The following is a 123,075-nucleotide window of genomic DNA, read 5'->3' as shown; positions in this document are numbered from 1 at the left end:
TTTCCTTTAAAATCACGCAAGAAAAGCAAACCAGTTTTTTCAAACACAGTTGTTTTAGAATAGCAGTAAAAACTGTAACACAGGCTTTCAGAAAACTGTCCCTGATACCACTATGAATCCTTCCACAGCCCACAATACCGAAAATGTCCAAAGAATGAAATTTATTTCATGACTGATCTCCAAACCAGTGAAGAGACACAGCAGATGAGCCACTCCAAGCTGAACTAGCCACATGCACAATATAAACAAGTAAGGAGTAAGTACAGTAAAGAGTGCTACTCTTCCTGGAAAGACACAACAGCAGTTTTATGGACCATTATGCTTATATTGCAGATACATGCAGGGAACGGGAATAAAGGCTGAGGAAGCTCAGGCTCACTCAGCAACAGCAGAGAATGCCAGCAATGGGGAAGCAGAAGAAAATAATGCAAAACAAGACAGACCAAAAGGATGTTAGGGAAGCAGGCAAGACTTCAGAATGAGTACAGACTCAAATCAGTGCATGGTCTGATCCTAGGGCATCATTTGGAGTTTTAATACAGCAGACAATGCTCTCAGGCACATGGTGGGATTCTTGGGGCTGTCCTGTGCAGGGCAAGGAGTTGGACTTTGATGATCCTTGTGGGTCCCTTCCAGCTCATGATATTCTATGATTCTATGTTTTAAAATAAAAGGATGTGTGAACAAGGAAAGTGGATGTAAATAGCCTTACAGAATACTCTACCACCAAGTGCCTGCACACAATGAGTTACAAACATCTGACACATCACCATCAGATATCAACCATTCCCCAGACAGGCATGAGAAAAAGCAATGGCCATTGCATACAGAAAGGAATCAGTCAAATGCACACAATGGCTCAGGACCAAGGTCTTAATCCCAACAGAGATAATGCAGAAGGCTCACCTTGATTTTTCTTCTGCCATCTGCTATGAAATGAAAATTGCCAGAAGATGAAGGATCACTGCAGTCCTTCTCCCAGGGATGCAAACAGTAGGGTCAAGTATTTGAACATGACAAGCTTCTGTTTTCACACTACAATCTAGATGGTTGATATTCTAATGATATTCTGATTTAAGGATCCCGTTCATGAGGTCAGAGCCAGGACCAGGTGAGGTCTTTATGTAAGACAGTCAAATTTGCCCTGAGTCCTGACAATTCCATTCAATGCAGTCACCAGCAACAAGAAAGTAGGATCTCCTTGAGCTGAGGAATGGGGCAGAAACAATGGTGTTGTCTGGCTGGTTGGTCATCTCTGTAAAGTAACAGCACTTTAAAATCTCTATAGTAGATTTTAACCTCTAAAATCTACTATTTGTAACATACAAGCTGCAGTAACATTAACTACATGCTGGCCACTTTATGAAACCAAAATGCTGATAATGAGAAATTTAAGAGAAGATTGAATAACATTTTATCTGAAAATGTTCAGTGTCTGTATGTGACAGTAGTTAAAAATTCTGACATATCTAAACTCAAAATATTTTTATTTCATTGAAAATAGGAGACTGGCTTCCATGGGAGATCTGTAAACATAAAGTGAATACAGCAGCCTCATTTTGCAGAAAACAAAGAGACTTATGTCTGATTCTAGCTGCCCTGTAGAGAAGGGTTAATATAACCAACACACATTTGCAAGTTAGGCTTATTAAAATAATCAAGTGGTTTAAAAAGAGCCACCTATAAAGTGGAAGACAATAAGCAAAGATAGACCTAAATACTTAAAGAGGTAAAAAATGGCATGAATATGAAAAGCCCTTCTTACTGTCAGATCCAGGTCCTATGGATTTTAAACTATTCTACATCAAGTAAGTGGGTACATATGCATCTTTTTATTTGTCTAGAGGAGGTTTGTCTTTTATGGAAATGAGTTAAAGGAAGCATAAAAGAAAAGGTCGATGAGGAGCTGGACTTGGGAATTTATAGGGTAATAAAAGATTCTGAAGAAAGTTTAGGCCCGAAAAGAATAAAAACTGTGTATAACACAGAAAGGAGAAATAATTTAAAAAAATGAATAAAAAAAATTAGTATGGAAAATCTAACCTAAGCCTCAGAGAATAGGATCAAGTCCTGACCTCAGAAGATTTAGCACAGAAAGATTTGGATTAAACTCAGCACTTGGCAATGCTGGGATTTTGAGTGTTTAGAAAACAGAGTGCAAAGGGCAATTACAAGATAAAACTTTGATTCTGGTCCAGCATACAGCTAAGTCTGTTTGTGTCTGTGGGAGCTTAAAATCTGTGCTATGACGTCAAAACAAGCAAGGCCTTCCCACAAAAAGGGGTTCTCTGTGCCCATTCAGGAAGCTGCATCAGCTTTGTTTCAGGGCATTGAGGGGCTCTGACAAAAGGCACAGAGGATGAGCAGGACGACACAGGCTGTTGCAGAGTTAGTCCCAGCCTTCATGAAAGAGCAAGGAGCCAAGTCATCTTGAACTCACAACCTCCTGTTGCTTCTCAGCAATGAAGACAAGATCCTGTGGTCTGTACAAAATAAATAGACCGACAAGTTTCCAGGGAAGGCTTATGTTGATTTTTTTCTTTTCTTCTCATTTAGAAGTATTAGTTAGCACTTCTGTCACCTTCGCTGAAGAACTGTGTAAGGAGCTCTTTACTCCCTAAGCACATACCTGGAGTGGGATTTAGTTCACTAGTTCTAGGCATCTGAAAGTTTACCTAGTCTAAGTCAATTAGTTAAGTGTCCTTGAAGAGATCCAGGCATCTCAGGAGAAAACTTGTCCTACTGCTCTGATTAACTATCCTAGTACAGTATAAATCAGTCTCTAGAATTACTTATCTCTTCCATGACCCAGAGAAGGGAGCTCGTAGACCAGTCAACATGAGATGAAATTAATCCCACCTGTATAAACAATAACCTCTTCACCTTTCCCTCTTTAAATTTAGATATTTCCCTAGCAAGTGTATTTCTCAATCTATTAATTATTTTCAGGGCTCTTCACTGAAGCCCCTTCGATTTACACAGGGCCACCTTGGTCTATGGAAGTGTGTGTGGAAATGTAAACAACATCCCCCCGGTAGTCACAGCAGCATTGCCATGTACACACACAGTAATACCTAATACATGCATAATAACCTCCATATCAATACCTAACCTGTGTCCTGTTGTTTCAATTCTTTCCTAGGTTTGCACTGTAAGACCTTCTGGAGTATCTTCCTGTATGCTTTTTCCTGCAGAACGAGTTTTGCTGCTGATGTTGGTTTATTTTCACCACAGTTAACAATTAGGGAATGAGACATTAGAGGAAATGAGATGGGGGAAAGACACAGAGAGTGAGGAACCAGAGGAATGCAAACCTAGGAACTGCTTTTGACTCCAGTACAGGTGAAATAAGTCAGCAGTGAATTCGTAATGAAGGCTGGCAGTGGCCAGACTGCAAGGAGCTATTTTTCAAGTGACAGATGGAAACAGTGTGCTGTGACTTCAATAGATGCAAAGCAGCAGGACCATCATGATCAAGAAAAAAATAAAAGGTCACCATCCATTATTCACAAGAAAACATTTGGCATAAGTGAGACACATAACTTGTCTCTTCAGGAACTCTTCAGATAAGGTTATTGGTGAAGGACATGGCAGATTTTTTGTCAAAAGGATGAAAGTGTTTTATTTCCTCATATGTTCTGAGGTAATCCAATGCATATTACACAAGACACTGTCTGTTTAGAGGTAGGAGAAGGAATTTCACTGCTATCATTTGCTTTACATCTTCAGCCTTTGCTCATCCGGTTCAAGAAAAAAAGCAAACACCTGAGCTCAAACAGACTCTAAACAAGGGTCAGAAAATATACAGGTATTACATAGCAAAAACCATTTGTTTTCAGTTCAGAATGTGTTTTCTGGTCACTGTTTACCAAACACTGATCATTTTGGAGCAATACCCTTTGATTTACTCTGTCCTTAACTTAAATCTCTCTCTGCCTGAAGCAGGAATATAGCAATTTGGACTCTGCCATTCCACCAGGATCTGGTAGTCTCTTTTGTGGCATTTGGGCCATAGGTGAACAGGAAGGTTTGGGAGCACCTCATTCAGACTAGTTCTCCTATACAGGCACCAGTGTTCCACCTTGCCATGCTGCACACATGGAGTTTAATTTAGCTGCTGCTGCTGCGATTTGTTCTTTTTTTTTCCATGTTTGTTACTTTGTAAGATACTTTAATTTTTCTAACTCCTTTACATCTACATAAAATGTTGCTTTCCATTCTGTCATTATCCTTCCCTGTATGATCTGTGGACCAGATCACCAGGACTTCTGCGTGGCAGGAACTGGCATTGCCTGTGAATGAAGGCAAATGGCAGCACCAGGCACCTCTGCAGATATGCATGTCACAATGTGTTACCTACTTATGTGTGTTACATTGTATTCACAACATATTTATATGTGTTATATTAACAATATGTTAATGTACAATAGTGAACACCACCGCAAACCTGAAGGTGGATTTCCTTTGGAGAAAAATTTTGCAAAAAAGAGAAGCAATAAGAAATCGAATCATCCTGAACTGTAGCTAATTGTCAGGAAGAGATTAGCATCGTGCAAGAATGAACTTGACATTGGGAAGTTAATTTATGCTAGTCTAAGGGGGTTTCCCTGCTTTTTCTTTTTTGGTTATCTTAGTAAGTATGCATATATTTTCATGATTACCATGATTGTTATTAAACCTTGTATCAGAATGGTGGTTACATCAGTCACAGATCTGTAAAACTGGGTTCATTGGGACAAATAGAAGGAAAGGAAACTAGAGACTGTGAAGTAGGACTAGCTGGAATGGTTTGAGACATCACATCAATTTTCTTCCACTCCTTCTTGGGGTTTCATTACACAAGCAGTCTTGATGAATAGGTTCTCTGTGAGCTCTACTGAGGGGACCTGTGACTGTGACTCTTCCTTGTGTTAGAGCCTACATGGCCTCCTTCCACTGAATGGGAGGCTGCCTCTATACCCATTTGACCAGTCTAAATGGACAGATAAGAAGCAGCAGCCAAAATTTGGTGTTATAATGCTGTGTTCTAGAAACTTGCGCACATGTATTTAATGACTGTGGCATCAGTTAGAACCTAATTTTGGGTGCTGCTCCAGCCTGCAGGTGGGACAGGCTGCCACCCTCCCCTGGGGGTCCCAGATAGCTGCTGGCCTGGCTGTACCATGGCATTCAGACCCTTGTGTTCTTGTGCTGTGGCTCTGTGTGCTCAGAATGTGAATGTTTACATTCACTCATCACTTCTACTAATAGGCTTAAACCTTGTAGGTTTTACATTTAATGATCAGTCCTTCTCTGAATGCAATCTGATTGATAAAATATTCAGTTTGTGCCTATTAGCTCTAGATTAATGTCAGACTGTGTATGTTGGACTAGAAATCTCGGCTATTAATATTCAGCCTCTCCAGTTAACATTCACTGATAATCAAGATATATTTTGGTCATGGTTGATGCCAAGGTAGGGTGAAGGGACAGACTAGACAATCTCCTGAGACACCTTGCAGCAATTTTCCTTTAGTGGAAAGCCTGGCATGCTGCTTATGCTCATTTAATTGTACAGCATTTCAAAAGCACTGACATGTGCTTTCACAGTTTCTGCACTGATTGCATTGAAGAAATTTGAAACTATGTAAAACATATGTTTAAAAATGTACTTAACCCTGCATGTCTTCTGTAACATCAGTATTCAGCAAACACAGAGGTACTAAACAGAAGAACAGCACGACCTGGTCCCAGACTAGGCAGATAGCAAGCCATGTTCACCCCACCTGCAAGGGATTCTCCAACACAAACCAGTAAAGAAGTTCGAGCACCAGATTCATGAGGTGCCTGAAAGCACCAAGTCTCAGGGTACACTCATGGCTGATGGAAGATGCAATCTTGGTTTTTACACAACCAATCTCCTTGTTATATTTCTCTTCACAGTTTCTCTGTATGTGACAGCAGTGCTCTAGGGTTGTGTCTAGGCTTACCTGGGCTCCTGAACCTGAACCTCTGACCATCAAACTTGTCATGCCCTGCTCTGACCCCAGTCAGGAAGGTCTGGGACCCTCTGTGATGTGCCACGGTGCCCACCTTGCCTGTGCATCCTGGATGCATCCCCGTGCAGTGGGGAACAGTGGCAGTGGTGGAAAAGGGTGGGAGGAGCATGAACACCCAAAGCTCGCTGACGTGGACCTGGCACAGTGGGAGTTGGCATCCAGACTCAGGAATTCGGAAAAATTCCTGGCTTCAATCATATTGCTGTTGCTGAAGCACCCTAGTGATGCAGGCGCTAATACAGTTTGTAGGTAACAGAGAAATCCCTTCTGATGCTTTGATGAAAGGTGATGTCAACACACATCACCTGCCAGCAGGAAATTGCAGCAGTGGGAACTGGCTTGTCCTGAAGAAGAGACTTTCCCATTGAATATGATGAGGAGCGACTGTAACACATAACAAACAATGAAAAGTTGCATTATTAAATGCACTGCTATTCTCAGTAGAAGCTGAGATGATGTGTAATTTAAAATGCTTCACCGTGCTTTTACCAGCCACTGACCAGACAGTCATGAATGAGGTGCCTAAATTCTATCACTTAGTCTTTGTAAATGTGGAGATCTTTGGCTTTAACCCCTACTCCATCAACGTTCCATTAATTCCTCAAAATCTAGTTCAGAGCTGCCAGTACATTTTCTACCAGACAGTATAGCTATTTATGTCATTTCATTGCCACAGTGTCGAAGTGCCTAAGAAAATTTACGAAAACCATGTATTTTGTCTCAGACAAGTCCTGTTCTGAGGTAAGTAAACGTAGAGGCTCTCTGTTGCTGTGTTTTTGCAGAAAGATTGCTTTGCCTTTAACATCATGTATTCAAAGGTTAAAGCATCAAAATCCAGGCAGAAGACACTTTATCTATTTAATTAGTTAGAACAATATGGGATGAGAGAAGTAATGGGACCATAAAAAAACCAGAAACTGAATCCTAATATAATTAGATGTGAGGGTTCCAGACAAAAAAAAAAAATAAATTCATCTTTATGCCATCAGAAGGCTTTATTAGGTTTATGTACAGCACTCTGCTTGTACCTGTGGAAGATAGACATTTTTGGACTGAGATCAGTGCATAAAACAGCTATTAGGATCAGCAGATGCATATCTCATTATGTGAGGATAGTAAAGTGCTTGACAAACCTCACACCATTGCAAAAGGAAAGGCAGAGGGGGGAATATGGTATATGTTTAAATGCATCATGGTGTAAACATATTGGAAGCAAAAGCTACTGAGACGAAAAAAAATGAACCTTCGAACGAGATTTATTGCAGGAGAGAGGAGGCAGAAACTACCAACCCGGCTTTGGGAGAGGTTTGGTCTGCACTAGACAGAGCTAGATTTATTCATTAGAATGATTATATGATGGTAGTAAACCAGACTCAATGACACAGATGTTGTATCTCAACAGCAGCCCTTCGAGGGCTTTGTGCCCTCCAGCACTTCCATGGACCTCCATGTGACCCCAGGGCGTGCACCACACACCCTCAATTGCAGGCAAGACATCCTTCTGTTTCAAGCATACACATAACAAAAAAATAAATTATTAGAGCCACAAGAGGAAGATAGGGACCAGAAAAATCCCAGGAATAAGTGTTACGTATTGTGGACATTGGGGATCTGTGGCACTTGGCATTAAGTACATAGATGTAACCACATCTATCCTTGCCAATAGCCCGCAAAATTACCCACTTCTGATTTTAGAATAGCCTTCTCCACCTCTCAGTGGGGTTTGAAATATCTCTATCACTATTATTTCTGACAGCCATTTGATAATTGTGTGTCTCTCAGGATGAAGAGATCTCAGAGTTTGATTTAGCCATCCTTGAAGCAGACAGATTCTTTTAATCAGAGTAAGTTACTTATTTCTGAGCAGAAACTAAAAGATGGTGTCTCACATTAATTCAGCCTCATCAGTCTCCCAGTAATGTTTTTTCAGGCTGTTTGGGGAGACCTCTTTCAATCCATTAACCACTTCCCTCTAAGATGAGGGAATTCCCCCTGTAAATGATCAGTCGTGTACCGTTGTTTCAGTCAGGGCAAGAATCACTCAGAAAAACTGAAAGTAATGCGGAAGTATATGGAAAATAATTTTTTTATGGAAGACATTTTCTGTGATGAGGGTGGTGAGGCAGTGGAACAGGTTGTCCAGAGAAGGTGTGGATACTCCATCCCTGGAAGTGTTCAAGGCCGGGCTGGATGTGGCTTTAAGTAACTTGGTCTAGTGAAAAATGTTCATGCTCATTGAAGTAAGGTTGGACTAGATGGCCTTCCAACCCGAACCATTCTGTAATTCTATGAAAAATACAAGGAACCAGAGAATGCTTGTTAAACAGCGCACTTGTTAGACGAAGGGTATTTCATACTGGGAATATATTACAGCCTTAGCCCTGGACATTAAATGTGGTGCCCATGGAGAAAAGTGTGATCCACTGTGCATGAGATACAGGACAGAAGTCTCTTAGTACACTAATCATGTCCAGTACACACCCTCAGACAGTGCCACACAGTGGCTGGGCAGGACACAGGGAATGGCACACAGCAGGAACTGTTCCCAACGCTGAAAGAGAGGGTGAGTCCACAAATGGTTATTAGCTTTGCAGACAGTTGATTTAAACCTATTTTTATTCTGTTTCTTGACCCTTTAATTTTCTTCCCTCACATTTTTCCTAAAAAGGCAGGACTGTACACAGTGTAGTCAATACTTGTGATTTTCATCACAGCTGCCCCTGTTTCTCTCTGAACGTCGTAAATTGCCACTTGAGGTATTATGGAAGAGAGACAGAGAACCCTGTCCAGACTCCCATGGCCTATTTTTTCCCGTGAATGGCTCCAGGAAATGGAGAATGACAGAGACTAAACAAACATCTTTGGCTTAGAAGAATCTTGGAGCTGGTTACTTTCTGCCTTGAGCCTGCCAAGTGTGGAAGGTCAAGTATGCCTGACATGACTGCTGGATATGATCTTGTACAGATACACTGGATGAAGCATATTTGCATAATTCAACCATCCTCAAAGCCAGTTCCCCTGGAGCCACCCTCATGGTAAAGTAGAAACCTGTTGCGTGTGTAGACAACCAGCCTAAAGGCTCCCAGTGAATTTGATGACTGTTGCTTGAATGAGACAGTCTTTTTCTCTGCAGGTGAGTTTCCTGGAGGTCTCAGCAGATGACTGTGTTTGGAGGCCAGTGCAGAGGAGCACTGATACACATCACCTTCACACAGCACAAACAGTTGGCAGTAGGTGCTGCTCATTTTGAAGGGCTCTCATGACGAAAGCACTAACTGGTCTTTCAGAGTCCGTGCTTTCACAGAATCACAGAATATGCAGAGTTGGAAGGGACCCACAAGGATCATCAAGTCCAACCCTTAGGCCTGCACAGGACCATCCCTAAGAGTCATACCATGTGTCTCAGAGCATTGTCCAAGTGCTTCTTGAACTTTGTCAGGTTTGTGGCCACTTCCCTGGGGAGTCTGTTCCAGCACTGAAGCACCCTCTGGGTGAAGAACCTGTTCCTAATATTCCAACCTAAACCTCCCCGACACAGCTTCAGGGGTCCTGTCACTGGTCACCATAGAGAAGAGATCACTGCCTTCCCTTCATGAGGAAGTTGTAGACTGTATTGAGGTCTCCCCTCAGTCTCCTCTTCTCCAGCTGAACAGACCAAGTGACCTCAGCTGCTCCTCATACCACTTCCCCTTAAGGCCCTTCACCATCCTCATTGCCCTCCTTTGGACTCTCTAATGGCTTCATATCTTTCTCACGCTGCAGTGACCTAAACTCAAGGTGAGGCTGCCCCAGTGCAGAGTAGAGTGGGACAATCCCCTCCCTCACCCGGCTGGAGATGCTTTGCCTGATACCCCCCCCCGGGCACAGTTGGCCCTCCTGGCTGCCAGGATTGGCCCTCCTGCCATCGTCCAGGATCCCCAGCCAGGGTGGCTGCAGAGGCTGCAGAAGTAGATCCCAACATTCCCAAGGCCTCTGGAGAGCGGGGGGCACAGAGCCCACGGCCGCTGCACCTTGGGCGCTGCGCTCCTCACCCAGGGGCATGTTCCCTCCCCACACCCTCCGGGGGGCAGGAGACAGAACAGCAACACACACCGCGATCAGCGGCCCCGCACCAGGAACCCTGTTCATCCCTCCATCCAGGGACGGCTCCCAGCGCCCGGCCCCGCTCCGGGAGGAGGTGCCACCGGCGGGGCGGGGACGGGCGGGTCCGCCCGGGGAGCGGCACAGCCCGGCCGGAGCCGCCGCGGGAGGCAGCGAGCGGCCGGGGCAGAGCCATGGCTCAGAGATACGACGTGATTGTGGTCGGAGGCGGCATCTCAGGTGGGTTCGGCGGGGTCTGGGGTCCATGATCGGCGGCGGTGCCGACGGGGCGGGGACGGAGCATCGCGGCGGGGGAGATGCTGCGGGCTGAGCGGGGCTTCTCCGGGGAGCCCGAGGTGCGAACGCATCCCCCCACCGGCTCGGTAAAGCTGGCTGAAGTCGGTCCCCATAATTCGGGCGGAATGCCATATGATGCAGGCAGTATTTTATTATTATTAAATTATTATTATTAATTTTTATTGTATTATTATTTTAATTAATTTTTATCTTATTTTTATTTTATAATTTGCATTATTATTATTATTTATTTTTTATTTTATTTTTATTTTTAGTATTTTTCCTATTTTTAGTTAATAATTTAGTATCACTTATTTTTTATTTTATTATTTTTATTCTTTTTATTTTTAGCATTTTTTAATTTTACTTTTTGCTATTTTTATTCAATTTTATTTTATTCATTTACATTTTGGTTTTTCTGGCTCTTCCAATGTCCAGTCCCAGCATCCCCTGAACCCCTGTAATTCTTCAAGGAGTCCCTGGACGCTTTGGACAGGCGTGTCTACATGTGCTCTGCATCCTCTACACCCAGTCCAGGGGTGTTATGCAGAGGCTTTCAGTCACATGATTAATTTAAATCTTGGGCTGCCTTTTGTTTAGCACAGGTAGAATCACAAAGCAAAAATGCCTGAAACCAGCTGGATGGTTTAGGAAGTTTCTAGTTCCCCTTTCAGTGCAGGTATGGGTCTGAGAGAATGAGCAGCCTGGCAGAAATGGATGGAGAAAGTATCGTGGGCTCTGGAGCCTTCTTGCATTTGAGTGACAATCTGCTGGTTTTAACCTAATCCGGGTTGGAAGACCTCTGTGCCTGCCAACAGTGAATCTCTTTTCTGTGTGTTTTTTTCCAAAATACATGTGCCAAATAAATTATGTATGCACAGTAGATAATTTTTTTTTCTTCTGTGCCTTTGACATATCAAACAATTGCTTTTTTGCTCCCTATCATTGGGAGGTATGCAGCGTGAGAGCTCCTGTCCTGTATGGCAATCTCCTCAGTGCATACATCCACAGATCTAAGTAGTATCTCTGGCCAAACCACAAACAAATTACTTGAGATGTGTTACAAAATGTGATTCTGCTAATCCATTTTTTTTCACATGGCTTTTAATTTCCACTGTTTATTTATATATAATTCTAGATGTCTGTTTAACCGTTATGTTAAGGTGTGCAGCATGCAATTTGAATGATATACAAAATGCAGTGACAAAATCATTCTCTGATTCTCTGATATGATTCTCTGATAACAAACTGCTGAACAGTGATTGAATGTTTCAAGTATGTTTACACAATTAGCAAAAATTAACCATTGCTTTTCTAGAAAGCATAGTTGATTCTGGACACAGCATTATGGCTAATTTTTAACTTACACTGTGTTTCACAGTGAAACTCAATTACAGAAATTAGCCAGTGGTAATTATCTGTTCATGCCTTGTAAACAAAAACATTTCCAGTGGCGTGGTTTTGTACAGCAGTAGTGCTACATTCCCTCTGTTGAATGAGTTGGAGTGAAAGAGTTAGTGTAACAGCTTTTAATATACCCTTGGTTTTTTTATGGTTGCCATGGGAATATTTTCATGGCAAGTCTGCACAGCCCACATATGTTTTTCTGTAGGAGCAGTCAGAAGAGAGAAGCACATGCTATGTGCTTCATGTTAAATTGTGCTTCACTCTTTGCTACCTGTAGACAGCAGCAAGTGGCAGTGGGGATGTAGGGAACCCGTTTTCTATTGACTTCTTTTTACACCAAATCTTCACCAAAGCGCTCTGGTTTCATTCTGTACCAACTTTTCTCCTGTCTTCACACAAAGGCTGGGAAAATTTACAGGCACAAAAATTACTATTGACTAAGTACCTCTCTTTAGTCACTTCCATTTAGCTGCTGTGTACCACTCCTGCTTCACCTCTGATTCCCCCTTCTCTGTAAATCATTGGCCTTGCAGCCAGGTGATGAAACTGTGGTTTTATATCACCTCATGCTGCTTGAAAACTCCTGTTAACATGCACAACCACTGTAGAAATCTCCCATCCACTGGAGAGTGAAGTGTGGGATTTTTAAAATGAGGGACTCCTTGGTGACCAGGTTTGTTATTACTCAACATTTGATGCGTTCCTTCGGAGAGTCACGGATTTTGAGCCGACTGAGGTTCTGTGGTTACTGCCTTTAGGTGAGGAAGGCATCAGTTGGTGCACAGCTGTAGAACAGCAGAAAGCTCTTGTAACATTCAGGTGTGCTTGAGTTGGTGGCTACAGCAGTCAGCAAAGCAGGTAATTGCAGAGCAAACAAAGAGGTGCTGTGCCAGCATGAGAATGTAAACAAACGTGTCCCAGAGCTGCCACCTGGCTGTCTGTATTCTGTTTGTTCCTTTATGTTTGTGCAAGCTGTCCTTTTGCCAACTCAGACCCTCCTTGGCAGCGGTTCTGTCTATCTTTTTATCCAGATGTAATCACTAGGGTCTAAAATTTAAAGAGTGAAAGAACCACATAATAGAATAGCAGTGCAGAGGCCCTCACAACCCTACCAGTCACTGTTCTCCTCTGAAGGCACTGATCTTTTATCTGAAGATGCCACTTCCTTTGCTGAATCATTTTTAGTGTCCTTTATTGGAGGTTTGATAAAAGGCAACAATAAAACTGAAGAACTGACTAATTTTAATTTTACGTAATGAAAATCTACTCAAAATTACTCTTCTTTTTTTTTTCAAGTCAAAAAAATGGTCTGTGGTTTGTCTGAAGATGTCAGACAATCTCAATAGGGTTTATGATGAAGAAGGCCTTTGAGGAACAGGGGGATTTACTAAGGAGTAGATTCTGGTTTTTGGGTAAAACTTCATCAGAAGTCCATGAAATATTTTGTGAATGGCATAGTTTAAAAAGAAATATTTTAAAGGAAAATTTCCCAGCGTAAAAAAGCATTTATGAAAATGCTTATCCACACACCGTGTGTAATATGCCTTGTACTAAAGAATATTTAGATCTGAAGCATAATAGGCCCTCATAGAGCTGGAACTTGCATCATAACAGGTTCTTTTCTTTGCTTAGTTGTCTCTTTTTCTTTGAAGGGCTCCTCAAGCATGAGGGTCAAAACAATTATTAGAAAACTATGAAGTTATGTCACCAAACTTGTTTATCTTCTTAATTGAGACACTGATGACAGAAATTTTCTTCAAATAAAATCTTGGAATCTATTCAGAGATTTTGTTTGAAGATTTTCTCCATATGTTTTCAAAAGGGCCTTCCTGTCCCTGCTTTTGCCATGGGAACCTCTTTCCTTCTTTTGTTTTCAAGTAAGTTAGCAGATTTTATCCTCATGTTATGCCAGTCCTACTTAAGAAAATGCTTCTCTTAAATCTCTGGTGCACAGATTTTACAATCAAAATGAGGTTAATTGATTCTCTTTTTTCCCCTGAAAGGTGAAGCCTTCTCTTAAATAGAGTGAATGTTATTTGAAGTATGCTTAATGTTTTGCTGTTCACAAGCAATCTTGTCATGTTCCTGTAAGTTTAGAACCAAAACATATGGTAAGATGAAGTATTTCTCTTGTTATGTTAGGTTTTAAAAATATTTACCTACCTATTGTTGCATTAGTGAGATACCACTGTGCTCTCTACTCTTCCTAAGCCTCCATTTTTATTTGTGTGATGATCTAATATTCTGTATAATTACAGTAGCTCTCACTGCATCTGTGAACCAGTTTCAAGTTGCTTTAAAAATAAAAACCAAACCAAAACACCCCAAACCAGGCCAGGTGTTTTGAGGGCTGTTATCTGAAAGTGTTCTATCTGTTTTAAAATAAATGCAGAGAGCAAAATTTTTTAAAACAATTTTTTAAAAAACTATTTAAAAAAAATTAAAACAAAACTAGGACACCTTGTAAGAAAACTATAGACAAGATGCATAATCTTCAGTAGATACTTGTTTCTTTTTGCTCTCTGATAGTAATTTACAATGTCTCAGTACTCTTCATTTGGAAAGATACTTTGCCAAATCAGGCACTATGTTTTTGGAGAGCATTTCTAGTGTGGGAATCTTATGCTAGATGGAGAAGAAAAAACCCCAGACCAAAACAGGTAATGGGCATGGATGGAATAGCTGTGCATGATGAACCAGAATGGGTACATCTGTGGGAGGACTCTGACCCTCTCCATGGGATATCACCTTCTCTGGGATGCACTGTGGCAAAGGGAATCAAGGACATTTCCCTGTCAGTTTACTTGATGAAGCTCTTGGTTCACATTTTGGTCCCCTGTCTCTGTATCTGCCATCAGGGAGTTATTCCTTTTGCATTCAACTACTCTCATGGATACTGTGAAGGAGTATGAGGCAGTTTGGTTGGAGCCTGCATTTGACTTCTAGATATTTCACAGGAAAAACTTGGCAGTGCACAGTAAACAGAACAGAAAGCAGCTGCATAATGTTGTGAAATAGTTTGGTAGCCTAGGCAGCAGGGACAGCACTTGTAATTCACTGTCTGATACCTCCTAATTGGTCTGAAAGTTGATTTGATAAGAAGCTTTCCAGTCTACCTGCAGGAGCCATCTCATCTTGCAAGGCTCAAAGTGATGCATCATTAAGGAAAGCTTTTCCATTAGCTTATTTAACCATTATGAAAGAGTGTTATTAGAGAAAGTTCATTCAGTCTGTTCAACAAAATGGAAAAACCACCATGGAAGGGCCAAAAAGGGTAAGTTAGGATGGTAAAATTTTGGGCAAAGAATTGCTGGGTAGCTAATATTCGAAATAACTGGTAGAGAATCAAAGCATATGTGTAGCAGCAGATGTTAGGGTTACAAACTGAAAGGTCCACAGGATTTTCTTATCTGTACTTCTGAATTGCATATTTTTTTTTGACAAACAAGATTAGGAGCAGGAGAGGCTGAAAGCTTTTTCTAAGAAAGTTCAGCGCATTGTTTTCTTGGACAACCACTTGCGGGGTGCTTTTAGTTGGTGAGGTTTGTCAGTCTAATCTAATCACACTGCAGGTGATGGGAGGTGTTCATCTGCATTCATGTCTCGATTCAGATCAAGTGTGTACCTGGACCACACCTTCTGGTTGACCTTACTTACTGTTCTACCATGTGCATCAACAGAGAAGTCATGGAGCATGAGACCAAAGAGGAAGATTGTAGGAACTGACCTTGCGAGCTCCAAACCCTAATGGGATTGGCCCCCTGTAGGGCCATACATGAGCTAGTCTAAATAAAGTCCCTTTAATGAATATGTATGGATACTGGGTTTTCAGGATACCACTGTTTTACTCTGCACTTCTGATGTTCTGCACTATTTGCTAACATAGGCGCTTCAAACTTGCTGTCTTTGTAAACTTTTAGTTCGGCTGGTCAAAGGTGGTGACATGGAAAGAGTAAGCATTTTGATTTTGTGCTCTTCTTCCATGAACATACAGTTAAAAATTGTTTACTTGGTCATCCTGACCACAGATGTGGACCTGCATCCTGTGTCTCTGTGTTTTCTCCTTGCCTACTTTTTTCTTTCTTTCATTTTCTTATTGCATCGAGAGATTGACGAAAGATCACTTTCTGTGTAATTGTGAATTGTGATTTGCTCATTTTACTCCTTGGCATCGTCAGGTACAGGAGTAATTTTAAAGAAACACTTGCTGTATTGAGTGAGCATAGTGTCAGTCTCCAGGAAATAACCACGTTTTGTTCACCTCAGTGACATGAGTCTGGATCAGTGCTGGTGTCTGTAGTCCCAGTGGCTGTGATGAGGAGCCCATTGCTCTGGCTCCATCCTGGGAGTGGTCAGGCTGTCTATGATGACCTTAGGAGTATGCTGACAAGGGTATTGTCAGCTGGTGAGTGGAGGTAATCTTGTCAAAAGGTGGAGAACTGTGCCAAAAAGCTAAGTAGTCATGTTTGCACTGCCTAAGCAGGCAGCCTGAGCAATGTGGGCTTACACAGCCCTGATAGTCCCAGAGGAAAACTTCCTTGTGGTATGATAAATACAGAGTAGATTTTGCCCTATGTTTATATATCTTACACAGCAGCTAATGACAATGAATTAGGTCTCATGCTTAATTTAATCAATTGAGAAAGCTTTTTTTGTTCAGAAGTTATTATTCTGTATGTAAACAATCTGGGTGATTTTGGCATATTTCCCACTGGCACGGTTCCCTTCTCTGTAGCACAACTGACAACTGTAGTTAAGTAATTTTGTTATTTAAAGATTAAAAAGCCATATTGTCTCGCTGCCCCTTCCCAGAGCAGGAGTCGCTTGCCTTTGTGTTGCCTCAGTTCTGCAGCAGTTATTTCACAGAGTGCACTGATATGATAGTGAAGTTTATGCTGGTTCTAAAAGTTTGCTGAGCAGCGCCCTGGTAGATTGAAGACCTTCCCTTGGTTTTGCTTTAGAGAGAATGTGTCTTGATGTACTCACGAAGCACTCAGTTGTTTCTGGAATCAGTCATCATTCCTGATGAATCACAGTCACAGACCTTTAAAGGTCCAACCCTCCCGCAATGAGCAGGGACGTCTTCAACTAGATCAGTTTGCTCAGGGTCCCGAGCAAACCGACCTCGGATGTTTCCAGGGATGGGGCACCCACCACCTCTCTCAGCAACCTGTTCCAGTGTTTCACCATCCTCATTGAAAGAAATCTCTTCCTTTCTATGTAATCTGAATCTACCCTCTTTTAGTTTAACACCATTACTCCTTGTCTTATAGTGACAGGCCCTACTAAAAATTCTTCTCTCCAGGCTAAACAACCCCAATTCTCTCAGCCTTTCCTCATAGGAGAGGTGTTCCATCCTTCTGATCATTTCTGTGGCCCTTCTCTGGACCTGCTACAAAAAGTTGATGTCATTCCTGTGTTAAGTACTCCAGAGCTTCATCCTTACTTCAGTTTCTTGAGGAAATTCCATTAATCTCATTACAGTTTCAGTCATTTAATTTTTCTATAGCCATTTTTGAACTTAACATGATTTTCCTTCTGGGCTGATAACCTATTTCATTCTTGTGAAATTATGTCAGATATTAATGTTCTTGCTGCCTTGTAAGATGGTTTGTCAAAATATGATCATTTATCTCATTCACAAGTCTTTTTTCCTTATGGGCTGATTTGTATCTAAGGTTTATAATTTTGTAATGTTGCTTAATTATTGTTTAAAGTTTTTTTTGCTGATTTCAGTGGTCAGTGAGGGTGCACTACAGGACATTGGTATTTAAGCCATGAAAGCGTAGCATTCTTTTAAGTAACCAACCCATGCATTTGTATTTTGCACAGCCTTCTCTGTCCTGTCAGTTTTCTGTTTAAACATCTTGCTTAAAAGAAACATCAGTGTGAAGTTGCTTGGAAAACTGTATTTGCTCCACAAACCATTATTAATGACCCCCAGTATTTGGGGCTGGAGTGCTGTAAGGGAACAGAAACAAGAATGGTCATAAGTGTCTCATTTGGGGAGACCCTGAGCTCTGGATAAGTTAATAATAAAGGAGAAAGTGCATCTCAAGCCAGAGAGGAGTTACATTGACTTAGTCAAGAAACAGTGACAATATTTATGGCAAGAGCAGGCTTCCAAGGAGAAAGAGTGTGAAGTATTTTTAGGGACAAAGCTGTCCAAGGGAATTCAACCCATCTGTTTCTTCTCCCCATCTCTTCTCCTCTTCATCTCTTCTTCTCTCTCCTGTCCTCCTTTGTGCTGCCTCATTGCCAGACAGATGCTCCCACCTCCCCAAAAAGCATGGGGCTGCCATCCCTGTGCCACCCACAGCCCCACAGGGCTCAACTGCGTGGACTTAGGTAAGGTGGGGTGGGATCTTAATGGCTTCAGGAGCAGTAGCAGCTATGGATGGAGAGCAGGGAACTGCCCAAGGAAATGATGAGCATCAGGATTTTTGTAGGGTGTCTGTGTGTGTTTGTGTGGAGGAAGAGAGGGCAGGGGACAGGATGGGGGAATGCAAAGCGCAAACCATCCCTGGAAGAATGGGATGGTCCAGTCTAGAAAGTTTGAGGCCTCATGAGCTACGTCTGGTAACTGGTGTATATGGCAAAATACATTGTAGATGCACTAGTTTTTAACACTGGAGAGTCTGGCTGTGGCTCATTGGAGTCTCTGTCATCTTGCAGTTACAAAGATTGGGTTGTGGTGGTGACCTGCCTTCTGTTGGCACTTCATGTTTTGGGTGGTTACCAAGTTCCCCGAGGTTCTAATTAATTTTAAACCTGCTTATCTTACAGATATTACTTTAAACTCTTCAAGTTCTTCACATTTTTCAGTTTCTACAGAGCTGGAAGTGAGGAGGATGGGGAGGAATGATGCCTTTGTAGCCAGCTGCTCTTTACCTTGATGGTATAATTCAAATATAAAACATTGAATGCAATCTGCTCAGTTGACTACACATGGCAACAACTGATCAAACTGTCAGTTCATGCTGTGCATCATGATTACCTGGATTGCATGGATATCTTGTGTATAAACTGGAAATAATTTTTGCTTGAGTGATAGATCTGTTTTGAATGTATTAAATGTTGGAGCAAGACACTTCTTTTCTTCCAATATGAGTTAATTTTTTATGAGGCAGCTAAGCCAGAGTCTGGATCAGTGAGTAATGCTAAATAGTGAGAACAAATGAGGAAAGGAAAGAGTGTAAATGCTTTTATTTTACACCTTAGATACTTATCTTTCCCTCTATGCTTCCTTCACCTTTTTTCCCCCATGCATTCTATCAGAATGGTACCATTCTAATGATAGCATTTTTCTTTCATAGCACTGACGTTTTCATGAGCTGTTTGACTCAAACTTCCTCCTGCCTGCACTTACAGATGGCTGGAAGACAGTTGCTTAAAAGTCTTATTTAGTGGTTCTCTTTTGGGCTTCTCTGAATGACATGTATGTTCTCAGCCTTTGGTATCTCAGCCAGGGAATGCTTCGTCATGAGCTGGCTGTCAAGAGATGAAGTGGTCTTTTTGGGCTACCAGCAAAGAGCTGGCGAATTGCAAAGCGGCAGGGCTCATCTTCATTTCTCAGTTGTTCAAACAGATAAAATGTACACAAATCCTTGTAAGCTTTACAATTTAGCCTGTGTGTGTATATGCCTACTTGTATATGTGGGCTATGGTGAGGGTGGTGAGACACTGGAACAGGGACGCTGTGGATGCCCCAATCCTGGAAGTGTTAAAGACAGGTTGGATGAGGCCTTGAGCAACCTGATCTAGTGGGAGATGTCCCTGACCAAGGCAGGAGGGGTTAGGACTGAATGATCTTTATGGTCCATTCCAACCCCCTAATATTCTATGATTCCATGATGAAGATAGGAACTTCCAAAGAGTCACTTGAGATGTGGCTATTTGAAAGTGAGACTGAGATATGCTCAATATAATCTGTAATTATTAGGAGCAACTGGGTGAAAATCATTAGCTAAAGATCAAGTAACATGGAACAAAATGGATAGACATGGAATTAGGGCATGGTAGTTCTGCTGGGCTTTGCTGTCATACAAAAGCAACCTCTAGGTGGATGCCTGTGAGTCATCTGATACCGAGAAATCTGGGAAAGCTACAGGTCATTCTTTATTGTCAAGATTTAAATGCTAGTCTTTTGTAAGTTCACATCTTCTATTCAATCATATATTTTGAGCACTTACTTTTCTCAGGAGACTAAAAAAACCAAATTCTTTGCTTGAGAGCATGCAAGACCAGCAAAACAGATAAGCATTTCTCTTCTGAGGCAACTGTTGCATAATTTTGCAAAATTTTCCAGATGTGGTTTCCAGATGTAGTCTTTTTTTTTTGTCCACATTGCTGTGTATAGAAGGCAAAACTCATCTTCAGAGTAAATCTGGCTGACATTTTATTTGCTTGTATATCTCTTCATAATAGTAATGCCTGAAAGGATGCTTTTAGTAAACTGCCTGCATAGTGCCTCAGGCTGTTCATTGTGCTCAGCTTTATTTGTTCCAGTGCTATGATCTGTTTGTTGTAGTGCTTTCAGTTCTCTTTATCTCCTTTGTTTCTTCCCTCTGTCTATAGTGTTTTGAGGCAGCCTAGGCTGTAAACTAGAAGAGAGGGGGCCCTGAGAATGAAGGCATGAGGTAATTGTGGGGTACAGATGACAATGATGATAATAATAATAATGAAATTAGCTCTTCAGTATATCCTGAAGTCATAACAAAGGACCTGCAGAATGTTTTTGTGTTTGGAGGTTTTTTTACCCGATTGGGGCTTAGAAGCAGACTTCTGACTCTTCCTTGTGAAGTGTGAGGTGAGCACTGAATGGGTGTTCTGCTCCATGTGTAAGACATGACAAGTCCATAAAATAAAAACAGATCATTGAGTAAATGAGTGATACTAGAAATACTCAGCCTTTGAAAAATTGGAGTGCCCAGTTTCGCCAATCTGAGGTTTTATTGGATACTTCAAATGTAAAAGTGCAGTGGAAACAAGAGGGAAGCCCTGGGCAAAACAGCTGTGGCTTCAGTGCTTGAGCCTGGGCACCACTGTACCAAAGCTGTTGGGTTTCCACCCAAACACAAAAAGTTGTCTCATCCCATGCCTGGCAGGGCTTGGGCTTAAGGCCTCATGACTTCACTCATCTCATTTGTATCTGTCTGGGCTCTGTGTCACTTAACCAGCTGCAGTGCCTGGGACTAAAGGAGACCGAATGTTTTTCATGTTGTTTTTAAGAAATCTGCTCAATAAATACTGCTCCCTGCACCATGAATGAATCATCTGTGAGCACTTTCAGAGAGAGGAGATCAAAGAAAGTTGGTACTAGAGTTTATGCTCACATGAAGTCCCATTAACTCACGGGGATGTTCATACTGACCTTGGTGACAAAGTCACAGAATTAGGGCTCAGACAGAAAAGCTCATTGTCTTGGCTAGACAATGAAATGCCAATAGAAATAAATTATATTTGCTCATAGAGTGCTGTATCCTAGGCAGAAATGTTATGTCCTTTGTACAAATATTTTAAGTAAATGTACATTTTAAGCAGGTAGTCAGATTGATAATGTCTTTTTTTTGCTCCTTGGGGTTTCTGAAACTGCATTTTTGTTATTTTCTTAAGTTCTGTAATGTTTTACCTGAATTATATTCATTTTAATGGCATTAATTGCAGCACAATGATACAGTTTAGGAAGAGAGAGTATCTCCCCCCAATGGTTAAAATACTTAGATCAAAAGAGTTGCTTTGATACCATTCACTGTACTGTTTAGAATATGGAGGTAAGACATTACCAATAGTGACAGTTTACAGAAGCCCAGCTCTACCATGGTTTTAGGTTCTGAACTTTTGTATCTTTCTCCCATAAGATTGGGTCAGATATGTAAAGTACCATTGTAAAGCTGGCCCAAATTAGAGAAGTTAAAAGGTTACCTTTACCCTAAAAGTGTAGTGTTCTTCACAAGGGCAAAATTCCTTGACCTTCCCATAATGTGAGGAACGTTACGAACCAAGGAGGTACCACCTTAACTCCCCCAGACCGTGGACCAGTGTTGGTTTTGTTCTTTTTGTTGTTATTGCTTTGGTTTTTATTTTACTTACAATCCCTATTCTATAATGTTTTACAGGCATTATTGTCTCAAGCCATTATTTCAATTAAAATGTTTTAGCTGGCTAATGATGAGTGACAGAGGTAGAGGTGACCAGCGCCAGGTTCAATCTCTCAGCGGTGGAGCAGTAATTGGATTGTGTTCATTAGAGCACAAACAAAAACAGTGCTATTAAATTGCAGTTTCTAGCACAGCAATGCAATAAGGAGTCTGTGGAAAATGAAGGAGAAAGCCCACTGGTGAAAAATGGCTGCTTAGCTGTGGATGAGAACGTGCCTTTTGTCTGGTCCTGCCCTCCATCCCTTCAGTGTCCCAGTGGAATGTGAACTGTGCAGTCCTGATGGCATTGAACTGACAGGATGTTGTGGGGACATTTTTATTATTTTTTATTTTATTTGAATTTTAGAGTAATTAGGTCTAAGCAACAATATTTCAGATAAATCAGTGTGTGTGTAGGAGTGGGGTGTATTTGTTGTTTGTCTGTTTGGTGTTCTGTTGCTGTTTTGGTTTTTTGTTGTTTGTTGGTTTGGTTTTTTGTTTTGGTTGTCTGTTGTTTTTCTTTTTCTTTTTTTTTTTTGTGAGACTAATCACTTTCATTTAGAGAAAAAAATTAAATTCCTGGCCCCTCTTATCAAAATGAAACTTAGACTCAAGGTCAAGTAGAAGAATACAAAAGCCTGAGATATCTAAAATAACTTCTTCAACATGTTAAATGTCTATGGACAAACATGTTCTGTCTAGTATTTTTGAATACTTATGCTAAGAAATACTTGACTTCATCTGCCTTACTGACCCTGAACTCAACTCTTACTGGTTTATATATAATCAGTTATGATATGTTTCCTTTTCTTGCTGTCAGTCTCATGAAACATTTTTACATCCCTCAATTTCTCCATTAACCCCGGGCCAGAGGACTGTGCTTGTTCTGCAGGCTAAGTATTATTACACCATTTCCAAGCTGCATTTTGTGACAGATCCTCATGTCAAGCCTTGTGCTATGTTTGTTTACTGCTCTGGACCCCATCAAGGTGCTGTGGCTGCTCTGCCCACTGGCTCTGTGTAAGGGAGCATCTGTTACCTGACGTCTCTGCAGACAGTGATTTAGATGAGGCTGAACAGGTTGAGAACGAGGAAAAAAAAAGTCCTCAAGGAACTCGTCAGTTTTGACTTTATTTACAAGGTGTGCCATGGCAGACACTTCTCATGCAGACGTGCCTGAGCTTCCAGCTGGCTGCCTGGAGGACAACTTGCAGTGTGGCTGCTGCACCTGCACATACCCATTAAAAAACAGGTGTAAACCCGTGCTCAAAGAAGTTATGTCAAGGGGGATACTGTCAGCAGTTACCCAGACCAGTGCAGCGCTGGATATCCAAGCTCTGGAGGCACGGAGGTAAAAACCAGCTCCTTGCCTCTTTTAAGTGTTGAATGCTTTTAATCTGCTCGTACAGCTGACGTTTGTATGCCCAGTCCAAGTCTGACATTGGTTACAAATGTTAAACCTCCCCGGGGCAGCACTTTGTGAACATATCTTTTGTGTCAAAATAAATACAGAGGAGAGGAAAATGGAGGCGAATTTCATGAACTGAAGGAAGTTCAGATGTGAGACATGTAAGTTCTGCAGTAAGACCTGCAGGTTAGTACAGTACAAGTATGATGACAGCATTTCTTCCTGCTCAATGCACAATTTCAGTCGAAGAGAGAAATTTTAAAGGTTACAGAGTAAACATTTTTTTTGCCAGCCATTTTAGAAACTATTAATTGAATGCCTGTGTCTTAGAGACTCTTTCTCTGCTCCTTACATGAGTTAAAATTTAGAATTTGTAGATGATTTCTATAATTATATAAATGAGAGAAATTATTTTTTTTCTTACAGTGGAGATAACAAATATGGAGGAACATGATGAAGTAGTGAATAATACAGAGAAAGTGCAACAGAAACTGCATGAATGCTTTCAGAAATTTACAGCTTTTCAGAGATGCTATTTCCAATCATGTCCCTCCCAGTGATTTTTTTGTGGAAGTGCTAAGATTAAAAGGGTATTTCAGTAAAATTGCTGATTCCAGGCAGAATCAGACTGGAATCAGTTATTAAATTTCAATATTTTTTTTTAAGTATTTCACAGATTATTTTTTAGATAATCTAATGTGTTACATTGTAGGGCTTCACTGTAGTCCACAGGGGGGTCAGATAAAAAAATTTGACTCCTGTTGCATTTATCAATGCAAATGTATAGACAATAAATATATTTTAATATAAATATTATATATGTAATCCAAAAATATATGTCCCAAACATAAATATAGATATATAATAAAGGTTGGGCTCAATCCTGAGGGTATTTTCCAACCTTAATGATTCTAAGATTATATGAAATATCAGTTTGGATTCTGCCCTAGCACAGAAATTTAAGATTTTCTGTTTAAAAGAAAAATTTAAAAAATCTGAATTAGTTGTTCTCTGAGGATAAGGAAACTGTTAATGTTAGAAAGTGAGGTTTTAATGAAGCTGTTTATTCAAACGGTGCAACTTAAGGTGTTTAGCAGGTACAGAGCTATTAAACAAGAAAAAAGTTGGAACTGAAGGTGAAATAATTATTGTGATGACTTGACATTGTGATGTTTGAGTCATATCTGTGTGAATGCAGAGTGCTGTATGGCGAAGAAATGATTTTCATGGCTTGAACTTGTGTTACAAGATTCTGGGGGAGGCAATCTCTTGCCAGTATCTCTGGGTGGCTGCAGTTGGGTACTGGGTTGCTATGGGAACACACGTGAAGGCTTGCCTGGTTAAGCATCTCTAAGTACAATGGTATTTTCAGTCTGGGGATTCAAATAATCATCTTTACTTCTTTGCTCTTTGAATTCATTAACTGCTTATCAGTTCTTTGAGCAGAACTGCAGGTGAGGCTTATGTTTTCTGTCATATATATATATATATATGTATATGTGTATATATATATATATATATATATATATATATATATATATGGGGCTCTCTGTTGCCCCTTGTAGAAAGCTGACCTGCAGTGGAAACTGGACCTAGCTCCTTTCCTCTGTGATTGAGCCCTTATATTGCAATTCAGATCTTATTCTGTTGGAATGCTTCTGGTGAGGAGGGAAAGATGCCACTGGATGACAAAACAGTCCCTGAAACAGGAGTAATAACAGCATCAGTCACGTTTTTTGGATGACCTTTCTATTTGAATGTTGCCTCATTTGTGAGGAATGGGGACAATATCAAAGTCTACCTTTTGTTAGTGATGTGCAAGAGAGTGAGAGGTAAGCCAGAGGCAGTGCTGAAATGTGAAACTTGTGGAAGGTTAAACTTCTCAAGATGAGATCTTATATCATGTATGACAGATTTTTCCAGGCTTTGCTTCACGGGCATCATGCCTGCTCTATTTCTGGCAATTGGGGTATCAGGCACAGAGAGGCCGCTCTGACTCTTGCCCAGAAAAGAGGTTGTGGTTTGTAGAGATTTCCTGCAGCAATTGTTAGTTTCTAAAAAGCAAACCTCAACCTCATGCTCCAGTATTCATGTCCTAGTATTCATTTCCATTTTCATATGCTTTTGTTGCTGTTCTGGTGCCTTATCTGTCCTTGTATCACTTCAGCTCAAAGCTCTCCCTCAGCAGCATCCAGTCCTCTCACTGTTATTTGGCTCCAGTGCAGGACCCCATTTGGGGTCTTGTGTCCAGCTCCAGGGAGCAGGTGTGGAGTGATGTGACAGTACTGTGATTCTAAATGTGTAAGATACCAAAATAGCAATATTCCTTCCTGACAACATTGCACTGTAGTGTTGTATTTGTCACAGCAGTCTTGCCTTATCCTGCACCGTGTGTGCTATGAGACCTGCTCTGGTCCTTTACTGTGCCATCTGACCCTCCTGAGCCTCTGCCTGTTCTTTTTCCATCTTTTTGCTGTTATGTGTTTGTGGTGAGGGGTAGGAGAAGCTAGAGGTTGGCTATGGTCCCTGACTTTGTCAGCAGTTATCTGCCTAATTTCTCCAGCAAACTTTGGAGCAAAACCAGAGCTGTGATGTGGGTGAGAGGAGCAGGTGGAACACCAGCCCTTGAACTGAAGTGGCCAGGTGGTGCTTAGTTTGGGAACCCCGTAGACTGCGTCTTCTGCTACAGAGCCAAGCCCCAGGACACATCCCTCCCCCTGCAGAGATCAGATCTGCTGGAGGATGGGCATGGATGGGGCAGTGAGATACTAATGAGCCTGATCCTACCCTCAGCACTGTTTTGGTTTTCTGTTTTTGCATCAGGAAAGAGCAAACTGTTATCCACCTCTAGCAGGTCCATCTGTGAATGTGTGGGTCTGGGGAAAAGGAGCGTGTGCCCCAAAATAGACAGCAGGAAGTAAACAGCAGGTAGATGCAATAGAGTGGATGAAAGTTGCAGGGGGAAACAAGGAGTGGTATCTGGGCTACAAATTAGCTGCATTTCAGTTGAATCTGAAGAGTTATCATTTCATAAACTTCTCCGTTTGTTCAGCTCCTGGGAATAAACTGCCTTTGTTCCCAGCTGTACTGAAATGTTTATTCATTAGATTTTAATAAAGAAGGTCAAATCTCATATCCCTCAATCATTGTTGGTAACTGAATGCTATTAATTGATTAGTCAATACCTGTTAGCATGATGAGACAGCAGAAACCCACAAGTGACAGCAGCCTTCAGTTTGTGTATTCATTCTGTAAATTATTAATAACTACTATTGATCCTCTCCTAACTGATGAAATGTTTCTTTTTTGAAAAGTAACTTTTTTTTTCTTTAACTGATAAGCTAGATTTAATTAGGAGCTTTGTTGGCTATTTTTCCTCCAGAAGCCAATCTCGCTTTGCAAGTTCTTTAAAGGGGTGGTCCACGTTTACATACCATGACTGTTTTCTGTATTATGTTCTTCCTTGGTATCTTCAGATATTTGTGAGCGTAGTCAAGGCCGCTGATCCAGCCAGATGTTTTCACAATATAATTTCCTCAGTAGGAAGTATGGAAAGACCTTTATCAGTTTCATTACTGGGTTTCTCACTAACACTTATGTGAAAACCCAAGATAAATAAGCCCATGAAGCTAGAAATAGAAGCAGGACAGTATGATATTTTAATGGAAACATCTGCAGCTTTTCTTTAGAAAATGTAAAATCCTGTAGATAGATAGATAGATAGATCTATACCATTGTCTCTCTCTTTTCTTCTTTTTTTTTTTTTTTTCAGGTGGGCAAATAAAGACCTTAAGTGGTTTAACCAGCACAGTGCAGCAGTTTCAATACAGGGTTGAGAACAGGACCTGGTTCTCCTACTTCAAGTCCACTAGTTGATGACCAGAGTGTTCTGTAGCCTCTATCCAGGACAGCTATACTTTCTTCATTATAATTTCATTCAGTCCTGCCATGCTAGCTCTGGCCATCTGTTTTTCCTGCTGGTGCTTTTGCCATTTGTTCTGTGGCTGCCTTATGCTTGGAATGATCTTCTTTCACAACTCCTCCAGAACTACATGTACCAGGACACACAGAGGGAACTGATTGCATTCTCATGGTAACAAGGCAGAGAGCCAAAAAGGATAAATTACGATGTATAAGTGAGGCTTCCAGCCTGGCCTGTTGCTGAACTTTATTCAACTCATCCTGTTGGCTCAAGAGGATGATGCAACCCACTAGAATATAACTTGTGTCGTCCCACTACAAATTCACTCACATGTGACCAAAGTAAGCACCACAGCTTATTCAAATCTCAGTTTGTGTGCTGAAGTAAAAGGCAAGAGATGATCTTAAGAAGCTGAGAGATTTCAGGCTGTAATCCCTCCATGTGCACCCTTTCTAATTTCCTTCATTCCCACAGCAGCTTGCCACACTTGCTACAGGGCTTGGAGCTAATATTTTCCTCTGCATTTATGAGGATTTATGGCGTCAGAACTAGAGTGAGATGTTCCCTGTTCTTATTGTTCCCTCACTTGGGTGTCTCAACTCCAAAATTGCAATGTGGAAATAAAAGTGTATGAATAAAATGGATGAGGAGTCAAACGATTTTATGGGGTAGATTAACCTATATTCTTTTCTTCCTCTTGTCATGCACAAGTGCACATTCTGTTTCTTCTAAATCAGACCGTGTGTTCTTCTGGAGGTGAAACCTGTGACCTGACTGTGTGGAAACTTTACCATTGCACTTTAAAATATTCAGAACTGGAAAGCAGAGACGTAGAAAAAGTGTCAGGAAAACTTCTGAAATTTAAGACAGTCCTAATAAAACTTCCTCTTTTTTTTTTTCATTTTCTGTTTGGGTTATAAAAGATGACATGTTGAGGAAGACAGCTTTCTGTTTACAAACAACAAGTTCCCTGCATGGTTGGATGACTGTCATAACAAGTGCTGGCTTATGCATCAGAATTGCTGAGCATGTGGTGCAAAACTTGCTCAGCACATGTAAATTTTGACCACAAACTGTTTTAATATATGGCTCGAGCTTCATTTAATGGTTATTCCTTTTTTAGTTTTTTAATTCCACCTCACCCCCCTGTCATAGTGTTTGAATGAACAATTTGGGATTTAGATGGACAGCTGTGAGGGTCTTTATATGTCAACTCACAAAAGCCACATAGTGCATATCTAGAAGTGTCCTTTAATTGCTTTTCTTTTTGTCTTTTAGGTCTCTCAGCAGCCAAACTGCTGACTGAGTCAGGCTTGAATGTGGTGTTGCTGGAAGCCAATGACAGGGTTGGTGGAAGAACTTTCACCATAAGGGTAATTATCTCCAAACCCATTTATTCTACATATACATACTTAGAGTAGATACTATACATACAAGGGGAAGATTTCTGGAGTACTAGAGGGTGGGAAATTTCCTGATATTTTAACAGCAAGAGAAGGGAAAGACTGGCGTGATGATGGAGACAGAATACTTCTGTGTGATCTCCAGGGTGTGGAGTCATCCATCTGGTAAGGAGAATGTGATGAGTTAAGTTTCAAAGTCATTTCCTAGGGAGAAACACTACTGAAATCTCTATGAAAAAACACCCATAAGGTCAACCATGCTGTGAAGAGCCTTGAGCTGAACCTTAACAAGCCCCATGAGGAGTGGTGTAGGCTAGAGGAGTGGCTGGGAACTCAACCAGCATGTTTCCCTTTACTTTACCTTCTGTTCTACCTCGACTTGGGAGACTCCTCTCCCACCCTGCTCATCAGAGAATCTTGCCCGTGCTACGTCCTGGGACAGTCTGTTTTAAACCAGTCATTGCTGAGATGCCAGACCGAGCAAGAGCTGCACACATCTCTCTCCATCCTCTCTCTGCTTGTCAGGCTCTTTCCTCTCATGTTTGTTTGAGGCCTGTAGCAATGGGTCTGCTAAGCTACTTATGAACTCATAATCTGAGATTCTCAGTAATCACCACACCAGAACTCTACCAAAGAATTTATGTTTTTCCAAGGGGAGAGGAATCTTAGCCAAAATACTCTGGGAGTGTTTAATTTCATTTCATTCCGCTGGATTGCTCTTTTAGCTTGTGTGCTATTTACAAAGGACTTACTGACTTGTTTGGGTTTTTTTCCCTTTTGTGTGTGATAAACTAGAATAAGCAAGCCAAATATGTGGACCTTGGAGGAGCTTACGTGGGGCCAACACAGAATCGTCTCCTGCGGTTATCCAAAGAGTTGGGAATAGAGACCTATAAAGTGAATGAAGTTGAGCACCTGATACACCATGTCAAGGTAAGAGGCTCTCAAACACACTGCTGTAGGCAGGCAAGTTGTAGTGATCTCCTTTCTCACTGTTTTCCACTCATGCTACAGCAGAGTACACCTGTTTAAATATGCAGCATCTGAGTTTGTTGGTGAAAAAATAAGTATGTTGGTAATAAGGAACTCTACAAATTACTATATGCACACACATTTATGTGTGTACCCTGTGGATGGATCCTGTTAGCTGATGCCTTAGTTCAGGTCTGACCTCTTAGTTGAAAGCTCTCAAAAAGCTTTGTTGTTTTTGAACAGTGCAACTGTCACTCTTCTATAAGGGTCAGCTCTGATATACACTGCCCAAGGTGTCTGAAAATCCCTTTCAGAAGTCCTAGATGTATCTTAAAGCAGGCTGAAAGTTTGTCAGGATGGGCTTCCTAAACCAGTGACAATTATTATCCCGACTGACAGAAACATGAAGAGGTTGTGTCTGGTTTTGCTGATGGGGAGACTTAACATGTAGAGTAGCAAAAGGCTCTGGGAGTCAAACAGTCTTGTGGAGGCAGATCTAAATGCTCTGTTCATGATCAGAAACAGAACAGCTATGGCAAAGCTGTTAAAAAGCCCACATATTCTCAGTAGTCATTACGCTTTTTCCGGAAGAGCATCCTATCTCCTTTCCTGATATAGACCAGTGTTGCACTCCCACAGAAAGGAAACTTTCTATGTTAGTTCCTGAGAAAATTAACACTGAATTGCATTATACGCTTAGGAAAAGCCATTGTGCAATGACTGGCAAAATATGTGTCAGTAGTTGGTGTTTGACCAAAGGTTAAAGAAAACATTGACAGACCTAAAGACAGCAATAGAGAAAAGATATTCTGTCAGTTTTCCATTATTTTTTCCACTCAATTATTATAAAAAATAATTGTGCTCTCAAAGTGATTTGCTTTGTGGTGACGGTCCACAATTACCATTTTTGTAGTAGAACTGATGGGTACATCCACACTATTCTGTTTCATGTCTCTGGCACTGCCCACAAAGCCAAATTTTCTGTTTATTCACAGTATTTAGCCTTCAAATCACCCCAACACAAATAGGAGGTCATGCCATGAGGGGAAACCTTAATGGTACAATTGATGTGGCCAGTCAGGATGATAAGCTTTCAGGACAACCTTGCTGTCCTAGCATGGTGGCATTCCAAAATGCTGCCAGAAGTCACTGAAGCCAAAGGTAAAGCTGATTTATTGTCAGCAGCCAGCCAAGCAAGGCTCCTTGTTTGGTAAGCCAGACCCCATTTCCTTTTAGGATCTCTAGGAAACAGGTTGTGGAGGAATATTGGTATTACTATGCTAGTTGAAATAACATTTGGTTTCCAATCACCTTTTATAGAGTGAGGAAAAGGCAGAATGGCACAAGAGTAGAAATTCAAGCTCTTGACAAGGGCAATCCGTCTTTCCCTTGAGCACAAGTGTCTCACCATATCAATTGCCATAGATTGTGCACAGCGTTTTACTATCATCCTTGGATGCCTTTTAGCCCAGGATGGAGTGCTGATATGAGTCAAGGATCTCAGCTTTCCTCCCTATTCAGCACTGATAGGAGTTGCTGGCACACAGCAACATATCCCAGGCTGGCAGAGAAGGGCATTCCTTGGCTTTTCTGTATGTTGGGGATAGAAAAGGCCTTGAATTGGGATGCTAAGACATTAAGACACAAGTCCAGGGAATCTATACAATAGAATGACTTAAATCCAGAAATCCAGATGTGGGGGAAGCCACTCTGCTTCTGGAGGCATTCAAGTCATCCAAGCCTGGAGGTCTCATCTGTTGTGGTCATTCCCAGTCAAGTGTTGAAAGTCTCCAAGGAGAGACATCCCAGCTGTGGGCTGAGGTGCTCCCAAGGCATGCTAAGAAGCAGCAGGCTGGATTCAGACAAAGTTTGTAGGCTCAACTGCCTGTAGGAGCTCCTGAAGTGTGTGCCAGAACTCCCTGGTAGCCAAGCAAGAGGTAAAGAGAGGAGATATTCCACATTCAGTAGCACGTCCTTTGAATCTCCTGATTTAATTAATTTAAAATCCTTTATTTCCATTTTTCTTATGTTTATACAATTGTGGAAAAGTATTTGCATAGTTGAAGAATTAATCACAGTAAAATAATTGGCACGTGAGCACAGTATAGTAGATATATGCATTGTCATGTGGCCAAATCTTCAGCCTCGTGCATTTCATGTGTGTGGAATACATTCCTGACAGGCCTCTCAGCCACGTGGCTTGTCCATGCTCCCCCTGTGAGTGGACAACACTTTTGTGTGTTCCTTGAAGTCTAAGCAGTACTCCCAAGTCAGCTTGCAAATCAGATTCCAAAATAGACAAAGGGCTGTCGCCCCTGTGTGAATTTGAGTTCACTGTGGCCAAATATAATTAAATTCTGGGCCACAAAATTATCTGAACCCGGAGAGGCAATGAAACCTAAAGGTTTTAATTTTTCTTTTGCTACACAATCAGGCATCACAGTGCATCTTGTAAAATCAGCTGCTGTTTTTACATACACCCAAAGGCAAAATCAAGCCTTTCATAGTTAATTAAATTCATTTTAGAAGCTTTTTAATACAAGTAATATATGCAGCTTTTGTACTACAAAATGAAAAGAATGCATTTTGTTGATCTCTGGGTGGGTCTCTGCTAATTAGGCTTTACCAACTTGATTGGGTTGTGTGGTTTTTACCTCCTTTAATCTCTTTTAATGTCAGGTTCTATTGTGAGATTATTTTTGGTCTCGCTTATATTGCATGTGATATCTTCACAGAAACTCAAAATTATATTTCTTGCCCTACATTTTTTTTCTTTTCCCTCCACTTGTTAAGCAGCCTTTTTCATGGTCTTTGAAAAGAGATTAGTATGTTCTTTTCATTTGTGTAAATACTGGTTCGTCAGCCTTAGTGAGAAAATTAGTATAGCTCTGCAAGTAGTATTTGGTAGGCAAATTACTGCCTGAACACCATTGATTTTCAATAACCAACTGAAATTAGGTTCATAAATCCAGATTTGAGAAGCAAAAGAAGAACTCTCTGAGAATTCATCATCTCTTAACAGTCCTCCCACTAGACTGGTAGGCAGATGTAAAATCTGTAAAAATGCTTCTTAAAATGAGATAACTTTTCCTTAGCTGCCCAAGAGAGAATTGAGGATCCTATCTTAGGTATCCAGATTTGCAGCTTTTGACTGGTGGTGTTTGTTTCCCCCACCAAAACGAATGATGGTTTTTGTCTTTCAAAAAGCAAACCAAAGTACATATAGTACAGGTAATTTTTACCTTTATCATGTAACAGTCCCTGGAAAGAAGTGTTGAAATTTGAAAACACACTAGTTGTTGTGAGGGTTTAATTATCACATTTTCCCTGTAATTCAAATTGTACTTCACTTCTGTGCCGTCTCAGTAGCCATGCAAACTTCCTGCATTTTAAACCACAAATTTACCAATGTTATCAATTGCAACTCCGATTCCTTGTCTGAGGTAACTGTGGAACTGGTTTGCTTTGCTCCCCTAAATCTGTGTAAAGAAACATGTATTTGTATGACTGGTTTTCCCAGTGAATCTTTTTAGAATTTCATTCCTTCATATACAGTAAGGATGACCTACTCTTTGTCCTGCTGTGGTGCCAACTGAACATCCTCGATCCCATTTTCAGTGATGACAAAAAGGCTCCTTCCTGGCTACATCAGACCACCAAAGCTTGTTTTTTTAAAACCTAGTCGTTAGTCTGTGGTAGATCCCCCACTGCTGTTGATGCTTCTTGTCTTTTTTTTTTTTTTTGAGATGCTTTTTGCCACCAGGACTTTTTATGGGATAATGCCATTATCCTTCCCGGACCTTTCCCAGATTATAAAAAGTGGCGGTAACACTTGTTCTTTCTAATCCCTGTGTTGTCTCTGTTGTGCAGGCTGTGGATAGTGCTAACAGCCGGCTGAGGTAGTTGGCTATTTTGACCACTTTGACAGGGTGTTGCACCTGAAACAGTCCTCATATGGTTATAATTAAGTCCTACAAGTTGTTTCTTTAGCACCAGAAGGCACGTTTGGCACTGTGCACGTCCTGGGGGGTCTTTCAGGTTCAGATGCTGGGTGAAACAGGAAGCATCCCCTCCTTAGTCACTAGACAGGTTCTTGACATTGACTGGCCAATACTTCATTACCTCAGTTAAGTTCTCTTTAAGAGGCTGGAGTTTCCTCGTAATAATTAATCTCCCAGCAGCACTGGCCAGAGGTGTGTGAATGTATGTCATGCCCACTTGAAGTTTGACACCACTTTTATACAAATATGAACAACTGGCATCTCCAGGGAGAATGCTAATGTGAACCCTGTCTGCAGCAGCTCAGGAAGGTGAATATTTATTCTTATATACACAGTACTTCTAAGTAGGACCCAAATCTACACTAATTTTGCCAGGTTACATACTAACCTGAAGTAGATTTGCAGAAAAATTTTACAGCCCTCTTGGGTGTCATTCATTTTCAGCACTATTGTGCCTATTAAAATGCAGTTTGCTGTGGTCTTGTTCATGAATAAAAAATATGATGGTCATATTGTATTGGGATTTAATTAACAGCTGGATAAGTGACTGCTGTATCTAAAGTTATAGAATTTAATGGTGTTTCTTTTGTGATATCCGTGATATATGCACTGAAGCTAAGCGATATGATTTATTTAAGCTTTTGACCTGCTTCTCTGCGAATCTAAGGGCAGTATCTTTTGGCATAGTCTGTAGTGTAGAGTGTAACAGCTTAAATGGATTTTTGAATGACTACATAAATGTACTTTCATTGTTCTTTGTATATCTTAATTAGAGTGCAGTCAGAGAACGAAGTCTGTGAGACTCTCAGTTGCCATCAATTTAAGGGAGGTGAAACAGCCTCATGTTTTGGGGGTTTTTTTCCGCTTTTTACTGGCAATTTGTAAATAAGAACTTGGGGAACTGAGAAGAGTACATCTGAATCTGTAAGAAGCTGGGCATCTGGTGTCTTGAAAAGGAGGCCAAGTAAATTCAGAGACACTTAAATTGCTACAGGGCCTTGATAGTTTCACATATCATTACTGGAACACGGATCTGTGTTAGTTTAACTCTTTACTGGACATGAGGATGCAGGTATTTCTGTCGCAAGATTCTGTGTCATTAATCATATTCACTTGTAGCCTCAAAAGTGAGTCTGAGGTTGACTAGGCTGAGATTGGTGAAAGCATCTTCCAGACTCCCAGAAGAGGGTGGAGCAGGCTTTGGCGGAAAAGCTGGGCTTGTTTGGTCTCATTTGACCTGCCCTGTAAATAAAGGAGCATCTTACCTTTTTTTATACCAGCCAGCTGGCAGTAATTGCAAGAAGAAATTTCATAATTAGGCCTTTTTAAATTAAAATATGGATATTTGTATTCCAGCAGCTTAAAAGACTCAACATTATGTACAGCAGATCTGCAGAATGATCTCTGTCAAAGGGGACTGTAACGCAAGATTTTGCAAGGTGTGTTTATTGATCAAGAAGATTGACTGGAAGGCTGGAAGTTGTGACCTAATGGTAGCATGAGGATGAAAGTAGTAAGAAAAATGAACTGTAAATAAAGTATGAATTTCTTAATTAAATTTGAGTTGAAAAAAATCTTCCTCGGTCTTAGCTTTCCCAGGCTGCATGGTCTGTTCCCGAGGAGATTAGGAAAAGAATTAGAGAAGTGTGTATTTAATACAAGATCAACTTGGTGAACATACTGGATTTCATGTGTCTGTAAAATTTTATGTAAGATTGAAGTTTTTTAGGCAAAGAGTTTAATAACCTGAAGTATCTCAGAAACAAAACTACTGACCCCAAAGTCATCTTCTGGTTAAAACCAGTGTTCTAGTTGTGAGAGTATGTGTGCCCTGTCTGCTCAGTTGTATTGTGGGCAGATCCTCTCTTGAAAGCTTTCTCCCAAATGAAGCTACTCTTTTCTTCTTCTTCTTTTTTTTTTTTTTTCATTTATTTATGCCCATTTATCTGCTTTTGGGAGGGGAAAGAGGATTTTTCTTAAGACTAATTCTAGAAATATTATAAAGTTTTCAGTTGTTTTTTATTCACTTTGTTGACTGGTTTAATTCAGGTTTTGAAAGCCACATACAGGCCCAGTTTTAAAGAGTATTTACAAAGTCCCTATAAATCTGTGCTTCATCAGACACCTTAATGCTTTTTGTAAAGGTGGTTTTTAGTGTCTGAAAACAAAAAATCCCATTCTAGTAGAAAAGAGATTTAGTTAATTATTTTCACAGCTGGTTGGAAGAAATATACATATAGTTAATATAGAGGATCTAAATTCAGAGCAGATCCTCAATTTTCCTTTCTAAATCACTTCAGTGTCATTTCTCTCATTCTATCTATATTTTAGGTAAGACAAGTACTTAACGGATTGCATGATGTGGCAGAGTGAAGGTGGACTTATTTCTACAACATGGCAGAAACAAGTTGTTCCTGCTTAGCTCCATTCCTTTTCAGGATGCATGTTTCAAGCCACTGTGTCTGGCTATGCAACACTTAAACTGGAATTACCTTACTTGACCAAATTCATAAGACACACTGGCATGCACAGCTGATGATCTCAAATTAGATATTGAAATATATTTGAAGGACATTTTGGCATGTCTAAATATTATAGCTTTGCAGTTATATCAGTTATACAGATTGTCTTATGCTGTGTTTATATTTTCTAACCTATGTATCTTTTTACTTTTAGGATATCTGTCAGTATAGTAATCAGCTGAGCATATGAGCTCCTGAAAAGTTCTGCAATGAAGGGAACTTCAATGTAGTTCAATGCTGTTACAGTTTTTAAGTAGGCCTGTATACCTCTCTGTTTGGTCCAGCTACTTGCCATGTTTTACTGAGAATTATGATTTTAAAAGAGGCTTACTTCCAAAGAAACATATTGTTAGATGCTATGGTTTAAAATACTCAACAGAACTAAACCACCCCCCCCCAAACAACAACAAAACCAAAAAACAACCCCCACAAACCAAATAAAAATAATACTTTTCCACAAGGCAGCAGATGAGAAACAATATCTGATACATTTACAGAGTTATATCCTGAAGTGATCCTTTTCTGGTTCTTGTTTTCCTCCTCACGACTTTGCATCTTACTGTTCCTGTGCTTTGCATGAATGACATTCCTGGGATTTTGAGAGAACAGGGTGTGTGTGATGTACCAGTGCTGCGAATCAGCAGAGGGCACTGCTTGCCAATAAACCTGTGTAACTGTGAATTAACATGCAGAGTGAGGTCTTGGTGAAATGAGCATCAGTTACTTCACTGGTTACTACCAGTTTAGATGGTTTAGCTGAGGGAATATCCGCGCTCCTTCAGTGACACGGAGAATGCACCACACCGTCTTGTTTCTTCTAAGGAAAACTGACTACGTTTATAAGATGTTTATACTGGTATTTCCTGGCATGTCCTTCCTCAGCTAACCATTTACTCACTGTCATCCTCACAGGAGGAAGTGTTTGAGATCTGGTCCCTATGTCCTCCTGAGTGCTGGGGCTCATATTCAAGGGGCTACTGATATTCAGTTGCCATATTGTGGGGGTTTTTTTCCACCCGTAATAACCCATTTCTTATGTCAGCTATTTGACCTGAAACAGAGCTGATGTATAAAGAAAGCTTATTTCTGCACTTACATGGGTCCATTGTAACTAAGCTAAATGTTGGTTGATGTGAAACAGATGGATGAGAAAATCTGTTGGGAATTGCAGCGTTTGTGACAAACACTGGATTTCTCATTTCCCTGTTGGTTTATTCCGGAGACAGCTGCATTGCACAAGTTTCCTCCCTTATGATTTCAGCTTCTTCAGTGAACTTTAGCCCCTACTGCAGCAACAGCCTTTGTGAGCAAGTGATCTATACAATAGCAGGTAGACCTCCAACTGCTGGTGCTCTGTTTGGCTTTTGGAAGCATTGCAAGTGGCACCATTTATGCCTGTATTAAATAAAAAAGGGTAAGAAATACTTCTTAGCATTGTAGTACTGGTGCTGAAATACCATGGCAAATGATTGGAAGGGGTGGTTATTATTGCTGTTTTTATACAGCTCTGATTTAGGTATAAAAATATTCAAAAAGGAAACATGTTGTACACCTTGGACGATATTTTTCAGCTGTGTCTTGTTATTCTTTAGGGATTTTTCAGCACCAGGAGGTATGGAGAATGCTATTCCCAGTAAGATGACAGCAATAAGCAAATTTTGCCTAAATATCAAAAAGGTTGTTGTGTTTGCAAAAATGCAAATTCAGCAAAAGTAGAGCTGAAATGTTTCAGTTTGTTGGTAATTACTCTGAACTTTCTGTAGTCTTTCTTTGGTGCTGTTATTTTTGTTTCTGTGTGGAGCCTAGTCTGGCAGTGGCTCTCAAACAAAATTCTGATTGACAGCTCCTGGAGTTTTGTTTGTGCAAGAAATAAGGATCAGGCTTTAGGAGATGCCTTAGGAGCTCTTGGAAGTAACTTTCACAGGATACTCACTAACTTTGATTTGTTTATATTTTTCCAGGTTGAAGTTTATTCTTGTGCTTTATAAGGCTTGTCACCCCAGATTTCTACACAAGAGACATACCCAAGCTTTCCCTTTCAGCAGTTCAAATGCAGTGAAATAGAAGAATACTAAAACAAAAATATGATTTGTGTGTCTCCTGTGTGCTCATGAGGAAGAACCACATGGAACTCATAAGACCTGAGTTAACTCAGAGGGGATAACTCAGTTAGGATTGCCTCTGGCAAAGCAGGAATTTCAGAACAAAATCAATAATTAGAATAACCCATTCTGATGCTGTCCTGGTTTTCTTGAGCACAGCTGTATACTTGTTTCATAAACCTGAATTTGGGAAATACTAAGTACTTAAAACCAAACTGGTATGGTCTGGCTTTGGGGTACCTATATGGTGTTTACACTAGTGAAGGGTGGCTCCAGTGTTCAGAAGAAAGTGCTGTGGAACTTACTTCTTGTTGCCATAGGAGCCACTTAACGGAATTTTAATGTGCCCCAAAAGGCTAAAAGGTAATTGCCAACATGGTTCAGGTGTTATCACTTGGGACAAGAAGGTACATACACAGATTTTCATGTCAGGACCAAATGTTTATGATGAAACAGACTTGTTCAGCTCATCTCCATTTATAGGGATATGTTTTCCTGATTCCAGTCTTTTCATATGGTTGAGCACAAGACTTTTGTTTTCATGCTGAATGAAAAAAACAAAAAAAATCTCACCCTTCCATTATCTGGGTGAATGTGCTGTAATGTTCATCCTTAAATTGAAAGTGCTAAGTTTTCAACCTTGGTGCCTCTGGCACATGAAGTGACTGGAGATCTACTTTGGCTCTGACAAAACTTCTGGTTGAAAACCTCTAAAAATTTGATGGTTTGGCATTGTGAAAACCATAATTTCTCCTCAAAATCACTGATTCTTTCCAAACTTTCATTACCTTGGTGTTTCTGACAAGGATTCCACTGGAGTTCCGCAGCTGTGAAGACGAGGTGAAAAACCAGTTTCTTCTTCACTTTCTCTAACCTGTTCAGGAGTTTTGTAAACTAATTTTCTCTTTCCCTTAGGTTTGATTTTTTACCTTACTGCTCTCTAAGTATCTTTCTCTTTAAATTAGAAGTCCTCAAAGTTATTAGCGAGCATTTTCAAGGTTTTATCTCCGTTTGTTATTTCCAGACCGAGTTTTGAGTCTTTCAGGGTCCCATTGTGCCCTTTTCCTGTATTTTCTGGTGCTTGCAAATGCTTGAAGATTTGAATAATGTGCTCTCCCTCCCTTCTTTCACAGTATTAATAAAGATACTAAATCAAATAAAGCCCGACACTTCTTTGAGTAAGTGGCCTTTGGGTACTTCTTCTCAAGAAGACATGCTGTTGTTGTTGTTACCTGGTTCTAAATATTAAATCTTGGTGCAGTATGATTTTTTTTAAGCCAGTGTAAATAATTTTTTACTGCTGGATCGGTGTGGCACTGCATCAAATATGTATTAAAAGTTAGTACTTCTACTGTTTGGCAATCATGCTCAGGCCGTGCACACTTAAATACATAATTTAATACAACTTTTGAAAAATCAGATGTGGCACACAATGTAGCCTTTATTATTTACCTGTCTTATGGACTCTGGAATGCATAGTGAAAAAAGGAGTACCTGCATAATGCTGATGAGCATTTCTTTGTGAATTTTTAAAGCTATTAGGCTGCCATCCATATAGTCAGCCAGGGAAATCCCATGTCAGTGAAATAGCTTTACAAATGACTTGTTGTCTTCCACTCTTAATTAAGCCAGACTTTCTGAGTATCTTGCAGTGGAGATACAGATATATAAAATCTAACTATTAAATATGTAATTATGTAATTAGGACATTGGTATCGGTCACATTATCACTGGAATTTACAGCCAGAGGTGTTAATGACTGGAAGAATAAGTCATTAATAGTAAACACTACATTTTCTGCAGGACCGGTAATTTTTAGGTTAGACAAAACAGCTTTTTTTTTTTTTTAAGGAAGGTCTCTGAGCTATGATTTTAGTGTATAATAAAGCTCACCACAACTGCTTTTGTCTGATTTTGAAAAAAAACCCAACTAAAACCAAACTGCATACTACAATTAACAGTTCAGTCTTCTCACGAACATTTAGGAGGAAAAAAGTAACATATCTCTCTTTCAGCAGCAAATAGCCAATTTTTCATCTCATTTTTTTAGTCTGGTCTTGGTGACTCTACTGCAGGGTATTAGTTTTGTTGCCCAGAAATGCCAAATGTAAGACTTTGAAGATGAAGGCAATATCAGTTCTGCACATGTGGGACTTACTAATTCAACTGTGTATCACAGCTAAGTTGCACATACAGGATAACAGGGTCACAGAATGGATGAGGTTGGATGGACCACTGGGGGTCACCTCGTTCAACCCCCTGATCAAGCAGGGCCACCTAGAACTGGTAGCCCAGGACCATGTGCAGGTAACTTTTGAGGATCTCCAAGGATGGAAGACTCCACAACTTCTCTGGTCCATGAGTGCCAGTGCTGAGTCACCCTTCACAGTGAAAAAGCATTTCCTGATGTTCAGAAGGAGCCTCCTGTGTTTCAGTTTGTGCCCATTGCCTCTTGTGTGCACACACAGACATGATCTGTCAGAAAGTGTTACACGTATTGATTGTTTGTTCTTTCTTACAGTGAACGCTTAATTTGGTGCAGCTTCCCACACATGGAAGCTGTGATTATGGTTGTGTTTAGTTTTTAATGAGGTTTTTGTTTGTTCTTCATCTTGTAGGGTAAGTCTTACCCTTTTAAAGGTCCGTTCCCTCCTATGCGGAATCCGCTGGCCTACCTGGACTACAACAACCTGTGGAGGACCATGGATGAAATGGGGAAAGAGGTATGGCATGAGGCATTGCAGCTGACTGCCTCAGCTCAGCTTCGTCTCCATGAGAGGCAGAGTGAAAGATGGGAGGCTGCTCTAGCTTGAAAAAACCTGGTGCTGGCAAGAGCAGCCACACATTTTGGTACACGCTGATGGTCAGAGCGCATCTGAAGAGGCATCCTGGAAACTTCTTCTAAGGACCACGTTGCTGAGGCTGTCTGCAGTCATACCTTTGCTCTTCTGGTTAAAGGAATGTCAAGGCTTATGTTTGTGATTGATTTTTAGCACTTTTCCTGGTGAATCATAAAGTGATATTTTAAGAGGCTTGTCGACCTCAAACGTTTGCCCTTCTCTACCTTCAAATTCAACTTGTCTGTTCTAGTTTATTACCAGTAGTGTATGTTTTCTATTGACTGAGCTACAAGACTTTGAGAAGAGGTGGCTCTTACTTGCATAGATAAATGCAAGAGATGTGGAATAACTTAGAAACATCTAGAAACATTTCTTAACTCTAAACTTATTCTCTGTTTTTCCCATCTAAAAAAAAGAAAATTCTTAAAGCAGGCAAACAAACAACAAAAAAACCCTAAAAGCATTTGCTGTTAAGTTCACTGTATTATCTGCCAGAAATTTGCAGGCTAAATTACCATGTAAAGACATGGTAATTCTTGTGTCACTCATTTGCTGATGGATGGTTTTTATGTCTCCTTAGATTCCCAATGAAGCCCCATGGAAGGCTCCACATGCAGAAGAATGGGACAAAATGACTATGCAAGATCTCATAGATAAAATTTGCTGGACGAAGTAAGAAACTTTTTAATACGAAATATAATGACATATTTATATACCTTAGAGCTCCAAATAAATGTTACTGCTTTTCAAAGACATAAAACTACCTCTAAAATACAGCCTTTTTAAAGAAATGGGGTGAAAAAATCTTGTAATAATGGACCACAACACCTGTCAGCACACTCTATTTCCCTAACTTTTTAGACTAAAAAAGAAGATAAAAGGAAAATGTATTTGGGAGGGTTACTTCTGAATAGATGTGTAGTACCTTAATCTGTTATGTTCACTTTCCTGCTCTTTACTGTGTGTTTAGCCTTTAAAAGAAAAATGTTCTGGTTACAGCAGGTTTTTGAATCAAACTTTTGATGGAACAGCACACATTTATTCTGTGCTGGACCGGCTGATTTTACCAAAGTGCTATAAAGATAACATTTGTCTTGCAATAGCACTAAATCACTTTTAACACCCATCTTTCTATTGTTTAGCTGGTGTGCTATATAGCAGGGAAAGTGAAAATGCTTCCTGTTTTTATGTATATATCAAAGCAATTTTTCTTCCCTTGCCATTCAATGGCAGTTTGATGGTTTTTCTTCTCACTGAAAGAAAAAAAAAGCCCATTAATTCTGCCTTGCTGTAAAGCAGATTGATTTCTACAGCAACCTCCTCAGAACCGCCAAGCACCCCACACGCAGCTGCCACGAGCCTGCCCGAGCTTGGTGCCGAAGCCTGTTAGCACCCACTAAGTCTGGTTCTCAACAGGGGCATTTCTATGGCTCCAGCCAGTCTCCAGAGAGCAACATGACCATTGCTGTTCATGTAGATCATGGCTATTTTGGGCCAAGTCCAGAATAGGGCCACAAAGATGATCTGAGGGCTGGAGCATCTCTCCTATGGCCACAGGCTGGGAGGGTTGTGTTGTCCAGCCTGGAGAAGAGAAGACTCCAGGGACACCTTAGGGCAGCCTTCCAGAGCCTAAGAGGGGCTTACAAGACAGCTGATGAGGGACTTCTGACAAGGGCATGTAGTGATAGGACAGGGGGTTCTGGCTTTGCACTGAAAGAGAGCAGGGTTAAATTAGATATTAGGAAGAAATTTTTTACCATGAGGGTGGTGAGGCCCTGGCGCAGGTTGCCCGGAGAAGTTGTGGATGCCCCATTACTGGAAGCGTTCAAGGCCAGGCTGGATGGAACTTTGAAGCAACCTGGTCTAGTGGAAGGTGTTCATGCCCATTGCAGGGGGTTGGAACTGGATGATCTTTAAGGTCATCCTTTGGGGTCTTTCACCATTCAATAATTCTGTGGTTGTAAATGGACAGTAGGCCCCTGTCAAAAAGCTTGTTTTACTTTAACAGGAGTGACAATTGCACAGAAGCATACAAAAAGCCCTTCTCATTTGTATTGTCATCCGTATGCAGTAAAACCAAATAGAGATGTATGCTGACAGCTCTGTTGGCTCTCTAAACCTCTGACTTGGTAAGGAACTGGACAAGTTTGCAAAACACCATGCACCAGTAGTCATTCAATATCCAGTAGCTCATGTGATTACATTCATGATTTTCCAACTTTGATGGAATAAGACTTGACATTTTACCTTAATATTGGCATAACACAGAGATGCTTTTCAGATTTTATATGTGCACCTCAGCTTGATTTGTTCAGTTTGTTCAAGATTTAGGTAACATGCCATAGAAAATTCCCCCCCTGGAAGGTAATGGTCCAGAAGGGTAATCTTCTACTATTGCCTCTCATCTAACAGACTGTACAGATTTGCTTTCGGCTACAGATGCATGATGGAAATGTCCTGACTGCACTTGGTTGAAATCATACTGGTATTCCTAGGTAAAACATCAGGAACTGAAAAGCAATGGGAGAAGGCAGCAGAAACTAGGAGAATGTAACCACCATCTAATAGCCTCTGCTTATAAAATATTAATGGACACATACACATTAGCAAAATACCTTACAGAGTTGACCATATTTTACAATATGTGTTTATACTGACAAAAAATCATGAATAATTTCTGTATTATTTTTGGCTGTCAAGAATGAAGCCAGAATGCCCTCATATTTCAGAAAATGGATGGGGTTTGTACTTCAGTGGGACTTCGCATTTTTACAAAGGACAGAAGATGCCTTTTTTCTATGTAGATCTACAGCTGTTTGAAATAGTATGCTAGAGATACACTTTTCACTTTTTTTGAAGTCTAAGACTAAAAAAAAGAAAGAAGCAACAAAAAGTGGATTCTGTACTGGCTTTGGAAGTTATTGATTGCCTGATGCCTTGCATATGAAACACCTATAGAATCTTAGTCCCTAAGCCCAAAGTAGTTAAACTGGGCATCTCATGGTCCTGTCCATGTCTCTTAAAACTCCTCCTCAGTATGAGGGCAGGAGGAAGCATTTACTTCTAACAGGAGGAATGTTTCCCTGAATCTTAATAAATTCTGTCTTAGTGCACCCAAAAATCTTGTACATCCTTATACAGTAATTTACAGTGGAGCTGTTACGAAAGCACAAGCTGTAGGACATAAAGCAGTGATCCTTTTTCAGACACAGGTCAATTTTCCGCTTCTGTGTTCATTGCCACTGGCTACTAGAACACTGTTTAAAATACTGAGTTGAGCAACCAAAAGAATACTTTCTTTTCCCCTGTCAAACTCTTGCCTGAATGCTGTCTCGTCTGTTTTGGCTTCCTACTTATATTTCTCTCCTAGTTCTGTTCCACCTGCAGCACTGTCCCTGAGCACAGAGGAGGATTGGGCAGTGAAGTGATCCTGACTAATCCAGAGATCTTAGATAATTAGCTTAGACAAGATTGCTAACTTTTTATGACAAGTGTTGAATAATCTCTCCACTGTGTTCTTGAGGGACAGGCATTTAGCAGGTGCAGATCTTGCCTGTAACCCAGGAGCCAAGGACATGATGTTTTTGGAGTCCAGTGAAAGCCGGAGGGCTTGCTTCCCTTAATTCTAAAATGACAACTTTGCATTAGTAGCATAATTAGTAACATAAGCTTTAATGAGCTTTTGTGTCTCCTGGAGCCCTAATTTGTATGGAATACAAACACTTGATTAACACTTTTTTTGCAGGGATACTTGAAAAATTTTACATAGAAGGAATTGATAATTTCTTGCTTCAACTGAAATCAAGGAATCCTTTGCCCACAGTAAAAGAAGAGGTTACCAAAGACAGTCTCCCACTCAAGAACAGCCTGGTCAGCATTATTAATTTTTTAAATTAACTCACTTTCTTGTCTTTGTTGCAGTGCAGCCAAGAGTTTTGCAACTCTGTTTGTGAACGTGGATGTCACTTCTGAGCCCCACGAGGTCTCTGCCCTGTGGTTTTTGTGGTACGTGAAGCAGTGTGGGGGGACAGCGAGGATATTCTCAACGACCAACGGAGGACAGGTACTGTCAGCCATCCCTGCAGCTCTTGACAGGCCCTGGTTTTACTTCATTCTTTTGCTTGTTTGCTTTAGTTCAGAGGGCAAACTGAGTCGTTCGTGACTTTTGAGCCAGTTGTATGTTGATAACTAGTTTTATTCATTTACACTTTAATGTAGATCTTGCAAAACTGGTGTTGAAAACTGCTCCTGTGCTGAAAGCATTGCCCTAGGGGTCAGTAGTTTTATATCTGTTCCTAACCCTGGATTCCTTTTGGACTCTGGTTAGAACATGTACTTTGCTTATCCACACTGAAAAAGGAAAGTTTTACTCATGCTTATTTCTGTCACGAGGCTGAAGCAAGGCTTGCCACTGCAGAAACACTTAATGGAGATGGTAAGGCCAGCTTTAAATTAATGCTGAAAATGTAGCCCAGAGCTGGGTTCCTAAGATGCAAACTTCCAAGGATTAACACTGTTATGATTTTAAAATCAGCCTGAAGAAAATGACCACCACTGCTTAAAAATGGTATTGCTCTGAAATGTTTGCAGTCTGGTACACTAGTGCTGCTTCTGCATTTGAAGAAAGTAAAGACTCTGTTAATGGTCTTCTACTTGAGAAGTGCAAATTTTACTAATTGTATTAGAAATTGATATATTTTTTGAAATGCAAGTTACTTAGTCATAAATAAATAAAAAAGCAAATACATGAAACCATATCAAATCCATAAATATGCATATATAAGCAATAACCATAGATAATTTAATTGTAAATATGTTTAAATATTTGAATTCTGTGCTATGCTAGAGGTGATTTAAGTTAGTTTAGATTATGGACTGTAGCAGACATTTTTTATGTGAGCTACATTACTTATTTTACCTTGTTATTTATTATGAAGATCAGGTTTCCTATTTCTGATGCACAGAGCTCTGCAGGGATGAATAAATTCAGAGAAAGGTTTGAAAGTTTAAGCACTTTTCAGAAGTCTTGCTGATTCACACAGGCCTGTGGAAACTGTTTGGAGACCACATGAGAAGGGGTGTTCTCATGAGGTTACTGATACTTCTGATGTTGACTGCTGGTCAAATATGGGAAGTATTTGAGGAAATCCCCAAAAGAGAAAGTAATGCGGATACGTTTCCAAGTGAAACTGCCAAACTTCCCAAATATGTTTTGATAACATTGGAAGAATGGGGTTTGTTTTGAATGCCGAGCGAAATGATACCCGATTCACAAGCAGCTCTCTGCTGAGTCGCTGTTTATGTGTTTCAGGAGAGGAAGTTTGTTGGGGGAGCTGGCCAGATCAGCGAGAAGATGATGGAGCGCCTGGGAGAGCGGGTGAAGCTGAGGAAACCGGTCGTCCGCATCGACCAGTCGGGTGAAAGTGTCATCGTGGAAACCTTAGATCATGAATTATACGAGGTAATGGAATGTCCTTGTAAGAAATCGTTAGTGGTGGGACGAATGGCTAGAAACCCTTTAGCTTTGTCCTGCAAAATACTCTCCAAAATACTCTCCAAAAATGTAGCAGAGGTATGAGTGACTATGACAGAAGGTCACACTTTCTCATTGTCCTGAAGTAATAGCAGTGATAGTGCTTTAAAGTGATGCCTGGAAAGCAATGTGTTTATTCAAACTTTTCCTTTGCTAGCATCTCTTCTTTGTGTTCAGTTACCTTCTGAATTAAAGAGTAATTGCAAGGTGAACACAAAAATGTAGCTTAGTAGTAAACTTTCTGGGAAAAACATTGCAAACTTTACTTCCAAGTTGTAACAGAGGAGTCCAGATGGAAGGGAGACCAATGGACTCTTATAACACAGTGCTTTCTTTTAAGTACTGAGGAAAGGGCAGCTGCCCATCATTTGAACAGATGGCTGTTTATATGATGCTTGTTTGTTATTTAATGAGCAGGATTTTGTGAGGGTTTAGTTTTACAATTCTTATGCTAAATGCCAAAATTGCTTCACAAGATACACCCTGCAGCCTCCACAGATGTCTGCCAAGATCACTGGAGCAATATACTTAGGTCGAAGTAATGGAGAATGTATTTGGCTTATGTATAATTTCTTTTCCAGGGCAAATATGTGATCAATGCCATTCCTCCAGCTCTTGGGCTGAAGATTCATTTCAACCCACCTTTGCCCCCAATGAGAAACCAGCTCATCAACCGGATCCCCATGGGCTCAGTCATCAAGTGCATTGTGTACTACAAGGAAACTTTCTGGAGGAAGAAGGGTATTGTGTTTTAATTGAATGGAATAGTAGTGACAAAGGGAACAGCGTGCATGGCAATGGAGTAGACAGAGGATGCTAAACCTTAGAAGGAAAAAAAGAGGGAAAAGAGGGTGGATAAGGGAATAAAAAGAGGGAGGTAGTCATGAAGGGAGAACTCGTGCCTGTTGCTTATCGTCTCAGTTGTTCTTTATTATCCTCTTCTTCAGCGGCACCTGGATATGAGTTTCTCTCACTTGTACAGGAATGTAAAGGTACAAGTGATGTGTGATGGAAAGGGGTTTTATCCCATCAATTATCAGTCTGCAAAAATTCTGCCCTCTGGATGCACTGGGCAGCATTAGTTGAAGGTGTCTTTACATCTCCATCCCCAGCTGGGCTAGTCATCCTGGACTCCCCTTACAGGCTGAATACTTCCATCATGGTTCCTCAGCTCTCTTTTAAAACTACTGAACCTAAGAAAAACTGAAGTGTAATAGCACCCATTTCTCATCTTTGGCTATAGTAAGCCAACATCTGTTTGCCTACAAATGTCATCCACCCTCCATCTTTGTGAATGACTTGTTATAGGGCTTCTGGATCCTGTCATGTTCTGGCTATTAGCTTTGGAATGGATTGACAGGAGGTGACTCCCTGTTTCTGATAGAACCTGTAGCATACTGTGCTTTGCCAATACTATTGTTCTTTTAAGAACAATATAATTTCTTCAAACCATTCTTTTAAGAACAATTGTTTTTTCAAAACAGTGTACAAATATCTCCTTCTATGTCTGACATAAATGTCATATATGGAAACAACTGTGGTAAAGCCACTTGAACATCTTCAGTATTTGAGAGCAGTCCATTTCTGTGCAATAATTACCTTGCTAATTATTAGTTACCTTGCTTCCCTGTATCAGAATCATAATATCTGAGAATGACAGAGACTGGGAGAAACCTCTGGATGTCATCTAGTCCCACACCCTGCTCAAAGCAGGTTAAATTTTGATCAGGTTGTTTAGGGCTTTTTCCTCTCATGTTCTGAGTATTTTACATCTTCTTGGAAGCTTGTTCCTAGGTTTGGATACATGTATCCTAACTTCTTTTCCACTTTGTGCTTAACAGGGTATTGTGGTACCATGATCATTGAAGATGAGGACGCTGCAATTGGTTTAACCCTTGATGATACCAAGCCTGATGGCAGTTTTCCTGCCATAATAGGGTAAGAGACAGTGTCTAATTAATGCTTTTTTATTTTGTCTTAGAGGCAGCAGTTGAAATGGAAAACCTACTGCTTTTGAAAGGAAATACTTTAAATAATTAAAGGTTGAGTCTGTGGTGAATATGTTCTGTGATTGTTTTATTTCAAAAAAGTTTTCTCTATGATTTCATTGCTAATTTAAAAAATGAAATTCTGTCTTTTTTTTTTTCACTTTCATCTTTTGCCTTATTGTGTGGCAAAGTATAGACTTGGAGAAGAAGAAAGAAAAGAGAAGAAAAAAGAGGGTGATTGCAGAAATATAAAGTTTTCTCCCAGTATTCAAGTTCTTTAAATCAAAATTTGTTTTCTAGAATTATATTTTGTTTGATTTGGTTTTTTTGAACAGCCATGGAGTGTGATCAGTCTTAAAAGTTTTATTAAAAAATAATTTACAGCTCAATCCCAGGCTTTTCCTCTTGTTCCTATATACCTACACCCACAGCTGTATAAAATTAAGGTAATTGGGAAACAGCTCATGCAAATATTGTAACATGAATCTCAGTGTTTCCTTCTAGAGTGAGTCCTGCAAGCAGCAGGCAGAGCAAACAACATTATGCAGAGAGGTGAAATGGATATTTTAGACAGAGACCCTAAAGCTATTACTGTGAATCACAGCATCCCACCATAACGTATTAGCATTTTAAATAATGCAGGAAATGTAGTTGCATAATGGCAGTAAATTGTCTGTGGTCTTCCTACAGCTTCATTCTTGCTCGGAAGTGCAGAAGACTGACAGGTCTCACAAAAGAAGAAAGGTAAGTACAAACACTGGAGATCTGTGCAGAATCCGAGTCAAAATTTTGTTATAAATGACCAGGGCAGGAAAAAAAAAGCCCTGATTTGAAGGAAGTTGTCTGTAACCTTGTGACAGTAGACAGACATGTCACTTGAAAGGAGAAGTATCTTGGTTTTGGATGAAGGCCCCCTAGAATTCCCACAAACTGGCAGCAGATGTGTAGCTAAACCCTGCCCTTTGGAAACTCTCTGGTTCTGGTTCTTATTTTCCCACAAGGCTGCTCTGCTTATGTGACTCCAGGTACAGAACTGCTCTAAGCTGCTGGATATGAAAGTAGTGCAGAAATCCACCTGCCCTCACTGGAAAGGATCCAAGTCCAGCCTCCTCTCCCCACTGCTGCCTCTCTGGCTTCCTGCAGGTGCACTGAGCTCTTTGAAAGCTTGTCAGAAGGGACAGTCTTGAACACTGTGTTTGATTTTTATTTCTTCTAATCACCCTGGAGGGGTCCTTTCAGTGTCTGTAACTTAGTGCAACCTTGACAGTGCTGTAGCTGCTGTGAGCAACACCTCAGCATCACGAAGGGATCAGAAAGCTGCTTCCATCTCTCCACACTCAGCTATGGGAAAAAATGCCCTTCAGGCCCAGATGAAGGCCATTTTACTGTCTTCTTGAAACAAGTCTCTGCATACAATAGTGCTCTTTGACATATTACTAAAATAGAATTTACAAAGTAATGATTTTTTTCCATCTCACCAGTTTACAGTATCTGATCAAATTAAAGCTAGAAGCATAGAGTGTGGATTATAAGCAGAGGCTTATTTTGAAACTGAGAAAATAAAATTGTTTTTAAAGCATGCCAGAAGGAATACTGTGTCCAAGTAACATTTTCACAGTCTAACTAGAGAAGATGTAGTCATCTCAGATTCACTTTGCAGGTAGTCTGGCAGTCTGTGGATAATGGGCCTGAATGGAGCTGTTAATGTCCCCATCTTTTCAAATGACAGCCTGATACCACAGAGCCCTTTCAATTTTGGCAGGAATGGACAAGCACTGAAGCTTTCAGATAGACCCCCAGCAGGTGCCAGATGATAAAAGTCATGTAGGTATTCTGAAACCCAGTATTGCCCAGCATTTAAAGCCATCCCAAACACCAAATGGTGTCTTACTCTGTGTGTGAACCCCCTAGATACATCTGAGCATTTGCAGTCTTCAAGAACAGCTTCTCTTTTTATGAAATTAAGGGCTGTCCTGGCTGTTTGCAAGGCACCATCCTTTCCCCTGGGCATTAAAAGCACTGGCACAATTGCCTGACTCTGCTGCCTCCTATAGCCAAGTTTTAAATGAGTTTTGAACTCTTGTCTTTTGAGGAATAAACCGTGGACTAGGAAGGGCTTTGCTTTGGTAACAAATGGCTATGAAATAGGCCCAGGTTGGTACCTGCTGGGTGTACCCTGGTGCAGGGGTACCTCTGGCTCCTGCAGTCTTGACCTCAGCCAGACAAGGCAGGAACCTGCTGGTCTGTTCTGCAGCTCCTGTCCTTCACATAAGTCTCCTTCCAGTGGAAGCTGGGGTCCAGGGGAAGGCAGAGCATGAACCCAGACCTGCCAGTGTACACTTGGGGTGCAACCAATTTGTATTGTTTAGATGAGGGGTGTGGTATTTGCAGGGAGGGGTCCCTTCTGAGCACAGGCTTCTTGTGGCACCTTGTGGTATCCTGCTGAGATGCTGTGCTCACCTACAGCACAGCCTGGGCTCTCCCTTCATCACGCTTATTACAGGGTTTTGGTAATCCTTGGATATGAAGAGTAGGATGTAGAGTCTGTGACAGCTATCCTAAATCATGACTAGGAAGAGCAGCTGTGGGAGAGGATGGAAACCTTTTTACAGGCTAAGCCTGACTGAAGGGAGTAAAACTCATTGCTGCCTTCCAGGTGGTCTTCCCAGGCCAGGTGCCAGTGAGTAATTACAGTGGTTAGATTGTACCCTACCTTTCCACACCGCTGTGAAATAAGAGATGAGGGAAAACAGCTGTGCATGTGCATTTCTTCCACACTGGGCACAGTGTCACTCTCAACAGAACCCTACCTTGGTAGCTCCAGGCATAACATTCCTCTTATTTAGTGCTGATGGCAGTTTCACAGCTGAGTCCAAAGCCAAGAAATAAGGATTTTACTCACTGCATATTCCATGTGTTCCATCTAGCTTCAACTATAAATACATAAATAAGAATTTATTTAAACGGTTCTGGGATGAAAACTGCAGATCTTGCAGAGAAACCAGCACAGCAGCAAAGATTGCTCTTATTAAGGGTAACGTCCTCAATGATTGATTTCTGCTGGTACAATTCAATTCCTTAGAAACTGCTGGTTTGGGGTTTTTTTGGTGTGATTTTTTTTCCCCCTGTCAAATAATACCTTATTATTGATGAATAATTCCTTCCAAGGTTGACATTTCTTAAGAGTCTGAAGATGCCCTTGACCTGAAGCTTAATATTTTCTTTTTGCACAGCTATCTTAAACTAACTTGACACCTGCCAGCAGCAAAATCACCCCAGGGCCACGGCTCTTCCTGAACTGTAGCACCCTTCATTTTCTTGCTCAAGCCCCAACCTGCACATGAGGACACCTTCAAGGCCCTTCTAGTCATCCTGTTTCTCCTCAGCCCCATTCTGTAGCATTCTTTGGGTTCAGCTGCTCATGGGTATAGCTGGGCTCCTGTAGAAGCTGGGTTGCTTCATACAGCAGTTATATGTGGTGTCCTCATGGGCTGTCACAGCTGCCAGTGTATCCCACGCAGTTACAGAGCTGGGAACTCCTCTATTTCTGTGCCCAGCGTGGCTTCCTGTGGAGCGCAGGATTTGTTTCCAGGAGTAAAAGTTTTTCCAATGCTGTGTTTGAGTTTTTGTTTTTATAGTTGTCAACTATTATTTCATCTTGATCTTCCGGATTTTGGGAATTGGCGCAGTGGGGCTAAGAGTAAGACCCGAAAGCTTGTAGGAACAAACTTAATTGCACTTGGGGTTTGCTATGGAATGAAGCATATTCATGGATTTATAGACTCATAAACTAAAATAGGAGGAAATTTTATATATGCAGAAATAAAGTATTAATTCCCTGAGAGCTGCAGTATATCGATACCTGCATCTTTGTAGGAACAAACATAAGTTAGACTATGTGCCAAGACAAAAAATTGCAATGCCTTACTACTTTCTTTTCTGACAGCCTGGAGAACATTTGGATAATGTATGGAACTGGGCTGCTGGAGTTATCTTAAGGGAACAGCTTGTGTAACTGCTGATAAAACCAGCACTTATGCAGCACAGGAGTTTGAGTTATTTCTAGTGATCCAGAGGCTGACCAATTAGAATAGATCCCAAAATGCTGGAACCTCGAGTTCAAGCAGATACATTACGTGTTATCCTGAAACTAGGGTATATTAGAGGTGGTTTGTTTGCTCTTTCCTCACACTGAAGTCTTATGTTGCTTTTCTCTTGCAGGAAGACAAGGCTGTGTGAGCTCTATGCAAAGGTTCTGGGATCAGAGGAAGCTTTACACGTAAGCACAAAATCTAACCATGGTGTCTCTGGAAAAGGTAGCTGCTATGGGAGCACTTACTGCCCTCTCTAGAGGAGTGGAGAGAATATTATGGCAAGTCTTCAGTTGTGTTTGACAGTGAGGATAAGAATGAGCTTATGAAACTTTATTCTTTTCTGGCTTTGTCGGTGGCATTCTCAGAACTTATACCACACATCTCAGCTGTTTTCAGGTGTGATAGGCCTGCTTTCCTTCTCATCTATGTTGTGTCTTCTCTCTCACCGGTTGTTAACACCCATTGCTGCATGTGTTGGGTTATTTTTCCTTTGCCTTTCCCTCGCCTTCTCTTCCCTGTAATGTTGAATGACTGTTCGGCTCTGTGTGATCTCACACTTAGATTATGTGATTTACACTGTTTACGCTTTAGAGACATTTTTAAACCAGTTAAATGTTGTAGACACCAATCTGGAAAACATGTAATTTTCAACACAGTGATACTGTACACAGAACCATGCAAGTGCCACACTTTACATTTTTACAAGTATATATTTGCGTCCCGTGTACATATTGCAAATCTTACATCTGTGTACACCAGAGGTTAATTTTGCTTTACATGGTTCAGAGCATAAATTTGTGCACAAAGTATCAATTTACATTGACAGATTAAGAGGATTATGTTCTGCAGTGGCTAGATTAGCTAGTTTTTTAGACACTGCTAGCTATTTTTAAAAAATGAAGGCTTTTTGTGTTGGGTTCATGTTGCATTAAGAGATGTGTTAAATGTGCTTGTCTTGTCAGACGTTGACATGCAACAAATGATAAGCTGTTCTTCTCTGCTCTCTCCTCAGTTCTGTTATTAGCTTCCTTGGGACTCTGTCCTTTCCCTGAGTGAATTAATCTCTGTTTTACAGCCAGTGCATTATGAAGAGAAGAACTGGTGTGAAGAGCAGTATTCTGGGGGCTGCTACACAGCCTACTTTCCACCAGGCATAATGACTCAGTATGGAAGGTACAGTGTCTATTTATAGTGGGCTTTGGAGTAGTGAGATAAGACCAAGTTAATAAATATCCTCAGAAAGGGTCATAAATCCTCTGTCACTGTTCACTTTATACCTTTTAAGATCACTGGGGAATATTTTGAAGAGATAGTATAACCTTCCACTTGTCTCAGCTGGGCTTTATGATGGATGAGTTCAGCATCATTAAGGGCTTTTATTCACTCTTGAAATTCGGTGAGTACAGCTGAGTAGGCTCTGGGAAGGGAGTTGGGAAGCTTTCACAGTCTGTTTACAAAACTGGCTTTGGGTGTTTGAGATCTGTGTAACCATTTCCAGCACATCTTTAGCTGGTGTTTTATAAATACTGGCAGAGAGTTAATTCTTGCCAAAATGTACAGTAATGAGTGATTTCTTTGGACTATTCCTTTTTTTTTGGCAGTCAAGACTTAAAATAGTAATCAGTGGGCCATTGTATACAGTCTTCTCCCACCTAAATTTTTGCATGAAAATAAGATTTAGCAGGAAGAAAAAGACTTGCATCAGACCAGTGATTGGATCCAGATACACAGTTTTTAATGTGGAGGCATAGCCCTACTTTTGAAGTTTAAGTTTTTAAAATTTAAAAAGAACTTAGAGCAATGAAGCACTTGTAATAAAGAGCTTATGGAGGCCTTAGTATTTAAAGTAATTTTAATGATAATTATTGCCAATTCTGTCAAAACCAGAGTTAAAACAATCTTTTATTTATTTATTTGCTTATTGCTGTAGATATTATGAGGATATACTTCAGAATGCTGAACTATGCCAGTAATGCTTAGCATTGGTATTTATGGCACTGGCTAGAATTGTGAGAGAGAGTAATTCTCATCTCAAAATAATTGTCCTTTACACCTTTGAGCAGTGTAGATGTTTAGAAAATGTGAACACTGGTGTCTTTACTGTAAGAAATTAAATGGGGTGCAGACTCCCCCTCCAGCTCAACTCACCCAATGTTGCTAACTGTAGGTGCTTGCTGTTATTTAAAACACTTCTGTAATGTTAACCCAACAGTTTTGGTTCTTTCCTGATATGCCTAATGAGACTTACTGCTTGTGCCCCTCCAGGATCATCCGGCAGCCCGTTGGCAGGATCTATTTTGCTGGCACAGAAACAGCCACAGAGTGGAGTGGATACATGGAAGGGGCTGTCCAGGCTGGAGAAAGAGCAGCCAGAGAGGTACAAAAACTCAGGGGACACTGTCAAATGTCCTGTGGAAAATAAAAGATCTTCTGGTTGGAGGTGAAATGGGAACCGAGTGTTGACAGCATTAGGTGTCCTGAATCTTGATGCAAGTCCCTGCAAAGTGGAAAGACTTCAAAAAGGATGAAGGTTTTGCACTTAGATTTGGAATACTTAAGAAGGGCTGTGGTTATTTCCTCAAAATCTTCTCTGTTTCCAGGAATCAAATCCTTTCTTCTTTTACAGAAATCCCAGATTCTCACCTAGCCATTTTTCCTCCCAAATGATCACTCTGTTAGTCATCCTGCTGAGACATCATGGCTGTTAGAGCACGGGAGCAGCTCAGTCCTGCAGCTCTGCACACCAAACCAGTCCCTTCCTCCTGTGTTCCCAACAATACCATTGACACAGTGAAATATCTTTGAGAAAGCCCTATGTGAAGTCAATAAAAAAGGACTTAGATCTATTTTGCATCTGAGAAAATGGCAATTCCTCAGGTATTTTCAGGAACGTTACAGTTTATGGAGCAGCAAAAGAAATTTCATCTTTGTTTTATGAGGTGAAGGGAACCTTGTGGCTGAAAGCTACAGTTGTGGAACAGAAATTCTCCTGGAAGGAATCTGGAGAGTTCGTCTAGCCCATACTCCTGCCCCAAAAGACAGGGATCAACTATTTATAACCTGTCCCATTTGAGAAAATTATAGCAAACCTACTTCTGAAAACCTCCAGGGGCAGTGCTTCGTGATCTCACTAATGTACAGACATTACAGCAGAGCTCCATAGGCCTCAGCAGAGAAGTTGACAAGTGTGCTAGGCTGGTAAAAATGTTGATGTTTTCCTTTCCTTGTTTACTTTTGAAAGGAAAATATGTTTAAAATCTAGTGCAAGGGTGTTTCTCATTCCTGTGCATTGTAGAGTTGAGGGGTTCAATGAATCTTGCCTACAGTAAAAGCCCATCATAAAAGATGACAAATCTTAAACCTACAAGTGCCTGGAATAGGAAAAACATTAATATCACCACCTCCATTTTATTTACCGTAGAAGAAACTAATCTTACTGTCTTCCCTGACTACCAATTCAAATAATCTTTGCCATCCTACTGATCTCTGGTATCTTTGATATTTTGAATGGTAAGTTTTCCATTGCAAAGGTTTTCTTTTTAGTTCTGCTTTTCTCTTGCTGAAAGTAGTGGTCTGTCATCACTCCCAGGATGCTGTTCTTCTTCCTACATCATAATAAAATTTGCAAAGCAAGCTGCTCCTTGTAGCTGGCATAGGCACACCATATGTGTCCCAGGAGTGTCTGCTTAACTCTTAGTCGTGTTCACATTGCCCTGTTCCCATGGGACTGGGCAAGTTCTGATATCTTCCGTGGACTAACTAAGCATAAAGATATTTTTCTGTTACTCTTTCTATGTTCCACTAGGAGAAGTGTCTTATTAAATATCTGACCTCCCCAGAAATGAGTTGTAAAAGGCTGAGTTTTCTTCTAAAATTTCAATACACTGTTGTTTATGTGCTCAGTCATCACCATGCCATTTTAAAACAAAAATTGAAGCCAGCTTTTTTTTCCCTTTTGAAGAATCAGTGGTACTTACTGAGAACATTACTGCCTTTCAGATACTGTTTGCTATGAGGAAAATCCCAGACAGTGAAATTTGGAAGCCAGAACCTGAATCAATTGTAAGTATTTGTGTAGATTAAAGGGACTGTTTTTTTTTCTGCTGCTTTGCTGATGAGATAAAATTTTGTTGGTTGTTTTTATGTAAGTTCACTAAATTAAAACCACAATAAACTTTCCCTTACTCACCAAAACTGCTCCTCCCTTAACAGGAATATGATAGAAACTCAGAGAGGGCACCCATCTGACAACTCTGTAGTGCAGGATTGGAAAGAACTGCACTTTTTAACTGGGCTGTGAGTCCTTTCCATGTGTGTTCTTCTTCCCTTACCTGGGAAGAAAATTTTGATACATTCATTCCTGATAACATTTCACTGCTGCAACCCAGTTTTGTTTCTGCTGCAAGAATCTTGATTTATATCCTGCCTCTTACAATGGAGATGTTATGTTGATAAGGGATGCTCTCCCTGCAGGATGTGCCAGCTTTGCCCATCACTACGACCTTCTGGGAGCGAAACTTGCCGTCTGTGCCAGGACTGCTAAAGCTGATTGGATTTTCCACTTTCTTCACCTCTGTGGCTGCAGCTGGGTTACTTGCCTACAAAAAGGGACTTCTAGTTCGAAACTGAAAAAGGTGCCATCTCAAAGCCTCACACTTGAGGGGTTTGCTTTTTTTTTTGGTGGGTTTTTTGGTGTGTGCTTCTCTGTCTCCAAAGTCAGATCAGGACTGAAGAAGAGATGAAAACAGTAGAGAGAAGAGGCTGGAGGGGAGGGATAAAGAAATGGGATCCATACTGAAGAAGAACCTCTTGAATCCAGGCCTATTTCTAGCAGTAAATTTTTGGTTGTTGAATTTCTAAGATACCCTGCCAAGCATTATCACCTTGGTTTTTATCCAGATCTCAGAACAGGAGGGACAAAACACCTCTATAAAGCCTATTCTGGTGAGATTTCCAGTTGTTTTTACACTTACGTCTGAAACACATCCTGAACTCCAAGTCTTTACAAACTCTTTTTTGTACTGTACTATGCAACAACACAGTCTCTAGTTGTAAACAAAAGATTTCTGCCTTTCTGTGTGCTAAAGAAATCCATAGCTGAAAGGATAATTAGATAGTTCATGCAAATTACTGGTAACAAACTTTTTAGTGTTTTTATTTTTGTCACCCAGGTGTCCAGAGCCCAAGCAGCATCTAAGGGACAAGTCAGGCCAAATTTATCCATCTGAACTATACAAGTGTGACCATAGGATGCTGGCATTTCTAGTGGTTCTATGTCCTACAGTGAGTTAAAGGGCAATGGTTTTAGTGCCTCTGGAAGTGTAGTTGAATTTCAGGCTTGCCACCTGCGTTCACAACTGCCTGGAACAGCAGAGCTGATGTCCCAGTCAAGTCTGTTCCTGGAAAACTCCTCTGCCTGGAAAACTGTCAGGCTCCAGCCCATAGCTGATGTGCATCCAGTATGGATTAGGCTGTTGGACCTGAGTGTGAATGGGAAACCTTGTGCTGAAGTACAGACACAGCCTGTCAAGCCTTTTTCACCCTGTCTGACACCTCTCTGCCTCCAAGGTCCTCTTTTAGCTCCCAAAGTTGCTACAAGATAGCAAGAGAATAGATTACCTTCTACCTACCCCTTAAAGTTGTAGAGCCGTCCAAAAAAAACTCTCTCATATACTTTTTTCTTAACTCCTTCCTTTCTTTCAGCTACTTACATTTGTTCTTTGAACACCTTGAGGCTGTCTCTTGCCCAGTGGGGCACACACAATGGGCCTGAAAATGTAGTGTTTGCATTAAAAAAAAACCCAAAACCCCAACAAACCCCCCCAACTTATCTGCCCCCTTCATGGTGAACACAGCTTTGCTGATTCAGAACTTCAGTCTCCCCTAACAACCATATTGATGGGATTAGGACTTCCACTTCTGCCTGCTGTGCTGCATTGTACTGACTGTGCACTTCTAACTAATCAAGGATCTAAATGATAGATGAAAGAAAACCATGGACAGGAGAGGCACATGCAAGTGCTTCTGCCCTCCTTAGCTTGGTACCTTTCAAACAATGTTAAAAAAAATATAGAAGAAATAAAGAAGGCGGGGTGCAGGGGAAGAAGTAAAATAACCCAACCCCCAAAACCTCTGTACCTACATGTCAGTGTGTTGGTGCATTGTTGTAGGTGTTTCTGTTGTGTTGCATCTGCACAAAACAAAACAGGAAGACACAGGTGTAGCCGAGAACAGGATTTGGTGCACATGAATTTTGAGACATCTGGAATTTTTCCTGGCCTGTTTCCTGTGCTTCTCCCTTCAAACAACGTCAATTTAAATGTAAAAAAAAATTGCATTTCAGTAAAAAGCCGTGGAGGGAGTATAATAATAAATTCAACAACTAGTGTGAGCAGACGGTAGAGGAACTGTAGAACAGTCTCAGGCAGACTTTTTGGGCTAGCATCTGATCTTGCTTGTGCAGAATAGTACTTTGTTCTCCAAATAGTCCCATGGAAATTTACTGAACTACTTAGAAAGCTGTAATATTTGTGAGCAGCACATCATTTTCTGGCCCTTAGGTTTCATTCTTTTTAACTTGATATGCCCGTTAAACATCTTGTAGCAGCAGCTTGGATTTTATCACAATTGAATATCCTCATAACAGCCTTTTAAAATGCATAAGGGAACTTTCCAGACATAAAGATCTTTAAGTCAGAACAGTGCAGCCAGTGTACATATGGCCTTTCTCATTGTATCACACAGAGCTCTAATTTGCTGGGACATTTGCCTACTGCAGACTGCTTCTACATGGCTTTCTCTCCATGGGATTTATTTACTAAATCAATTAGGAACCGAAAGCTGGATGGGAAGTTCAGAGCTTTTGCAACTCAGACAATTCTTAGGCCAGAAATAAACACAGGAACCTAAATTTGGGTAAACGTTTTTAAAGTCTTCGCCCTGATATCTCTAAGTGCTAGACAGCGAATGCACACTTAATACATAAAGAGCTGCTTCATTTGCACATGATTTCCCTGCCAAAACTGTTTGGAATTCAGGTCCTGCCTCTGCCCTAGAAATACTCTTCAGTTCCCTACAGGGGAGCAGATTCATGAAACTAATGAGGATAAATTGGTTTTATTCACATCCAGAATGTATCTCTCTCTTCTTTGCTCCTGACTCTGGCAGAAGTTTGTCTCAGTCTAACTAACTGAGGGATAAATTCCAAAAAAATCAGAAGTTACGTAGTTAGAAGTGAACTGAATCACGGACTTTTCATGAGACTGGTCAATTAAAAAAAAAATTGAACATTTTCTATACTTATCAACATTTCTTATTCTTAGTTTCAAAGTGAAACAAAAATGTAAAAAAACCAAAACCCCACAAACATTTCTCGTGTTGTTCTGCACAACTAAAAGTAGGTGGGACTTGAAATCTCAAAATAAATTTGGATTCCCTGGGATTTCTAACCAAATCTGATTGAAGCTGGGAAGTCTGAATTGTAACATCTATATTAACACGCTAAAGTCTCTGTCTTCTTCCTTGCAGGCTGCCAAAGTGTTAGGAAGGCTCTCTTTGTCTTTACCGACATGTCTTGCTGTGATTATGCTGTGGATCTTACCACGACTGTGGGATAGAAAAAAGGATTTGCTGCTGTTTTCTCAACATTTTCCATGTAAAAGGAGTATGTGGCACTTTGTGTGATGAGTGAATTGAGAGATGTAGGTTGAGAATCAAGCTGCTTCCCCTTGGGTAGAGGGAACTGTTAGGACTGGCTTACATTTTTAAATTAAAATTCCTGCCAACCCTTCAAAGAGAGGAATGAAGTCTGGTTTAACGGGCAACCAGTCATGCTATCTTGTTAATTTATTAAGAAGTTTGATGAGGCAACTGCTATCATGAAAGTTCCAGCAAAGTTTACCAGCTTTGTAAAAGGTACTATAGGAACAACGATGGAAATAAGTGTACTTGTCTCTTATGAACTGAATTGTGTTACCATGCATATTTTGTAATGCTCTTAAGAGTTTTCAAAAAAAAAAAAAGAGGTTTACTTTCTTGTACATTGTTCTGATAGCAACTGTACACTTCAAAGGGTGTTGGGTCATGGCATGATAATCTGTGTTAACCAAAGTACTTGAAAGCTGATTGCATAAACTACTCGACAATAACAAGGATGTGAGCAGTCTGAGGCGGCCCCTTGTCTTTCCTTTAACTAGTGCTTTTTTTTTTTTCTCGGTGCAGATCTTGATTCTAAATAGCACATCTGCTATCAATACAATGACATTAATCACAGTTAAGTGTATGTCTGAGCACTGTCCATCACTGGAACCCAAGGCCTGGAGAGAAGCTTAGGTCTTCTATTAAAATGATCTTACCATGTCCTCAGTGGGACTGTTGTTTTCACTGAGTTAGACTTCACAGATGTGCAAAAATTTTAAGATTTTTTTTTGAAGAAGAGATAATTCTATGTCCTCCAGAAGTACTTGGATGCAAAAGGGAGCCAGGATTAAATAATAGATCTGCCACTGCTCTCAGGCAAGAAGCAAACCCACTTAAATCACAGATTACAGATGCTCACAAATAAACCTGACCTGTGTTTAAATGAACTGACATTCCCTCTCCCATCTCCACCACCTTAAGGTCACCTTGATCTTACTTCTGTTGAAGAACAGATTGTAAAAAGCAGACAGCCAAAGCAGTCTTGCTTTCAAAGTGTCTCTGCAGTCACATTGTTTAGGCGTTGTCATAGACTGCTGCTTTTAGCGTGTCTCCTGTGGTCATGTGCAGGTCAGTGCTCAGTGATGCCTGCCTCTGTGTTTTGGAAAAAAAAAAAAAGAGTGAATTCACTTTGCAGGAATATATATGCTCTGTGTGTGATGAATTTGTGCCTTTTATAACTGTAGCATTTTCTAAAGTGCCTCTGTGGTGACTGTCTCCCTTGGTTTCCTTCTTCAGCTCCCTTTTCAATAGGCTCTCCAGATATTTTTATCTGACAGCTGTGAACTTTTTTTAACCTTAATTAGAATCAATAAATATTGTCATGTCACATGTATTGTTTGAGGCTTTTCTTTAGTGGGAGCTCCTTTTGACTTGGTTGGTGATGGTGAGTATTACTTTCTACCACAACATTTTACACTTCATACTGAAGCTAGTGAGGTATCTTCAGCTTTTCTCAGTAAAGAAAGCTCTGTAAAGAAAAAGGAGAGAAGGATAAAAAAAACCCAAAAACCTAAGCAACCCCCAAAAAGTACAAAAGACCTCACGTGTCCCCTCGAAAAAAACAATTACAAAAAAAGAAATCAAACCACATTTGGTAATAGTATAGATGACCAACTGTCTCACAGCTAAGAATTGGATTTTATTGCTGTTGGGAGGGGGGTTGGAGTGTCCCCATCATGAACATACACCTCTCACAGCACCTTCTTTACCAGAACACTGTGGGCAGGGACACATTTTATAGCTGCTCATAAGAGTCAAGGGCAGGTGGTGTGTGGCTGAAACTGAACATGGAAAGAAGCAGACCTTGTACCAAATGTTTTGTGGTGTAAACATAAAAACCCTGGAAGAAAAGAGAGACAGAAATCACAGGCTTAATTTCACCCAGCAGCTCAGTGTCAGTACTGGAAGGATAATGTGACTGAAGAACAAATTTGGTCTCAGGAAGGGACTGTAGACCATGGATACTGGAAAAAGCATAACCATCCATGTGAAAAACATCTAAAGTGTGCAGTGCTCTTTGTATGGGCTTAACTTGCAGTATTACAAGTTATAAAGGAGCACAAATACCATGAAAGAAAATATCCACAACTAATCCTCTGCACGCTGTATAAAGCATCCATCCCCTAAGACACATGTCAGAACCAACAATGCATTTCACAGCCCTTAAAACAGCCAAAAAGTGGTTATGACTCTAAAATATTGCTTTGTTGGGTCAGATCTGACCTACCTCTTTAACCCTTTGTTCAGACATATCCTGTAGCATCCCAGAGCAGGCAACTGAAATGGTGTTATTAATAATTTACTTATTTACAAAGCTTTCAGTGTGCAAGTCAAAGAGACTCTGTCAGCCAAGGGACACTTCATTATTTCCAGCAGTCTAGCATACAGAAAATCAATGTGAACAGATTAATACAGGAGAAATCCATTTTGTTTAATACCTATGAAAGATACAAATATGATTTCCCGAGAAACCAATTAGAAATCCCACTCATTGTTTAGAAGAGATTAGGACGTGTTTGCAAATTATTTGGCTAAATCATGCAAAACTCACTGCTACTATGAGAACTGATGATCATTGGATCATTTTTTCCTCTTGTCTTGTGTAATTATACCAATTGCTCATCTGGAGCAAATCCCAAAATGTTTGAGGGAGTGATGAATTTCGCCTTCTGGCTCAAGGCAGAATAAATTCCCCCTGACCCTGTGGAATTGCCTCAGAAAAAAAAAGCATCCAAGAACAAAAGGCAAAACTGGCCTCAGATTTTAAAACCAAGATATAGTTTGGTATGTGATGGAAAAAAGACACTGTTCTTTTCCGGCTGGTCCTGCTCTGTGTGGTGAGCAGGGAGGGATGGGCTCCTCATATGGTGTTTCAACCCATGCAGGTACTGTAGGACTCCTACAGACATCTCCTTCTCTCTCTCCATGTTGGAGAATATCTAGATGGATGGGGTTGCTAAATCAGCATCTCAGTTATATGTTTGAAATACGTGGCATTAACGTCTACCTCACTCATGTTTATCACTTGTTCTGCAAAGAGTACATATTTTCCCACCTAGAGAGCAATTCATGAGCAAAAACACAGTTGCCTTGTGCCTCTCAGACATTGGAGGGCGCCTTGTCCAGCCTCCAGCTGCTGCTCCAAAAGGAGGCAGCGCTCCCAGAGGCCCAAGAGGAAATGTGTCCTAAACCAGCCCGGTGTGGTGGCACAGATGCTCTTTGGATACCAAACCAGGCAGCTTCTGCCTCCCACCAACTGCTGATGGCAATTAATTGCTTCTCGGGGTATTTAGTTTCGAAGAAATGCAAACAGGGATAATGTAGGCTCTGTGAATCCAATGTGTTGCAAGGTAATAAGCTGCGTGTTAATAGATAGCTGCACATACAAAATGTTAATACGCAGATGTCCTTTATGCAGGCAGACTATACGATTATTTTGTTTGTCATTGGAAACAAACGCATGATATACTAGTCATAACATTAGCAGTGTTTGCTAGAAAAGCAGCTGAGTGCCAAGTTAAGCTGTAAAAACATACATCTGAGTAAGAGGCTTTGTAAGTTGATTTTATTGTGCATGATTTGTACAGTAAGGAGCAATAAGCTCTTTTGTGGCTAGGTTAGAAAAAGTTCAAAAATTATTTTAAAATGGAATCATGGAATTATGGAATCATAATATCACAGAATAGTTTGGGTTGGAGGGGATCTTTCCAGGTTAGGCAGTCCAAACCCCCTGTTATGGGCAGGGTCATCTTCAACTAGATCAGGTAGCTCGGAGCCCCGTCCAACCTGGACTTGAATGTTTCCTGGGATGGGGCACCCACAATTTTTCTGAGCATCCTGTTCCAGTGTTTCACCGCCCTCATAGTAAAAAATTTCTTCCTTATATCTAATCTAAATCTATCTTCTTTTAGTTTTAAACCCTTTTTTCTGTCACAGGCCCTGGAAAAAAGTCCTCTCCAACCTTCTTGTAAGCCCCTTTTAGGTACTGGAAGGTACCCTAAGTTCTTCCCAGAGCTGTCTCTTCTCCAGGCTGAACAGCCCCACCTCTCTCAACTTGTCTTCATAGGAGGGGTGCTCCAGTCCTGTGATCAACTTCGTGCCCTCCTCTGGACCCACTCCATCAGGTCCATGTCTTTCCTGTTAGCTCTCATAGTAGCTGTGGAACACACACTCTCATCCACTGGGTCTTTAGCCAGGGCCATGCTGGCTTATCCCAGTTTTCCATTCTTTCTGGCGTTGCTGAAAGAGGCAAACCAAGTTCTTCTGAGACCAAGACAGTCTCACTCTGCATCTTGGCATAATGTGGGATACCATTTCTAATTTAGAAGCAAAGGGTATTAGCTTTCATCAAGGTTTTTTTTTTCCCTATGTGCACAGTGAATTTTCTATTAGTGATGTTCCTAATCCTTTCTTAGCAGAACAGCCCTAACAAAATAATCCATATCCATTCAGCTCCATTTACTCTGGCATCTACAGGCTCTGTAGACTCCCTCCCACCACCTCTGCAACTTTGAGGGGGGGGAAAAAAGCTCATCCAAATCTAAGTGGTCTGTTCATCTGACCTACAGCAGGAAGGGTCTGATCAAACACAGACCAGCCTCACCTGCCCAAGGGCACAATGTCATTGAACGTCAGTAGTAACTTTGGGGACGGGGTTGTCTCATCAAGTGCTGTTTCCCTGAGGCAGCAGAGTCTTGAAGAAGCACTTGAGGAAGTGGTACCCAGCAGAAACACCAGCCTTTGGCTGATTGGGTTAGTCAAGTGGCTCAGTTTGCTCTCACACTGCTGTCTGATGGGATTCAACACTGCACTCGAATGTGCTCTGGTGCTTGGATGGGAAGGAGGGAAGAAAAGGAAACATATTAATAATGCACTGAGGCATCCTTGTCAGCTCTCAGGCTGTTTGCTCCTGATTTGCATATGCTCCAAGTTGTAAGAAAACACTTTGCATAGCAGTGTTGCATTTAGCAGAAATTACATTATAATTTCAGATGTGGAAACTTCTATTCCAGGTCTGAGGCAGTGAGGTGTCCCATCGGGCTGTGCAGTCATTATCTTAAACAATTGAAATGTATTCTTGTACTTAATCAAAATCAAGGGGAGATGTTACTCCATCCTCTACTTGCCAATTCAGCCCAAAGCAGAAAAAGAAAATTTAACTAAATTAGAAACTATATTATTTCCCAATAATTTCTTTATGAGATGGAGTTTGGCCAGAGTAATTTTTCAGACCATGCATATTTGGGCCAACACCTCTATCTATCTCAGTTTGCTTTAAACTGCCTCCAAAGAAACCTCCTTCTCAAAGGAGGGAAAAGTACAGGTGCATTTAGGATCTGTCCTCACACTTTTCTTCCAGCTCCTTCATGCTGCCAGGCAGCAGTAAGGATTTCTGCTGCCTTTTGGAGGAAGTCTTGTGGAGCTGGCAGAGGGGTAGTGCCACAGCCATTTCACTGCCTTGAATTCTGCCAGGGACTGGCTAGAGCCAGGAAGGAGAGGCTGCAGGGATGGACCTTGCCTTTCTCTGCCTTCTCAAGTGTGGCTTATCAGAGCTTGGAGATGGGTGAGAACTGCTGCTTGAAGCTGTGGACTTGCATCCTTTTCCTTTAGTGTGTTTCCACTCCAGAGTTTATTTTGAGTACGTGATGGGAATATTAAGCACCAGTGCAGAAACATCCGCTGAGACCTCCCTGCAAATCGAAGTGTTAAGCTTCTGCTACCGTTTTGTTTGTGAGGTGATAAAATACTGCTATTAGGTAGCCAGAGGGTGGCAGCCTTTATTGCAGCCTTGAGCCCTGCTGTGCCACACTGCTGAGCATCAGGAGGGCTGCCAGGCATGCTTCAGAGAAGCTCTCTGCAGCTGGTGTCTGCTAAAAGTAGTTCCCACTCAAATGCTAGGCTCTGCCTTTTGGAATTCAGCCAGATGTCCTGGATTTTCCTGGATTTAACTGATATTTTGATGAAAATGATGATGCTCAGGCTATAATCCAAGGAGTTTTCAAGTGTATGGTCTGGCCATTTGGAAGTCCAAATGCCAACATAGGCAGTAATTGTGTCCTTTGCTTAATTTTCAACCCCATCTTGAGTGGCAGCTGCCCTCTTGTACTGTGAGTGGCAGCAGAGCTCACAGGTGTATTTCATAAAGATGAACAGTGGGAAGATAGAGATGACAAAGGACACCTGTCTTATAATTTCTTGTGCTCAGTAAGCTCACAGGCAGTGCAGTTCATGGTTATGGTCTGGGACACATCCTATCCCTGGGACGCTGGGAGTGGAGATGGGCAGCTTGAAGGCACTGCTGACCTGCTCTGGCACCCAGCAAGGTGCCACCACTGCTCTTCTAAAGCTTCCCTCTCCTAAGTAATGTGCTCTCACTTGGGAACCTTTTTCCCTGCTCCTTCTATGTGTCCTTAGTTATTCTGTCTCCGTTACACAAGAGGAAGCAAAAAACCTCCAAAACCAAACAAAACAAAGAGAGCAAGAAACAGGGAACTGAAACTGGAAAGCCAAGTCCTACAAATAAAGAGCAGAATAGGAATTACAATTGGATCCCAAAGTATTCATTGCCAAGGGCAGGAGCTGACTGGGAAAAGGACAAGTTACAGTTCACTCACAAAGAGCGCATTTGATTACACCTCCTGGATTTTCACCAAGATGAAATTTGCTTTGTCTGTCTGTATGTGAGAGGCAACTGTTGCAGGGAGCATTTACAAAGCAAAATTGTTTGTTTCCAACTGCTTTGTGGGAGAGAAAAAGCCCACAAGGAAGAGAAGAAAACTGACTAGAATCATGTTTCCACAGAAGAGGGCTCTCTGGATTTGTCCATTTTTCTATTTCTTGATGCTGCTGTCAGGAGCTGGGAGATGATCTCTGTGCAGAGAGCATAAAAACAGTCCCCAGCTTGATCCCAGTGTGGTTTCTGGATGGGGAAATCCCTTGCTGTCAGGCATCAGAACCTGATCAATGGGACGTGGGAATCAACTGGCGGGAAATCTGGATGTTTAGACTTGCCAGACTGCACAGTGTTGGCACATCACCCTGGGTGGTATTTTTATTCAAATATATAATACTAATCTTTGCTGGTAGTTTGAGGTATGTTTGATCCTGGAAAGGAAATCAAATGTGAAACCAGGGGCTGGATCAAACACTGATTGAAAACTATTGCTGGTGAATGATTAGCAAAGAGACCAAGGCAGCAACCTCTTGCTTTCCCGGAGTGGATTTTCATAGAATCATAGAATGTTTTGGGTTGGAATCATTCCAACCCCTCTTCCATGGGCAGGGACGCCTTTCACTAAACCAGGTTGCTCAGAGCTCCATCCAACCTGGCCTTGAACACTTCCAGGGGTGGGGCGTGCACAAGTTCTCTGGGCAAACTGCTCCAGTGCCTCAGCATTTTGAGGCTGGATGTAACTTTTAGCAACGCAGGTGAATGTGGTCAGACCTTCCCCTTGCCCTGCATGAGGAGCGTGACTGGAGGGCCACTGCTTGACCTGGGGAACATCCACCTTCACTGCTCTAAAGCACACAGCCCCTGCAACCTGGCATTTAATCCCCCTTCCCAGACCTCTCACACAGTGGGTTTCCAGCCAGAGGGGTTTGGGTTGTCGGTTCCCAGGCCGGGCATTTCGGAGGTTGCGTGCCAGGCAGCTGATGAGGGAAGGAAAGTGTTGCTGGACTGATGGTGGTAAAAGGCCAGTCAGTGGCTCTCCTCCTGCACCTCCTGGCCATCCAGCTCCAGGTGAGCCAGCAGCCTGTCCTGTTTCAGGCTCTCCATGCCCATGAGGCCAGTTGATGGCAGCCAGGGAGGGGGCAGCCAGGGAGGGAGCAGCCATGTCTCCCTGCACAGGCGAGAGCTGCAGCCAAGGGGAGTGGGGCAGAAAGGAGGTGGGAAGCGTGAGGGTATCTCTTTCCATCCCTGGGGTCTGGACAAAACTGGTATGCTATCTGTAAGTAAACCCGGCAATTTTAATTAAAAAAAGGCAGGTTTTCTCACATATATCACCTCTGCTTGCTTATTTTGGACCACCTGATCTATCTATTCTGTGGTGCTTCTTATTTCACTGCTAGTACAGATGATTAGTCTTTTTTTTTTCTCTCTTTCCTCTCTCTGTTGCTCCTTCTGCCATTGCTTGCTCTGGTGTTTGTTTTACTTTCAAGCATCAAACAGCAGCCCTTTCACCTAAGGTTTTCCCATTCCCCATCTCCCATGTCAATGCAATTTAACTCCCACCCTGGTGCTGATGGACTTAATGTGGACCTCAGCATCTCCCATTTCACCCTTTCCTTAGAGGACAGAGCACCCCCCCACTTGTGTCAAGGGAGTGCAGGGTTCTTCTTCCAAAAACTGGAGGGCTTATCACCCCTGGTTAGGGAGGGTGACCAAAGGTTTTCCCACTCCACAGCCTGGGTGAGTACTCCACTTGGGCCCCACAGGAAAAAGGTGTTTCCCTGGTGCTTCATCCTCATGGATTTAATACCAGCAGCAGCCCTCTTGGAGAGTTGTCAGCGGTGATAAACTCGGTCCCATTCTGTTTAAAAATCGGTTTAAGAAAGATGCCTGGCTGTTTAATATTTAAGCTAAATGTTTAATGTTTAAACAGGGAAATTGGTCTGGTTGTCAGAAAGGGCATTAAAGCAGGATGGGAACTGGTCTGTAATCTCTGACAGGCACTGCCCTTTCTCTGCAGCAGCGTGGTGCCTGGGAGCTGCAGGAGTTTCAGAAATGCCAATTTTAATCAACCTCTTTCATTTCACTTGCTGCTTGCCAATCCCACAGCAGTCAGACGTGCTTTTCCTTCTGAAGTGGGGAACATTGTACCTGGCCCTGTTTAACAGCGTGAGATGAGTTCAGCTGAATGGAACTTGTACTTCAAACCCCAAACTAATTGCAATAGAAACGTGCATGGGTGAGGTGAAAAGTGAAGCTGGAAGGTGTTGGCTCATAAGCATATTCCAAATGATTTGGGGTCCTTCTGCACATGCACCCAAAATTCTGATGTCAAGTTTAAAGTAAGCCCAAAAATGAATGGCTCTAGTTGCTAGAAATACACATACGGATGAATTATTTTTGAACAGATACGAGCAGTGTTTTTCAGGTGGTGGAAATACCCCCCGGGGGAAGCGTGTGATGGTGTAGAACTGTTTCCCATCACAAAAGGTTCATCAGGATCAAGTCTACGCTCCCTCCCCAAGGAGGCACTGTGGCTGCACCAGGTTGCATGAACGGGGTAGTCCTTGAACACAGGAATCCCTGCTTGTAAATGGTTGGAGCTGGGAAGAACATGTTCAGCAGGGAGCCCTCGAGTCAATCAGCAATTCATGCTAGTCCCTTTTTCCCCCTTAAAATATTCCCAAGGTGGATGCTAAACCAACCTGTCAAAAGTCCTTTAAACAAGCATTTAATATTGCACTTACTGTGTTCAAAATCCCACACTGCTGCTTCCTACTGAGACTGTTCTCTCCTTGCCAGTGAGAATAATTTGAAGTATGTGTGTAAGTTCAAGGTAGATGGAAAAGTCGAAGCTGAAAATGTAGATAGTCTTCTTATAGATAATCCATCCAGGCATTTTTTCCCCCAGAGAAACCAGCAGTGACTGGCTGATCCTCACACAGAATGGCTGCAACAGTGAACAGAGTAGCTCAGGAGAACTGTACTGTCTGTACAACTGTGTGGTGCTTAACTCTGGCACTGTGAGCCCCTGCTCATATCGGGAAAGGGGCCACCTGAAACACCCCTTCCCTCTGGAAAAGGCTTCTGGTGGGGAGCCTGGCTGAGATTGGTCTGCACTTCTGGTGTCTCTACAAGGCTTTTGTACGTAAAAGTGAGAGGACATAAGAATGTGGTTGAGGCAGATGCCCAGGGCAAAGTCATCTGGGGCAGGTAGGTATTTCTATTGGCACATACATATGGATTATATCGAGCAGAGCAAGAGTTTGGTGGCTACCACATGTGATGTGCCTTCACACACTAGAGAAGAACCACCTTCCTCAGACTTAAAACACATGAAGCAAGAAAGAATCTGAAGAAAAATTTATAAGAAGATCAAGGTTTCAGGGCTATCGAAAGGCACATTTCACCCATGTTGAATGACAGTTGCATTCATGGACACGTACAATGCTCAAAATTCATGGCAAAAAGACCACATAATGATGGTACATTGTGAAACATACATTCCAGACTTCAGTTAAACACTAAAGTGATTATTTTAAGTGTATCATGTACATAATAAGAGCGGAACAGGCAGATGCATCCAATTACTGTAATTTACAAGGCAGTAATTCAAGCCTCAAACACATTTCTCCTTATTGGAAGAAGGCGGTACGGCTTATGAGCAGAACGGGGGGCAGTGAATTGACAGGCAGCCAGGAAGCTGCTCCCATTTGGAAAAAAACAGCCAGCACCGCTGCAAGTCAGAGGGGATTTCACTTTGCTAATTCATTGCACTGTGCTGTAACAGCACACGGCTGGGCTGGATCAGGTGCTCTCGGGGCAGGAAGTGACCAAGAGCCCCGTCCTGGTCGTGTCACACCAGATCAGGCACCACACAGGACAGGTCAGTGCAGATGTTTGCTTGGCAGTGGGTAGAAGAAAGTCCAGCCATGCTTCCTCCCTTGCCATGTAGTGATGTGCTTTTTGCTAATTACCCTCTTTCATTCAGCTCGGGGTTAAGTTTCACGTTGCGATGATTAATAATTAATCAAATGCGTTTGGAAATTAATTTGGCAATTCTACCTCTGATTGGCAAGCTAATCTCTTCTGTGCAGCGGGGATGTTGTGGGAATAACCTCGGATATTCGGAGCTGGTAACTGAGGTGAATACATAAGGGCATTTGTTATCTTGTATGGTGAAAAAATAGTCCTGAGTGGAAACAAAAACATTCTCCAAGACCTCTCTGTAATTCGGAAAAGGTGTGATCTGCATTTTGCCTTGCCTGTATTAGGAATATACCATTGATGTTATCATGTCCAACCAAAACAAATGGACAAGAAAAAGGCAAATTTGAAAAAACACCCCCACAGTTGATTTATTTCTGTTTAGCTGGTAGCAACTCCAGTGGATTTGATGCATTAATTATGGGGCCAAAAAGAAAAATCACAAGGAGAATAACTTTTGCCCTTTTCCAAAATAACACTTGTCTGATAAAAAGTAAGAAGAGGGAGTATTCAGCTTCCACTGGGCGTGTGGTCCCCGCTAGTTTCGATTTAGTAGTCCCTTTTTACAGGCAAACAGCGCTGCAGCAGCCACAGAGGTGAGACACACAGTACAGCTGAGCAGGCACAGCAGTCCTGGAGCAGAGGGGAGGTTCCTCTCCCAGAAGGTGGTGGTGAATGGTCGAGCTGGGACATCCTGGGGGAGAGAGAAGATGGTAACAATGCAGAGTCCCATCACCACGTGAGCAGGGCGGTGGCAAATGTCCCCCACGATGTTGAGGAGATCACAGGTTTTTCCCAAGGACCCAATTGGTGGGGGGGAAGAAGGGTCATAGCTGTGAAACATGTATTTTCTGTCATCCTGAAGAGCAACAGGACAGTGAAGATGGAATTTCTTGTGACTGGAAGGACAATATATTTAGCTTAAACCCATGGCCTGGGACTGGGCAGAACTAGGATGATTTCCTGGATTTTTCAGTCCCCCAGGCTCTGAGATCATTGTCCTTGGCTCTTGGCCATCTAACCCTCAGACAGGGGTAATAATATTCCTTGGACAAGTCACAAAAATTAATGCCATCAGCACGTGAGGTGACCAAAACCTTTCCTGGGGATAGGGCCCACAGAATCACCGAAACAGAGAGGTACCTGACTGAAGGGTGTTTGCCTGACAGGGTGACAGTGAGAAAGTCTGGTTTACCTTTGATTCTGGCTCTGGCATCCAAATTTCACTCTTTGAGATCTTCCCCATACTGTACAATATCTAGAAGAAAAAATTATTTGTACCACATGAGAAAAAATTATAACTCTAGATGAAAAAATTATTTGTACCACGTGAGAAAAAATTATAACCCGTGCTACTTCCAGTTTTGGAAAAGCAGAGGAAGTCAGAGCAACGTGACATTGATAAAAGGCATTAACTGTTATGTTCATTAACTAGCTGAAAGTGTTTTGTACCAGAAAACATACAGTGATTTCTACTACAGCTTCTCTAGATGGCTTTTGTTGGTTTTTGCCTTTTTTGTTGGTTTGTTTGGTTGGTTGGTTTTTTGTTTGTTTTTGGTTCTTTTTCCTGAGTACAACTGAAAATGCTTCTTCTCACAAATGTTTGAGAAATAGCAATGTGAGGTTACTGCCATGTGCTCGGGACACAACCTGTTAGAGGTGATGCTGCTTGGATCACAAACTAGAAAGAGGAGAGATGTGACCCTGGGGCTCTCAAAGCATAGAATTATTTGGCTGTTCAGGCAGTACAAAGCTCACCAAGGGTTTTTCTTGAGAATAAACTGATTGTAACAATCACGGAGGTTCTTGGGAGCAAGTGAATGCCTCCAGAAGAGACAAACTCCCCATCTTTGTAACTACTGCTCACAGGCATGGAGAAAAGGAAAGAGAAATTAGGTGACTTGAAACAGAGCAAGTAATGAGGATTATAAGGTGAACATGAAGTTCTGCTACATGGAAGTAAAGGGCTGGTTTTCCCTTAAATAACAACTCTGTGGCTTTGCCATGCAGCAGTTGTGACTGTAATGTACACCCTTTAATGCTTTTTTCCCCCTCCCTCCCTCCAGATTGTTGTAAAGGGATTTCACTGTGACTGGGAACCCAGCCCAATGTGTGTCATTCTGAGATTTAGACATTATCAGAGCTGCACATTACAAATTCATAAAGCTGAGCTAATGGTACTCTTTTGTAAAAGGAGAATTAGAAGGCGTAGATCAAACATGAGAACAATGTTCAGATTTCCAGATTTCTACATAGGAAATAGCTGTGAGCATTTGCAATGACTTACATTACTTATAAAACATGCATTTGTTAGGAATTGAGGTACTATATCTGTGGGCAGCATCAGGTTGGAAGGTTTTTTCTTCTAGATGTGGTAAATGACATGAGCTTCATTTTAAGTCTCCAGTGCAGTTACATTCTGATTTGGGAGAGATTCTTGGCTTCACTTATTCAAAAAAACCCAAAATAAGTAAGTTAAAAAAAAAAAAAAGGCTTTAGTGCATGCTGTTTTCTGGGATCACCCCCTGTCAATTCTAGGAGTCTTTGCATAAAATCAGACCCTCCAAGCTCTACTTAATCCTTTTTAGCCTTTTAACAGAGATGTTGAAAGCAAACAGACGGTCTGTACCTCTCGGGCTGCTCTCTCCCCTGCCTGCACGGCCCCCTCCATGTATCCACTCCATTGGGTGGCTGTCTCCGTGCCAGCAAAGTAGATCCTGTCAACAGGCTGGCGAATGATCCTTCAAAACAAATGGAGAGTGTCAGATGGCAAGTAACAGGAAGGCGATGATCCTTCTGAAAGCAATTTATGGCTTTGATGGAGCGCTCGGCTTCAGTCCTCCAGAATCCCTGCAGCCCTGGGCTGGGGAGCATGGAGCAATAAGCTGTCCCTGCACGACCACCTACTTGCTTCTGTACACAGAACTCAAGATCTGAGGGAGAGAAAAATCTAAGGCATAAATCAGCGTGCCCCACTTCTGAGCTAAGTAATACAGGCCTTATTTTAGTGCTGGGATAAGGGATAATCCTAACAGCCTCCAGAAATGCAGTGCAGCTGATAGATTTATGTCTTCTGCATGGCAGGTCTGTTGTTATCCTGCCATTACAGAGGAACTCTGTGAATGACGTTTTTGCAGTGACGAGTCACTAATATCTGCTTCTATTTGGAGGCTGGACTTGTCTGGCTGTAAGTCCTGCCAAAAGGCGATGGCAGCTGAAGGCCTTGGCATTCAGGGAGTTGCATTCACCCTGTAGGGTCATATAAGCCAGTGCCTCAGATGTGTAAAGCTGCAAAAGCATCCCAGCCATCTCAGCTGTAGGTAATGAGGATGTGCTTGGTGTAAGGGCTCCCATCTAACCCATAATTAGGTTTTCCTTGTCTGTATGACACCAGCTTCCCCAGGCCAGAGGCACAAGTGTTCAGATAAATGACAACAGAAGAGTCTGTGCCTGAGATAACTTCTTCCCACACGCATCTTTGCTCAGACACAGCGTGTAACCCCATGTTGGACACGTTAAGGATCTCCTGGTCTTCACCTGAACCTGCTGCTCCACCTACACAGTCAGTGGAGGCTCTTCATGTGTGCCCTGCAGGTCTCACTGGGCTTTAAAGGGATCCATTGCAAATACTGTGTAGCACAAAATACTGTAAGTAATCTAGTGGGGAAAGGTTTTGTGTCTCTAGCAGGTCTCTTTGTGACTTTGTGTTTTGTTTCCTTGAAAGTCACAAGAGAAAATCTGCTGTTATTCAAGTGAATAACAAGACCCTTGCTAGCTGGGGAGTAGGGGAGCTGAAAGAGGCATATTCTACATATGCCATAATTTTATTGCATAAGGTATATCATTGCACATGAGCTAAGAAATGTGAATTAGAAAGAAAAGCATTCTCTGCTTTACCTTCCATAGGAATACATTATGCCTGGTGGGAAGTAGGCTGTGTAACAACCCCCTGAATATTGCTCCATGGTCCAGTTCTTTTCTTCATAATGCACAGGCTGTAAGTATCAGCAGACATTACAGAGTGAAACACTGGCAGAGAAATTGGAAATAAAGAATAGATTTCTTTTCAAGAAGGAAAAAAACAGTCTAAGAATACCTATCAAAGGAGTGCCATGTCATCTGGCTAATGCTATCCATCTGCACAAAACAAATTTTTTTGCTTTTACAGAAACAGCAGCCTCCCATGGGGAAATGACAGGACAAATTAAAACATGCCCTGCCTTCTCTTTTCTTGTGCAGAGTGAGACTGGCAGTTCTTTTCTTCCTGTACTAGATGCTGCTGCCCTCCCCTTGGGAGTACAGATTGTGTAGCACAACGTGCAATTTTAGGTACACATTTTAGGTGCCAGGAACTTTGGCTTCATTGTCTAGAACAAAGAAGCAACATTATTGTGCAACAGAGGTGAAAACAAGCATTCATTTCTTACTTGTAAAGCCTCTTTCATTCCCAATGCCTTGGCATATGCCTCACAGATCTTCTTTTTCCTATATGAAAATAAAATCAGAGTCATAAAAAATGGGAGGGAAAAATCTCTCAGCTCTTGCTCTCCTTATAAAAAACTAAACAAATTTATTGCAACACATTGGAAAGAAAGTTGTGTTTGGCTTTGTTTTAAAGTCTGATTTCAAGTTCTAATCTTAGCATACATATTTCAAATGCTGATGCTTAAAAGTTACATCCAAAATGGACCCAGGGAGTGGGAAATGAAGGTTGATTTTGGCAATGAGGTCTAAAAAAGTAAATCTTCATACAGTTATTTTGGGATGCAAAGCCAATTCTTTTTCATGTTCACTGGTGTAAGACCAGAAGAAAAGCACTATAAATCAGTGAAATCCCTACAGATTTACTACAGCTGAGAATAAAATATGAGCTGAAGAATACTATTCACATTCCTAAGCAGAACTGCTGTTTCACTTGCACAGTACTAAAAGCCACATTTAAAAAGTACTGTTTGTTCATTTCACTGACTAATGGAGAAACTATACTTTTGTAAACAGAGAAGTTCAAAAACTATCACCCAGACTGAATGTGAAGGAGACCCAAAACTAGACGTCAGTGCTCCCTATATCCCTGGGGTGAAGCATCATTCAGTGAGGCTGCAGTCTGGGAACACCTTTGGAAAAATCTTAGTTCACACAGAGATGCAGAGCTGGTAAGCCATAGCATGGAAGAGTGGGCAGGACTTGAAAATTTAGAAATATCCATAACTGGATGGATATAAGCATTAGCATCTAGGCCTGTTTATGCTAAAAGCTCAATTTTTGCTCCAGTTTCCAGTGTTGGTAGTTGCATCAAGTGTGTTTGTATGTGCACATGCACACACATATTCACGCACATTCCTGTGGGGAAGCATCCCAGAGAACCGACTTGCTTCTGAAATATTTACAGCTTCTGAACTCTTACCTCTCTTCCTTACTGAGATGGGCCAGTTTTCCAGCCTTTCTGCTAAGAATGAAACTGAAAAGAAAATAAATGGCATATAAATATCACGCAGCATCAGCTCCCCAGCTGATTTGCAAGCTCTTGCTTGAAATGACTCTAAAAAAAGGATGTGCTTGACATTTTGTCATCATGCCTTGGCACTTAATAATTGCAGGTCGCATGGGTGAAAAGGCCTGTGCAGGGTACCCTGGGGAGTTAACTGAAAGGGAGAGTTTGAATTCCCAGAGGGTAGATGTACAGGGCTGCCTGGCAGCTACCAGATGAGAAAGCTGCAGATTGAAAGTGTTCTCAAAGCTGCCAGCACCGGCCTCATCTTGCTCTGTGGGAATGAACTCTCTGTCCCCACTGGGGACAGCAAAGTTGTACCCAAAGTGGGCAGAGACATGGCAGTGTCCAGCAAACCAGGCCTGCACTGCCCACCCTCTTATATTTAGGTCTCATCCAAAAAGACTGAGTCCCCAAGTTTTCTTGAGCTTCAGAAGTCTAGCAGACAGCTGAACACAACCACTGCGTCACCTGGTGTTAGTAAGTGATGAAAGCCTGCTGCTCTGACAAGCTCTGCACAGTGTCATGGACCAGCCCTGGAAGAACTGAGATTAATGCTTATTCATCTTGAAGGAAACAGATTTGGCAATTAGTTCATCTGACCTTAGTGGAGGTACCCAGGGGATGAAGTATGTTCCTGCACTCTTTTAGAAAGTTGTATAAATCCACAAGGAAGAAGAAAGCAGGAAACCATTTGCTTTATGGGGTTTGTGGGAGGCTTACTGCTCTCAGGTCATGGAAGTTTTTAAGCCTTGAACATGGCCATAAACATGTACAGTTCAGTAGAAGTGGTAAGCTTTCCCTGTCAGACACTTAGGAAGTACTTGCCTGATGTTTATATTGGCCTTTTTTTGGCAGTCTCACCTCAGATTACAGTGGAAACATTTGTAAAGATTGTTTGTTCATTTGGTTTCACCTCTTTTAAAAGCCAGTCAATGTTGCCCCATCTGTTTGTCCAAACTGTAACTTTTTTACTTGTCAGTTACTTCAGAATCCTGATTTCTTCACTGCACGGCTGCTGCCCTGCTCAGCAACCAGCTGGGGTTGGTTGTCCTGACTCAGCTCAACAGTGAGAGGAAGCAAATGAGGATTCCTTGGACAACTGCACTGTCATTTTGGCCCAGATGCTAAACAAAGCCCAACATAAACCAAATACAGGCTCATACAGCTAGGTGAGGAAGGGATTTATTTCTAAATCCAATCCTCAGCAAAAAAACCCCATGAACTGAATATCTAAAATGGACTACAGCTGAATTCAGCAACTCCTTCCCAACCATATCCTTTGGAGAGCCTGTTTGTAGCAGAACCTTCACTAAAAAGCTTATATGGGCTAGAGAGGCACAAGAGGCTTGTTGGAAGTGCTCTCATCCCCCTATGTAGACTGTGGGAGTGGGCAACACTGATGTAGCCTGGTCCTTTCACCTCTTCCTCTTTCTTTCACTCACTCATACAACATGAAATACACGTCTGTAAGTACGGGCTAGAAGCTTTTACCCCATAATGGCAGGGAAAGATCCATCAGGTTTGGAGTCATCTATGGTTATTCCAATTGGAGACTCTTCATCCTCAATGATGAAGGAACCACAGTAACCTAAGAGGAAAAAAACCCAAGAGGATTGTCAGAGAAACTTGTTGATGATCATTGTTTCTGATAGTAATGAGCAAGGAACATTATCCATAAAAAGAATTGTGCAGTAATTCCTTTGTTACCAATAATACCTGCACGTCTGAAGCATTTCTATAACAGTCTCTCCACTCTCTTCTCTCTAACTCTGAGAAATTTTGTACACAGACTTATAAAAGTCTTTTAAATTCCATTATTACTTAGCAAGGAATTCCTGTGGATTGCTACAAGCCCGGGCAAAAAACATTAAAAAAAACCTGATCTAGCAAGAACTACGGTGATTCATTACATGAACAACTTTGGCCTAAACAAAACGCAGTGTAATCACATCTGGTCACTGTGGGCTAAAATTTACACTCTATATTGATTTTGCTGATGATAAGATTGTTAGGAATGTTGTCCCATAATAACAGTAATGCAGTGGAAACATGGACCATCTAATACAGTATTACATTAGGACATGTTTCAGATGAACATGCAAAAAATCTCATACAGAAAACAATGTATAAAACCTGACTATACTTCTGTCTAATCCCAATGGCCATTTTATGCCCTGAAACATGAAAAAATCATATTACTTTGGTTAAGAAATATTCTCTCCACTCTCAGCATTGTTACAAAGGAAGTGGAAACTAATCGGTTCACACAAATAGTTCTGCAAATGGTATCAGCCAAAGCTGAGAAAAACATGATATTGCAGCATGGAAAAAATGTCTTGAGTTAAACAAAAAGCTAACCTACTTTTCCCAGTCCTCTGAGATATCAAGTCTGCAGAACAGAGGATTAAAACCGGGGAAAGGTCTTGCTTACACCTTAAGCTTTGCTTGTCATCTGCTGCAAATTCTCTTTGGCTGACTTAACTCTGTCCCTGGCAGGGAGAAGCAGGGAGCTGTTGCTGCAGGTCCATTTCTTCTGTGCAATGCAAGTTTCAGCAATGCTTCCCAGGGAAACTTTGCTTGTTTTCTTGGTCATTCCACCTCAGCAGCAATGAGATTCAGGATTGTGTTTGGCTCTGGACTCATCTTTGGGGCAAGGCAGGCATTCAAGCTCAGAGGAAGAGTTCCCCTTTCTAAGGAGCTTTACTTTTCATTTTTCTGTGTGTTTTGTTTAGGGGTTTGGCACATTTAACCCTCCCTTTGGTTTATTTCCTGATTGATAGACAGCAGAGCTTTGAAAATTGCTTAGCATGGGGCTCCCAAGCCCTTCACTCTCCCCACCTACCCTTCCTTGTCCAGAAGGCTTCCTTGTAGTACATCATACATTTTATGACAGACCCCATAGGCAAACGCTGAATTAACTGGTTTCTCCTTGGTGGCAGCTCTGGTTTGTAGTGAATCTTCGTTGTCAGGATTGGAGGGATGGCACTGATCACATACTTGCCCTGCAACGTAGAACACAGTCAGCACGGACAAGGCGCTGTCCTGCAGGACACATTTGAAAGACACTCTTAATGGTTGTTAATATCTCTCCCACACCTGAATCTGCTACGTGGCTTTCCCACACAGATATTTCCAGGGGATCAAAATAATTCTGCCATTTCAGAAAAAAAAAAAAGCAGCTGGAACAAACAGACCAGAGTTGAAACTTGGCTGGCGACAGGTGGGAAAATGGGACAAGAGAGATCTTATGGCACAGGTAAAACTTTTATCATCCCCAGGAAAATACGACCCACATTTGTCCAAATTATAATTTGCTAAAAAAAATCATGTTTGTGCATGTTCACAGGACACTACTTCAGGACAGGCTATACTGATGGTGATTTCAGGTTTCCTGAACAGGCTCCATCCCTCTTGCAGGTCCTGTGTCTGACTGGAGCAAGGAAGGACGCTCTGCTTCAGGGCTCAGGGTGACACTATATCACAACACTGCTGCTCTCAGGCTGGGGGAGCTGCTGAGTGCAGGAAGCCTGTCTCCTCCCACTTGACTGTCAGTCAGCCATAATGGAGGCAGACAGCAGTTTAACTCCTGGGCTTAAAAATCCCCGGGGAAAGGAGAGTCCCTCCTCCAGGACATCTTTGGACCAGCTTCCCTGTCAAACAGCCCTTCCCTTTCTGCTAGCATTCTCTAAATATCCTCCAAACACTGTCACCAGTGAGACAGGGTCTTGCAGATCCTGACTATCCTGCATAGACTCCTATGGCACGCTGGGTACTGCATGCAGAGGAGCTGCTGCCCCATGGGTGCCATGGGTGATGATGTGCTGATGGAGCATGTCACAGCACCCCTGTACAGAGGCAAAATCTTACTCAAGGTATTTGAAATGTCTTCTTTTTTGTTGTGCTGCAAACCACAAACTTAGAAATAGGAAGGTTATTTTCCCTTGCTTTGAACTGGTCACAATGCAGAACTAAAATGTAAAAATAAATGAACGCATAAAAAGTTACGGCAGAAAAAGTCAGAGTAATGACAGGCACTAAGTAGCAGAACACCAAGAAGAGACCCAGGTCATAAACGAATCTGTAAAGCAGATTTCACAGTGTCAGCATAGTCCAAGAAATAGGCACACACAAATGGGTACTTCCTGATTACATCTGGCTTAGAGCTACAGCAGATGTATTCCCCTACTAAATGCGTACTCTACTTTTATTCTGATCGAATTACCTCATATATCTCATGGTTTAGAGTCTCCACAAGGACATTATCACCTGTCTGATCAATACTGATCACAGGTCTCTCCAGTTTAACTCTGCCTTTGAGGCGTTCCATTATTTTCTCCGATATCTGACCAGAACCCCCTACAAACTTCCTCTCCTAAAGGAAAAAACAAACAGAAAACAAACACAATCAATAAAAATCAACAGCATTAATCACAACAACGTTGAATATGATTTCTGCTCACCATCATGAAACTCCAGGCCAAATCTGCAAGTCTTAAGGGCGCATAAAGAGACCCAGACTTTCAGAAGAGTGAAGGCAAAAACCTGAGCCTCAGTGTCTATTGCTGACTAAACCACTTTTGCAATGGCTTCCCTAATGATCTGGCTTTAAGTGTCTTGAAACCTAGAGAACACACACATCTAATGTAGGTATTCTAGCTAGCATAAATATATCACTTCATTCAAAAGAGGTTTTTAATATTTTATCCATCACGGTGCTACCAAAACCCTCATGTCTGACAAAGAAACCAACTTGCATTTGTACAGTGAAAGACTGCACCAGCCCAGAAGCAAGACAGATATTTAACTGGGTCTGATCTCAAGTGCAAGAGGCAATGGGCTTTATCTGTCCCTGGGAAGACACAAAGACAGTGCCATCTGGAAAAAAGCACAGTCTGTGACACATTTCCCTGTGATGTCTGTGCAGAGGCTCAGGGGAAGCACTAAATGTTCTTTTATCTATGATCCACCAGTGTTGTATTAAGCAGCTCACTTTTACATATAAGATGCTGGTACTGGCAGGGAGGAAAAGGTCCATGAAGTCTTGTGCTGAAAAACTGAAATGGCTGCCTAAGGAAGTTTTATAAGGCTTGTCATGGCCACTAAGTCAGAAACTCTTAGTGTTTTTACTCAACTGATATTAATTGGGGTGAAGGAAGAGGGAAACCTTATAGAAACAAAGACAACTTTTCCCACTCAGGCACAAAGGGAAGGAAGTACTCTTCCCAGGCTAGCGTGCTCCTCTCCCCATGTCTTGTTTAGCTATGAGTATGGGATTAATTTTCTTTTTGATTCTTGCTGCAATGTCTAGCCATTGCTGATGTGGGACAGCAAACATGATTGAGGGGATTCTCAGGAGGAAGGCTCTTAGGTCTGGCTCCTCTTCAGGACAGCATTAGCACTACTTACATCCTTCCTGACACATGGTTGTCTATTCTTACCCCAGCAGACATGTAAACAGAGACTGCCTCTCTCCAGGCAATTTCTCTTAATGTCTTCCTATCCCAGGACACTTGGGAGGGTATGGTGCTGTCTCCACTTTTCCAGTGGGTAGCTTAAGTCTGAAATGATGCACATGCTTTCTGAGGCTGTGTTAACTGAGGTAGGAGGCTAATAAAGGGTGCCAACATAACACATCCAAATTACTTGGACAAACCTGTCCTCCGTTTTCTGAAATTTCATCCACAACAATCACATGGAAACCATGATGTTCTCCAGGCAGCCAGACACCTGCCATGATCAAGGAACAGTCTGAAGTAGCTTATAAAACATGTTGCCATGTGAGTTGACCCAAAAATGAAGGGCTTTTTGCTATCTACCTCCAACTCTTGTCATTAGAGGCTTCGACACCAAAAAAACCACCCTATTTCACTTTGAAGTACACTTACTTTGAACTCTTGAAAACATTCAAATGTGCCAAGTAACCATAGAAAATAAATTGGCAAAAAAGCACCATAACAGTAACAAAAGTATTGTGCTGAAGTGAATGCAGAACCCTCCCAGTTGTTTATCCCAAAGCCTAGCTAATAAAATTATTCATTAAACAGGGTTAGTTGACAAGGGCTGTATCACCCCATGAGAACACGACTGTCTCCAGTGCCGCATGCTCTTGTCTTTTCATTAATTGCAGGGCTTTGATGGGTAGAACACTCTACTTGCTCCCTATAGCTTCAAGAGAAGAGGAAGAATATGAGACATTTTGTACCTGGCCCCCATTGGTGATAGAGAAGATCCTGGATGTGCCCCCACACTGCCTCACATACCACAGGAACCAGAGAGCGGACACTTCATGAGGCTCAGACGTGACGTTGACGTTCACAAAGGTGGTGGCAAAATCTCTAACAGCTCTGCATGAGACACAGGAGCAGAAAAAGACAGTGAGAAAACGTGACTTCCTGACTGCTTTCAGGATTTTTTTTGTTATTCTCAATAAGAACTGCTTTCTCAAAGTCAGAAAATTCAAGATGATTTATATCTCTTTGATTTTTCAGTTTGTAGTGAGACTTTTTAAAAAGGTTTCTACCAGCACCTCCCTCCCAAAGTATTTACCCATTCAATTTGAAATTCCACTGATTTCACCTTAGTTATGTCTTTAAATAGTTTCCCAGCTGCTACTCCATTCATCACAACAAATATTTGTCTCAAGAGGAAAATACATTTGGTAATCAGTTCGGGAAACTTTTCTGCATTTCTCCTCCATAGGGAGCTCACTGGGCAGATCAATTCCAAGGTCTGAAGGGTCCTGAGGGATTGAACTAACCAAGACACTCCCCATCTCCCATACAGCACTGCTGCAGAGATCTTTTGTGAAACCAAGAATCAGACAGAGAAACCAAACTGGCAATCACTACCATAAATATAAGGAAAGGGTCACCACAGCAAGTCCTCTGAACATAAACAGAGATAAAACAGCAGGAACTGAAGGTCTGGCTGTTCACATTTCTTTAATTTCTGGCTACAGATTACTAAAGAAAATGAGATAATTTTGCAAAGAAGGTAAAAGGACTTTGACTTGGATGAAGTTTCATAAAACAACATGAATTTAATATCTTCTGCTAAAGGAAGGAACTTTGCAAGTTATCTGGGCTAAAATATGTAACTTATAAACTTTTATAACCTCATTTCCCTCAGTATGAAGTCCAGTCACCCCTATTTCATTAGCCAGGATATGAAAACATCCTGCACTCAAGAACCCTCTGCCACAATCCCGAAAGCACCAAGACACTAAGCAGTTGTAGCAGGTTCAGGCCTAAGAAATGTGAAGGTGGTTTCCAGGAACAGAAGATGCTGATCTGTGACACATGGCAAACAAATCTTCTTTTACAATCTGAGCCCAAGTCACACAGAAAATGCTGTGGGAGGGCTTTTGTGTTTAAGCACTGTGTTTTTTAACTATGTGTAGAAAAATGTGGCTTGGCTTGAAGATCTAAAATGGGTTTTTACTGAGTTTTTGAATGTGTTTGAGCTGAGCACATGCATTAAAACTGCCACAAAACCACTGGCAGTAGAAGCTGCCTTGCAGAGAAGCCTGTTACAGGAGGGATCACTATAAACACAGTTCTGTTTAAACTCCACCAGCTCCCTGACTAAGAGGAACAGTAAAAACTAGAAGAGGAAGAGCCAGTGCACTTGCTACAGTAAGGGTACTTCAAAGTAACCGAATTTGGAGGCAAAAGGCTCATAAAACTGATTGTAAAGAAAACTACAATGCCACAGACAGCAAGTCCAAATGGCCATACCACATATCACATGGAGCTGGAGCAGGATTTAAGCCATCAAAATAAATTTCAAATGGAAAGTTTTGGTCAGGAAGCTGCAGGCACAGCACTAAACCACAGTCAGAATGAAAGGGTGAACAGAGCACAGTCACACAAATAAAAGACAGTGAATATGAGGGAGAAGAGTGTTACAGAACAGCACAAGGGCCAGCACAGCAAGCAGGGATATGAGGGCTCATATGGGCACACTTCTCTTTGCCTTATAACGAGAATTGATTGAAAAAGAGAAGGAAGAAAAGAGAATTTCCAGTTGTTGTCACCTCAATGTATTGAACATTGTTCCTTTTGTTATTTATACAATGTGGTCCCTCACAGACACATAAAACACACTGGCCATTTTATAGGTGATACAACACCCTAAGCTCTCTTCCTGCCAACTGGGGTTGATGGTCCATTGGACCTGCTACTCACAAACAAGGAGGACCTGTTGGATGATGCAGAGGTGAGGGGCAGCCTTGGCTGCAGTGGCCACGAGACTGTGGAATTTAAGATCCTGAGAGAAGTAAGACAAACAGCAGAATTGCAGCCCTGGAATTTGGAAGAGCAGATTTCATCCTCCTCAAGCACCTGCTTGGCAGTGTCCCATGGGAAATTATCCTGTAGGGCAAAGAGCCCCAGGAGAGCTGGCTGGTGTTCAAGGACAGCTTCCTGGGCACACAGGGAGGGGGCACAGCCACAGGCAGAGCTGAGCAAACACAGTCACAGGTTTCTGGGAGAAACACGGAGCACCTGGCCTGGCTCAGGCACAAATCTACCAGGGAGGTGTAAAGCAACAACAAAGGTCGCCTCTGCTGCCCCTTGTTTCCCTGTAAGTGTTTCAGAGGCCCAGCAGACACTACTGCTGAAATAAGGAGCAGCATTTTGACTTATCCAGAGTTTCCAGTGCCAACAGCTGCTCATTCCCCACTCTTCAGGTCTCAGACTGCCCCTTCTATTGAGCAGGCAGGGGGAAGCTGCTTTCCAGTGGCTGCTCTCCGATGCACCAGTGGCACTTGCCTGCTCTGTGGCACATGCCATGCACCTCACACAACAAAAGCAGACACACATGATAGTGTGCAGGAGCTGAGAATCAGAGGACATCACTCCTCAGCTCCTAGCCTGACATGGGACTAGGGAAGTACCCTCACCTGCCTCCATTTCTGTGCCTGCAAGTGACCTTTATTCATCTACAAAGTGGAGTTTTATTTACACGTTGATTTTCCTGACGTCAAAGGCACACACTCTCCAATGGTTTGAAGTGAAAGCGTGGTGGGAAGAGCCCACCCTGTCACTCCTGTGTGCACAGGCCTGCTGAAGCAAACCCCGGGCTTCCCCAGCACCTTTAACCTGCCAGCCAACCCAAACCTCACCTCAAGCACCTCCTGATCTCTCACTGCCTGTACCCCTGCTGAACTCAGCTGTATCACAGAATTTGCCAGAAAGCCACTATCATTCTGCAGCTGGGGTTCAAAGTGGATAGAGTTACATACTTGGTCCAGCAAATCTTATTTATCAGCTGTTTCATGGTCATTTTGTCCCATTCTTCAGCATGCGGAGCATCCCATGGTGCATCAACAGGAATCTGGAGGCAGAGGTGAAGTATTCAAGAAATTATTCAGGACTTTATCATTGCCTTGACATAGTTAGTAGCACAGATTTGATGGATATATTGGCCAGGAGTTAATTTTGTCCCCTGCACACAGATATCCATTTGGAATAAATTCACCAAATGGAATAGTTTCCATTCACACATGTGGGCATGAATTGTACCATGACCACAAAATCTGGCTTTGTCTGAACAATGAACTATATCCTTATGATGGGACTCATCTGGCCTTTAGTTCTCCAGAAGTGAGGTGTCTACTCCAGTTTAGTTGTCTTGAGTTGAGGGGGAAATTCTTTCCCCAGTCAGAGATTCAGTCAGTTCCAAGATGGGTATCTAAAGGCCCCTATGTCTCTCTGTTAACTACAGAGCAAGAAAAAGATGTCTAGATACTACTTAATTATTTTTAGACAGGTAAATTCTTAATAATAGTTCTTTGCGTGTAAGTACCATGACATGTGAGGTCCATATATATGAGGACCATGCATATATATGAGGACCATATATATGAATCTTTAAAAAAAAAAATATTATTTTACAAAAAATGTGTAGTACCATACACAAATTTGACTCTGCAAAACCAGATAAACCCAATGAACTTTGCAGGAATACAGTTAGTTATGCCTGAAGGTTCTGACAAGGTAGAGCCCTTGGTTTGTAGATAAATTATAAGGCAACTGATGAATATTTGAAAGACAGTATAATGCTCCAGGGGCTGCAGTCATACTGCTTAAATTTTGAATTTTAAAAATAAAATTACTGTGAAGTCAAACTGAAGCCCAGCTTAGGGAGCTACAAAAAAGAATCATCTTTACTCAAAAAGGTTGCCACAAGGGAAGGGAAAAAAAACCTTCTCATCTCAGCTCATGGAATGGTTTTCCCTGTCGTGAGAAAGTACATACACTGAGCTCAACCTCATTTTTTTTCAGATATCTTAGACACCTCCAGATCTTTCTGTCTCCTGTCATAGAATCATAGCATAGTTTGGGTTGGAAGGGACCTTTAAAAGTCACCTAGTCCAACCCTCTCTCAGTGAGGAAGACCTACTATTTCTGACAGTTCCTAGCAATATAGATATCTTTCCTGATGGATGTTTCTTTTCTGTTTTGTTGTTGAGGAGGTTTTTTAATATTAAAGAAGCAATAAAAAAACCATGTCAGAAATAAAACCAAACCAAAGCAAAACTGATTTATTCATGGTGGCCTGAACATTGTAGGAAACATGCAATTTCCACAGCCTACCTCTTTTCCCATCTTATCCATGGTTCTCCAGAAGTTATTGTAATCCAGATAAACGAAGGGGTTGCATGTTGAAGGGCAAATACCCGTGAAATTGCGTGACTTTCCCTAAAATACACATAAAAACACAAGCAAATTAAATAAAACAAAGCATATCTTCATTACTGAAGGACACAAAATTCTCAAAGTCATGACATGGTTTTAGCTAAGTAGGAGGGGAAAAAACAGTTGGACTGATATTAAAAAGGACAATAACACCTTTTTTTATTATTATTGTTATTCAGAAGGGAGAGGAGGGGCATCTTTGAGCATGTTGTCAAATTCTGGGATAAGGAGACTCAAGCAATGGCCAAAGAGGCAATATCCCTTGTTCCTGAACATTCTTCGTTAATACATTTGAATGAATCTAATACTTGCCTGCCTGCTGAAAAATACATCCTAAAATCTGCATGGGTCCAAAATTGCATGCATTTGAAACTACTTAAGCTCCTTTATGGTACACTTCACCTACAAAACCAAACATACCTTTTTATTATGCCATGTCCCTTGGGAGAAATATAGCCTAAAAAAAATTACTAAAAAGAAAGTTTCTGGCTGCAGGAAGAAAAACACCCTACGCTTGCAAAAATGGTGTCAGAATTTACAATGTGTATGACATGGAGCTGCAACAGTGACTGAAACTGATATAATCTCAAATTGACTGTTTCAGATAATCCTGTGATACAATGATAAGCAAAACAATCTAACAGCAGCTGTTTTTTTCTGATAACTTTAATCTGAAAGAGGACTGGATGAGCAGACAACATCTTCTCTCGTTGAATTGCTTTGAACTTTCTCCCACGTAAGTCAGTGGCAAATTTCTCATCAGCCCTCTCTGTTGTTTGCCCTTCCAGATGTGCCAGAAGTTTTTGTGAGGATGCAGTGAACATGATGGACTGTGACAGGTAGGACCTGGGGTGCTGAGCAGTTTGTCACCTGCTTTTCAGTGCAGTGTACACCGTGACAGCCCACCACACCTGGCAGGTGGGAGCCACAGTCCAAGCAAGAGGCTGCAGTGCTGCAAATGCATGAGATGGTGACCCAGGGACGGGGACATGAAGCAACAGCAAAATGCACCTTCCTCCCACTTGTCAAGACAGAACTTATTGGTCTTCTCTCTGATAACTGTGTGTGTGTGTGTGTGTGTGTGTGTGTAAATACTTATGGGTTTCTGATGTTCTTCAGAATGTTTTTCTGCAAAGATCATAACAAAGACAAAAGGCGCAAGATGAAACTCAGAGACCATTGTGAGCTTTCAGACTTGGCAAAAGCAGTAAAATATCCAAATTCCTACATTTTGGTCAACTTTTGTCAGCTCCAGGACAGGTGCAATAGAAGAGACAAGTGTATGAGGGCAAGGGGCCATAAAAAGAACTTGGTCAACACTGCTTGGTCCCTCTGTCCTCAGAAGTGGGCTACAGTGGTGCCCCAGCTCTGGAGTCTGTCAGGGCCAGTCTGTGCTGTGCCTCCTCCTCATCTTCAGTGAGGGGAGCAGCAAAGCCACTCTCCTGTTCCATCTAGACACAATAATCTCTGCTCTGGGCCAAGAAAAGCACCAGGCTGCGATCTCAGTACTCGGTTCAGCTTGAGATCCAAGTGCTTAAGGGTTTTTTTTTTCAAATTTCCAACAAACACTGAGCTTTCAAGTCACCAGGATGACTCTGGAGGTGGCTGGTTACCCCTGGACTTCTGGATATGCAATCTTAACCTTATGTACCATAGACTTTTTTCTCTCTTTTATTTCCGTTTCATTCTGTTTTAGAGATTTACACTGGAGGAAGGTGTAGGGGGGGATGCTGCTGTTCCAGCCTTCTCCAGGTGCACATGTGCATGCAAAACACTTCTGCCATGGCAAGAGCAGACAAACTTCTCCCGTGAACCACCAGCAGGGGACTCCTTCACAGGACACTGCCTCTTCCTTTTCCTTGAGGAAAATTTCTTGCTGCCAGTTTGGAGCACTGTGTGTTCAGCCACAGAAAAGAGGACCAAAAAATGTATGCAAGGGGTGTACTGCATGTTACAGCTTTTGCTGTCATAAACCGATTCTGTATCAAACAAGGATATCCTGATACAAAGCAGCAATATACTGCTAATAGTTTTCTTCTTAATGCAGATAAAAACATTTAGTTTTTTAAAAAGATCATCAAATACCACTCCTTCAAAGTTCATTTATTGCTAGACTTTTTATTCTGGTTGGGAACACAGGTGCCATCCATGTGTCTTTCTTAACATGTTTTAACACCAATAATCCTGCCCTTAGGCAATGCTGTCGGGCCACCCTAATCCAGGTGAAGATAAGTTATTACTGAAGTTCTGTCATGTCAACACTGCAAGAGGGCAAAGGGAAAAGATAAGCCTGACAATCAGGAGTAGCAGTGAAAACTTCCCGGTTTTTCACTGTTCAGTGACACCTCCTTTCAACAGGCTTTTTGATAAGTGATTGTGCTTATACGGAGTGGTGCAACTTGCAAACCCTCCTCCTATCCTTAGCTTACTTAACTCAAAACGAGAAGCACTTCTTTAAAAAGAAAGTAAAAAGTTAACTTCCTCTAAGGCTCCTCTCCTCCTCTTGGTTTCAGCCAAACCTACTCCTTATACTGCCGGAAAAAAACAGTCCAAGAAAAGTCTCTCTCAGAAACTCTATAATGAGATTTGCATCAAAACAGCTTTTCCAACCCTTAGCATAAACTCCACTGAGTTCAACAGCTACAGGCTGAGCAATTTCCAAACTGTCCTGATTGCTGCAGATGCGGCAACTGGTGAGAGAACTTGCCCACTGTCTGGCTAGCTAGTATTTTTCTCCAACTTTTCCACTCTATACTAGCATTAGACCACCACGACCACAAACTGCTCAGGACTGATCAAGAAATCTTACCATGCTGGCCACTGGTATGACATGCACCACATGTGATATTTACTTATCTGCTATTTGAAAAAAGAACAATCCTTTCGTTGCTGATCTGAAAATATTATTAGTCCCACATCTTTGGTCAATGGCATAGCCCAGGGACATCAATGGCAAAACATATTTTATCCACTGAAAACTATTAAATGCCAGCTGATAATTAACAGTCTAAAGTTGTATTATTTGTTGTTCTCTTCTGCATGCAAAGAAACTGTAATTTTAGTAAGACTGGAGAGCAATGGAAGGAAAAGCTGGAAAAATTCAACAGTGTTAACAGACCTGGAAGAGGCTGAGACCAAATTCAGAGAGCCTGAAATAGTTCACAGACACACTAACCCCTTGTGAGGTGGGGCTGCACCTACCAGACATGGGAGCTGATCAAGGGAAAGCCCAATTCTAACAAATCCCAGGAAAGAAATTCCCATTGTGCATCAGACAGCGCAAGGCAAACAGCCTTAGACACATCAGTTTTTCAACTTTCTCTCTTGCACAAGTATCTCCACAGCAGGGAATAAATCTAGCCCAAGTGACCTGGGGCTGGTAGGTTATTAATTTGTTTTTAATATTGTCTCCCTACTAGGGAGAGAAGCTCTGGCTGCTTGTTTCACAGAGGAGCTCACTGCAAACAGGGAAGGTCTTGCAATATTCCATTTTTAAATTTTAGTGTTTAGTTTATAGTGTTCTGGATGTACTATTTTGAGAACAACTGTTTTCTTAACTGAAAGGCAAATAACCTACTGGCTTTTTTCCCACGCTAACACATGGCTGCTTGACTGATCCACAGAGTTCATCTAACTATCTTTTCTCATTTCCTAGTGTGTCGAATGCTTTCCTGCAGAGCTCAGATTTGGGTCCTGCTGCCTGCTTGGATTAGTTACCTCACACCAATCCAAAGGAAACAAGGTCCTCAAGCACCGTACTTCAGTGGTTAGAAAGAAGGCATCAGAGGAAGATGAGCTCTGCAAGGTCTGTCTTTTCCCTGCCCAGGGCTACTCTGGAGCTTGTAGCCATAACTACAGGAATTAATCCCAAGTCACCCCAGCTGTGACACCACCCCAAGTTTCAATTTGTGCCAGAGGAGCTGACAGTTTTTCCAGTCTTGAGAAAGGCAAGTCTGGCTCCTGCCTGCTGTGCAAGGGACAAGTACACATCAGGAAGCTCAGGAGGAGCAGGGGTTGTTATTGCCTTGGGCCATGCACAGCACACACAGACAGAGCAGTGGCTCTGGGCAGTGTGAGACCTCAGCTCCTCCTCTGCTGAGCATCTCCAGCAGGTCCAGCCCTGAGAGCATTGCAATGCCTGGCACTGTCTGTGGTTCCTTGTGTCTGAACTGCAGATTTAGGGTGATCTGCACAGACTTACCTGCGGCACCCTAAACTTAAGGCAAGATGTTGGAAAGAAAAGACTAGATGTCCAGCATGAAGCATTGCATAGAAACGCTCATCTTTTCTCAAGTGTTACCTTGGTCTGAGAATCATAAGCAAAAAATAATCAGAATCAGTCCTTATTTACTAATATTCTGTTTACTGGAGCTGGGTGCTACTGCCACATCTTAGAGGACTGCAATTATATGAGAGGCTTAACACCACACCAAGGCCCTAATGCCTTTACTTTATAGGGTCTTCCTCTAAAAAGAAGGTGAAAATGACACAAGAGTGACCTTCAAGGACCTCTGTAAAAATAAAAAGCTGTCTGCCTCTTCAGGGAAGGGAGAACTCCAACACATCTGCCTTTTCTCAGTCCTAAAGCATTCTTGCTGAATTACAGGACAGTAGCCACAAAGAAATTCTGATGGAAAGAAAGTCTGGGGCTCATAACAAACACTGCAGTTTGAAGTTACAGATTTGCAACAACAGGATACAAAAAAATTCCTGATTAACGCCAAAGCAGTTCATGTTACCATGCTAACTGATGGGAAAGAATGAACAAATAAAAAAAAAAGATAAACAACAGTTGCATATTTGGATTTTCAAATAAACTGTAACTACAAAGGAAACCTGCACAAATGAAGCAACGTGATTTTTAAAACTTGCAGTATGTGGAGTTTTTCCACACACATATGGAAAAAATTGCTTTCAGAGAAAGAAGCTCATTAAATCCCTCTGGGGATTTCCACTTTCCCTTGGCTGCTTCCGTTGCTAGGATAAACCACTTCACCACTTTCCCCTAACTCAATCCAAGCAGTACCCTGGAAATCTTCTGAAAAAGCCAAACTGAACTGATTGCTATGGTAAACAAGAGATCAAAAATCTCTTAATCTGAGGGTGCTGGAGATGACGTACAGTTGTATGACTGTCACAACAAAATCAAAAGCCGTGCTTAGTCATTGCTCAAAACACTCTCTGTCGCCTCTGACAAACCACACGATACTGCAGACTTTGAGGAAAGCCCTTGGGAAGAGACCTTCCTGTCTGGCCCTGGCTACAGGTTCCTGGACAGCCACCAGCTGACAGAAGTAACAGATGAGACACAAGGAGGAAAGCTTGAAAGGTCTAACTAAAACCTGAAAGGCAGCAGCTGGCCCACAGTTGATGGTGTCTTAGCCCAACATGTCCATCTTTCAGATTAATAATTAATTTCTGGGGCAATGATCCTTTAATATCAAATCATGTCTTTAACATTTTCTGTCATCTACGAAATACCACAGGTGCTCGTGTTCCTGCAGAATCTTTAAGGAATATGAAGGGCACATTTACAGCTAGGACAGCACAAATCCCTACCTGGCCAACTCACCATCCAGCATGATAACGGTGTGCAGCAGGTAAAATGTACAATCCCTTGGAGCCCTGGGCACTGACCAACCCAGCCAACAGCCAGGACTGCACAGATGGTGTTGTAGAAGTGGGATATAAGACAGAGTTCAACAACACACCCCTAAATCAAAGGGCGTGGTGACTACACAATGTCTCAAGGAAAGAGTGAGGAGAAGCAGCTGTGGAAAACCTTAGGAGAAGAAAATAAAAGACAAACCCTACAATTCATGGGAAGAGGATGTGGGAGAAATAAGACCTACTGGAGGAGAAGCATCATTATTATTTGTCCAGTGCTTAAGTCTGTCCATGGTGGTAGACCTTAAAGCCCCTTTGCTGTCCAACAACTACAGCTCCATTGGGACCCTGATTAGCTCAGCAGTACCACAGTGCCAAATCCAGAATGGATCCATAGCCTGTGATCTGGCTGAATAGCTCATAATGCTGGCTCTTGCTTAGAAACATGCTTTCACTTCAAAGAAAACGTACAAAATTACATGGTCATTAGCAAGGACGTGCATAATGCAGTGTGGGACAATAAAAAGCTGCAGCTTCAGTGTCAAAATGGATTAAGGGCTCAAATTCATGTAACCCATTAGAGCTTTTTATTTAACATAAAGAAGATAAGTGCCTTTTAGGATGCTAAGAGATCCATGCCCGAGCTTAAATTAAATAGAGTGGGACAAACATTCAGCTGGTACAAATCAGCCCAGTCCTCTTGCTGCAGAATTACACTGATTTTACATGAAGGCATGAAAAATAACTTTTTTACTATTGTGGAGTGACTATGCAGTTATTTAAGATGTGACTATTTTATAAGCATGGCATCAATCTCCCCAATAAGGGGTGCTTGCAGAACCAGATGATAAAACTTTGCAGCATGAATACATTGCTCTAATTCTTGGAAGAAAAAGTGGGAAGGTAATAGAAATGAAACCAGTTAAGGATCCATCACATAGCCTTGACCCTATCAAGTATGTGAACTCTTACTTATATAGGCTTCAAGTCTTGTTCTGCCAGAGTCTGTTAAGTACCAAAACTAAAGGATATTAAAAAAAAAAAAAATTGAAAATTTGGTCTTTGGAAAATAAAATAGTTTGTGAGTTATGGAGACAGACAGTTGTATCTCATAGCTATGAATCTTAAGCCCTTTTTTGTGTCTCTCCCGACTGTTCTCACTCTGCACTTGTTTTGGCAGTAGGTCCTGATTAGGACCTGAGCAAAATAACAGTGGTTTAAAGATCTCAGACAAGGGCTGGAATTCTGCTCTGAAGACAGGTTTCATTCTACTTTGCTTTAGTCACACCAGTACCTACTCAAGACCAGCCACCTGGACTCACATCTCAGATGTGAAGCTTATGGTAAGCCTTGGTAGGGGCTTGCTCAGAGATAATGTGCCAAATGTATCCCAAATGTTTTAACTCCTCTCAGTTCCATTTTCTGAAATATTTTGAAAATAGTATAAGAACCATTGACCCCAGTAAGTTAAAACAGAATAACAACACTTAAAACAGCTGCTTTCTGGATTATTAAATATGAACTTTAAATGAAACCCTATTAATGACTGTCAGTAATTTCCAAAGCTCATGGATACCGTTGGTTATCTCAACATGGAAGATGCAATACTTACCCCCTTATGATGGAACATATGGCCCTCAACATTCACTTTGTAGGTCTCAACACCCAGTTCTTTTGCCAGTCGGAGAATCCGGTTTTGGGTAGGTCCCACATAGGCTCCACCAACATCTACGTAATTAACGTGTTCGTTCTGTCAAAAGAATACAGGAATCAGAAACTGTGCAGGAAGGTCCTCAATACAAGCATCTAGAAGTAGAAGAAATTATCCCATGCTGAAATGTGCATGGAATGTATGTGTAAGACATTTGGGAAGAATTTCTTCATGGAAATGGTGGTCAGGCATTGGAATGACAAGGTGGTGATTGGCCAAAGGTTGGACTTTAAGATATTAGAGGTCTTTTCTAACTGAAATGATTCTGTGACTGTGATTCTGTGTATTTACTGACCTAAAAGTAGGCAGTATTGAGCTCTGTAATGACAGACACACAGAGTTCACAGTGTCTTCACTTTGTGACACACAAGTGTGCAATTGGGTTTAACTCTCTTTTAAATTTCACTAGTTTTCAGTATCGGCTTTTTAGTCTCACAAAAGACACGAGATATGAAGAAATATCCAACCCCATCAATACTTTGGTTAAATCTAACTGAATTTGTTCAGAATTCATGTTATTTTTCTTGTCACTGCAAAACACTTCATAAATTGAAACCATCTCCAGCTTGTTTTCTTTCTGTAGATACCTGCTTAGACTTAATGCTGCAGATGCTGAGCACTGCACTGCAGTTTTCAAGGAGATTAATCTCCTTTCCAGCACTGCACACCTTGGAGCCATCTGGTCAGCAGCCCCCAGCCATGCCTGTCATCAAAGGTGCTCAATGCACCTCTCAGTCCAGCATTGCACTCACTTGGGAATCAGGAAGCAAACAGGAGGTTTCAGGGATGCATACTATTACAGCAGGTTGATTTCCCAAGACAGTAACACTTTTTAACACTGTTTACAGTGACTATTTTAAGCCAGGCATTCTCAGTGTCACAGAAGGATGGTGTTTATACTTCATGTTTCACACACAATGATTTCTGCTGGAACACCACTGTTTATCTCTGGTTCCCCAGCAATGGCATCTCACATAATTTAAACCTCCCTCACTTTCAGGGTGGGAAACAGAAGTAATGTCTGTATCACATTACCCTGTGCCACATATTATTTCATTTTATTTTTAATGGCAATCAAGATGCAGTTTGTTTTTAGAGGCAGGAGTGTTATTTTGGATAATTTTAAGATGCCTTAAAACGTATGTCTGAGCTGTAATGATGTCTGGTCCTGCTCAGCCTTCTTCTTCTAGGGCTCTAAGTTATCATGCCTGTTACAGCACAAAAAGTGAGATGGGAATAAGAAGAGAAGTGCTCTGACACTCATGTTCTCAGATGATGGTTTCCCTGTGTAATGTGAAAAGCAAAGCAGATCCTGCCTTGGACACAGGCTAAGGAATGTGGGTGGAATTCACCTTAATATAGATGTTTAACACCATTTTAGACAACCCAAGCTATCCAAGACTTCTCTGCAAGGGTGAAAATTTGAGTCGTGATCCAAAGAAGACCTGCAGCTGGATGCCAGACACTTCCAGTATGGCACACAAATCCCACTGGATGGCTCTGAGAGCGGCTTCCAGGTCCAATTTTAAAGGACCTCCTATAAAGAGAAGCCCACTGGCATATATTGCAGTGCAACCTGTTCAAACAGAGCTCTTTTACTTTGACAAAAGTGATGGTACCGCTGATCACCATCGTCCGGAGTAAGCTGCTCAGCCAGTTTTCAGTCCATCTCACTGTCTGCTCTACCAACCCATCTGTTTGTCCCTGAGGATCTTATGGGAGCCAGTGCTGAATTATTGAAGTCTAGGTAGACAATATTCACTGTCCTCCCCTCATCTCCCAAGCCAGTCACTGCCTCTTAGAAGGCTGTCAGGTTGGTCGAGCATGAATTCCTCTTGGTGAACTCATGCTGACTGATGACCTTCAGATTAGTTGCACTGTCACCTTCTGAGGATTGAGTTGAGGCTGCAGGTCCCTTGGGTCAAAAGAATTGGTCTTTTCAAAGATGGGAGTGATGTTTACCACATCATGGACCAGCACAAGTGAGGGTCCACCATCTCAAGAAGCACTTACCCTGATAGTGAATGTCCTTCCTCCAACTCTGTCCCGGGCCTCAAGGACCACCACGCTGACCCCAGACTCAGACAGCAATTTGGCAGCTGACAAACCTACCAGAAGAAGAGAATGTACATTAAAGCAATTGGCAGCAATCAGCCACATTAATGGTCAAAAACTGAACCAAATCTTCAACTAGAGGTTTCAATAAACTGCTGTCAAAAATTCCTGAGAGAAATTAGAAACTTTTCTTGGTGTCTCACCACAGAAATCATGTGGCTGCTGCTTAGCTGCCTGTTATAACCATCTCCACAGGCAGTGTTCACAGACTGAAGTTTCCCCTTTGGATCAGCATTGTGTCATTTTCAAAGCAGTAAAATCTCAATCATTAAGAGACAAACATCTTACTCTTCATCTGTGCAATGCGTAGAAAGGCAGCACCCAGACTGTGGGATTTGCAGTGCTAAAGTGATGAAAATAGTCATGTTGCAGCAAGAAAGTCTTCCAATGCCTTCTCTCACACATAATTCTCTACCCCATTCCTATCCACCCTCGTTCACATGCAGAAGGAAAGTGCTTCACTGTCAGGATTCATTTTCAGCAATGGAGTTTGACCATGACAATCAAAGAGGCTGTATGTAGACACTTTATAAAAGGAATTATGGTCTCAGCAAAAATCATCTAATTATGGGACTTTGTGATGGAGCCACTAGAGACAACTGAAAATTCAATAGGACAGGAGACCTCTTTGCTTTTGACAAATGGGATCTGAAATTGTAAAAAGCAATCATGAGTTGGTGAAATCAGATTGTCCTGTTGCCCTGCAGGCCAGTTTGGCACTGAAGCATTGTTTCTTTGAAGTTGTTTCCCCTCCTTAAGTACACAAAAGCCAGCCTTATTGATCAGAACTTCCAAGATACCCTGCAGGAAGGAATAATGATATTATACTCATGTTTATTACACTAACTCGAAATGTGATTAAAATCAACGGTGAGCCTACAAAGAATGCATGTCTGAAAGGACCAGAGGAGAAGAATCATTCTGGGCAGCATTAAGTGTACTTATTTACTCTAAGGACAATACAGAATAGACTATAAACTTCTGTGCACATAATCTTTTAATGGGGAAGTGAAACACCCTTCACTGGAAACCAGAACTGAGGAAGTTCAAATGTCTGACATAGGCAGAAATTATACATACAACTTTCATACTCATCTGAAAATAACTTTACATCCTTGCAACACATTCTTTAGATTGCTGCTGGAGCATTATTCCATTTGTCTGATATTCTAATTTTTAAAAATGCAAACCATTTGTCAGTGGAGTGGGTATCTTACAAATTGATCTAATTTATTTCAGTAGTTTTGATAACTTTTTTTTTCCTCCAAGAAAGTTTAGAGAAACATATTACAATTTTTTTAAAGTTGATTCTTTAATCCTTTCAGTGATGGCATTCATGTCTTCCTCAACATAGAAACCATGAGTCTATAATGTTGGAAACAAAGAGCAGTATTTTCTTACCAATATTTATATTTTTTATATGAGGAAAAGTGATTTTTCAAAATATATAGCAGGTTTTGTCACCCAATGATGGATTTCCGACATGCACAAAATAAAAGGTTGAATTCTCTATTCTGTGTGAATACAACCAGACACTCAGATCTGAGTGGGTAGTTCTTTTGTAAGAGAGTTTACTGTAGATATACATCTTGAAAAAAATGCATAGTGCATTTACGTGTAATCCTATGGAACATAAAGCAATAAAAAATCTGGCCTAGGTATGAAAAAAGGTTGTATGAAAATCCTCAGTGCCTAAGACCATCATTTCTTGATGTATTCAATAGCCATATTGCTGCCACAGTTGTTTGGAAATAATAATGGTTGCACTGGACTGAGTTGGAAGTTAAGCTTACTACTGGATTATAGCTTAATTACGTGATATATCCAAATAAAGAAGGTCTGCTAAAGGACGAAGAATGTGTTGTAATGTGGCCAAGGTTCTCTAACCTGTTTGCCTGATGCCTTAAGCCCATAATGATTTTCTTATTTTTCTACCTTACAAGTTTTATAGGTAATAGAAGTAGATTTTAGAAATAAACCCCTTTCTCCCTCCTCCCCGTAGTATCCCTTAGTTTATATTCCTCAATCCTTTCACCCCATTCCATACTCCCTATATCAACCCTATTCCCATATTCAGCAGATGATGTTTAGTCTCTTAGTCAAGGCAAACCTGTCTTGTTTGGAGAACGCTTATATCTTGGCCTAAACCGCAGGACAGAGTCAAGGAACTGGGTCACCCTGCTCTCTGTACGCTGAAGATGAAGAAGATGATGAAGAGGGGGTCCCAAAAAGCACCCCAGACCCAATTTCGAGAGGCGGGCCAGGGGGTGGACCAGGCCAAAAGTTATAGGGTGGACACACTTAGGGTTGGCCAAATATTGTTATAAATGTAACATCTCGGGCACAGCCGGGCGCGCGCGTCGTAACATCTATTGCCTTGGCATAATTAAACCCTTTCTTATCTCACCCCAGCTAACGGCTTCTGGATTTTTTTCGTAGCACCAACTCAGCAGGCATCAGCCTGTTAAACTGTACTTCTTGCATTCCAGACTAACAGGTTGTTCGTTTCATTATTGTTAACTCAAGCATCACCTTAGAGACTCGTCCAAAAAGAAAAAGGGCTTCAGAGTTAAAAAAAATGGGAAAGAGCAGGAAATACATTGTGACACCAGAGAGTGACTGTTTGATCGATGGGGTGAGAATGAGAGAGGAAGGAATGAGACCTCCTCGCCAGCTCCCTGCCCCATCTCCTCCTGCTCAGCTCCCCTCAGCTCTCACTTCCCCTCCATCATCTCCGGTACTTCCCCAGAGTTCACTGTGCACCTTCAGGAACTGCCAAGGGAGAGGGCAGCAGTGGATGCCCATCCCTGAAAGCACTGAAGGCCAGGTTGAATGGGGCTTTGAGCAACCTAGCCTAGTGGAAGAATGTCCCTGCTCACAGCAGGGGGTTGGAATGAGATGGTCTTTAAGGTCCCTTCCAACCCAAACCATTCTATGTGAACACACCATATCGAGCTGAACCCAGAACTGGGCTGAGACCTCTCAAGTCGCAGCCAAGACTCAGGTGAGGTAATTAAAACACACTGATGTGTGTTGGTGTGACTGCAGCACAGACATGCCTGTCACAGCCAAGGCTGTGTCTGTGCCCCAGTGACATCTCCACCTCCTCCAAGTGTAGCCTTGAGATAAAGCTGCAAACCTCCCCGAATGACTGGCTGCACTCCTTCCAGGTATCACTCTAATTCTATGAATTAGAAATATACTACTTGCCTCAGCAAGATGGAAGGAGCCTGCCAAAACCATGCCTCATCTGCAGTATCTGGCTGCAGAAATTCACTTACTGTTAAATGAGAATAAACAAGGCGAGACATCCTCCACAAGGGTTTCTATGGCAATCTCACCAGCAGCTCCCCCATCTGAAGATGCCATGCAGGAAAGCTCTGTTCCTATTGATTTTGCAGCACTATTAAGGGACTCAGAATTACTGCTGCTACAGATCACACTGCTGCCACTTTCATTTCAGAAAATTGTCGTAATCCTAGCAAGCAAAGCACTTACAAGTTCATCAAAACAATGGATATACAGTTAAAAAAACCAAAAACTTAAGGTGAACTAATGCCAACCTGCAGACTACAAAACATACCTCATGGCTGAAACACACAGGTGCTGAACAACACTGAATTTTGTATGTAGCCTGATGAAAACTACAACAAAGGCCATATCTTACCTCATAGGAGAGAAAGGTTCAACTCTACAGGTATTGCACAACACTGGGACTTAACAGACCCAACCTTGATCTCTAGACGAGTCTTGTAATGTGGGAAAGGGTTCCCCATTTTGTAGGGGAGCATGCATAAGAGTAGACTTATGAGAATAATTCCAAGTTGCCACAATACTGGGGTTGATACAGGGCATATGAGCAGATATGAGTTCTGTAGCAAAAACAATGTGAGTTTTTAAAAAGTTACTTTATTGGACATGTGATAGTAACTCTATACTAATAAATAGTAATTCTACTTTTTCAAAACCTAGGCTCTGCAAATCCAGAGCACCAAGCAGATTCACTGACATACCATAGTCAGAAGCAAAAATCACCAGCACCTTTCCCTCCTAAGAGACAGCATTTCTCACATGGTGTATGCTGAACCTCTACAAAACACTCAAGGGCAGCGAAGGGGAGTGATGACAGTCTGATACCATTAAACTTTTAACCTTTCAAACTGAGGCCACTCTCTATGTGCCATATGGAGCACACCAAAACAAAGGCAGAGAAAGTTACCTGTTACTATTAAAAAGGAAACTGCTGGTTTTCTACATGCGCTGTTTACCTGTTTGCTAGCTTCTTTGACAAAGTGCACTTGCCTTTTCTGGATCCACTATCAAGCTGAAAGTGTACCAAACCCAACCTATTAAAGCATTCCTTCATAAAATCCTTGTTAATCCACCCTACTATACATGGCGTGGGATAATTATACTGGGTGAAAGAAGACTAGCTTATTACTGTAGTGTTCTAACAAGCTTTAACTGAGTAGCATGGGGAAAAAAGTCTTCCTGGAAAATCCCTACATTTTTCTGATCTTAAGCAGGGAAATAATTTTAAGACTTTTCTGTTTATTATTCTAATAGACATCATTAAAGTGAGAGAATTAGCAATATATCCTTACTGAAGTTCCAAAATAATGGTATCCTAATGCTGTGATTATTTTTACTGTTTCACTGATGGAAAACCTAACTTTTCCTAAACACAATTGAGTAATTAAATCTGGCAGTGGCCACCTTAGTATCAGCTCTCATTTTTTCAGCCAGAAGTCTCTTTGCTAAGTAAACATGTCATGAGAGAAGTAAAATATTTCTGCCATGACCACAGGGTAAAATACCCCCTCCTCACCTCTCTTCTCCTTCTCCCCCATCCCTGATTTTACTGTCATTGGAATTTTTGTGCACATCATAGTATTTAAAGAAGTTTCCAAATAGAGTTAAAATACGCTCAGTTACATCAGACTGACCAGAGAAGTCATTAATGGGCAACAAAATACAGAAGGCTGAGAATGAAAGAACTGTTTCCTTTCACAGACTATGGATTTGAAGATTTTAAATTGCCACTGAAAACATAAAACACCCCCAACAACACTATTAATTAAGTTACAGCCCCTTAAATTCACAAAACAACAAAAATACACAGTGTGGATCACAAGTTTACATTTATTTCTTCTTGAATATTTCTTAATACCCTAACATCACCAATTTTCAGTTTGTCAGGAACGGTGCTTTATCTTTCCACACTTTTTCACATCCTTTCTTATAGAATACTTGATACTGGAGTCAGACTGGGTTCACGTATTTTGCAATTTTCAGGTAAATGTTTTTAATTTCTTTTTCATCAATTCTTTTTTTCCCTTCTAGGAATAAAATACAAACAAATGAAAAAAATGTCCCAAAACCACACCTAAAAACCCAAACAAAAAAACACAACACTCCCCTCCCCAAAAAAACCCAAAACCACAGGATTCAGTAAAGATTTTAAGCAAAAGAAAATAAATATTTTCTATTACACAGTACATTGTCCAACTGAGACCAAGCCCCTTAGTGGTTTCAATGGCACTACTGTCTAAATGCTTTCTACAGATGCAAGCCTTGTTCTGAAGAACACAAAGACAGTTTCTCATGGACAGTTTTAACAGAAACACAGTGGGCAGGAAGAGGGAATTGTACCCTGGGGATGAATCCACTCTCCACACGCTCCCATTGAGATTTTCATGTCCAAAGCCCATTGAAGTAAACATCTCTTCCCCAAAGTAATCCCCTCCTCCCAAAACAAAGGCAGAAAAAGTTACCAAGTATAAGCACTATTAGTTAGAAATGCAGCACACTCCTTTTCTTTACACATTAAAATGAATAGCACCAGTTAAGACAACAATGGTTTGATGCCACCTGATTAATGGAAACATCTAAGGTAATTATCCACATTTTACAACTATTGATCATTTTTTTAGTCTATGCAGAATAAATTCCTGTTAGCTAAAAGTGATCTTCAACTAAATAAGTATGTGAAAAAATGTTGCTGCTGAGTTATGATCAATGTCTCTGCCACAAATTTCAAGAGCACAATCACTGGTATTCCCAGGAAAGACATAATGCCTATCCCATGCCTCTTTTTGTTATGCTGGGATGTTTTGGGATCTGTCCTAACCACCTGGCTATTTCTTTTCCTCCTCAAGGTAAATAACACTTGTAAGATTTCAGACCTACCCAGCTAACAGGAGTATTCTTTCCTACCTTTCAATACCTTTCTCCTAAGCCTGAGGCATGGTGCAAAATCTGCTCCTCAAGGACAAGCCATAAGTTAACAGCACTCTCTTTAGAGCTCTGAATTTGCTAACCTATGAATCATGCTTGTGTACACTTTCTTTTTGCCAAAACCAAACCTGACACATTCTTCACCCAGGAACAGAAACAGCTGTCACTACTCAGGTTGTCCTCTGGGTTAGGGAATGTTTATAAATGAGGCATTTACCATAGAAATCCAAGTGAAAGATATGATGAAAAGTGAACATTTAAATTATATTATCTACTAATATGATATAGAATATATATATATACACATATGAATTATATAATGAACACATCACAACCATATTTTGGCCAAAACTGAATACATAGCACTGGGCATAACACAAAGGAGTGTGTTAATCAAAACCTATGCCAAACATCATAAGGTTTTGCATCTTTAGCAGCAAAACATTAGAATACATTATGAAGAAGGAGGCAAATGGAAACTGGTTCTTCTGCTTATTTGCAAGTATTCTATAAAACATCCATTACACTTTATATGAGTTCCCTGCAGTAAATTTTTGTCATAATGACAGTTTGCTAGCAGTACATTGGGAATTGAGAGCTCTGTGAAACCTTCCCATTTATTTCTGCATCCCAAAAAATGGTCTTTAGGAATCTCTGGTTCTAAATGACAATATATTACCAATGATAAGCTTTCCAGTTGGATCCAGAGAGAAAGCTGGAAGGAACTGGGTAGACAGAGCCCAGCACTGGGGAAATGCAAAGAGATAAACAGAGGATACATTTCAGGAACCAGCTGTCCCACAGGTCAAATCTCAGGCAAATTCAGAAGTAACAGTAGAAAGAAAAATCTACTGGAAACTACTTCAGATTTATACAAGTGGGAATGATTCTATCTTACACCAGCAACTGTGTGTTTGACAGTTTATCTGACACCACCACCCACCAGCAGCTTGGCATGCTGTCAAAACAAATAGAGCAGTATACAACATAAGTTGTGCTGCCATGATAGCCAGCAAGGAAAATCTGCATTTCCTCATTATTGTCTTTCACTCAGAGAATGCAGCCAAGGCGTAGGTAGCTCTAGTGGTAAAGTTGTCCATCACACACTGTGGAGATGGAGATGCCAACACAGAGTTCTTTCCCACGGAGAGGGGAAAAAAAAGTTTTAATAATCTATCATATGTTTTATTTCAATATAAAGACTAATCACTACTATTTTTACATCCCAGATTTTCCTACAATTTGTGGCCCTTGGACTCCTCTGTAAGTGCAATAGAAAACAGTTCTGTTTGCTGGTCGGAAAAATCTAAGCAATCATTTTGTATAACCATGCAATCTCCTTGTTTCTAGATAAGAATAAACGTCTTTTTATGTGGCAATAATAACTATCCGTGTCATAGAATTATAATCTTAAGCGTAAGTTTCAATTACGCCTGTTTTTCCCTTGTGCTTTGTACTTGTAACATGCTGTACCGAAATTTCTTCCAAAAGATATTAGCATACAAGTTTTCTTGGACTTGCCTGCTTCTGGACACACTTCTCCATATCTGAGGCCTCTCTGGTTTGCATTATGTAGACAAACATTATTAATTCTCCATGACATCTCTTGATAAACTTGGCTTCCGTGCAAGGTGAGGTTGGCACATGAATCCACCCCAAACTTCCCACAGAAAAAAGCTGGAGTATTTTGCTTACACCCTTTCCTTTTGACAAATTTGGAGCTCTTTCAGCTTGGATTTTCAGGGTGTGTTTATCAAGCTGATTCTTTTCTGCTGGAAAATCTTGGTCAAAATTGACTGGCTATTTCTAAACATCTAGGGCAAAAAGTATTCTTTGATTCTGAAAACTTGTGGGTTTTTTATTTTTTTTAGTCTGGATTTGGAAGTTCTAGCAGCAACTTGAAATTTGGCAAAGAAGTAGCCTTTGAGTCAACAGCACATTTTGTCATCCATGTGAAAACATGCCCTGATAAGGTCAGTTAGAAAGTTTTGAGAAATTACAGGTCACACATAGGCAGCAGCCATTTTCCAGAACTGACAAGCTGAAATATATGAGGTTTAAGTCAAAACTCTGAGCACTTGGTGCTGTCCAGTTGTTAATGAGCAGTCCCCAAGTAGTGGCTGAGCATCCAGGCCCTCCTTACAACCCATCTTGTGTCTCAGAGTACCTGAGCATGCTGTATCCAAGGGCTATGGAGCCAAAATCTGAATCTCCTGTAATTGTGGCCTTAACTTGCAGAGAAGTAATGTAGCTGGGATGAGGACAGTGTGTTGGGAAAGGTATGGCAATGATATGCTGCATAAAAGGGACAACTTCTGGAAGCTGTCAATACAGTAGTTAGTCCACAACAACTCCAACAAGTGTCCTCACCCTTAAACCAGGCAGCAGAGGACTCTGGTGGGATGTCAGGGTTATGATCCTGACAATTAATCATACACACATCCATGACACATCATGTGCCTTCAGCTTGCTGTGTTTCAACAAATGATGGAATAGCATGGCCTAGACCAAAATGCACAAGTAAAAGGTCAAAATCAATCCAAATCAGCACACACTCTTCAGTTCAGTAGGAAACCCCATAAATAGGAAATGGGAGCAATATTCAAGGCATATAAACAAAAACTCCCTGTGGGTATGGGCAAAGTCTTTAACTTCAGGCATCAGTTTATTTATTATGCTTTGGAATAAAATGCTATAATTAATATTAACTGTATTACACGGGACATTATCTATTAAGAGTGACATAATAAATGTGGATGAGGCTTTTACTGGCCACAATCCACATTTTTAACATGCAAGTCTGTGTGAAAAGAGGAATCTAGCCCAGGCTCTGCAGATCCCTCTCTGTAGGGGTCCAAACACACTTGCTGATGAAGTTTTGACAGTTTGAACATTATTCCATGGGGTACAGCAGGAAAATCTCAGCAGTAGAGGCCACCAGAACTGAGTTCTTCTTCCAAGAGGTTCCCCACTGATCATCACTCTTTGCAGAAGCTCCCTCCATCCCTAGATTGCAGCTTCCTACAGGCAGAGTCAGTTCTGTGTCCCTGGGAATGACCACGTACAGACGTGTGGATACACAGGCCAGGAGCAGGGATGAGAAGAGTGTGTTAGGCTGTTCAGAAATTGGCCTTCAGGACCATGCTTTGCTTTTAGGAATAGGTAACTCTAGATGTGCCAGTCAGGATTTGAGCTTAATTTCATAAATACTGTACAAATATTTTTAAAAGTCATAACCTCACCACTGGGAAGCTCACACTTAATATAACAAGCACCCTGCTTGTATCTCATACACATCTCTATTTCTAGTAAATAATTAGTTTATTCCAAAGTTTCCCATCCTTTCTTGCAAGCACCAGGTAATGAGTATTTAAATACAGAAGAAGGAAAGAAGAGAGATGAGTCAACTGCAAATTTAACTTCAGAGACAGAAACAGCAAGTCAAGATTGGAGTCAGAGAGATGTTGAGAGGAAATCCTGTCCAGATTGGAGCATGTTTTACTAGGTATCCCACCAGAAGCAAAATTCTAGATACAGATTCCTTTTTTTTTTTTTAAGACCAGAAAGCAGCACTGTCTAACCTCTTGCAGAAGTGAGGCATAGGTGTATTGGCACATGAATGGTAGTGACAGAGAAGCTGTGCAAAAGCAAAACAGACCATGTCTGTTATAATCCTCACCTATGAATGTCATTGTAGAGCAAAGATGGATTAATTATTAAATAAGGTATTTATTGTCTATTTTTCAAAGGCTGCTTTCTTAAAACGATGCCTGTTCTAATTCATAACAAGCAAACACCAATGTCTGTGCCACTGACAATGGGTTTCCATTGACATGAAAAATGTTCCTGTACCCCATGAGTGCTGTGACGTGTTTATTTGTCTTCCTTATGCCACTGACAAATTTTCAGGGACTGTGAAAATGCCTTGAAATTTCCTGCTTGGCTCCATTTCAGTCCCCACACCAGGTTTTGATCCAAGGCATAAGTGTTCTGAAGCAGCTTACTGATTCTTGTGCTAGTGAGGCAAAATACCACTTAGAAATGCTTGATGCATTTTCCAAAACAATGCAAAAGGCTGGAAAGCTGGAGGAGTAAGGCACCCTGAAGGGAATGAGAGCTTCTCAGAGCCCTAAAACACCATATCAAGATGACATTGCCATCAGCTGCACACAGAATGGGTGGTAATTCCCTAAGGACACGCTGTGCATTACAGGAACCTTAAGGATGAAGACCAAATGTCTCTTTCTAGCAGGAAAATTACCAGGCATCTGGTAAAACTAAAAAGCAAGAAAATCTAGGTCCAAACTTTTTCCTTCTGTTCGGTGATACTACAGATTATTTGCACAATCACATACTCACAAATAATTATTTAAACAATTGCCATTCTTTTAGTAAATGAAATAATGTAATTAAGTAAACCATTTGCTGTTTCACACACTAATTCCCTGCAGATTAAGGAAAGGAAAGCCTCTGACTCCTTCACAATAGTAATAAAACCTAACTTTACCTACAGCAATAATGGCTGTAGTAGAGCTGAAGTCACACAGTCACAAAACTCACCTTTTCTGAATCATTAGTGAAGCAAGGACTGTCTGAAAACTGAAACCTGGCTGATGCTGCCAACACAGTATTGATCTGACAGAGAAACTAAATATGGATTTTTCTCCAACATAAAAACATTCTTATATTAGGTATCATAAGAATAATTAATTATTGCAAAATAATTAATAAAGCAAAGGATGAGGGGCCACCATGCACTTGCTAGTGTCAAAGTAGATCTGAAGAGTATTTTGGGAAGTGGTGCCTAGTAAAGTCTGAGGAGGGAATTGGGCTGCCTGTAATTGGCACAGCTCTTTTCACAGCGACAAACCCCAGATATTCCCCGATGTTTTTCTGCAGTATTTATCAAAACACCTGTCAGCTCAGCAAGAGCAACCTGAAAAACCCTCAGTGTCAAAATGCAATCTATCTCGGGACGCAACAACCCCAGCCTGTATCCCTGCATTCTCCCGCACCTGTGGACCCCTGCAAAGTCAGTTTTCCTACAGACTCCCTCCGGGTGAGCACGAAGTACAAACCAACGCAACGAGCAGCAATTTCGCCCTAAAACAGCTATTTGGATCATTTCCCCCTTTCTTTTCCCCAAGCGCACCTGAAGCCCCTGGAGACCTGACACTCGTTATCCATCGTTATCCATCGTTATCCATCGCCATCCCCGCCGCCCCCAGATCCCCTGCACCGGTGGCGCAGGACGCGCTCCGGGACCGCGCCCGCGGGGAGGGCCGGCGGGTGATCCCCCCGAGACCCACCTGAGATGCCGCCCCCGATCACGACCACGTCGTATTTCTGTGCCATGGCTCTTTCCCCACGGTCCCTCTCCCAGCTCCGGTGGTGGCGGCGGCTCCGTCCGGGCTCCGGTGCCGGGATCGGGACAGCGCCGTCCCGCCCGCCCCGGTCACGCCCCTGGGCGGGGCCAGGCGGCACATCCACCAATGGGAGCGGTCAGAGGGCGGGGTCTCGCCTGGCCAGGCCCCGCCCCCGGTCCGGCCCGACGGGGTGGGAGCGGGACTGGGAGTGCTCGGGGGGGACCGGGAATGTTTCATCCCATGGGCACGGCTCGGACCGGCTAGGTGTTGCACCAGTCCAAGAGGTTTAAACAAGAACAAGTGGCGGGTCCCGCACTTCGGCCACAACAACCCCGTGCAGCGCTACAGGCTGGGGACACAGTGGCTGGACAGCGGCCAGGCAGAAAGGGACCTGGGGGTTCTGTTTGACAGGAAGATGAACATGGAATCCTGGCCTATATCAGGAATAGTGTGGCCAGCAACGCTAGGGAAGTGATTCTTCCCCTGTATTTGGCACTGGTGAGGCTGCACCTCGAGTGCTGTGTCCAGTTCTGGGCCCCTCAATTCAGGAAGGACATTGAGATACTGGAGCATGTCCAAAGAAGGGCAAAAAGGCTGGCGAAGGGATTGGAGCACAAGTCCTATGAGGAGCGGCTGAGGGAGCTGGGAGTGTTCAGCCTGGAGAAAAGGAGGCTCAGGGGAGACCTCATCACTCTCTGCAACTCCCTGACAGGAGAGTGTAGCCAGGTGGGTATCACTCTCTTCTCCCAGGCAGCCAGCAATAGGACAAGAGGACACAGTCTTAAGCTGAGCTAGAGGAGGTTTAGGTTGGACATTAGGAAGAAGTTCTTCACAGAAGGAGTGATTGGGCATTGGAATGGGCTGCCCAGGGAGGTGGTAGAGTCACTGTCCCTGGAGGTGTTTAAGGAAAGACTGGTTGTGTCACTAAGTGCCATGGTCTAGTAGACAAGGTGGTTTTAGGTCAAAGGCTGGACTTGATGATCTCAGAGATCTTTTTCAACCTAATAGATTCTGTGATTCAGGAGGGATGGCAGCAGGCAGGCGGCAGCATGCTTGTTGCAGGATGCAGCACATGGAACAGCCTGTGCTCGCTTAACCCCATGTTAGTAACTCACAGTGAGTGTGGGAGAGGAGGAAATCTATAGAGCCGGAGGTTACAGCAGCATACAATCCTCATCTGCTCCTAGAATCAAACTGTGCTCCATCCATGAGCCAGGGAATTAAGGGTTAACCTCTCCATGAAAGTGTCTTCCCAAAGACAATGCCTGAAGTAATAACTGGTTGTCAAAATTCATAGTAGTTAGTCCTTAGCTACTATTCCTGCCCTGGAATACCTGATGGTTGTGATTTTTTTTTCCATGCATTTTACAGCTTGTACGGTTTTATTGATAAAGTGCAAATGTCATTTCTGTGAAGTGAGAAAAAAGAGAGAGAGCCTGTCCATCCATCCCCTTCCAAGTAAGCACAGAAGACCTTTAAAATTCACACAATTACAGAAAATTCTAATGCTGTTTCATGTTAAATATTGATATAAGTTTTGAGTTGCCCGATTCTGCAGTCATATTCCATTCCTGTGTATGACCAAAGAATCAAATGAGACTGCAATACTAAATTGTGCCAAATGAGTGAGATGTAGACCTGTTGGAGTGAATCCAGAGGAGGGCTACGAAAAAGGTCTGGAGCACCTCTACTATGAAGATATTTTGAAAGAGTTCTGTTTGTTCAGCCTGAAGAGAAGACTCCAGAGAGACCTTATTGAGGTCTTTGAGCATTTAAAGGGGGACTATGAGAAAGATGAGGACAGAATTTTTAGCAGGGCCTGTTATGATAGGACAGGAGTAATGGTTTTAAAGTAAAAGAGAGCTGATTTGGGTTAGATACAAGGAAGAAATTTTTTACAATGAGAGTAGTGAAACGCTGCATCAGGTTGCCCAGAGAGGTAAGGGATGCCCCATCCCTGCAAACATTCAGGGTCAGATTGCTCCGAGCAACATGGTCTAGCTGAAAATGTCCCTGCTCATTGCAGGGGGGGAGGACTGGGTGAATTTTAAAGGTCCTTTTCAACCCAAACCATTCTATGATTTCTGACAGCAGTGACTAAATGCAGAAACATCTATAAAATCACTAAGCAACAGTACAAGAGACAGAATAATGGATCTTCTAAGAACAGGTACTTTACAAAGTAAATGTGCAGAGCTAAGTAAGTGTGTTGCAAGAGCTGCAAACGCAGAAGTGCCAGACACTGTACCAAGTAAGAACAACACAATCCCTGCTGCTCTGAGAGTTCATCTGCTGACACAGAAGCTCATTATCACTAAGATTGCTACAGCTCCCAAGCCAGAGCAAAGTGAGCAAAAAGGGGACAGAACAAGACTGTGAGAGCGGTATATGTTCTGAAACAGAAAATGTAACATACCAACAGCTGTTTGTGCTTACTGGGGAAAGAAAAGTCTTTGTTTCTTGTGGGTGATATGAATACCCACTCCCACAGCTCTGCTGGCTCCAGTGAGAAGGTCACGGGGAGTCTGACGAATAAAAAGCTCCACCAAAGGACGCCTCCCTCAGAATCTAGAAGCCAAGTTTGGAGGAAAGCAGCAAAAACATCCTTTGTGATAACAACAGGAAACTTGTGTGTATCTAGATAACTTGCTGACAGATAAGCCTGCCAGCAAATCTCTAATGCTAAAAGGAGCCATAACAGTCTTGGTAAAGAGCAATGGAGGTTGAAATGGTTTTACCCAGAGCAGCTCTAATGACGAGAGATGATATAAAAGTGTGAATTGTACACATTGTTGCTGGCTCAACCCTTGGAGTAAGGAATGAAAAAAATTCCTAGGAGGTTACCAAGGTTTGGCAGAGGTAACAGTGGCTGTCAGAACTGCGTAACTGCTTAGTCCTTGGCGTCTGTATGAAACAAATAAGAGACCTCAGAATAATTGTACTTCAACTCACACAGACCTGCAGACATCTAGGATTTGGAAAAACAAAACCAAAACCAAAACAAGGAGATGATGAAGCTTGGCTTGAAAGCAGCAGGATGAGCCCAATTGATTTGCTGAAAATACAAGAAGCCTGGAAGGAAGAAGATGATTTGTTGTATTGAGAGTGATTCTCCTTTCCTAAATGTGATGACCATGCTTTCAAAGAGAAATTTGAAAGTTCTCAGAGATCAGCAGAAAATAAAGGGATGGCAAACTTTACAGTAAGGGAAATCTTGTTCCAAGCACATAAAATATTATTTGAAAATATGTCAATTTTTGCTCAGAACAGAGAGTTGAATAGTAAGGAAGTGCTCGTTAATGAGCCCTTTTCGTTATGCACTATAAAAACCAGGGAACAACACAGAAGGGAGAACATGGAAGCTTCTGTTGCTGAAACCATTTCCTAGCAATCTCTCTAGTTGATTTAAGTCACTTCAGTGAGTGAGTTGTAGCAATAATTGCTGAGCTTGCAGAATGTTCATGATCATTAATGTGAAGGTATAGAAAGTCACAGGACTGACACAGACTTTCAAATTTACCGGGGAGAAAACACTGAAAGTTGCTGAGAAATACAGGGGAATACCCAGAGAAAGGATTTCACTAGATATCACAGCCATGTCAGCAACAACAAAAATTGTCAGGTAGCTCCAAGAATGGACAAAAATGGTTCAATATACTGATCAAAGAACATGAAGAAAATATCCAAAGGTAAAAGTGGCATCACCAAGTCCTTTGTTATACTACAATTGTTTTGCTTTTAGTTTTGCCAGCTACTGATGTCAGTCAAACTTCTCAGGTCATGCCATCAGGAGTCACAGTTACATGTTTTATTTTATTTCTGCTTGGTAGCTCAAATGATGAGTTAATTCAGTCATAATCATTGCCAAAGACACATATGTTTTTCATTCCCTCCTGATTTCACTGTTACTTATTTTGCTGATGCATTTGAAAATTGGAACACAAATGAAGGAAAAATCCCTAACATTAAAATAAAATGCTTTTATAAAAATAAAAAATATTATCTGTTGTACATACATGTATGTACACACATTTAAATACATGTGTACATACATGTACATACTGTATGCAGCACAGACTTTTTAGTTATTTATTTGTTTTACGAATGTATTTTGAGAGGTAAATAGAACCTAATTTCTGTAAGGCAAGAATGCATTATCACTAGAAGACTGATTGTAATTTTTAAGGTCATAATTACCATCACTTAGCCACATCTAAAGTCACATAATTCTTGTATCTTAATGATATCAACAGAGCTTCTCTAAAATACTGTAGAACATGTCATCTTGAGTGTTCCTGTCAGCTGAAATTTTTGCCATTAACTCGTCATCTGTGTTGATTAGCACTCCACTCTGCAGGCACAAAGATGAGCTTTCCAGAGAGTACTGGAGCCTTTTGCAAGGCTTGAATCACATAAATTTACTTTTGCACACATTTTAATTCTCGTAATTATATGGTTACAACTCTGGGTTGCATCAAGCTGAAATATGAAAAACTGTGAAAAACAACCCAAACTCTCCCAGATATCAGACTCAGTAGTTCATTTGTGAGGCAGTCCATTTGTGGGGCAACAGTGTACATGGTATAGACTAATTTCAAACCTCAACTGTAGGTGATACTGTATTTTCTAAGAACAATTTTCTATTTTGTAATAGTATCTTTGACTATCTAAGGCTGAATTTAGGGTCAACAGTTAATTTACACTGCTAATGGTGGTTTCCCCCTCCTTCCCCCCTCCCTGCCCATGGGTTTATCAATAATGGAAATGATAAAATACCATGTAGCACATGGAAATAGACAATGTTGCACATCATAAGTAGGAAAAAAAGGGAAACTTACTATAAAATGTTTCAGGCTTCAGAGAGCTTTCCTCTGAAACAAATTCCAAACAACCAAAGCCAGATCAAAGCATCTCTAAGGGTTACATGAAAGAGGAAAGAGAGAAAACACATATTCCCACGCAGCAAGGAAGGGGGGGGTCCAACCTCCTGCCCAAAGCAGATCCAGGACTTCTCTAGCTTGAATGCATTGGAAGATGGAATTTCCATATCCTCTGTGAGCTTCAGGGTCTGAACACCCTCAGAGTGAACCCTTTTTTCCCTCATATTGGATTAGGATTGCCCGTGTCTCCAGATTGTGCTTGTTGCCCCTTTTATATCACAGGGCACTCTGGGTTCTTCCTGTTTTGAAACCTCTTCTGTTGGAGGTGTTTCCAGAAGCATTAAACTCATGACACTGCACAGTAGGTCTTGAATGTAAAACATCATAATCCCATGTCCTGATTGTGGCATATTTATTCACCTCTGTTCATTTTTACTGATGTATTGTCAACAGCTGTAGTGACTTCATGCTTCCTGACTAGCTCTATTTCAGGCACTGTGCTAAACTCTAATCAATGAATAAGCACCTTGAAGCAAATAATCATCACTCATGGCTATTAACATTTGATTAGCTCATCTTACCTTATAATCACATCCAGGAATCTTCTGGAATATAAGCACAGGCAATAAAAATTCACTGCTCACCCTCTCCTTGACTCATCTTTCCCACTCTCTCAATTACTGAGCATCCAACAAACCTTCTGGTGTGGTGCCTGTCCCACGTGCAAGAAGGTGGCAGTGGGACATGGAAGGGTATGTGGGGAGTGGGATGATCTGAGCCAGCCCCCACTACTGGCAGAGCTTCTGCTCTTCAGTGACCATTTGATACCAGACCTTCTTACTCACTTTCCATCCCCTGTGTCACTCCTGAGATCTTGCTCCCCTCCACAGCCCTGGATGCAGATGGCATCATTCATGTGACTGCACTGCATTTAGGGGTGTGGAAATTTTGGGTATGGGAAAAACAGGCAATCAAATATAAGGAGTCTTCTTAAAGCCATGAGGAAAAGGCCAACTACATCTATATGACTGTGACAGTGGCAGGACTTGAAAAAATGCCATGAAGCTGAGTTGGTGGTTGTTTAGGTTGGATATAAAGAAAAAGTTCTTCACCCAGAGGGTGGTTGGGCACTGGAACAGGCTCCCCAGGGAATTTCTCGCGGCTCCAAGCCTGACAGAGTTCATGAAGCATTTGGACAACACTCTCAGGCACATGGTGTGATTCTTGGGGTTCCCTGTGCAGGGCCAAGAGACGGACTCAGTGATCTTTATGGGTCCCTTCCAACTCAGCATATTCTGTGATTCTGTGGTTCTGTGATTCTATGATAATGCTCCTACGTAAATCTACTAAAATATATTCAAAACATTCATCCAGATTTCAAAGTGCTCCTCTACACTTGGGAACAGAAAAACAAAATACAAGTTGAGATTTACTCCCTAAAGGGGAATTTTCTGTTGTGAACTGTGAAGTTTTCTGTTTCTCCGGAGAAACATGTTATGTATTCACCAGATGTAGTCTCACTACTCAAAACACCAAAAGACATTTTGACTCTACAGTAATGTGGAATAAAATTTTAAGTACTTTTTAGCCACCAAAGAATTAGGTAAATCTTTTCTTTCTGTGATAGGATATCATCAATAATTTAATTTTGTAAAATATTTTCAGCTCTTTATTTCATTTTATAATATAACATACTTAGGCATGCAGGGTACAATAATTCAGAAGATAATTTGAGAAGAAGACTGAATAACCTCATTAAAATTTTTAAAGTAACTTCTCTGCATAATTGTGCAGTCTGACTAAAAGAGTTATTGATCTTTCAACAGCATTAAATGCTCCTCTTTGTCTAAGTCTCAGAATTGTCAAATACTTTTAAATTAAAATAATTTTTCAATTATCTTGAAAATTTGAGCATCATACTGATGAACATTAGGCAAGCTTCATCAGTGGCTGAAATAAAGCACAAACCTCTAGGTACCAGAAGCCAGATATGTTCAGGCAGAGTGAGAAGAGTTTGCTTCCTGATATCAGAATATATATACACAGTACTTCAGGAAGAAGTACGTGAAGTGCCAGAAGCTCACTTTTTCTCCAGACTCAGACTTCTCCCCTACACAGCTTTTCTTAAAGAAAACAATGATTTTTAGAGATCTGTGTAATTTCATAGCAAGTTAAGTTCCATTACAGCGGCACCAACAGATTCCAGGCCACCTCTTGATAAACATCTCCTGGGGGCTGTACCAGACGATCACAAAATATTATTGTTGCCTTTAAAAATATACAAACCCCCTGTATGGGAGTGGGGTTTTTTTACAGAATATGTGGAAGAAAAATAGCTTTGGATATGTCTGTTGCTATTAAAATAAATAGTGGTAATTCAAGTTAAAGTTAGAATGTGTGACTAAAAAGATTATGCTGGTAACTCATTTTTAATCTCTTTAGCTCACGATTTTTTGTCTTTAATTATGTGTGTTAGTTCAAATGCCAGTGTTAAGACAGACATGAAGTCTTTCCCTTTCTCTCTAATTTATCTTCATGACTCATTTGCCTATAAAAGGAGTTGATTGTAATAACTGTGAGATAAAACATATTCACTGACTACAGTAATGAGGATTTAAGAAATATGTATATGTCTTTATTTACTTTCAAATAAAAGAAGCCTTGAAATTATTTCAACAAGCTTAAATTAAATAAATCCTTCAGGAACCTTAGTTTGGCTAACACTTTCAACTCCAATAGGAGGTCAATATGAAGTCAATAAGGGAGAGACTGCAAGGAAGGTCTAGAAAAAGGGCTCCAGGTACTTCTCAAACCTCTGGAGCTCATCCCATCTTGGTGGGGGAAGACCTTGCTGGCAGCACACATGGTGTTTTCATTGCACAGCAGGAGCAAGCTGGAGGCAAAGTGGCCGTGCAAACAGTTCAGAGCACGGGCTCCCTTTTGAAAGGAGCTGCCCAAATACCTACCAGCAGATGTCTGCAAGATTTTCGGCCAAAAGCTGTGCAAAGACCCCAAGCAGATGTATAGACGACAACAAGGAGCAGCCATGGCAGAACAGCCTCCGCCTCTGGAAATTGGGAAAAATTGCTGTGTCTTCACTCCCAGACTCAGTCCCTGAGCAGTCATGGGTGTAACATTCAACCTGTGCACTTCAGGCCTCTGTCACTGTGTACCAGACTCACCCTGTGGTATTTCTGAGGGCATATTAAACTGACTTAATTCGATTCTTAGTTTAGCAGCTCCTGTTAGTTTGCCCAGACTCGCTTTTCAGGCTTTAGACACCGTATGAGTGCAAGTACCTTCTGACCTTTGGAGGGGAAAGGGTTGGTATTACACAACAAATGCCCCAGCTAGTGAATAGGACTTTATTTGAAGGCGTGAACTTTGCTCATGTTCTTTAAAGCACATGAAGCAGATTTATACTGTGCAGTGCCATTGCTGCTATCAAGTTTTCTCTGTGCCCTTCACCACCATCCCACTATTAGGTAATTTTTATGCAACAGATTTTAAAATGCACTTTCAGTGGTATTTACTAAATGGTCCTCTAATTACCAGCTCCATAAAAAAGTGTTTTTTATATAGCTCATGGATTGCTGATATCTTTTGAGGTTAGATCAGAGCTTGTATAAGAGATAACAACAATCTGAACATGATAGAGAACAATTATTGGTTATAGATCACAAAGCCTGGCTGTAGTTTGAACAGGCTTTTAGAAGTAGAGCTGCCATTATAGGAATATGGAGAGATCAGTGGAGATCATTAGTGAAGATGTCTAAATGCTAAAGAAGTACACTCAGATTTGATCTCAGAGCAAGAAAAAGCCTGGTGGAAACACTGGAAGGAATAAATAATGCACTTAGAGCCATCAAACTCCAGCCTTTGATACAATAACCAAAGACATCAAAAAGCTTGGTTATAACTAGATCAGAGAAATTTGTCATACCCTCTCACTGTCTATCAGGTAAAACAGCATTGGGAGCCCACAGAAAGCATCCAAAGAAATAAAGGTTTTTCTCTGCAAATCCTGTACAGGGTGCAGTGAACTGAAGCCCTGTGCACAGCTCCATCTCTCTTCTGGGTAATTGACTACTTTACTGAACACCTAAAACCCTCAGTACTCCTTCTGAGAAGCAAATTTACTGCAGGGGTTTGGGAGATGAACAAACCTATCTGCCAGCCCTCCTCTGACTGTGCAGTGACCTGGCACTTGGCAATCAGACAAAACCCTAAGTTCCATCAGGTAGAAATCAGACACATACCCCCATCCCTGTCAGATAGATGAACTGAGAAGGACAGGAGGGCTCATTTTCAAGGTGCTATTTCTTCTTTTCTTCAAACTCCTTCACTGGAAGTTACCCTGTAGATTCAGCACACTTTCTAGTGTGACCCAAGGAGCCACATTCTTGCAGTATAAAAAAAAAGTTAATTACCTGTTTTTCCTTTTGCAAATCTAAATAGAACACCTGAGATCCTAAATCATGCTCATTCCTAAGACTGACTTAGAGAGAAGTGCATCCTTCTTCCTCTCACAATTACTCGTATTTGGACAATTATTAGAAATTGGCCAGGGCAATGAATTAGCAGATTTTGTAATTAAGAACTCTAAATAAATTGGTTACTATTAAAATCACAAGAATTGCTAGTAATTTCATTGACCTCTGGTGTAACTATACTGTCTCAGCAGTGTTTATGATAGTCACTATTGCTTATCTGGTTATATCAAACATTCTCTAGAATACTATTGATTACTTCTGCTTTATGCAACTTAGTAACATATTAAACTTTTTGACTGCTTCAGAGAAAAAATGTCTTCATCTGGATCTAGATTTAAAAAAACCCCAAATCCTCAAACTGAAGACAATCTCTGATCAATATAAGTCACATCATAGCTCTGTTTAGCAGTAGTCACCACCAGCTTCAAAAAGATTGTTCCAGACAGTCCCAGAAGGCAAATCAAATCCCTGCCTACACACACCTCCTTGATTAATAAATACATATGCAGCCCTGCTGCATTCAACTGCACACAGCAAGCAGTGTGAGCCTGCAGGGCCTCACAGGGTTATACACGATACGGGCAGAGCAAAGCAATCAGAGTTCAATTTGTAGTGTCAGGGAAACAGAGAGGAAGGACAGGAGAGCTGTTCTCAAATGTGAGCTGCTTGCTGCTTGCCTCAGTGGTGCTGATTTACCTCTAGCCAAAATGCCAAATACAGATGTAATTGTGATTTACAGCAGTGGGAGGCAGCTGTATTTATATTCTGCTTTATTACACCTTTGGCACACGCTCAAGTACAGTGCTGTACTTCTACTGCCAGTGCAGGTGCCCAGACAGGGTGGCAAAGTCCTCACTGTCACCAGACCATGAAGCTGCTCATTCCTCCACAGAGCTGGAAATGAGGGGAGCAGCAGCAGGCAGGTTTGCAGGTACCTTGTTCTCCAGAGTAATTAGGAAAATGCATTGTCTGTTTTCTGTTTTCTTAATGGGTCATTTAAGAGCAGGGCAATTGGGTGCAATTTTCTGAATATTTTTGGGTGTTTCTTAGGGGACTGTAAAAGTGGTTTTAAGTCTTGTGAGCAGTGTTATGAGCTACACTTATCATAATGAGTTCAATCTTCATCTTACACTTGAGAGGACTGAGGGAAAAACCACACATGGGAGTGTACATTTACTTTGTGTTCACAGTGAGAAAGAAGAAGTTACCTGATGTTAGTCTGGACAGGCATGTGCATGGCTCCATCAGCAGTGTCCACCAGGGCTAATTCTCACTGTGAAACCCCTCTGCCCACCAGGCTGGATAGCCAGTGCCAGGGGAGGCAGCAGGGACAGGGGACAGCATCATCAGTCTGGGATGACATGATGCCTACTCCAGGATTTGGAAGTGAAGGCATGGGGCTGAGAGGACACATTCACACCACCTTCCCTTGTGTGTTTGCATTGCATTAAAAGGGAACTAGAAGAAAAACGGTGCCTCCAAAAGCTGATTTCTACCCCTTCTGAGGAAGCTTGTGACTTCTTCACCTTTTGGCAGGATCTGGGGAGGACAGCACAGGCTGAAGTGCCCAGACAAGCCACAAGGTGCAAGCACCATCAGCAGGAACTCTATGCATCTCACTTCATATTTTTCTGCACCCTAATTTCCCTTTCTGGACTTTTTCTCTTGTCTACATGACACAGCCATCTGGGACAAGTTCCTGCAGCTTCCCCAGCCTCTAGTAATTTCAAGTGCTTGCCTTACCTAATGTAATGCCTCACTGTAAAGACTATTTCTGTGTATCAATGTACAGTGCTTAAGTAAGCAAATATCCTATTTGGTGCTCTTTGGATTTTGACTTCTGGCAGATCTGAGTTTTACTATCTTGAATGCCATAGAGCCATCAAAAGCAGCCTAGAGCAATAAACAATTCATTGTGTTTGCTCTCTAGTGTGAAAGTACACTTTCTGAACTTGAGGTTTTATATCTGCCTGAACTTTTTACCTGCAGGACATTTTATGTTTGCAGGCGTTGAAGTTTACACAGTGGTGAATCATGGAGTCTTTTGAAAGTATAATTCTACCTCCTCTGCAGTTTGACTGCTTTCAAATATATTTCTAAAGAAATAATACCCAGTTATAATTTCTTTTTCCTGAGAAAGCATTTCTGTGGTGAGGGAATGACTATTGACAGGAGATTCTGGGAGAGACAATGAATAAACAAAGTTACAATAAAATATTAGGTGTGCAATTCCTGTGTATTAGTGGGCTAGGACATAGGTATTGGTGTGAACCACTCCCAGAACACTCTGTTATATGTTTTTCCACACCTTTTTAAACCACCAGCTTGTGAAAGAGCTGTGCTTGTTTTAATTTTAATAGCTATTCTTTTCTAGTTTATGTTTGCCATCCCCTCAGACTCCTTGTTTGTGTGAGGTGTGCTGATAACATTCAGATCCCTTAGTGACTAATCTGAGGGGAAATGATCCTATTTATTAAATGTTCTTCTATCAGGACTATGCTAGATCTTTTTATCTTATTTTCCACAGAAGAAAAATATCTGTTATTATGCCATGTAATTCAGATACTTATGGAGTAAACTATATTGATTATCTGTATTTTTAAATTTTTTTTATATATATATCATCATGCTATGCAATACAATAGAAAATCCTTCTTGTTACAAAAGCTGTGGCTATCCTGCCTGCTGCAGTCAGTGGTCAGTGCACGTGTGGATCTGGCAGGTTAATATTGTCTGAGAACAAATGTCCATTTGGATGCAGCAGCCTTGGAATTTGGGAAACACATTGCAGTGATCACCCACAGCCATGGCACAGGAAGGGGTGATTCTAGCTGTCCGGGACAGCTATGCAGGGAGACTTGAGCACAGGAGCAACTTCCAGATGCAAGGATTGATGCAGTCCCCCTCATGGCCTTGCCCCAGGCAGGGTAGGGTGTTTCTGGTCCTCCTGGTTGAGTGTCTGGGCAGCTGAGCCACTTGCTCCCAGTCAACTTGCTGCAGGTTTGGATCCATTTGGTGACAGATCCCATGGAGTTGCTGTGACATGAGAGTGACAATCTGGTATCCCATGTCTGTACCACCTCCCCTCAGTTGTGTCCCCTGCCAGCACCACACTAACACCCCCATAGGAAGGTCCCAGGTCTTAAACCCAAACTTCAATCCATAATTAACATGGGGCTTTCCCTCTGTTGGGAAAAAAAGCTGCAATCTAGGGGCCAATGGCAAGTAAAACAGGTTGCAGGCAAGTGTAAGCGTTGTTCCTGACTAACAGAGCAGCTCCCGACCTGCAGGGTGTGCTGTCTGCCTGGCTCCTGCTCTCCAAGCCTGGAGAAGAAGTGGGATCTCCTGCTTGCACGGCTTTTGCTTAATCACCCAGGGGGACTGCACAGTTTCAAGCCTCCTGTAGGTGAAAAGACGTTACTGCATTATTTCTAGGACACCCATAACCAAAAGCATCCCTTATTGTCAGGCCAAATAAGGAGACAGTGGCTTTGAGTACAACACATCTCTCCTGCTTGACCTAATGAGAAGGCACTAGGTTGTCTGTATAGTTCAGAGAGAGAGGGATGTATTTCACAGGTACAATTTATTCTGCCCAAATAGTACTTACAGGTAAATGTGTGACAGTGGTAGGCAATATAAAAACCCCCAGAAAAACAGAACTTCCTTTTGGTGGAAACTAGAACTGGAAAGGAAATGATGTGGACCAGATGAGTTCCTTCACAGCACGTAGGGATGCTGCCTCTAGGTTCACTGTCACTTTGGGCACATAGAATGATGAGATGCACGAGCACAAGACACAGTATTGGGGCTCCTACTTATATTTTTGCACACTTCAGTGCTGCTTTGGCATGGCTGAGGCTGGCAAAGGAATTGTTGAGATCCCAAGAGAAAACTGTCCTATTCTGTCATCCCCAAAACAGACGTGCTGACTTTATGTGTTCCCTCTGGGAAATTTCTTGTTAAGCCCATCACCAAGTTTGTCTAAATATACAAAGACCATCTGGATTTTAGTTTGAGATATGTGGACAGCTCAGGTAACTATCCAGCTTTCATGCTTCTAGTTTGACCTGCATTTTAATAGCTGCCAGCCACCAACCTCCTGATATTGCAGCACAAAATCTGTCAGATGAGTATGTTTACCAAACTCTTGACAGTGATGACTGTAGCCAAAATCTCATTCTTGTTCCCAGATCCTTTAACAGAGGAATTGTGTATGTATAATATTTTTTATTAATACATATATGTGTACACACAAGCATACAAAGTTCTGAAGGTTCAGGCACACATTACCCTCTGCTCATTAGGAATTTAATATAAACAAAGTCCATGTGCTAAGATCAGTTCCACAATCCATTACATCAGAAGCTGACAAAGCCTTTGAAAATGAAAATGCTAATTCAGAAAAGGAGAAACCTATTAAAAATAAACCATTGCATTAACAAACAGAATATTTAGGATGTTGTAGCCAAATGTGTTTTCTGACTCTCTAGAAGAAATCCATTCCAGAAAGCAGCAGGTATTTTTAAGTACCTGTGAAAGAAAAGAAGAAAAGGAGTGAGGATGTTTTTCTCTTGTGTAGGATTGTAGCTGTGAATGTAGAAAACAGCAAAATCCTGGAGTTAAATATGAACTGATTATTTAATTTCCTAAAAGTAATTTCTGAATTTTCTGATTTTTTTTAGCAGCTATAGAATATTTTTTTTTACAGCTAATATAGCAGTTAGCTGAACTTTTTTTTCTTTTCATGAATAGCAGGTAGGTGTCTGCAACACCCACTGTAAAAGCAGGCAAGCAAGATAAAAATATTTTTCTTAAATCTTTCTGGCTTCTGAAAATTGCGTAGGATAGGCAGAGGGTTAGGGTTAAGGTTAGACTTTATGATGATTTCAGCCTTCATGGTTAATAAAAGCCATTTTATTTTTTGCACTGATTACTTTGCACTTTCCTGCATCTCTGGCCACTGTCCATCTGATTAGGATGGGATTTAAAAGCTGAGATACTACAAAGATGGCTCTTCTCACAAGAGTCAGCATTCACTTTTCCTCCCAGAGTCTTAGCAGCTCCAAGCAGTGGGTTTAGTCCCACTGTGTGCTGAGAAGGAGAAGGGAGGTGACCATCAGAGAGACCTCAAGCCTCAGAGAGACTCTGCATCCACTTGTACCTCCCTCTCATCATGGTCTGGAAGTGCTGCCAGGAGCATTCTTGAAGCCCAGCAGTCTGTGTACGTGGCATTCTCCTTGCACAACTACTCCAGTCCATCTGACCTGTGAAAAATGACCTCTCCGTGGCTAAGCACTTCCTCTCCAGTTATCTGTGAAGGCAAAACTGAAGGCACCTGCTGATGTATAATTCCTGATGACCAGAGGTGTAG

General features: G+C 41.5%; 2 protein-coding genes across 2 annotated transcripts; one reads left to right on the top strand and one right to left on the bottom strand.

Annotated features, from left to right (window-relative positions):
• The first annotated feature begins 10,228 nt into the window (after positions 1-10,228).
• Positions 10,229-60,794, top strand: LOC113970276 (amine oxidase [flavin-containing] B-like). Its single transcript, XM_027689038.1, has 16 exons — positions 10,229-10,358; positions 28,570-28,664; positions 29,490-29,627; positions 40,910-41,014; positions 41,712-41,803; positions 45,053-45,194; positions 46,443-46,592; positions 47,246-47,405; positions 48,506-48,602; positions 49,343-49,396; positions 52,874-52,931; positions 53,822-53,919; positions 55,012-55,123; positions 56,746-56,808; positions 57,220-57,380; positions 60,274-60,794. The coding sequence occupies exons 1-15, from the start codon at positions 10,313-10,315 to the stop codon at positions 57,373-57,375; spliced, it is 1,566 nt and encodes a 521-aa protein (XP_027544839.1). The 5' UTR covers positions 10,229-10,312; the 3' UTR covers positions 57,376-57,380; positions 60,274-60,794.
• Positions 60,795-70,462: 9,668 nt separating this feature from the next.
• Positions 70,463-108,398, bottom strand: LOC113970287 (amine oxidase [flavin-containing] A-like). Its single transcript, XM_027689066.1, has 15 exons — positions 108,272-108,398; positions 96,624-96,718; positions 94,512-94,649; positions 87,191-87,295; positions 85,837-85,928; positions 82,795-82,936; positions 80,815-80,964; positions 79,435-79,594; positions 78,084-78,180; positions 76,506-76,559; positions 75,529-75,586; positions 74,999-75,096; positions 73,731-73,842; positions 72,297-72,359; positions 70,463-71,795 (listed from the first exon to the last, which is right to left on the bottom strand). Exons 1-15 carry the CDS (start codon positions 108,315-108,317, stop codon positions 71,640-71,642), a joined length of 1,566 nt encoding a protein of 521 aa, XP_027544867.1. The 5' UTR covers positions 108,318-108,398; the 3' UTR covers positions 70,463-71,639.
• Positions 108,399-123,075: the final 14,677 nt, after the last annotated feature.

Source organism: Neopelma chrysocephalum, unplaced genomic scaffold, assembly GCF_003984885.1.
Source record: "Neopelma chrysocephalum unplaced genomic scaffold, ASM398488v2 Primary Assembly neopelma1_76, whole genome shotgun sequence".
NCBI lineage: Eukaryota > Metazoa > Chordata > Aves > Passeriformes > Pipridae > Neopelma > Neopelma chrysocephalum.
Note: the sequence above shows the minus strand (reverse complement) of the source record. Positions and strands in the feature narration are given on the sequence as shown.

Bases quoted from the DNA above. Each gene is read 5' to 3' on its own strand.
- LOC113970287 (XM_027689066.1), bottom strand. From the start codon at position 108,317: ATGGCACAGAAATACGACGTGGTCGTGATCGGGGGCGGCATCTCAG. The intron at 78,181-79,434 runs GTAGGTGGGGAG...TTTTCCTCTTAG, and splicing joins AGCCTTCTGGACAAGGAAGG to GTTACTGTGGTTCCTTCATC. The intron at 71,796-72,296 runs GTAAACCAGACT...TCTCTCCCCCAG, and splicing joins TGCCAGAGCCAGAATCAAAG to GATGTCCCAGCTCGACCATT.
- LOC113970276 (XM_027689038.1), top strand. From the start codon at position 10,313: ATGGCTCAGAGATACGACGTGATTGTGGTCGGAGGCGGCATCTCAG. The intron at 29,628-40,909 runs GTAAGAGGCTCT...TTCATCTTGTAG, and splicing joins ACCTGATACACCATGTCAAG to GGTAAGTCTTACCCTTTTAA. The intron at 53,920-55,011 runs GTACAGTGTCTA...GTGCCCCTCCAG, and splicing joins ATAATGACTCAGTATGGAAG to GATCATCCGGCAGCCCGTTG.